The sequence below is a fragment of the Acomys russatus genome, chromosome 3 (assembly GCF_903995435.1).
Source record: "Acomys russatus chromosome 3, mAcoRus1.1, whole genome shotgun sequence".
NCBI classification, from domain to species: Eukaryota; Metazoa; Chordata; class Mammalia; order Rodentia; family Muridae; genus Acomys; species Acomys russatus.
In genome coordinates this window covers 40,819,818-40,963,996 of record NC_067139.1, presented here as the reverse complement: position 1 = coordinate 40,963,996, position 144,179 = coordinate 40,819,818, and the positions used below count along the sequence as shown (strand labels likewise).

The 144,179-nt window shown below is 46.1% G+C and overlaps 1 protein-coding gene across 1 annotated transcript; it reads left to right on the top strand.

The window, feature by feature from the left end:
* Positions 1 to 74,057: 74,057 nt before the first annotated feature.
* Positions 74,058 to 131,749, top strand: Slc28a3 (solute carrier family 28 member 3). The gene is made up of 18 exons (XM_051172685.1): positions 74,058 to 74,370; positions 97,292 to 97,381; positions 100,997 to 101,079; positions 102,763 to 102,854; positions 104,520 to 104,709; positions 107,258 to 107,402; positions 109,682 to 109,795; positions 110,555 to 110,632; positions 111,551 to 111,631; positions 112,725 to 112,805; positions 114,824 to 114,949; positions 116,637 to 116,767; positions 121,110 to 121,278; positions 122,411 to 122,608; positions 127,805 to 127,886; positions 128,622 to 128,720; positions 128,953 to 129,064; positions 131,371 to 131,749. Exons 1-18 carry the CDS (start codon positions 74,269 to 74,271, stop codon positions 131,495 to 131,497), a joined length of 2,100 nt encoding a protein of 699 aa, XP_051028642.1. The 5' UTR covers positions 74,058 to 74,268; the 3' UTR covers positions 131,498 to 131,749.
* The last annotated feature ends 12,430 nt before the right edge of the window (positions 131,750 to 144,179 follow it).

Genomic DNA, 144,179 nt, shown 5'->3' with positions numbered 1-144,179 from the left:
GTTTTTACTGGTGATTTGAACTTCCCTATGCTTCCTCTAAAGCTGTGTTTCTCAACCTGTGGGGTGCTGCCCCTTTGGTAAAACTCTATTTCCCAAAATATTTATATTACAATTCATAACCATAGTAAAATTACAGTTATAAAGTAGCAATAAAAATAATGTTATGGTTGGGGGATCGGCACAACATGAGGGACTGTAGTAAAGGGTCACAGCAGAGGAAGACTGAGAAGCACTATTCCAAAGTCCCCACCCCCAGGGAAGGAGTGAGTTTGCTAGAAGGGCAAGGAGAAGCTTGCAAAGAGGGAAATCTCCCTTCCTCCATGCTCTTTATAAGGCTTCCATCAGAAGGCTAGATGAAAGGTGTGTCTTCCCACCTCAACAATCCAGAGTAAAAACATTCCAACATTAAATTAAGCAAAACTCCCAGATGTAACCAAAGTGACAACAGAGAACAGCCAGTCACAGAGATTGTCTGACAAAAGCAACTTAATGAAGAAAGGTTTGTTCTGGCTCAGAGTTCAAGGTACATTCCACTGTGCAGGGGGGTGGGGGCTGGGGGTGGGGAGAGTGCAGAATTCGGAAGTTTACAGCTTCTGGTCACGTTGTACTGTTGAGTAGGAACTGGGGGAAAGAATGGGTTGTTTGTGTTCAGCTCCCTTTTTTCGCTTACACAGCAGTATTCAGCCAGGGAATGACACCACCCACCGTGGGCAGGTCTTCCTTTCTCCTCAAAACCAAGATAGTTTTCTACAGGCATACCCAGAGGTGTCTCCTGGATGGTCCTACACTCTGTCAGGCTGACAAGTACACCAACCACCACTACAGAGACAGAGCAGTGTGCATTCAAAGAGAGGAGCAAGGAGCTCTCAGCCAAGACTCATCTTAACACAACTCCACATAGCAAAAAAGAGCTATGACATCTCTCAACCATCATCTGAGCTCTGCTCCACTCCACTCCCTCCTGAAGGACACAGGCAAATGCGCACATGCATGCTCGTGCACGCGCGCGCGCGCGCGCGCGCACACAAACACACACACACACACACACACACACACACACACACACACTAACTTCCCTAATTCCCAACCACAGAGAATTGTGTTGAGAACCACATGGCCGATTGTGGGATTATTGATTCTCCTCTTCGCCAGACTTTTCATTACTGCCCACACTGTTGCCCTAATGGATTCCTCTGTCTAGCTTTCTTTTCTGTGAAATTTGTCACACACAGAAAACATCAACAACAACTTTTTTTTTTTCTTTTTGATATTCATGAAACATAGCTAGAGCTCATCAGAGCTGGTCTGCCATAGTTTCAGGATTTCTCATTCCTGGGCATTTCAAAATGAGCCCAGATGCAGACGTTCATTATAATAACAACTCTCTCTGTAGAAGAGATGGGTAGCCTATGTTCCACCTGTGTTGGTGTGAGAGACACAGAAGACACCTTCAGAGGAAGCTGGTGTGATGAGTGTGTGGACCACAGTGAGAAAGGCTAGACTCCAGGGATGCACCCCCAGCCTTGTCTGGAGCATTTACAGACCTCCTCTTCTATTCTGTTCTAAAGGCATGGTTTGGGGGTTGGGCTTTTTTTTTTTTTTTTTAAGCTTCGCGTTTAAATTCGCTCACACACATGATCAGAGCACATGGACCCACAAGAATGGATTCAGCAATTCTTAATTAGGCCTCATTATGTAAAATGTGTATGTGTATAAATGTGTGTTTATATTCATATATACATTATGGCTGACATCCTGAAATAGACCCATAATAGCACACTTTTTCCTGTAGAGGGAACATCTGAACCACCCTCATTTGTAAAGTGGTTTTCCTCGTGTTTGAAGGATAGGCTACGTATGGAGGGAACAGTGAGGGGCCTTTTCCCAAGAGAGAAATTGAACTTGAATCATAACTGATCTTGATAAAAATATATATATATACAACAAATCATTGTGGAAACCAAGCCCAACCATGACAACTGGTGTGAACCCCACATGGTTAGATGAAAAGGGGGTCAGCTCTGAAAACTGAGAGATGAGTAGTCCCACACACAGCTGCAGGGTGCACCTTAACCAGTGCCTCGGTGTACCCTTTGACCCCTGAAACCTCAAGCCTGCCCACCTGAGCCCCTTTCTCCTCAGCTCAGCTCCACACCCTCCCAAGACCCACGGATAGTCTGACTCTTCCCACAGAGAGAAAACATGCTGAGCCTTCTGAAACAGGCTTATTTGTCAGTCTTTTGTTTGTGTTTTTAAATGTGTCTGTTCTGTTTTTGAGAAAAACCTACTGAGGTTTTCAAAACTTCTCTGTGAGAGACAGGTGGGAAATTGAAACCTCACCCAAGGAGGAAGTTTCTTCAACGCCCCTTTTAAAGTCATGGAACGCAAATCACCTTCAGGTGGGATTAAATAGTTAACTCATTGCGTGTTTTGACTGATCGTTGTGGGGGGGTGGAAACCCTCAATGCTCTAATTCTGATGTTCTTCTATCTGGATTGCCTTTGTGTCACTTGGTTTCAAAAAAGATTTAAATGAGTCCCTAGCTTGAAATACGCCTGCCACAGCTCTTAGGAGCATGTTTTGGGCCCATATGGATTCTAATGTATTCCGTACTGTGCCGAGGAGCTGGCAGGCTTACATTCAAGAACTCAGGCCTTTGCATCAGTGAGAACAAGGCTTGAGGTCTCAGCTCTGTCCCTCAATAGCTGTGTGGCTGTCTAAGCGGTGATTCCTTTGTGTGATCTGTTCCCACAGTGACATGTGTGATTCAGGGTGACTGCCATCCCTGACAGGGCAAATACTAATTAAGTAAAGTGTGGCTTTTATTGGGGACAGGGGATGGGCAGGGGACTTGTCATATAGAAAGCAACCCTAACACCTCAGTGGCCTGACACCACTAGCATGGTTCTCTCTCATGCCCTAGCTACAGCTTGGGTTAGTACAGGAGTTCTGGCCTGTGCAAACCCCCCTCAATGACACAGGCTGCTGCTGCCACCACCATCTACAGCGCCAGTGCTTACCACTGCAGGCAGAAGGTAGCTTGGGAGATAACACACTAGGTCAGAAGTTCCTCCATGTGGAAGTCCTTTAGGTCACATGTCATTGCCCAAGTCTAATGCCATTCTCATGCATGTCCTCGAGAGAGAAGAGGGCTGGATGTAGCTCAGGAGTAGAGCGCTTGACTATTGCACACAAGGTCCTGGGACTGACCTGGCTGGGGGTGGGAGGATAAAACGAAGTAGAAGACCAACCTCCATGCCCAGGAAAAAGATTTTTCTCCCACTCAGGGTGCTGTCATTCCTCTCTTCTGATGGTGTGTCTCCTTTGCTGCATAGAAACATCAAGTTCACACAATCACAGTTGTCAGGCCTTGGTGTTCTTTCCTGTGCTGCTAGAGCCCTTTCCAGAAGCCTCTGCTGTGCCAGTAGCTGGAAATGCCTTCCTCTGGCCTGCGGGACCTGACTCGTCTGGGGTCTGTTTCTGTGGCAGTACCATGCTGGTTTGGGCCTATAGCTCTGTAGTATAGTTTGTGATCAACTGTTGTGATGTCTCTAACACTATTCATTCCACTTAGGATTGCTTTGGCCATGGGGAGGTGGTCTTTTATGCTTCCATATAAAATTTAGGGTTATTTTTCCTAATTTTATGAAAGTGTCACTGGAGTTTTGGCAGGAATTGTGTTGGGTCTGCGGCTCACTCTTGGCTGTTTTCACAGTATTAATTCTGCCAACTCATCTCTACTGTCTCCAGGTTATTTCTTCAGTGTTTCTTTCTTTCTTTCTTTCTTTCTTTCTTTCTTTCTTTCTTTTTTTTTTAATTGGTTGTTGACCAATCAAAAAAAATTCCCCAGATTTATTTCTGACAAAGTTTACTATTGGTGTATAAAAAAGCCACTAGCCTAGCTTTGGTTCATTGTCCCCTGAGAGGTTGACAAAGCATCAACAAAATACCAGTCAATCCTCACCCAACATCAGGAAGAATTATTACAAAGAGACTGTGCTAGGTCTGAGATAATATTTGTGCTCTGTGATGTGGATTTTACACACACACACACACACACACACACACACACACACACACACACAAAGAGGGAGTGGAGAGAGAGAGATTAAAAGGCCCTCGCAGCTCATATAAGGAACTGTGCTTTTTCGCCATCTCCTATTGTGTGGCAACTGTGCTGTGATCCCTCAATCATGCTATTCCAGATTTTCACTTCAAGAAAATAAATCCTAATTTCGGTGACACATGTAATCTATCAAACCCCTCTGTCACCTGGCCTGTCACGTACACTACAGTCCAAGTTCACTCACTCTGTCAAAACAAGCCCTTCCTCAAAACAACTGCAATACCACAACAACAACACTTCACGTCTCCTTATCCAACGAAGCGTATCTATTTTAAACAGGCTCTCAGTCTATATTAATAATGAAGGCTTCCTCTGGCTTTATGACCTGAAAAGCTCCCGTTAATAGCAGTTACCAATTTCCAGCCTCCCTCTCTGGTAGACCAACCATAAAGGCCTGTGTGCGGCTGTCTGATTTATCGTTTCTATTGGATATTGTCAATTACTCGCAAGCTCTACAGATGCTAGCATTACATATGTGGAACACCAGGCTGAATAATAGATGGCTGGTGTTAAGAAAGATAATATTTAAGGTCCCACTGGTGCAAGGTAGGATACAACCTTCAGATGAAAGTCTTCCTTTTAATGAGCACCAAAGGCCCAACCACATTAAGCTTATGAACTCAAGAAGCATAAATCAGACGATCACAAATGATGAACAAAAAATGGGGGTATAAAGTTTGAGAGGAACCCAATTAGTCAGTCGAAAAGGCAAAAGCAATCAGATGCATTAGCAGCACAACATAGGACACAGCACCAACCTACATATTAAGAAGTCTTTGTGCTCATCAGAAAACCCCATCAGCACAATGTGACATATACAGAAGGAGAGATAGGTGGAATAAACTGGTCCCTGATGCCAAAAACAAGTTAATTCTTTAACTGGGAGAGGTAGAGAAAGAAGGCAAGATGGGACAACAAGGAATGCAGTTCTCTGTGCTGTGTCTATAAATCATTCATGATTTAACACAGAGAGAAAGGTTCCCAGGGAATCCAACTTCAACAAATGGCTCAGACCATGAGTTGGGCCACATCTTCATTCCCCCAATGCCAGGAGATAACATTGTCTATATAAAAATATGCCCTAAGGACTGAGAAGTCTATGCTATCCCTATAACCAGCCAGGCCCCTTGAAATTTCCAAAACTTACAGGATTTTCCCCAAGTACATAACGGCATCAATTCTTGTCAAATACACAGTCGTATCTCATGGGCTCGCCATGAGGCCATCTTGGGTGAGGCAGACACCAGCCCAGGTAGAAGGTTACAAACTGTGTTTTCCAAGGCAGTCCTTATTCTGACACCATGCCCTTCCCAAGGATTGATATAGAAATTCTATTTCTTTCATAGATACAAGATATTTTTATCATGTCTTTCCCTCCCCCACCCCCAATTACTCCCAGACCCTCCCCTTCTCCCTACCCACCCAACTTTATGTCCTTTTTGCTTCCTCTCTTTTTAAAAACAAAAACAAGTGTGTTTCTTGTTCTTGTTTTTTAATGTGCTGGTTTTGTTTTTAAAGAGATTTTTTTTTTTTTAAAGATACAAAACTATAATACGATCACTTACAGTCCGAGATAGCCTAGATTTACTAACCACACATGCCCAGGTAGGCTAGCTGCAAGCCCTCCTGGGGTGGGTGGCATACAGTACACAGTTCTGAGCCTCCTGAAGAATGGACTGAGTGAATGGGTGTCTCTGTGCTTGCACATCAAGACAGCATGTGTTCATCTGCAGCATGTGGTGGCCTCTGCCTGGTTTCAGACCCAGTGAGGATTCGTCCTAGGCTCTGAGCCTCTATCTAACCCCTTCAACTCCTTAACTTAAATTTCTACTCTCCATCAGCCGCACACAGGCAGCACCTGTTTTCACTTTCTCAGTACTCAGCTCTTCCTGTAGTCTTACAGCAGGGATGGGAGGGGTACCCTGCCCCTTCCCAGGCTGGTTCCCCAATGCTTTGTCAGGGGGCCTCACATTGCAGGGGAGTTTCCAGTGAGCTTCTGACATACTGTAGAGCCAGTGCTATGTGAGCCGGGGTGGGTGGGAGACTCCACACTCAGAGCTGCTATGTGGAGGAAGAGCTGAATAGTTCAGAAGGTTGAGAATAATCAATGAAAAATTGTTCAACAGAATGACAAGGAGCTAGAGTGATGGCTCACTCATTAGCAATTGCTGGTCTTTCAGAGGACCGGGGTTCAGTTCCCAGCACTGACATCAGGGGGCTCACTACTGCCTATAGCTCCAGTTCCAGGGGATCCAGGCCCTTCTTCGGGGCTCTGTGGACACTGCATGCACATGCAGCACATACAAACACATGCACATAAATAAAAATAAAATAAAATAAATTTAAAGCGGAGTGATGAAAAAAGCAAGCCCAGGCCTTTCTGCATTCAGGCCTCTGCTGGATTAGAAGGGTGACCTTTTGGTCCTAGAATTCGCCTCCTTTGTTTCTTGACTTTAAAAAAAAAAAAATTGTACACTCAAATACACTCAAAAAACATAGTTTTTCCACATCTTGCTCGTTTTCTCAAATGTTGGATTTTTAAAAATAACAAAGATATATTTTTAAAAGAAACATCTTTCACATGAGTGTACATTTAGAAGTCCCAAATGATTGTAGACACATAAATCCCAGTCTCCTCCCCCTCTCTCTCTCCTCTCTCTTCCCCAACTCTGTGGATGACACCCTCTGAGCAGGCTCTGTGCAGAGTCAATGGGTCAAAAGTCCTTCCTGCTGGGAGTAGAGGCCAACAAGCCAGAAACCCGTGAGAACCCAGCCTTTGACCTCCAAAGCGTCAAAGAGAAAACTCCAGATGTCACAAACTTCTGAAATATTTATTTTCTTATTAACGTTTCTCCTGTCTCTGGACAAGCCTAATCTAAATGGTACAGATGTTGAAAGACAGATACCTTTTATTTCATTTTAAGGTGTTTCTGTTGGGTCCTGGGGATTCACATTTGCAGCACTCACATGGTCCGGGTTCTGCAGCCAGCTCTGAGCCCTTCTGTTGTTATAATAAAATGCTGACCAACAGCAAGCAGGGGAGGGGAGGGTTTGTTTCAGCCTATGGGTTACATCCATCACTGAGGGAAACCAGGCAAGAACCTGGGGTCCAGAGCTAAAGCAGAGGCCATGGAGTGCTGCTTACTGGCTTGCACGGATATCTTTCTTTCTTTTTTTGTCTCAACTTGTATATAGGTGTTATGACTGCATGTATTTCTATGCACTGCATTCATGCCTCATGCCCACAGAGGCCAGAAGAAGACATTTGACACCCTGGAACAGAAATTACAGATGGTTGTGAGCTGCCTTGTTGGGGGAATTGAACCCATGCCCTCTGGATGAGCAGCCAGTGCTCTTAACCACTAAACCATCTCTCCAGCCCCTCGACTGTCTTTCTGGGACATCCTAGGCCTATATGTCCAAGGAAGGCACCACCCACAGAGAGCTGAGCTTTCCTATACCAATTAGCAATCACATACACACAAAAAAACGCCTTATAGACATGCCTATAGACCAATCTGATGAAGGCAATTCCTCAATTGAGAGTCTCTTTTCCCAGGTGTATCTAGGTTTGTGTCAAGTTGACAAAAACTAACTTTGATATTTCATTGCATATCAATTTTGACACACAAATACATCAATTAAAACAATAACCCTCCCTCTCTTGTTTGTCTCCAAATCCCGTATTAATATCACAATATTAAGCTCAGTACAACTTTTAAAAGTTCCATAGTCTTTACAAATTTTTTTAGTGTTTTAAAAACCCAATGTATTTTTTTTTTAATCTAAGGCCTTTTAACTGTGTGCTTCTATAAAATCCAAAGTAAGCTATACATTTTCTTACTCCATGAGGGAAGAGCTAGGCTACTGTTACAATTATTTCAAAGCAAAACTCAAATCCAATAGTGTAAAAATCCCACTATCCAAAATCTGGTACTTACACACAATCTTCTGGACTCCAGGAGTCATAGGTAGTCCTACTTCGGCCCTGCCATCCATAACACACACAGGCTGGCTCTCTCCACATTTGCTGTTGCGGCCGTGACAGACATCCCACAGGCCTAGCATCTCCAATGTCTTGGGATCTCTACTGCAACTGAGATATTCCTTCTCCCATAGCCTCTCCTGCCTTCTTCAGGGACTCTGGCCCTGCCACATGGCGCCAAGACTCTGCTTTCCTTCATAACTAACTTTAGTCCTGTGGTCTCCTTTACAGCAGAGGATATGCCTCCACTATTGGCCTCCACTATGCCCTCAGAGTGCCAAGTCTCAGCTGTTCCCCATAGCCTCTCCAATGCCTTCAAAACCAGTATCACGTGGGAGACTCCCCTTTGTTAACTTACATTCTACTCATGGATTAAGATGCAGCCTTGGCCCCTCTGGACCACAGCTTCTGAGTGCTGACTCTGAAGGAACTCTTCCCAAAAGATTTCAACTCTATGTTCCTGGCTGCTGATTAAGACTTTTTTCTGCTCCAGCTGACCAGCATCAACTGTCCAAGCAAAGCAAACGGTTTCGCTTCCATGGATTCCAGATGTGAAGCAACACACGAGTTACCCTCTGGAGCTTTTGCCTCCCTGTGAGCCTTCTTCACAAGCCGGACCTCCATCTGAATTCCTCTCAGCACTCTTCGCTTCCAAGTTCCCACAGAGAAGCCCATTTGGCTGCTTCCAAGTCAAAGTTCCAAATACTTCCACGATCCCCCCAAAACAATGCAGTCAGGTCTGTCACAGCAACTCCCCACGGTTCTTTTACAATTTCTGTTCTAGTTTGCTTTGAATCAACTTGAGAGGGGAAAGAATTTACTTGGCTTATTTCATACATCACAGTCTTTCACGGGGGAAAGTCAGGTCAAGAACGCAAGCGGGAGCCTGGAGACAGGAAGTGAAGCAGAGACCAGGGAAGGTCACCGCTCACTCACCGGCTTGCTTCCTCCGGTTTGTTCAGCTACCTTGGCTTTGTTTAAGATTTATTCTTATTATTATACTTGAGCACTGGAGACTTCAAAGGCCACCCCCACAGTGACACACTTCCTCCAACAAGGCCATGCCTAATAGTGCCTCTCCCTATGGGCTAAGTATGCATACCACATGAGTCTATGGGGGCCATACCTATTCAAACCACCACAGACATACCAGCAAGCCAGTTCCTTGGTTGAGATTTCCTCCTCCACATGTACATATGCATATACACATAGCCATATATATAGGTTTGTGTCAAGTTGAAAGAAACTATGATATCTCTGATCTCTTTTCATATGTCATAGAAATAAAAAGCTTCAGGGAAGTACCTAGCCATGGCACTGGCTCTGTATGGCTCCCAATATGTAAGAGGTCCATTGCTCACACGTTTTGATTTCTGTTTTGTTTTTAAAGAATACTAGTGGTAGTTTTTTGGCTTTTTGTTTGTTTTGTTTTGTTTTGTTTTTTAGTTCTTTGAGCCAGGGTTTCTCTGTGTGTATCCCTGGCTGTCCTGAAACCAGGCTGGCCTTGAACTCACAGAGATCCACCTAAATCTACCTCCTGAGTGCTGGGATTAAAGGCATGCGCCCCCACCACCCGGATGGAAAGTAGATTTTTAAGACTAATCCTTGAGGGTTTTCTGTCTCTTAAGAGTTTCTGAGACAGTTTAACAGACCATTATTAACATCTTCTCAATGGGGTTGCTGGTGATCTGCAACTCATTGTCAGTTAAAATCATTTGTTTCCTGTAAGTAAACATCATTCTCAGTTCACTTAAAACTAGATCAGGGGCTGGAGAGATGGCTCTCGGTAATTAAGAGCACCTCTGCTCTCACAGACTTTGACTTCCAGCACCCAGACCTGGTGGCTCACAACTGTATTTCCAGTTCTCAGAGGATCTAACATGTCTGGCCTCCAAGGGCACCTGTGCTCATGTGCAAACACCTACACATAGATGCACCCACCCCTGCACATAATTTAAAATAGTAATAAAAAAAACTAAAATCAGCATTTAAATCTGGGGCAGGAGTCCCTGGTAACGATCATTATGGATGTATACTGGAACACGGTGACTTTTTGGTTGAGTGTAATCCTGAGAGAGGGCTCAGGAAGGAATGTACATGAGATGTTGCACACAAGGTGTGTATTTTATGCATATGCTTTTGTTCATGCAAAGGAAAAAATACCTTTTCTACCAAGACAGACCGTGACTGGGAGGATAAAAACAGATTCTAAGACCAGAAAAGTGAAAACAGATTCTGGGTTGTTCCAGTACTTTGTGAAAATTGGGAGGAACTTACATTCTGAATGCAAAATAAGTTATGCACAGGGCGAACTAGTGGCTCCTCTGTAAGAGCAAAAAGCTAGAAATGATCTAACTGCAAGAGGCCATACAAACCAGTGTGGCACATTTATCCACACTTATCCTACAAAGTGTTCTCAGCTGTTAGATCGCCAGGGAACGGGGACAATTGAGAGACATTCCACATGTTCAGCTAGGGACACAGTCAACAATATCTTAAACTTTAAAAAATGGGACGCATGATAACGGGCAATGCATGTTATTCTCTGCAGACAGGAGCTTGGAGTCTGTGGGCTACACTGGAAAGAGAGAGCAGGTCCCCAGAGTCTGGATTTGGGGAGTGAGGAAGGCAAATGTTTTATTTCCACCTTTGGTCTTTCATACCTTTTGAATTGTGTGTCATGTGTGCATAATGCATATTACCAAAAACATATTAAAATAATAATATAAAACATAATGCATAGACAAGTGGCTCATATCCTTAAACCTGAATGAAGAATCTGGCATGGTGCCACTCATGCAATTCTCATTAACTTATTGAACAAAACATAATAGCTTATACGGAGTTTAACAACGCATCCCCCAAATGAATCATTCAATATTTTCCATTTAAATGATATGTTTTCAAAGAATGGAAGTCATTTTGACCCGAATGAACCAGCCATATTATAGAGAGTTTCTAAAGCTGATGGAAAAATTGTAAAAGGAACTTCTATTTATTCTCCTGGCTCAGTTGTTGTCTAGGAAGATAACTGCCTCCTTCTGCTAACCTATGCCTAGTCCTGGAAGCTTCTAGACTCCATACAATCTAACCTAGGCCTAGAATATTTTCAGCCTCTGAAACTTAACTGCCTAATAAGCTTGTCCTTTCTTGTTCTTACTGAGCTCTGGGCTGGCTAGTTCAACTCAGCTGTTCTGGCTCAAACTCTTCTCCCAGCTGACTAATTTAATCTGTCTTCTCTCTCCACCCAGAATTGTCCTGCTCAGCCTCAAACTAACTCAACAATCTGCTCTAATCCTCTGGCTTCTTCATTTTCTGGCCTGTTCTGTCTTCACCTGAATTCTCTCTCAGCAGCCCATCTCTCTATTACTGTCCCAGTAAAAACTGCCTCCTCTCTGTAAAATTGCCTCTTAAGTAGCTTCCCTTTCCTCTCTCTTTTCATGAGAATTGGGCATATCCTATTCTGTCAAATCTTCTCTGACTCATCACCTTTTCTGCCACTCAATTAGACATCACTTTGAAACATGGGTGCTTCCTTCTACAAACTAACTTTACCTTCATTTGGGATTAAAGGTATGTACCACCACTCCTGTACCTAAGCTTTTCTTTACCTGATATTTGTTCTATACCAGGCTGGCCTTGAACTCAGATCTGTTTGCCTCTGTCTCCTGGATTAAAAATGTATTTGTATTCCAGCCAGATGACACAGACCTAGATCTTTGGATGTGATCTCTTGCCAGAACAGCCATGTTCTGAATTAACATTCTTCTACAGGAAATTCTAGAATCAGCATAGAACTCAAATACTTCCTACAGTGGAATAGTTTCCTCCACTGAGCTTAACTGGCAATTTAGAAAATTACATATTTTCCATTATGTTATATTTTGACCAGGGAAGATAGGAATTATGTGCCACCTACAAGCTTTTCCTTTATCTTTCATTAAGATAAATCTACAGATTCAAAAATGACTATGCTATTTTGTTCATATCAAATTGGAGAAAATAGCAATTTGGGGTGAAAATTAAGATAGCAATGGATGCTAGGTTTGGGCCTAAGCTGTGAGGAGCTTGTCATGCCTAGCCCACTGTAGCCTCTCCCTGTCTCTGTCCCCACAGCTGCTTTAAGGAAATGGTAGGTCCCGCTGAGAGAGGGACTGTGAGTCTGTGGCTGTCTGACAGACTTCCCAGGAGCCCAGATTCCAGGAGAAGAGCAGGGACTGGACGCTAATCCTCCCCCAAAGGAAGTTTACACACCTCAGGCCGCCAGACCCCAGGACATCAGGGGCCAGTGCTGGCATCCCCTAATAATTGGTACATTTTAACCAAATGTACCTCCTTTTCATTCATCACCAAGATTCCCTCCTCCCTCCCTGGCAATGCAAGACCCCTCTCTCTCTCTCTCTCTCTCTCTCTCTCTCTCTCTCTCTCTCTCTCTCTCTCTCTCCTGCCATTCATAGGGAATCAGAAACAGTCTGACTACAGACAGTACTGTAGATAATTCATCAATCAGGGACATACAATCATACAATCTTCCCCTTGTATGCTCCCCCAGAAGCGTACAAGAGGAGAGGAGAGAGGACCAAGAGAACAAAAACCAATTCCATGGCAGCAGGAGCTCTTTATGTGGGAAAAGAAGCCTGCAGCCCAAGCTGCAGATCAGAGTCCCCTAGCTGCCACGTGTTTGCAAGCGGGGTAGCTCCAGCACAGGAGAAAGAGGGAGACAAAAAAGGGTTCCCTTTTACACCCACAGCTGGCTATTGCCAGGGGTAACCAGTGAGTCCGTCAAAGAATGCCAGATAATTAATAAATAGCTCTCTGGGCTAGCCATCCCATCCCTGGGGGTGGGGGTGGGGGTTGGGGGTCAACAAGTCAAGGGGGTAAGAATCTAGAAAATCAAGTTTCTTTAGTTCCAGGAACCAAGTTGCCTTAGATTTTTTGCTTGTTTGTTTGTTTTGTTGGTGGTGGTGGGGTTTTTTTGTTTTTGTTTTTGTTTTTGTTTTTTGTTTTTGTTTTGTTTTGTTTTGTTTTGAGTTGTCATTGTTCAGCCAAAATGGACTTTCACAAATGGTGTGACCATGACTGAGACCTTGAGATCTACAAGAAATCCCTCCTTCTGCCTTACGGGCCTGCCTGACCTCTCCTCAGGGCCCTACCACATGTCTGTCTGTCTGTCTACAGCACTGGTAGCTCTCAGGGGTGTACAGGATGCTGTCATTCAGGGTCTGAGAAGAGAGGAAACGCTGACACATGAGCAGCACCGTAAGTAAAGCCTGGTTGTGTTTCTCTGCTCTATCCCTGCAGGGACGGTGAGGCGTGTCTTGGCTGCATAATCACTGATTATGAACTCAGCTATATTCGTGGCTGTTCTAGGTGTTAATTCTAGTCGGTCTTCTCACATCTCTCAAACAAGTTCATGTCCTCATTAGACAGTCTCAGGGCTCTCCTAAGAAATTCGGTTTTCCTCCCAGCCAAACTGCTGGTTTGTCCAGTGTCCCACTTAGGGAGCAGGGACAATTCCCAACAGTCTGCAAGCACGCTCCTTACCCCCACTCCCAAACGCACGTGTGTTGCTGTGGGCCAGTCTGCTCCCTGCAGGAGGACACTATATTGGGTCCCTTTGAAAAGAATTAAATCATGGGTCATTTGAATTTAAAAAACTGCTCCCCTTCATATAAAAACCAGGTTTAAAATGGATGAGAGTTCCCATGCAAATCCTCAGGAAAAGATGGGCTTTTTCATAAGGAAAATTGACTGTTGTAGAGAATTCACTGTGCTCTCATATTCTCTTCCAGGGAGCCCTTCCAAAACAGCAGAATCTTGCTCCTGTATCTCACAGTTGCACCATCTGACAGGGATATAGATGCTGTTTCCAGGGACAGAGTGGAGGTAAAGAAGAAGGTGTTTGCTCAAGCGTATTTTTAACCACAACCAGCTCTTTATCGTTCATATTGATAGTGGTCAGGGGCAGAGACTCTAAAGAGAGGCATGTTCAGGTCACCTTTTACAGATCAGCCAGGAGCAATGAGATAATCCAGTATTGGGGGCTTTAAAATTTATTTCTATTCACCGGGCAAGGTGGTGCACACCTTTAATCCCAGCACTCAGGAGGCAGAGGCAGGCAATCTCAGAGTTCAAGGCCAGCAAAGAGTCCAGGACAGCCAGGGCTACACAGAGAAACCCTGTCTGGAAAACAAAAACAAAAACAAAACCAAAAATGTATTTCTATTCCACTACATTTCTTTAGTGAGTGAATGTTCATGTATGCTTATTGATTTTCCTTGGAGATTCCTGTTCTATAAAGATCTGGTCAAAGTATTGTTTCTAGTTAGCCTTCCTTGATTCTTTTTCTATTATCATTGTGTTTGTTTGTGTGTTTGTTTGTTTGTGTGCTTGCTTGCTTGCTTGTTTGGGAGGGTCACACACATGTCACAGCCTGTGTGTGGGGAGGTCAGAGGTCAGCTGGTGCCAGTCAGTTCCCTCCTTCACCACATGAGTGCTGATGATTGACCTCAGATGACCAGGCTGGGGGGCAGGCACCTTTACCCACTGAACCATCTCACCAGCACTTACTTCTCTGTTTCATCTTTAGCTTTTCTGTGTTCTTAAAACTGATCTCAGGGGTAATTTTAACATAATTTTTAAGTGTTTAAGGCTTATAAGTAGTCAACCCTTCACAATATCAATGCCCTCAACAGAGAAGCATCCTTTGAGGAAAGGGCTGTCTGAGCGTTCTGCTTCACAAGGCCCTTCCTTTGCTCAGGCCTGTCAGTGTTGTTTTTACTTTGTCCCTGGTGCTCAGGGCTGAACCCTAGGCCTTGCTCAGCGAGCGCTTCTTTGGGCCCTCCTTAACAAGTTACTATTTTAGAACTGAGAATCAGTGGCTGTTGAGTGCTCAGCTCTAAGGTAAGGTGATCAGCTGAGAATGGTACTTTCTGCCCAAGCCTGGTGACCTGAGTTCAATGCCCAGAACCCACATAAAGGTGGAGGAGAACTGACTCCTCAGGTTGTTCCCTGACCTTCACACACATACTGTAGCCTACACAGCCCTTCATACATCACATGCATGTGTATGACACACACACATACACACACATACACCATTTTTTTTAAATACCAGCTATACCAGTTAGCTGTTGATATAAGACTTACTACTCCAGCGTCTTGCTGGCTGAAGGCATTCCCACAAAGCCCACTTAAAATGATACACTATTTCTGGGATTATGTTGATAAATTGGTTGGATGACCTGCGCTCATTCTGCTGTGTTTATCTGGGGCCACAAGGCAGGGGTGGCTTCGGATAGTCTTGTCTAACTTTCTTCTACGTCTTACTCATCTCCCCCGAGAAGTCTATCTAGGGATATCTTCCATGGAATTAATTGTGTTCCATTATATCTAGGGTAGGAAAGGCCAGCGACCACCAAAAGGCTTGGATACAGGGAGTTGTAAAGGAATGGGTCCAGCCACACAAACATTTGCTGTGCTTGGAGGATGGGCAGCCAAAGGTAGCATGCTTGGAAAGTCACCAAAAATGACCCCAACTCTACTCCTTACACACAGCTGGGCTAGGGCTAGAGGGTAAGGGTCAGAAGGCAGATGCTTTCCCATCGTAGTAAGGCTGGTACCCAGAGAGCAGCGTCAAGGCCCTTTCTTCCCAGGCGCTGGGGATAAATGACCTTTGCTCAGTCAGTGCCAAACACTGTGGTCCAAATGGAGAGGAAAATGTTTGAAGGAGGAAGGAGCAGCGATTCAAGCTGGGAGAGGTCAACGAGGATAGCTTTGAATCCCACACAATGTGGCGGTGCTCAAAGTGCTTCCTATGCAAAGTCTAGAAAGCCTATCACATGTCCCAAGATAAAGGTGGCTATACTTAATGATCTAGAAGTTTCATCTCAGGAGCTATGTCATGAAAGACTCAGAGAAAATCTATATAGAACACGTCACGGAGTGCCACGGCAGCACAGAACTGTAGGCACACAGAGGTCTGTGTGCTCCACGCTAGCCTGGAGCTAACCTGGAACGTTAGGCACACAAGGTTCTTCCTTCAAGGGAAGGAATGCAAAATCTGTTTCCTGTCCAGAAGACTGGCGCTTTCTAGCCTCCCGAACTTTGCTCAGTCAGTGTGGCTGAAGACTTTCTGACACCAGACCCTCCTTAGACCCCTCATATACACTTGTTTTTCTTGGTCAATCCATAGAGCATATCTTATGGTAGATGCTGCGTGTACTTTACAAAGGGTTTTGATGTAGTCACTTCTGACCTATACTTAGTTTACTGTGTTCTTCAAGGATGTTTAGGGTCCTATGTGCAATTGTGTACTCAGGAGTGGGTTAACCATCACAAGAATGGTTTAAAGACACCTAGACTCCCAAAGTTTGAGCCAACACTGGCCACTGAGTCTTGTTTCACCAAACTGCTTTTTTTTTTTTTTTTTTTTTTTTTTTTTTTTTTTGGCTTTCATAGCTCATCCAGACAACCTGGTCAGGAAAAGGACTCACCTTGGGAGTAGATGGAGGTCATGACCTGGTCAGAGGGCTTGTCAGTACTCATAGTCCCTAAATGACACAGGACACTTGAGGGGCCTGTGGGGGTTGAGTTTCAGTAATCTGAATCCTAAAGAATAAATAAGCTAGGTTGGTGCTTACAATCTACCTGCAGGCAAGAGTAGCTTTCACATTTTCAAACCATTGCTGATTCAAGAATGTTATAATACTACACACACACACACACACACACACACACACACACACACACACACACACACACACACACGTGAAATTTTTAAAGGCACAAATACAAAAAAAACCACAAGATGCAACTATTTTCTCACTGGATGTAACAGATATAAAGCTATTCTGTAATTTTCAAAGTTTCAAATAGCCTCTCCTCCAAGAACTCACCAACTGGCACAGGTCTATGATGCACAGTTAGGCAGTTGCAGTGCTGCTGTGTTAGGCAGTTGCACTGCCGCTGTGTTAGGCAGTTGCCAGCTTTCGTTTGCTAGTGTGAAGACAATCATTGCCATGTTTGATCATGGGCAGGAGTCCTGGGAGATGCATATTAAGAAAGTATTCTATCATGAAGCTACACCCACAGCTAGCAGGCTTGAGTGTCTCCTGCATTCTAAGCTCTGTGTTCAGACTCCATAGAATCTTCCCATGCTTTCACTTGCCAGCTCCATTTAAAGATATGAGGACCAAAGCCTGTGAAACTGTCTTTGGACTTGGTGTCAGTGGCCATAGCAGGGCTTTCTTACACTGATGTGTGAGTGTGGGGAGGGATAAACACTGACATAGTATAAATGCTTTCATCACTCTCCACACTCAGATAAGGATAAAGGTGCCTAGAATAACCTCCATGCTGCCTGCGTGTAAGTGGCCTTTGACTTTATCACATCTTTGCTGTAGGCATTTGCTCCTCCCTAAATGTAAGACCTGGAGCTTCGCCAGCATCACCACAGGACTGGCTCAACTCAGAAGGCAGCCGGCTCTCACTCCTCCCTGCCCCTCTGCGCCACAGATGCACATGATGCCTTGTGCCCTAGGGGTGCTAGAATTGATTCTGTAATCTTTGGACCAGGTGGGATCAGACACAAAGCCATACTGCCCTGGGTCCTCAGAGCGGAGGCAGACTCCTTATAGGCCCGTTCCATGTTTGCAAAGGTGTTGCGTTGTGGGCAGTTGTTTTAGTTTGTCTACTCAGATGAACTGGAACAAGCTGATCTTCAGCAACCCACACTACACTGTGTATAAACTCAAGATCCAGGGTGCTGGGGAAACACACACTGCCTCTGCCCCTGGCTTCCTCGGTCAGCACCATGGACAGCGTAGCAGCCCTCTGTGCCTCATTCCCTGGACCTTAGGCGGTGAAGAAGCTCAGCAACATTTTCCAGAACCAGAGCCTAGCATGCTCAGGAGATGAGAAAGGAGCAGCTGGGATCCTCCGCCAGGGATTAGATGGGTGGAGATGGAAAAGAAAAGGGTGTTAAATATCCTCTCTGAAGCCTTTCCCAACCTCCCCCCCCCCCAAGTACACTATCCCCTCCTCAGCCTCAATGCTTTGCCATGTAGGTCTCATTGCAGAGGGCAGTTCCTATATTCTGAATGTGTATACCCCACCCCCCAACACCAAATGCATATGCTGAAATGCAGTTAGCCTGTGAAGTCTCTAGGAGTCCATTAGGTTGAGACATCAAACCATCATGAGTATAATCCAAGTCCAAACAGAAGTTGGAATGAGGCTCTCTCACCCTTTCCATCAGTGAGGACACAGTCCGAAGACACTGTCTCCAGACAGACTGAAGCCCTGACAGACACAAAACCAGCTGATCCCTTAACTGTGGACATCTCACTGAAAGGTGAGAAATAGATTCCTGTTGCCTTTCAACTACCCCAGTTTCACGTTTTGTTGGGGTAGTCCACATCAACAAAGCTGCATATTCACCATGAAAGTCACTTAAGACCAGTAACCTCTTACTCGCTTTTGCTTCCAAGACTATGCCTGGCCGCATAGGCAGGCTAACACCAAGTGCTGCCAGCTGAGTGTCAGGAACAAATTTGTTCAAAACAAGTAAAGGTGCTGTAGAAATCTAAAGTCCATTCTAAGACCTAAAAATAGAAATCAAGGTTAAACAAAGCCTTTAAACTGCACATGTTGGAACAACAAAATGAGATAAAGCAATCATTGAGAAGAGCCAGGCCAACAAGGCTAAACACAAGCATGTCACCAGGACCCACACACATACAACACCTCCTCCAGTAATAAAAACATCATTTTTTAAATCCTGGGCCCACAAGATGAAGTCTAGGCATAAGCGAAAAATCACAACATTGTTTATAACACTTAAACTTTAAGGAAAAAAATTATTTTCAGGTAAAGATGGACATGGAGGCTGTGGGGAAAAAAATGATATTTCCCAAAATCAAAGAGGTTTCCAGCAGGAACTTGCTACCATCCCCAACATTGTGAGCCATGACAGCCACATGGATAAACCTGAGATTCACAATGAGAACAAAAAACCAAATGTGGAAGCCCCAGCCCCATGGAGAGCTGCTCCCAGCACCACTTGCTCCTCACTGGGAAGAGGGAGGGAGCTCTCTCCTGTGGCTAGTGATCACCCATGGGAGTGTCTTGCCTCACTTGCCTGTCTCTGCTCTGCGGGGCACTCCCACATGTGAGCCCCATGGCACCACTATCCCCGAGACTCTGCCACCAAGACAAAGCTAAAGGCTCTAGGCAGGAAAACTAAGCCAAGCCAAGCAGGTGTGCCTCTTGGAATTCTGGAGTAGTTATCCAAACTTTGTTGCTAGGATCCTGTCAGCAACTTAGTTTTCTGCTTCTGCCTATTTGAAGTGAGTCCTTATTATTCTCAACCAAAGACAAGTTAACCAGTCAACAAGTCCAAGGGCATTGGGGAGGGTCTGATGTATTTTGATGTTAATTACTGCTTGCTGTCTCTGTGATTTACCGGTCCCTTAATAAAAAGCCATCCCACCTGGGCAGGGAAAAGGGAGATAGGTGGGGCTAGGAGAGAGAGGAATTCTGGGAAAAAGAAAGACCACCACGAGGAGAAGGAGAGAGACCTGAAATGAAGAGAGGAAAGCTACCATGGGTTAGCTGGAGGAGAAGCGCATGGGTGGCGTAGATAAAAAAAAAATCCAGCCCAGATGAAGAACATTAACAAGTATTTGGGATTATGGATGGGAGGCAGCTTGATAGAAGTTATTGGAAGCAGATGGCATGGGATTGAGGCAGGGATCCCATACCTGTCCCACTATGGGAGGTAGTTTAGAGGATTGATATCTGCCCTGCCCCAGGTTAACTACGGCTATTTTAAATATAACAAGTGTCTGTGTCTTAGTTGGTCACTAGCTGGGCCTACAGATAATATAAATAATACATGTGAATTAAAAACAATACAAGGGTATATGCAAGAAGCTAAAGGCCAACTGGACCCTGGTCAGCCAGAGTGTGTCCTGATGTCTAGGGATTCTAATACCTACAGTTTTCTTTTCCTGGTTGTTGTGCTGTTTTAAGACAGGATCTTACTATGTAGACCAGGCTGATTTCTAACTCACAGAGATCCTCCTGACTCTGCTTCCTGGGTGCTGGGATTAAAGGTGCGTGTCATGATGCCAGACTAAAACTGGAGTTTTTAAGAAAGACTTATTTCTTCATCATTCTAGGAGGCCTGATGAACCACTTTCCTCGAGGGCCTGTGTCTGTTTAAATGGAAAATTTTCTCAGATAGAGCTGAAGTACTCAAAATGGGCATGAGGTCCTTTTTAGCCTCAAATCGTAGTGATACAGATGATCTTTAATTAGACACTGGACATAGTTTAGAAGGATTTTCCTTTCCTCATTCTGGGTGGGCTCATCTGTCATAGTTAAGTACAGTCCACCCCACACCTACCTCTAACTGAAGTGTGTCCCATATGAGGGTGCTGAGTTTTACAGACCTGAGGGAGAGCTGGCCCTAACAGACTGTCACAGTGTGACCTGGAATTTTTTTTAATCTGTGCTGAGTGTCCTTCGGGTTCAATCTGCTTTGGGTTTTTACTATCACTCTCCTTCCTGGATGCCGGTGTTTCGGTGGAACAGATTCCATTAGGTGCTTCCTTCGCGCACCTCAGTCTTATGATCTCTGAGTGGAAGCCGCCCTGACCTCTTTGAAAGTCAGATGAGCTCAGCCTCTCCTAGAGGCCCCAGCTAAAAGTGCGGGTCTCTTAGGTCAGCCACAGTCATCCTTTCCCCAAACTCCAAATGGCTTTGCCCCATTAAGCCATTAGTAGGCCAACTCGAGGTTGCGTTCCGAGCATCAGTAAGTGAAGTGAGCATGTGGAGTTAAGGATGGGAATTGATATTGATTCTTCCCACGGAGTTTTGTAAAATGTTCCTTAGGCTGCAGGGACCCAAGTACTGCTAAGCCAGTACTCACCAAATGTGCGCTTCCCCAAAACCCCTACTATCACCCCTTACGTGCTTACTCTGTACAGGGCTGCCTTGGGTGCCGGTTATAAAGGGTGTTTTTACCAATAAGGAGAGGCAGAGACTCAGCAGGTGCAGCTTTCCAGGGCTCCGGTGGCCTCAGCCACTTTGAGAAGTGAGAAAACAACACAGCTATGGACACGGATTCTTCCTCTGTGGTTGAGGGTTTCCTGTACAGATACGTTCAGCTATGCATTTTTAAAAGTGATATAAGAAAGGTAGACAACGCCTGCTAACCTGAGAGTATTAGAAACCTTGAGAAACCTTATGCGTTTTTTAGATCATTGGTCGTAAAGTTCTTTTTAAGATATACTGAGTCATATGGAGAAAAGAACCAGGACCAAGCCGTACTTTCAGCGGTCCTGTTTGGAGGGGAAGGGCACTTGCTTCCAGCCTCGTGGTGTTATCAGGAGGTAGTGGACATAAAGGGAGGAAAAGATCACTGAAAGAATACCTTCAAAGGAGGTGGCGGGGCCTTGACCTCTGTCCTTGATTCTGGGTGCCATTGAGCACATGGCTTTCTCTGTTGAGTATTTCCGTGTGACATGCTGAACAGCCATAGGGTTCCAAAACAACAGCAAGCCATGTACAAGAGCATCCCAAAACCACTGAGAATGTTTCTTCTTTGGGGAGGGGTGAGTAGGAAGATGGGGAAAGGTTGGGTTGAAGTCCTGCTATGTAGCTCAGGCTGGCCAGAACTCTGTGTATCTCAGACAGCTTCGGGCTCCCAATCCTTCCTCTTCACACCTTTGTAAATGCTAGGGTTTCAGTTAACCTCGTAGTTTGCATTTTTTCATGTGGGGCTTATTCAGGCAGCACCGGTGTTGGTAAGTTTCATTCATGCTGTGAATATATCTGTTATTTGATCTCACCAAGGTTTTACCACTTTCTTTTTATGTTGTATGTGTGTGGGTTAGCATAAGCATGTGTGCACCATGTGCATGCAGGAGGGCATCAGACCCTCTGGGGCTGGAGTTCCATGCAATCGTGAGCATCCATCCAGGTCCTCTGCAAGAGTAGCCAGTGCTCTTCATGGCAGAGACATGGCTCTAGCCCCACAATGTATTAATCCACTCACTGACAGTTTGGGCTGTGACTAATCTGGAGCTGTTATGTCAGTGGCCCCTTCCATGCCAATTACAGGAGTTCACATTTCACTCGGCATTATTCCACAAAGGAATTTGCACAATTAAACAACTTGTAAACTAGAGAAATACAAAGAATTAAAATAAAGGCAAAAGTCAACGCCTTTGTGAATAAGCCGGCACTCAGCCTTCTAGTTCCTTACAGCTGCAATAATTGGGTTTCAAGACAAGAGACTGAGCTTCCTGGAAGTCAACACAGAAAGGAAAACAGGGTGAGCTATATAACAGCCAATCAGGAAAAGGAAGCTGAACCACGGTTGGCAATATGTTCCCTGAAAATTCTTCAGTCACGTGCAGCTACACAGCAGGGGGCTATTGAAAGAGTGCAACATTCCTGGAGGCAGCACCTTGAGAAAAGCACTCAGTTCTAGATCATGATTTCATGTGGTCCCCATAAGACTTGATGACAAGCCCATAGGTTAAACATCATCATATTAGTGTTGTGTGGGTGCGTGGGTGCGTGGGTGCGTGGGTGCGTGGGTGTGTGGGTGTGTGGGTGGGTGGGTGTGTGGGTGGGTGTGTGGGTGCGTGGGTGCGTGGGTGTGTGGGTGCGTGGGTGCGTGGGTGCGTGGGTGTGTGGGTGTGTGGGTGCGTGGGTGCGTGGGTGTGTGGGTGTGTGGGTGCGTGGGTGCGTGGGTGCGTGGGTGCGTGGGTGCGTGGGTGCGTGGGTGCGTGGGTGTGTGGGTGCGTAGGTGCGTGGGTGCGTGGGTGTGTGGGTGTGCGCACATTTGAGACCGGGTCTTACTGTGTAGCTCTGGCTGGCCTGAAACTCATTACTTAGATCAGGCTGGCCTTGAACTCACAGATCCACCCGCCTCTGCCTCCCGAATGATTGGATTAAAGATGTATTTTTAAGAAGAAGAAAAGGTATTACAGCATCATATTTTGTCTTTGCCCTACCTTGCATTCTTACTACTGTGAAAAACACCATGACCAGAAGCAACTTGGAGAAGAAAGGGTTATTTGGGTTACATATCCCAGGGCACAGTCCTTCACTGAAGGCAGTCAGGGCAGGACCCTGGAGGCAGGAGCTGATGCAGAGGCCATGGAAGGGTGCTGCTTACTGGCTTGCTCCTCATGGCTTGCTCAGCCTGCTTTCTTATAGAACCCAGGACCACCAGCCTAGGGATGGCACTACCCACAATGGGCTAGGCCCTCCCCCATCAATCACTAATTAAGAAAATGCTCCCAGATTTGCCAGAAAGCCAAGTTTGATGGAAGCAACTCTGCAATTGAAGTTCTCCCTTCCGGGATGACTCTCGCTTGTGTCAAGCTGACAAAAATCTACCCAACGCAAGCCCCTTAAGTCAAGTGTCAGAAAAGCACAGCCCACTGAGCAAACACAGGACCCTGTCTGCTCTCTAAAGATGAATGCTCAACTTCTGTTGATTTGACTTCGGTGACTCTCCTAGCTGATGGTGGTACAAAGGATGCCCATGCAGCCTGCATTCTTCCTCCCCGTGCAGCAGACAGTTACCACCAGCAGCTGTCAGTGCTGTGCTGTGAAATGGGCCTGAGATGATGGATTTGCCCAGTGGCAGCTAATTAAGTGTCTGCGTGGTGGCTTGGGTTGAGTTGATGTGGTTTGGTTTTTTGGTTTGGTTTACTTTTCCTAAACATGTTTCCATCTTTACACTATAATGTGGCAGGTGAGACACAATCCAAGTACACTTCCAACTCACACTGCCTGCAGCTTGCAGTGGGCGTCCTGGGCCACAGCCCATAGCAGGTCAAGCAGCTCCCGAGACTTTATGGCCACATCCAGGCCATCTGTGTATCTGTGTGTGCTGCCCCAGCTGCTTTCCTTTGTCAGAGTCCAGTGGCCACAACTAAGAGCCGCTATACACACACACACACATTCACACTTACACATGCACACTCACATACACTCATATGCTCACACACGCACACTCACTCACACACACTCTCACACACTAACTCACACTCATGCACACTCATATGCTCACACACTCACACTCACTCATACACACTCTCACACAGTAACTCTCACACACTCACACTGACTCACACACACTCATACACACACACTCACACACACACACTGTTCGCCATCCAACTCTTTACAGAAAAAGGAGTGCCAACTCCACCCAAAACTAGTGACAGGACGGAATCACAGGTGCTGTTGACAGCCTTGTGTCACTTTCATCCTTCAGTGGGGATGGAGCCTGGGACTTGAGGTACTGAAATGAACTAAGGGTGAAAGGAGCCGGTGCAGCAGTTGAAGTCCCAAGTCAGTGTCTCTCATTCAATCAAGAGTGATATTCCTATGGAGCTGAGCTACTGGGGTACCTTAGAGTCTGTAAGAAGACTGGGTCATCTAACATCACTGAATTATTTTACTCCTTCACTGGTTGAATTCAAGCTGTGCTGTGGAAAGACCTAAATCACCTCCCATGAAAAGCCTGGTGACCTGAGAGCAATCCTGGAAGCCCACAGTCCAAGTCGGAAATTTCTCCTGAGCAAAATCAGGTCTGTGCAACAGCAACCAGACAGATCCAGGCTAATCCACCTGGTGTCTCTTCCTCATGGAGATGGTGGAGTCCCCAGAGGAGGGAGATGCTGTGTGCCCTAGTCCTCTGACAGACAGCAACCTCTGGTCACATGTTCTTTAGTTTATTACATAAGTGTAAGGCTGTCAGATCCCCTAGAACTCGAGTTGGGCCGTTGTGAGCTGCCATGTGGCACTAGGAATTGAACCCATGTCCTCTTGAAGAGCAGCCAGTGCTCTTCACCACTGAACCATCTTTCCAGCCCCAGAACTGATTTTTTTTTAAACCTCACATTTTGTTGATCCAAAACCCAAAGCTGTCTACCACACCCGTACATTCTCTTATGTGGCCCTAGACTCTTACTGCCTTTTACTTTCATCTGTAAAGCCACCTTGTAAAACCTGAGCCGTCATAAATGCCACCTGTAAACAAAGTGGCCTACATGGTTCCTAGGGACATTGTTACATAATGTTGTGCTGCCATTTACAACCCAGAGAATGTCCCACAGTGTTTACTCCTAATGAGGGTAAAAACAAGTGAGGGTCCACAGCACATGATTCTTAGTAGTAGTTAATTGCCCACGCCTGCCAGGATACAGCCAGCCCCCACCCCCAACCCCGCCCCACCCCCACCCCAAGGGCTTCTGCAAATGGAGGCTCAACGAGGAGGCCACATGACTCTTGTAAAACTTTCCTGATTGGAGGTGTTTTATTATTCATATAGCGCTAATGGCATGTCAGTGATTGTTGCAGGAGCCTGACACAACTTAAGTGAATTCTATGGACAGGAAAAGTAGCTCCTTTTAAATTTTTAACCAGAATAGAAGTTTACAAAAAACACACGGCTTAAGAAACAGCAAGACGGAAGTTGAGATAGTTTAGCAAGGCAGCCGAATTCTTACTGCCCGCTGGCACCGCGCCCCTAACCACCGCAAAACTAATCGCTCAGTGATCGTCTACAAGTAGGGCTGTAATGTTCTCTAACTTACAGGCCATTGTCAGGAAGTACCGTGGGAAACATGAAGCAAGAAAAGATTCTGTTTTTCTTAGACAAGAAGCCAGTCAAACCCAGGTGCTGTGGCACACACCTTTAATCCCAGCATTCAGGAGATGGAAGTAGGTGGATCTCTGTGAGTTCGAGGCCAGCCTGGTCTACAAAATGAGCTAAGGACAGCTAAAGCTACAGAGAGAAACCCTGTCTGGTTTAAAAAAAAAAAAAAAAAAAGCCAAGCAAAAGGAACCAGAGAGGAAAACACTGACTAGGACTCATGAGGACCACAGCCGTGTGCTACTGTGTAAATCTACTCAAGCCAAGCCGCCCTAGTGGGCGGGCTCAGTCAGAGGAGGCTGCCAGCATTCGTGGGCAGGAAATGAGTTTTGTTAGATAATACAAATAATGCTAACACATTCGTAACTGAACCGTAAACTCTTGCCAGTGTCTCATCAGACTAGGTCTATCAGCAACATTCTACAGGATGATGAAGTGCTTGTCCCTGCTCACACAGTGGGAAGCTCAGAACTGAACCCTCCCAAACCCAGATGCACAGGCTCTTTCAAATGCTCCCTGCTAGAATGTCCCGCTGTGGGAGAGTGGACATTCTGAAAAGAGCCTTGAGTAGGAGTAAGCTTTATTTCCTTCTTACTCCTCTTACTCCCCCTCCCCCCCTCCTCGTCCTCCTCTCCTCCTCCTCCTCCTCCTCCTCCTCCTCCTCCTCCTCCTCCTCCTCCTCCTCTTCTTCTTCTTCTTCTTCTTCTTCTTCTTCTTCTTCTTCTTCTTCTTCTTCTTCTTCTTCGTGTGTGTGTGTGTGTGTGTGTGTGTGTGTGTGTGTGTGTGTGTGTGTGTAAGTTTCCCAGAAGGAATTCTGCCTTAAGACTACCATATCTGGGGCTTATGTCAGAAGCAACTCAGTGACCATTTGAAGTCATGTGCAGTAACAAATCTGTGCTGTGTTCCCTATTATGCATGTGTCCCCGAGGTAAGGTTTAATTTAAAATTAGACACAATAAGAAAATTTTAAAAACAAGCAAAAATAGCAGAATTTGGAAATATATCCCATAATAGGGTCTTCCAGTCATCAGGAGCTGGAGCTTGAAGCAGTACATCAGCCCTTTTCACTCCTGTCTCCATCTCTTCCAGCCAAGAGATATGAAGCTTTGTTCTGTCGAGACACAGACTTACCATGTGATATATGGACTTACCATGTGGCACACAGACTTACTATATGACACATGGACTTACCATGTGACACATGGACTAACCATGTGACACACTGACTTACCACAGTCATGAGATCAATCAAGGGACTCAACTTCAAAAAACAAAAGCCAACATAAGCCTTATCTCTTCACAGCTGAATGTCCCTCACTGTCAGTGACAGAAAACAAATTTTTTTTTTCACTTTCCAGTTTCTCTCTGACACAGCCATGCAGTTGCCAGCTTTACCTCTATTGAATTTGGAGGCTTTTTTTTTTTTTTTTTTTTTTGAGGAAAATAAGTGTTACCTGAGCACAGTCCCTGTGACACCATGACAAAGTGGAGATGACAGGAAGGGATTCATGTTCTAGGTAGGAGGAAGAGGGACAATGAGAGATGCCATCAGACCCTCAGAGTCATGGGCAATGTAAAAATTAATTGTGCATAGAGCTTCCCATTTGATATTTCTGGCTCTGTGCCATGGGTAACTTCAACTGCAGAAAGAAAAGCCACACAGAAAGGAGCACCACCACACAGAAAGGAGAACCACCACACAGAAAGGAGAACCAGCATACAGAAGGGAGCACCACCACACAGAAAGGAGTGCCACCACACAGAAAGGAGCACCACCACACAGAAAGGAGCGCCACCACACAGAAGGGAGCGCCACCACACAAAAGGGAGCATCACCACACAACAAGGAGAACCAGCATACAGAAGGGAGCACCCCCACACAGAAGGGAGTGCCACCGCACAGAAGGGAGCATCACCACACAGAAGGGAGCACCACCACATAGAGCTCCTGCTGGAACTTCTGCCTGCCAACCCGGCCTGGGATTGAGAGTTTGTGCTTAGAGAATCTCTACAGCTGCCCAGGCCAGGCCCAACACATCTACCTTTCTTTTTATTCTGTCATAGCTGATTGGTCCAGAGCAAGGACCCCTGGGTCACCATCTTGAAAGAGGAACCTCAATGTATTAAATTTTATCTTTTAATATTTCACAGGTGGGAGGTTTTTAAGTCCTGCCATTTTTTCTATGATAAATATTATTTCCTCTATGTTCAAACTGACATAATTTAAACAAACTGCCTGGCTACTTGACTGTAAGCCAACATTGGGCTTAGAATGGGTGACGATCCTCCATGGTGGAAATTTACACCACAGGGCACTGCACGTGGGTTGGGAGAGGCTTCTAAATTTTAAAAATCTAAATTCCTGGTCAAAAGTTAAAGTATATCCTACAAGAAAGAGAATGACCCACAATATTCCAAGCATTTTTAACAACACTCTTTTATTTCTAAATACTTGGATCTAAATACTATAGGCCTCTGGTTAAGAAGGGACATTTTCTTCTAAATTCTTGCCTGTTAATCAGAAACAAACAAACAACATACAATTTAGCTTATTCCCAGTAGAAGACTAACGATTATCAAGTCATTTGGCAGTGTGGTTATTGACCAGAAAATCAAACTAAGGAGACCTCAGCACCCACAATGCATGCTGTCAGGACTAGACAGCCAGAACTATTATTGGAGGCCTTCGTGGGCAGGGCTGTCGGCCAGGAGAGGCTGCCTAACATATCCTTTGTAGAACTGGCCACACTCTGTCCTGACGCCCCACCAATGAATACTGAAGGAAAATGTTCTGCTCTCTCTGATCATTGAAAAGACCAAAATGTCTCAGCAAAACATGGCAGACGTGAAGGTCCCATCACCTCTTAGTCGCCTGAGTAAATGAGAATAAATACCCATTGTAGCTGTCTTTGGCTAGTTTCTGGATTCTTCTTTCTTCCACCCTTTCACAACTCCCTAACACTAGATAAGAGAGCAAAAAGGATAAAGGGGAAAAGGAGAAGATTCCTGAATAAAGTCAGGAGTCAGAAAGGGAGTGACGTTATTTTTAGACTACTTCCTGCTGATTAAGGGCCTCACGTTCCTTGAGTCAAGTTTGATCTTCACTGTCAGGAAATCGAATTTCTTCTTGTTGCTGTTTCTTCTTTGCACACGACTACTTAACAAACAGTGACCAAACGGCAACCATGATCAACCAATGACCAACCAACAACCCAACCAACCACTGACCAATGACAGACCAACAACCCACACTGCCTCTCTGGGCCTTAGTATTTATATAATGTTAGGATTAATAACAATATAGCGTGCAGCAGATATGAATATGGGGAGATTCATTCGTAGAAAGGGAGAGGGGCGAGAGGGAAGATGGAAGGATGCTCCAAGGGGACAGAGAGAGAGAAGGAGGCAAGAGAGACAAAGCAAGAGAGGGAAAAGTGGCAGGTTTGTCCTTTTATATCCTGGGCCCACACCTGGTGGCAGGCAGGCAATGATGTCAGAGGTTGCCCAACAACCTAGAGGCAGCCTCTTATGTGCCAACATATACCCTCTGAAAATCCCCAGAGTTTCAAATGCCACACAATTGCAGAAACTATCTGCAGCTGACAAAATCATGCCCCCGCCAGAGCACAAGGCAAATCATAGTCAGCTGCTGTGGACAATCTGAAGCATCCCTATATCCCATACCTGGAATTAAAATGAAAACATATTCTTAAAATATTTCTGTGTGTGTTTTTTTAAAGAAACCAAAATTCTAAAATTGCCATTGCAACCCATGGCTGTGCCTCTCCTGCCACCTCACAGGCATCTAAGACCCAAAATGCCCCCAGTTGAGACCTTGACCCTGAGGGTCATTGATGTGTAGAGCTTCTCCAACCCTTGCAGACCCATCTGTGATGTTCTCATCTTGTACCTGTTATAGATGCTGTTGAAAAGGAGCCCCAAGTCCAGTGGATGAAGAAGCAGCCTATGTCTTTCAAGTGGAGTCTACTGTGTGTTATCAACTAGAGCCAGCTTAAAAGTTAAACCAGGTATGCTAGTGCAGGTTTGCAATTCTACCACTCAGCCATTCACGGGCCAGAGGCAATAGACCACAACTTCAAGACCAGCCTGAGCATCATGGAAACTGTCAGGCCAGTCTAGACTCTCAAACAAACAAACAAACAAGCAAACAGTAAGAAAGGTCTTAGGGAAGGGATGAGGTGTGCCTCAGGGGTAGAGCAGTTGCCGATAATATTTGGAGCCCTAGATTTAATCCCCAGCACCCCGAAATAACAAAATACCAAAGAGTCTCTCGTGAGACTGAAGAAACCAATGTACAGAGATCTCCTGCACTCCTGTTCTTCAGAGCCCAGAGCTCTCAGTGACCTGGGTAGAACGGTCTTTGGGTTGTTACTGTGGGTGGGATGTTTTCCTCTACTACACAACATGAACAAGGCTGGCTCTTCACCCTCACTGGGCTTCTGTCTGCTGGAGCCAACAGCAAAATGTAGTGTATGCAAATTTTTGCTTAATTAGGGAAGACAGTCCTACAGAAACCCACAGGCAGATATGAATTTGAGAAGGAAATTTGGAATTCAGGCTGGGTGTTTTCTCCTTAAAAGTCAAAAGGCAGTTTAAAGCCAGGGGTCCTTGGAGTCAGAGGAGAACAGAAATAAAGTTCCATAGACACTGGTGTGATGGTCCAAGCCTGTGATCACGTGAGAAGCTGAGACAAGAGGACACAGTGCCACGCCGGCCTGAGCTATGTGAGTCCCAGCAGCATGGCAGCTTGCAGACTCAGAAGCCTGAGCTGCAATCCTCACTTTTCTCTAGTCCACTAGGGAATGCTTGGGGCGGGAAAAGAAAACACCACGGATGCTTAGGATTGGCAGGGCTCCTTTGCCTCTGGGATTTGTGAATCTTAGAAGACTGCAGTTGGAGGACTGGTTCTAATTTTTAAAAAAAAAAAAATTTAAAAAAAAAAAAAAAACGAAACAAAGAACCTTAAGAATATCTGGCCACATTTGGGAAAGTAATAACTTTCTAAAGCGGCAGTGGGGGGCAAACGAAGGAATCGCTGACAATCTAGAGCTCCAAGGAGGGCAATGGAGCTGGCCTCTGCCTTCTCTCCTATTCTGTTGTTTCCTTCCTGTTATCTCTGCTTCAGACACCTTCTTAGGGTTCACACAAAGGCACTCTCTCGCTGAGGAAGCCTTTCTGTCTCTCTTGGGTCCACTTTGCCCTTGACTCAGGCAGTTCAGTGGGCTTAGCTAATGCCCACAGACTGGGTGGCAGAAATAAAGAAATGTATTACTCATATTTGGAGGCTGGGAAGTGGAGGCCACACATGGCCACAGCCTCTTCCCAGATCCTGGCTGACTACCTCCCTGTCCTTGTTGGTAGCTAGGGAAAGCTCACTCCCTGCGATCTCTTTTACAGATGTAAATCCCATTCATGAAGGGTTTACACTAATTAATTCCTTCCCCAGAAAGCCCCTGAAAGTTATGGTTGGGCCCTGAAATGTCCCCAAAAAATCCATCTATTGAAAGATTAGCTCACAATGGAACAGTGATGGGGGTGGGGCTTCAGTGATCAGGGGCGGGGCTTCAAGAGGTGAGTGACTTCTGAGATCTGTGACATCAGGAATGGAAACCTAACTCTGGTCCTCTGGGAGAGCAGAATGCACTCTTAGCTTCTGAGCTGTCTCTCCAGCCTGGATGAGATTCTTTCTAACTCACAGGATGAACAGGATTAGAAATGCCAACACGTTTTGGAGAAGTGAAAAGTGGAGCAGTGAGTGTGGCTGAGAAGGATGAAGCCAACACCAGGCACTGAGAGCAGCCAGGAGCAGCAAGGATTCCCCTTCCTTAGAAACCTGTGCTGAGGGCTCAAGGCCCAGAGCACTATGAACGTGAAGATGGGGAAATGTTAAATATGAATGCGGAGGCCTGGTGCCTAGATCCTCCCTTCATGCAATCATCCCAGAGCACCATCCTTTTCCTCCCTTGGCACTAGAAAGTCATTAATCCCAGCACTCGGGAGACAGAAGCAGGCTGGTCTCTGAGTTCGAGACCAGCCTGGTCTACAAAGAGAGTCCAGGACAGTTAAGGCTACACAGAGAAACTCTGTCTCAAAACAAAACAAAACAAAAACAAAAAACAAAAAGTCATTCTGCAGTTTTCAGACCAGAGACTCCAGAGCCAGAGAACCAGCCCCACAGCGGGCATGCGAAATGCTTTCTGGTGTACTTGGTATTTCTACCCCATGTTTCATCAACTCCAGCCCCGGAGTCTAAAATTCTCTCAATGCAGAGGTCAAATGCTTGAAAGGTCACCCTGGACCCAGATTTTTAATCACCCTCCTAGCAACCCTCTATCAGGTAAATTACTAACAACAGCTGCTGGCCGCTGCTGCCTCCCTCTGCTCTCCAGACACACTCACTTCCTGATTTTGTGTCTCACCACTGAAACAAACTGACCACTTGCTTGCTCAATGTTTTCAAGATATCTTGTTGATACCCTATAGATGGCAGGCATTGTCTTTAGATATCACTAAAGACTGTATAACAGAGAGAGGAGCTCTAGATTGTGTTAGACTTCACCACTAGGAAAAACACTGGAGAAAGAGTTCCAAGGGCAAATAATTATTTGTCTCAAGGCTCCAGGTGTCTCAGCCCCGGATCAGTGGATCAGCTATATGGACCTGCAGTAAAGTGGAGCATCACAACATGGCAAAGACACAGGATTTCCTCATCCTCCCCTTACTCTTCTAGGCCCTGTCCTACTGGGGGTTGGTGTCTCCTCTTATTGTCCTCTGGAATTTGCCTCACAGACACGCCCAGAAGTGTGCATTACCCACTTCCTAGGTGTTCCTAACACAGTCAGGATTAACAATCACACATTAATCCTGAGTGGCACTATCCCATGAAGTGGGATCCTGGGTTGAATTTAAAACAACAACAACAAAAAAAGTCAGCATGCTGAACACCAGTATTCTCTGCTTCTTCACAGTTCATACAGTGTGACCAGCTGCCCAGTGCTCCCTCCTCCATGATGGACAGACACACTGACTATAGACACAGTATGACCAGCTGCCTAGTGTTCCCTGCACCATAATGGACAAACACACTAACTGTAGATACAGTGTGACCAGCTGCCCGGTGCTCCCTCCCACATGATGGACAGACACACTGACTATAGACACAGTGTGACCAGCTGCCTGGTGCTCCCTGCATCGTGATGGACAGACACACTGGATGTAGATACAGTGTGACCAGCTGCCCAGTGTTCCCTCTGCCATGATGGACAGACACACTGACTGTAGATACAGTGTGACCAGCTACCCAGTGCTCCCTCCCCCATGATGGACAGACACACTGACTGTAGATACAGTGTGACCAGCTACCCAGTGCTCCCTCCCCCATGATAGACTTTAAGTTTTTGCCAACATGGCATCCCTGCCCTAAGACTGTAGCCTCAAACTCTGAGCCAGAGTGTCCCTGTACCCCTGGGCTGCAAAGATGCTCAGTGAGTAATTAAGGTACATGTTGCTCTCACAGAGGACCAAGGTTCAGTTCCTGGCATCAACATGGTGTCCCCCAACAGTCTGAAACTCCAGTTCCAGGGATCCATCGCCCTCTCTGGTCTCTACAAGCAGGAGACACACATGCGGTACATACACATAAAGTACATCTTCATTAAAACTATTTGTTAGCTTTGCATGGTGCTTTATCCTGACAACAGGAAAAGTAATTAGGGACTGAAGATAATAAGGCTCAGCAGTTCAGAGCCATTGCCACTCTTTCAGAGTTCTGGAGTTTACAAATACAGGTCCAAGCAAATACTGCTGTGAGCCAAGTACAATACAGCCCCGAGGCATCTGATGCCCTCTTCTGGCCCTCACACACATACAGCCTTCACACATACACACACAAATAAATAAATAAAAATAAAGATTCTTAACATCTTTACATCCTGATTGCAGCTCCCGCTCCTATACACAAAGACAATAGCATGTGTTCATTATTTTTAGGCTCAATAAGTAGGACAAGAAAAACAGTAAAAACAGAATGGGAGAGGATTGCCATGACGTGCACTGACCCTGAGCACCAATGTCCTGTCACTGCGGTGAAACTCTTAAGTTACTTACAAGGAGGAAGTGTCTGAGGTCTCAGCCCAAGTCATGTTTCCCCATCTTTTTGTGCCTGTGTGTAGCAGAGCATCATGGCAGATAGCATGGAGTAGAGAAAGTGCCTCGCCTTGTAGAACCAGGCCCTTCAGGGCCACCAGTGGCCTAATGTCCTCCATATGGGCTGCATCACCCACCTCACCATAGCACCGCTAGGTAAAATCAAAGCCTGAAACACTGGGCCTTAGGTGACACAAGACCCCAGACACCAGACTTAGAGTCCTAGCATCTGGTACTTACCCCTCAGCTTTAGTTTTTTTGTCTCATCTTTCCTCGCTGTGTCCCCATTCCTCTGGGTTTTAAGTGGAACACTTATTTGGTACCATTGTATGCTGGAAATGATAACTTCTCTTTTGTAATGGCTCACAGTGAGCAAGTGGTCTTGAATCGTAGCGCGGGGTGGAGGGAAATGGATTTGGGCCGTTTGAGCAGCGTTGGAAGTGTTAGACTGCGGGAACCTTTGGAACTGACCTGAATGTACTTTGCATTACGAGGTTCCCATGAGCCAGAGGTGGACTGTGATGGTTTAAAGGTGATGTGTCATAGGGGACTGTCTAGGTGTAGCTACGCTTGCTGCTCATACAAAGGAACAAGCTCCTAGTGTCCACATCAGGCAGCCCACAACTCCCTGCTGCTCCCATTCCAGGGATCTAGTGCCCTCTTCTGGCCTTTGTGGGCACCTGCACCCATGTGGTACACAGGTATACAGGTATACAGATGTCCTTTACACCTGGTGTACATTCAGGCACACACATGCATGCACACACACACACATACACACACACATGCTGAGTTTAGCTAGGCACAGTGGCTCACACCTGTAAATTCCAAGGCTTGGAAGGCTGAGACTGGGGGATCTCCATAAGTTTGAGGCCAGCCTGGGCTATGTAGTGAGTACCCGGAGAGCGTACAGAGGAAGAGTCTGTCTTTTTTTTTTTTTTAAGTGATGCATTAGGTGCCAGTGGGCAGGATTTTGATGGCTGATATGCAACATCAACGCTGATGGACTTTTAGAATCACCTAGGAGACACACTTCCGCATGTTTGCATGAGCGCATTTCCATAGAGGTTTAAACAGGGAAGGAAGGCCCACCCTAAAAGTGGACTGCATGGGCCAGAGAGAGGAGCCACTGGAAACTGCAGTGGCACCAGTTTGCCTCTCCTGACCAACTGCTGACACAGTGACCTCTCCCTCCACCGCGCCGCCAGCTTGCACTTCCTTAGGGGGCTTTTCACAGGTTTCTTGCTGTGACAAAACTGGAAACTGGTGGGTGTGTGTTTTCACTTTCGTCACAGGAGGAAACCAAATGCCCCAATCCAAAATTGAAAACTAGAATTTTGAAAAGTAAAAGATATTCCAGCCTTTCCATCAACATCCGTGGCCTTCACTCCTAAGAAATATTTTAGGAACGACACCCCAAGTGTGAACCTCAGCAGATAGCAAAGTCTCAATTCTGCTCCTCCTCTTCTGTTAAATAAAGTAAGGCTGAGTTTAAGTTTATGTCTAAATACAGCTTTCAGTTTTATGAAAGCATCTTGTGCGTGGCGTGGGTCAGTGGTGGAGCACTGGCCTACGACATACAAGGCCATAAATTCAATCCCCTGGGCTGCAACAGTAAAGTAATTAATTAATCAACCAAAACACCTTCACTCACATAAAATTATTTCCTTTCTTTTTTTTTTTCCTCCATCAATATATCAAAAAAAATATGCAGAGAGCAAAACTTAACCTAAGGAGGGTGAGTTCAGAAGTTGGCAAGCTGTAACCTGCAGGTCAAATTTAGCCCTAAATAAAGTTTTATTACAACACATATATTTGCCTATTGCCTGTGATCACTTTCACATTGTCGCCAGTCTCTCTCTTTCTCTCTCTCTCTCTCTCTCTCTCTCTCTCTCTCTCTCTCTCTCTCTCTCTCCTCCTCTCTTCTCTCTTGCTCTCTCTCTCTCTCTCTGGACTCATCTCAGCAGCCACCCAACCCCACCCCACCCACCTCACCCCTCCCCTCCCCTCCCCACTGCACCCCAGTGTCCTTGGCCCTTTTTCTTAACCAGGGCCATACTATTTTTCAAAGCCCCCCATTTTGGTTAAACAATAACAACTTAAGTAACAATGAAACTTGGTTTCGAGGAGTAAATTAACTTCTTTCTCTAGATTCCCTGCCCCAGTGGGCACTGCTCCACGGCTCACTTCACTCAACATAAATGAATTATTAACCAGTTACATAGCATCCTAAGGCTGCAGAAACATGGGCCACAAGGCCCGCCACTCACTACTACAAACAAGAGAACTATTAAGACTCATGAATTAAGAGTTTTCATGATTCGAAATGTTTTCTCCCTTAAAATAATTAATAATCTTGATTTTATTCCTTCGTTAAATGCATGTACTTATTTCAAGGACAGTAAATCTTCCCAAATCCAATAGTAATCACAATAAAAAGATTTCTAACAGAAACGTTCTGCTTCCTTTCTGATTAAAAAGCAATTTCACTTTTTAGTGAAAGGGGGAAAAATTTATATTGATGGTTTGCTTTTACTAGAAATGACCACCAGTCCTCGACCTATAGTGCAAGCCAGGGGCCCACACATAATGCTCTTTCATACCGTCACAGGGACATCAGGGTCCCTCTTGAGGGCCTCAGTCTCATTAATAAAAGAATTTAAGCACAGCCTCAGAAGGGAGCTCAGTGACAGCTTTGCTAGAGCTTAAAAGAACTCCAAAGCAGGCGCGCTGTAACCTCAGCAGCCGCCTAGAAGATGGGCTAGGCAGAGGAAAAGAGAAAGCCAAGCCATTACATATAAAGGCTGGACATGTGGCAGACAAGCAGGCACAGGGAGAGAGCTGGAGAGAAAGAGTGAAGTGCACCTGCTAGGAAAGTCATGCTTAGAAAAGACAAGAAGAAGGGGAAGTTGCGCTTCTCAGAGTAATTTGGAAGTGTGTACAGCGTAGGAGGCTGCAGGGCAGCAACTCTCTAGCTATCTGCAGCTGGGGTGGAGGTCGAGGGAAGGAAGAAGCACACGTAAGGGGTAATTATTCCTCCCATCTCTCTAGCATGGCTCAACATGAAGCCTCCTGGCTGAGGGCTGTTCCCTTGGCCAGGTGACTGACCCACTCCAGCAGGGTAGCTCAAAGTGTTACAGCCTCCACCCAGGCCAAAGAGATGGTTCTCCCTAAAGGGCCTCCACAGAACCCCTAGGTAAGGCAACTGCAGCAAAACCTCAGCAGGTTTCTTCCACAATCAGCATACTTAAGAGTTAAGGGTTTTGTTTTGTTGTTTTTCAGGACAGGGTTTCTCTGTGTAGCCTTGGCTGTCCTAGACTTGCTTTGTAGACCAGGCTGGCCTCGAACTCACAGCGATCTGCCTGCCTCTGCACCCCCAAATGCTGGGATTAAAGGCGTGCACCACCATTCCTGGCAAGAATTAGGTTTTAATGCAAACATGTTACTTAATTTTCTACCCCTGGGACAAAGAAACATCTTCAAGGAGGAAGTGTTTGCTGTGGCTGTGGTTTTGGGGTTCTCAGTTGAAGACCAGCCAGATGTGTTATGCCTGAGGAGAAGCAGATGGTATCTTATGGCAGAAGATGTTCAATTCATGCGGCAAGGAGAGGTAAGGGAGGAGAGAGGACTCCAGACAAGATTTGGCCTCCAAGTACACCCCCCCCCCCAGTGACCTACTCCCTCCAACTACGCCCTGCCTCTGGAAGTTTCCAACATTATCACAATAATGCTATCAAGTTAAGAACCCATCAAGAGGGACTGGAGAGATGGCTCAGAGGTTAAGAGCACTGTCTGTTCTTGCAGAGGTCCTGAGTTCAATTCCCAGCAGCCACATAGTGGCTCACAACCATCTATAGTGAGATCTGGTGCCCTCTTCTGGCATGGGGGCAGAATACTGTATAAATAATAAATAAATAAATAAAATATTAAAAAAAAAAAAAAAAGAACCCATCAAGAGATAAATCCATGATGCAGGTCAGAGACCTCAGGATACAACCGTCTCTCAGGGACTAGATCCACCAGCTGGGGACCAAGCCTCTTCCGTGTGAGATTTGGAGAGGTGTTTCAGCCGGATTATAGCGGGGTAAGCATGACAGTGGCTCGCCACACAAGTTTCTGTATGAGAAAATTGCTTATAATGTATACCGTGAATCAAAGAGCTGAAAGATATTTCTCCTGAAGGGTTTTCAGGCTTTCCTGCAGAGGCAGAGTTTTCCTACCTTCTTCGGATATTCAGAGAAATCTAGACTATTTGCCCAGCGCACATAATACATTCTGAATCTGCCCGGTGCTTACCCTAACCCCACAAAAATCTCTTCTGAGAAAAGAAAGAGAAAGAGTTCGGGGGGGGGGGAAGAGGAGGAGGGAGGGGAGAGGAGAAATAAGAGAGGAGACTGGAGGGAGAGAAGAAGGAAGAAGAGGAAGAAGAGAGGGACCCTTGGGCATTTTTCTGAACTGCATCACCCAGTTAAGCTATAGAGTGCTGAGTCAGCCAGGGAAGCCAGTCTTCCTGGAGATACAGTTACTGGCCATGGAAGACGAACCAGCATATTATGAACAATTCAAAAATAACCAATTTAGCCAGGCGTGGTGGAGCACGCCTTTAATCCCAGCACTCGGGAGGCAGAGGTAGGCAGATCTCTGTGAGTTCGAGGCCAGCCTGGTCTACAAAGAGTCCAGACCAAACAAGGCTACACAGAGAAACACTGTCTCGGGAAAACAAAAACAAACAAACAAACAAAAAACTAGAGATTCTAGATCAGAAATCCAAACCCATCATTGAAGCCCAAGAACAGGGTTCCATTAATCAGCAAAGACAAGCTGAAACGCCCCACCAGCAAAAAGCACCAATGGAAAAAGTCTTGAGCATTTCAAATTATAAAGAAAACCTACATGTTTCACTTCATTCTTTATATATCTACAGTTTTTGTTACATATTGGCATGCCATAAATATGCATAACCCTCAAAACCCACATATTGGAACCTGGAGCCTGATCTACTATAAAAATATTAGACAGCGCCCACTGGGGAGGAAACACATCACCACCACGAACAGTTTTGCTGCTAAGCAGCCAAGTTGGTTATGTAACACACCATCATCATCTTGGCCCTTTCGAGTTTGCCGGTTGGGCTGTGTCCTCTGTAGTCCCGGCTCACATCCTCATGCACAGCACATGGTCCTTCCACTCAGGGCAGGTCTTTTAAAGCTTCTACTGTGGCAGCATCAGAACTCAGATCTCTACAGTGGGGTCTAAAACCACATTCCCTTCCTAGGCCTAATAGATTCCCGTCTAGTCTTTTATATTTTTTAAAGATTTATTTATTTATTATTATGTATACAGTGCTCTGCCTGCATGCACACCTACAGGCCAGAAGAGGGCACCAGATCACATTGTAGATGGTTGTGAGGCACCATGTGGTCACTGGGAATTGAAATCAGGATCTCTTAACCTCTGAGCCATCTTTCCAGCCTTCTTCTAAGCTGTTATATCTTTGTCAATAGGTATATCACTAAAGATATATCCGGGGCCTGAAGGAAACTCCCAGATTGCTATGCTTTGACCTGCTTCCCTTTACACGCTGAACCCACCCACAGCCTTAGCATCCGCACCCTCTGCTTTCTCCCACCAGCAAGATCTCCACTAGAGCACTCTGATGGAGCTCCTCTTCCCCACTGGAGCACTCTGATGGAGCTCCTCTTTCCTACTGGAGCACTCTGATGGAGCTCTTCTTCCCCACTGGAACACTCTGATGGAGCTCCTCTTTCCACTAGGAGCACTCTGATGGAGATCCTCTTCCCAGTGGGAGCATTCTGATGGAGTTCCTCTTCCCAGTGGGAGCATTCTGATGGAGCTCCTCTTCCCAGTGGGAGCACTCTGAGGGAGCTCCTCTTCCCAGTGGGAGCACTCTGAGAGAGCTCCTCTTCCCTGCAGCTGGGAAATACTTAAAAGAAAAAGGATGTATGAACAGGCCTCACTCTGTGCTCTTCCCTCTCTCAAGAACCGCAAGCAGCAGCATCTGCTGTGAAAAGCCTACAAAGAGTTGCCACATCATTTGCTGGATGTTTTAGCTGCTCGTGGCAGAAGATTTAACTTGTTACCTTGTCTTGGCCAGAATGAGAGGCCTAATGTTTTAATACTTGGTGATTTTCATTGGGTAGCAACAACACAAAACTCTAAGCCAATGCTATCACTCTGAAGTAAGCCCTGACCTCGGATGCAGCGCCCACGTTACTCCACTGGCTCTTGCCCTCCAACTGTCACACAGCTCCCTGAAGCTCCCTTGGATAAACAACCCAAGCATGTGACTGCTGGTGCCCCTTTCAGCGCGTGTATTAGGATGCTTCCACTCCCATTAGCTAATTGGATTAATGGGATGGACTACTTCAAGAATCAAATCAGCAGTTCCCTGGGAAGGGCAAGTTATTTTTGAAGCTCTCAGTTCATAAAAATCTCATTGACCTCCTCCTGCAATCTCTCCCCAGTGCCCTCTGGGAGAGGCCAGGATAGGAAAGGGCTAAGTCTGGAGCAAGGTGGGTGGGCTGTGTGTGTGACAGGCCAAGAGAGGTCTCATAAGCCGAATGGCCCCATTTCTAAGCAATGTGCAGCGAGGTATGGTCATTTTGCAGCCCCTCTCATCTGTGAAGTGGCTAGAATGCTGCTGCCCTGCAAGACTGCTCAGGAGACCAAATGAAATAATACATATGTCTGGGGTGATGCAAAGCTCTCCCCATAGCCCACTGATATTGAAGGATGCATGTAAGTCACTAATAGCTTCTGAGAAATGGCAACACATAAAGGTTCAAATGTCTTCTGCACCATGCTTTCTCTAATTCCCCTAGCTACTAACAGCCATTCTATATGGACAGGGCCAGTTGGTGGCCACCCCTTAAAGAAACATGTGCTTGTCCCCTTTAGGAAGTAATCAGAGTTTCACTTTAGAACAAAAAAGAATCAAGCAGGAAGAGTGATCAGGAAGAGGCTGGGGGCCAGCGAGATGGCACCCCATGTAAAAGGTGGCTTGCCACACAAGCCCACTGACCTGAGTTCAATCCCCAGAAACACATAAAGGTGAAGAGAATCAACTCTACAGTACTGTCCTCTGACCTCCACATATGTGTCATGGCACATGTGTGTCCCATAATATCACACACATGCGCACACACACACAGACACATGGGGTTCCTCCTCCCCCAAAGTGCTCACAGACCTCAAGAGCAGGAGACTCTGACGGGGATTCCTGAGTCACTGTTGGGGGCCAGCCCAGAGAAGAACATCTGAGAATGACTCAAGAGGACCACCAGAACTCCCCTGTACTGAGTGAGGCCAGAAGAAAAGAAATACCTTCCTTTGATGGCCCTGGTTTGTAGATTAGCCTGTGGCCTGGGTTGAGTTGCAAGGTAAAAGAATGGAAGACGATCTGGGTTCAGCAGTGCCCTCCAGTGGTGACCAGTGCAACTGCAGAGCTGCCAACAACATTTAAGGTGGGAGTTTTGTTTGTTTTGTTTTTTGGTGGTGGTGGTTTTTCCTCACTGAAAATGAAAATTCGGAGTAATTCCAAAGATAATACTAAATTTTAGAGAAGGATTAAATGGGGTGTAATTTTTTTTTAGAAACTACCCTTTAGCCGAGCACTGGTAGTGCATGCCTTTAATCCCAGCACTTGGGAGGCAGAGGCAGGTGGATCTCCATGAGTTCAAGGCCAGCCTGAACTACAAAGCAAGTTCCAGGACAGCCAGAGCTATTAAACAGAGAAACCCTGCCTCGAAAAACAAACAAACAAAAAAACAAAAAAACAAACAAACAAAAAAACAAACAAACAAAACCAAGAGAGATGAGGGGGGGGAGAAGGGAGGAAAAAAGAAACTACCCTTTAAATTTAAAGTGTTCAAAAAGTTCACAGATATTTAAAGAAGGTGCAAACCCTAAGAAAACTCTACAGGCTGTCTGACAGTCTTCCGAGAGGATGGGGATCAGGGTCCTGCGTTCAAGGTTGGTGCAGACATATTACACACACGAGGGCCAGCACATATGCAACCAGTCAATTATCATTACGAAGGAGTATGAGATGAGCTCAGTAAGGACGAAGGCCTCTGTGAGAGGAGGCTTAACTTCTTCTCCAGCATGAGGCCCACTAAAACCTAAGCTATGAAGGATGGAACATGTGTTTCTCCACTACCATGGAGCCAGCATCAAGAATGACACCTTGCACATACCACTTAAATGAACCGAGGGAGGCAGAAAAATGCACATAAATGTGTCACACAGCTGTGCCCCCATATACAGTCATGTACCCTATAATCACATTTCAACCAAGACCTCCCCCAAAAAACATACTGTGGTTCCAGAACATTATAACTGATGGAGATGCAGCCATGGGGCTCTGCACTTTCTAACATAAAGCACCTTTGAACTTCATTCTTGAAGCAGTCTGCATGCACACTGCTAATGATTGGCTTGTTCCTCTTTGACCTTCAACCTAGACAGCATCTAAATGATGGGCTCAGTGTTTGTGAATCCTCTCCTGCTACAGAGAAGAGACAAAGGGGAAAGGCAGAAACCCTATAAATCTGAGACGTTGGCTACTCCTACAGAGGACCCAGATTTGGTTCCCAACACTGGTACAACCTCCTGTAACTTCAGCATTGTATCTGATGCCCTCTTCTGGCCTCTGTGGGTACTGCATGCACATGCAGGCAAACACACACGTAAAATCTTTTTTAAAAAAAATAACAAATGTGCTACCATTCAGTTTTACATTTGTTTGGTATGAGTGTGTGCATGCGTGTGTGCATGTATGCCATGGCGTATATATTGAGGTCAGGGGACATCAGTGGTCTTTTTTTTTTTTTTAAGATTTATTTATTTATTTATTACATTTGCATGTGTGCCTACTTACCAGAAGAGGGTATTAGATCTCATTGTAGATGGTTGTGAGCCACCATGTGGTTGCTGGGAATTGAACTCAGGACCTCTGGAAGAGCAGACAGTGCTCTTAACCTCTGAGCCATCTCTCCAGCCCCAACATCAGGGTTCTTATTCCGTTATGTGAGTCTCAGGGATGAAATTCAAGACATCAGGTTTGGCTCACCACCCCAATAACTCCGTCTCTAATATCCTGTTAAATTGTGAGCAGTGTCACCAAGCAGAGCTGGCCTGAGCACATTTAGGAAGGGAACAGGGCTATTCATGCCCCACCTACTGGAGACTTCCTGAGGAGGCTCCTGGTGCCGTCTGCTACAACTGCCTGCCCAGAGACCTAGCAGCCCCACAACATGGACAGAAAGTGAATGGAGCTGCAGAGACAGTTCCTGGAACTGTGTCCACAGGAGCCCCCCTTCTGCTTTCTGCTGATGGAGGATCCTGGCCTAAACCCCAAGCATCAGAGAGCTAATGAGCATCTAGTGTCAATCTGTAGCCTCCCTGGTGGGCACAGCAGAGTGTGAGGAAATGGTATTTTTAACAACCATTGTCTTGTCTGTCTCAGGGAACAGTAATAAACGACCTTCAGGCCCCTCCAACTCAAGATCTGTAAGAACGTCTATCCCTCTATCTCTAAGACTGGGTGTTTATTTGGTGTTTAAAAAAAAAAAAAAAAAAAAAAAAAAGGAAAAAGAGAAGAGAAGAAAAAGGGAAAGTGACACTTGTTTCGTGCTGTGCTTAAGTGCCCCGCCCCACCAGGGCATCCCTGCAGCTGCATGCGATGGGAGAGACCAGGAAGTGACATCAAAGTCCGGATGTAGAACAAAACATACAAAGACATCTTTGAGTTGCACCTGGAGAAATGTGAGCATGAGCCATAGTTGGATGGTGACAAGCCTCTATTCCCATCGTCCAGTCTCTGCTGGGGACCGCAGTAGAATCTAAGGAGACCACGCACAGCCATCTTTATCCTGCCCAGTACTGGGGAGACAGGAGCTGAGTGAGTGATCTCCAGGCCCCACAAGGTAGGGTGACCTTTACCTGAAATACTTGGGACCAGAAGATTCAGATTCTTTTCTGAACTTAGAAAGTTTGCACATACAGTACCCATACATGTCATGAGTGTCTTGGGACACTCACGTGTGACCACAAAATTCATTAGATTTTATATGTACATATACACATCACCTAAAGATAGCTGCATACACTTTTTTCTTGAGACATTTTCTTCTCTCTTCTCACTGTGTACCTCTGGCTGGTCTAGAATTCACAGAGATCCTCCTGCCTCTGCCTCCAGAGTGTTGGAATTAAAGGTGTACACTGTCACTCCTGGCTAAGTGGCTGGCCTGACACTAGATAACCACACAACATTGTCATCAACGACTTCACACCTGAGAACCATGCAATCAAGTTACACTCAATCAATAAATAAAATCTCATTAACATTTTAAGTAAGCTTATTACTTTGTGACAGTGATCATCGACGTCCTTGGGGAATTACCTGCCATCGACCAGGGCCTTGTTCCAATGGCTATGACCACCCTCCCAGCCCTCCACAGTGCAGGTCACTTGCTTGGGCTCTGGGGTCTCACACCCTTCCTAGGCATGCTCGCCCAGTCGATACAATTTGGCTCTTTCCCTCCCGGCTCTTCACAGAGCGTTCAGGCCCCAGCAGCCCGATGTCTCCCTCTGACTCTTGACTCTGCAATTAGGAAAGAAGACGAGGAGGAGCCCGAAGGTATCTGTTACAGCCGTTATTTTCCACTCAGGGTCCTATTTCGTTTCTTTGCCTAATATCCATAAATCCCCAGAAGGTTTCATTATAATGGGGCCTTGTTATTTTGCAAAGTGAAACACTGCCACCAAGTGGTCTTTTCGAGTCATCACAGGCCGGGCTTCTTCCCTTCCCCAGACACCTGCTTCCTTCTGGGTGAGATAATTTGAAAGACCCCTTCTAGTTCCTAAAAAACATTTTATTTATATCCACAGAAACATATTCACAAAGCTTGGTGGAATATCTCAATCAGTTAAGCGCTAGTCCTGTAAACATGAAGCCCTCAATCCAGTCCTAAACCCTAAAGCCAGGTATGGTCCTGTAAATCCCATTAATGGGGAGGGAGAGGCAGGCAGTTCCCTGGGCTCAATAGCCAGCCAGACTGGCACGCTCTGCTCCAGCACAGTGAGAGCCTCTATGGTGCATGGCTCCTGGGCAATGACACCCAAAGTTATTTATCCTCTGGCCTCCACGCACAAGTGCACGCACCATATTCACCTTCACACGCACAGAGAAAAGGGAGGGTGAAGGAAGCAAAGAGAGTGGGAGGGAGGGAGGGAGAGAGGGGGTAGAGAAGGGAGAAAGAGGCACAGAAAGGAAAGAAAGGAGGGCGGTAAAGGCCTCGCAGGTCCCACATGTGCCGATGCTTGTCTGCAGGGCTCTGAAAGCTGCTGGATGCTTAACTAAGGGCCTGCATCAGGTCCCCGCCCCCACGCCTTGCTCTCCCCAGCATGCTCTCCTGTTTCTAGTCCTAAAGGGCTCTGTTCCCAAGCGCCAAGGCTTCTGCCTCAACTTAGCATCTACTATAAGCCTGATTCAGCAGCAGCCAAGGTTGCTAAGCTCTGGAACACCCCCGAGGTCCTCTGCATGGGAAAAGCCCATTGAGTGAGACGCATGGTTGTTTCTACCATTGGAGATCACACTGTGCCTTGCTGTGAGACCCCATTTTACACACAGCATTCAATTCCATCTTGAGTGTAAACCCAGAGGCAGGATGACTCTGCTCCTTGCTGTTTGCATAAACAACAGCATCTGTGGGCACCACACACAAGGCCAGACTGATAAATAACTCACTTAGAAGTTAAAAAAAAAAAAAAGTCACTTACAAATTTACTGGAGCAAAAATAGAAGCATATGATCACCTGGGTATATAAAAATCATATTGCCAAGAACTCACAAAACAATGAGACAAAGAATGAGTGCTGCACCCTCACCTGGACCCTGTAAGGAGGACACTGGGATGACCTGCTGTCTATTTGCTGTGTGTGTGTCAAAGACCCACAGGCAAAGAACTTCCAGCTGCCCCAGAGGCCTCAGGCCTGCTCACTCCTCACTGTCACTGGTGGTGTGACCTACTCACATTGCCACCCATCATCAGGACCCCTCGTCCATGTATCCATCGTCATGTGCCCGATTCTGCCTTTGGTCTCTACAGCATCTACAGTGGTCCTGTACCACAGTCCAGCAGTTCAGCTCTGACCCTGCAGTCTGACCTTGAAGGCAGAGCCTCTAATTTCTGCAGGCTCCCTCCCTCTGCATCTTCAGCAGCCTCCTGCCTGCTTCCACTCAGCCTCTCCAGCACTCCTTGAAATTTGGTGTGTCCTCTTTAGCTCTTTGTTGCCATTCTGTAATTGGGTGGATAGATAGATAGTTAGATAGATATAGACAGATATAGATAGATAGATAGATAGATAGATAGATAGATAGATAGAATGTATGGATAAATAGGTAGATACAGATAGACAGACAGATATAAATAGATAAATTAATAGATGATGGATGGATAGGTAGGTAGGTAGGTAGGTAGATATTGATAGACATGCAGATAGATATAAATAGATAAATTGACTAATAGATGATGGATGGATGGATGGATAGATGATAGACAGATAGACAGACTGACTTACTGTAAAATGTATAATTTGTGACCTGAGAGTTAATAGTAGTGATTAAGATCAGAATAAGAGAATTTGTGTTTGCCTCAGCAGCTATCAAGGGAAACCAGGACAACATGGCACACCTCAACCAACAAAATGAACAGAGCTGTTAATTATTGTTAGTCAATAAATTGTGACGTCATGGAAAGATGCAAGCACATCCGGTTCTGACATGGCATGCTCACAACACTTACCAAGTGAGAAATTCAAGCTGACCCACACTAAGATCGCCTTCAAATGGGGGGGGGGGGAATAGCACAATTTTGCAATGGCAGCCAAGAGAGGTGACCAGAGAAGTCCATGCAGAGATCTTATTCTTACAGCTTAACCCAACTACAAACGGTCTTGTGGCTAGTGACTACACTGTACTGCCATAGCAAAGCAAACGCTAGCAGACACAGGAAGAGCATTACATCTGAAACCTTTCTAACCTGTATGGATCACGTGTGCTCTGCTGTGATGCTTTTATTAACCCATATGAGGTGTGTCTGTTGTTACATGACCATGTCAGCAAGCTATCTGCATCAAATCACACCTCTCTTAACCCAAAAGTAACTTGATATTATCAGAGAGAACATTTAAGTTTTGGCGTCATGAAGAAAGCGACTGGGTTTTCTGTAATTGGTGGTAGATAGATCTAATTGGATATACTGCAGGTGTTAGTGCTTTTGTCAAATACGGACCAAGTTGAGCTCCTTCCAGGCATTATTATTTTGTTTTCGATGATATGAACATAGATGTTTTCAGTGTTTGACTTTAATGAGTCAATCAAATAACTAAGTTCTTTTTTATTATTATTGTAAAATGAAAAGGCACCAGGAGGGATGTAGGATCAAGAAATTTGGAGACTGGCACTTGAGAGATGAATCCCTCACATGAGTCCTTTATACATACATACATACATACATAATACATACATACATACATACATACATAATACATACATACAAGCATGCAGTCATATATACACGTGTCATATATTCATCTACATGCAAACACCATGCGTGCATACATGCATCATATATGTGTGCATCATACATATACCATACATACATATCCATGCATACATATATCATACATACATACATATTATGTGTGCATATAAGACAGAGAAAACTGGGGGCTGGAGAGATGGCACAGTGGTTAAGAGCACTGCCTGCTCTTCCAAAAGACCCGGGTTCAATTCCCAGCACCTACATGGCAGCTCATAACTGTCTGTAACTCCAAGATCTGACACCCTCACACCAATGCACATAAATTAAAATTAAATAAAGTATTTTTAAAAGATGGGGGAAACTGAAGCCCAGGACAGCAGAATAGCTGGCCATTCATTTCTCTGTATGTCTGAAATCCTGGCTCAGAGCCCGACGTCTCAGTCCCTGCTCTCGCTCAGAGCTTTCTAAGCTTTGGAATTCCGGAGCATCGTCTATCTCTCTGAGTTTCAGTTTCCTCGGCAGCAAAATGCTGAGGCTGGACAGAGGTATCTGTGATGCACTGATTTCCCAACAACCCCTCCCATGCACTCAGCACTGCATGTTAACTGTGAATCAGACCCACCAATTTGCAAATCAGAAACTAGCCACATCCTCCCAACACAGACTTCCTCACCCATTGCATCTATAACTCTTGTCCAGAGGGTTCCAGATGTTAAGCAATTTCCCCCACAGCTGGCCTGACCCAGGCTACCTTCCCTGAGAACTACCTTTTGTGCCACCAAAAGCCTACCAAAGGAGAGAGGCAACCCACTGTCCTACCAATGCATGATGCCCATGAGCCACATCAACAACCAGGATGACACAGTGACCCGAAAGGTGCTGTGGTGGCACGCATGCCTAGGTAGTAACCAACAGCTCTCTGATTGTACTTAAGACCCACTCAACAAGAGGAGCACCATGCCTGGTCCTGGAAACCTAGCCACCTAGTCAGTGTTAGGAAAGCCAGCACAATCCCTAACAACAATCTACAAACATTTGCTCTTACATGCACAAATAAGTGTTCTCTTCACCACCCATCAAGGAAACTTCTTTTTGCAACAGAGACCATTACAGAAAAACACAGTCAATCAAAATGCAGAATTGTGGGGCCCAGGCCCAATGGATACATCCACAAAACACCCCCGCACCTAAGGCTCAGGGAACATTGCAGAAGAGGCAGTGGAGTTCATGTGAGATTGTGTCTCCCAGGAACATCAGCAGCTATACCTGTAGAGTCTCACCAACATGGGTGCTCAAACGTGAGCTAAGCAAGGACACCAACAAGCATGCTAGAATGGATGGGGAGAGCCCCAAAGGCCTCAACCCTACACAAAGAAACATAAGCACCAATTGCTGGTCCAGTGCCAATCAGTCAAGCCTGAAAACATACATACAAGTAATAGGCTATGGACTCAGCAGGTTATATTTAGAAATGTATATGTATGTACAAATACATTTATCCATGCAATAACAATTGATAAAACAAAAGAGGCCATGAGGGGTATTTGGGAGAGTTTAGAGGGAGAAAAGGGAAGGGAGAAGCATTGTAATTGAATTATAACAAAAAAAATGTTAAAAGAATACCAGGACCCCATGTCAGGATTTATCAGGCTTTATCATAGGAAGAAAAAAAAAAAAAAAAAAGACAGAGACAGACAGACACACAGACACAAAGAGAAAGACAGAGAGAGAGAGAGAGAGAGAGAGAGAGAGAGGTCTCAGCAAACACTAAGCTACATAGCAATGGGGCCTCACAGCAGGACAGAACTTGACGCCAAGCCCTGGCTGCAGGCATTTGCTAAAAGGTACCGACCTCTGCTCTATGAAAAAGGCATTTCTACCTGAACCTGTGACTTCCAGGGCTGTCATCGCCCTTTTCAAACGTGCCCATTTAAAAGAACACTTTCTTCCTAAGTGTACAGAGACGCCAGCAAGGCTTGAGCTCTCGGGGGCCCTCCCTCTCCCATTCCTGGGAGGTGTCCTGTGTCGCCTTCCCTGTAGCCCCCTACAGAGCATGCTCTGTACTGCTCATGTGAGGACTAGTCCCCATGTGGAAGCAGAATTATTATCAGGAGGCCCTGAATCAGAACTCTACACTCCAGAGCACCCACTCCTCGCAATCACAAGCTCATGTCCCCATTAAGGAGAAGCTGTGCCCCGAGCCTGTGCAGTGTCCCTCGTGTTTCCACGGTGGGTGGAAACCACTTCACGGTCTGTGGTTTGCAGAGCATCTCCCAGGCAGACTGCCCAGCCCTCAGCCACAACAAAACCGCTGGTGATTTTCACCTCAGCAAGGTTAGTGTTTAACCTGAATCCACAAAACTGACTCACTGGTGAGCTGATGGAAAGGCAAGCCCCAGTATGGCCACAGTTCTGAGGGAAGATAGGAAGACAAGGAAGGCTGGGGCGTGTAAGAAGCCAGAATTCCAGCACACGGTCAACTGCTTGGGGCCATTCTCTCTTCCCAGTTGTAAACTTGCAATATTCCAGGAATCTCACCAGCCTGTTTTAGGGAAAGGACGCATATTAAACTCCTTGAGCAACTTTAGTGGCATCTGGTTTTAGCCTGTGAGATTGTAATTCCATCTCAAGGTGTCTCCAGAGTCAACCTGTAACACCAATTACCAAGAAATTAAAAAAAAGAGAGAGAGAGAGAGAGAGAGAGAGAGCCGGGCGTGGTGGCGCACGCCTTTAATCCCAGCACTTGGGAGGCAGAGGCAGGCGGATTGCTGTGAGTTCGAGGCCAGCCTGGTCTACAAAGTGAGTCCAGGATGGCTAAGGCTACACAGAGAAACCCTGTCTCAAAAAAAAAAAAAAAAAAAAAAAAAAAAGAGGGAGAGGAGGGGCGGGGTCCTCAGAAACCCTTAGAGCAATGAAACTCCAAAAGAGCCTCCAAAATCGTATCTACAGTCACCAAGAGAACATACCAAAAGTGGACTATGGCGCTCAATCTTCACACCTCCCTCCCCCTCCCTCCCCCTCCCTCCCTTCCTCTCCCCCCTCCTTCCCTCTCTCTCCTTCCATTACTTAAGCCTATACTAAATATCTTCAACAAAATCTCAGTTCTGTTTCATAATCTGACTCCTGGAATTCTTTCCAGGGTTGAAGCCACAGATTCTGGTTGGGGCCTGAGTCAAAGTCCCTAAAAGGAGGTCCTCAGCTGCCAGAGGCAGCAGCATAGAGCTGTGTCTTTGTTCCCCAACCACTGACAGTGTCCCTGCATGTTGGCCAGCTAAAGTCTATGCCTACTTAATGCTACACATGTCCCAGAAGATAAGCCAACCCCTCTCCTGCAGATGTTCTGAACCAGTGTTTTTGTGTCCCTGCCTGATCCCTCGTTATGGAAGTAATGACACCCTGACACCAAGTTCATGGCTGTATACTTGTAGAACCGTGTTGCCAGTCCCACAGCGAGGAACCTCACAGGGACCTTTAGTCTGCAGCAGAGTGGGCCAACAGTTCATACTGGAAACATTCCACCAGGAACGGATGACACCTTTGGTATTACTGTCCCCATGAAGGGACTTTGTGAGCCTCTTTCCCTCATCACCCTCTCACCCATGAAACGTCAACACTAGGATACACTGCACTGTTTGTACACTGTGGCCCTGCACGGGCCACAAACGTTACTGTAATTAGTCTTTCTTCAAACATCCTTTCAAGACTCCCTATATCCCCAACAGACTAATATGCCCAAGGAGGGATTCTAAGCTGTAGCCTGCCTTTCACTTGACCTTGAGGAAGCTTCTCCCTAACAAAGGCTGTCATGAGGTACAGAAGGGGGTGATGTTGAGGACTGGGGTTCAATCATCCCAGTGTATTTGGGAAAAGCACATCTTTGATCTCAGCACCTGGGAGGCAGAGGCATAATGACCTATGAGTTCAAGGCCAGCCTGGGCTACACAGTGAGTTTCAGGCCAGCCTGGGCTACGGAGTGAGGCCTTATCTGGAAAAGAAAATGTGCTCCTCATCTAGATTACTGGCATCCTGGATCCCCAAGATGCAAAGAGCAGACAGCCCTGGGTGATTCACCCAACTCTGTAGAGCCCATAACAACAGTGTGGCTATAGGGCCATCATTCCTGGTACCCACTTGCTTGAGAATAGACAGGAATACTGGAAACGAGCCCAGGCTAGACCAGAAGGAGGAAGGAAGAATGTGGGCTGGGGCCTCCCCTCCTCTCCTCTCCATTCTGTTTTCAGAGCTGTGATGTCCCTTAATGTACGGAGTTTGGTAAAGAGAAGCCAGGCAGGAGTTTCAGCCAGGCACAAAATAAATAGCTCAAAAACAAGATGAAAGCCAAAATTGTTCAGACAAATTTGTGACTCAATCAATGATTTGGCCTGGAAATCCCAAGAGTAAGCTAGTTGTCATGGTAACTGAAGGGCATAAGGACTGGGGAGAGGGGAAGTGGGGAAGGGACATCTGCTTTCCTGCTCCATCTATTCCTGTAGCCAGGTGTCTGTCAAAGGCCTTAGAGCCAGGTGTGTTCTCCATGCAACCCCACTCAATGGTATGTATGTATATATGTATTTTATTTTTTGAGATAGGGTCTCACCAATGTAACCCTGGCTTGCCCAGAACTAGCAATATTTATATCAGGGTGGCTCTGCCCTCTGCCCCTCTGCCCCTCTGCCCTCTGCCCTCTGCCCTCTACCCTCTGCCCTCTGCCACTCTGCCCTCTACCCTCTGCCCTCTGCCCTCTGCCCCTCTGCCCTCTACCCTCTGCCCCTCTTCCCTCTGTCCCTCTGCCCCTCTGCCCTCTACCCTTGCCCCTCTGCCCCTCTGCCCCTCTGCCCTCTGCCCTCTACCCTCTGCCCTCTGCCCCTCTGTCCTCTGCCCTCTACCCTCTGCCCTCTGCCCTCTGCCCTCTACCTCTGCCCTCTGCCCTCAGGCCCTCTGCCCTTCTGCCCTCTGGCCCCTCTCTGCTCTCTGCCCTTCTACCTCTCTGCCCCTCCTGCACCTTTGCCCTCTGCCCCTTCCCTCGCCCCTCATTCCCTTTGCCCCCGCTGCCCCTCTGCCCCTCTGCCCCTCTGCCCCTCTGCCCTCTGCCCCTCTGCCCCTCTGCCCTCTGCCCTCTGCCCCTCTGCCCTCTGCCCTCTGCCCCTCTGCCCTCTGCCCTCTGCCCTTCTGCCCTCTGCCCTCTGCCCCTCTGCCCTCTGCCCCTCTGCCCTCTGCCCTCTGCCCCTCTGCCCTCTGCCCTCTGCCCCTCTGCCCTCTGCCCTCTCCCTTCTGCCCTCTGCCCTCTACCCTCTGCCCTCTGCCCCTCTGCCCTCTGCCCCTCTGCCCCTCTGCCCTCTGCCCCTCTGCCCCTCTGCCCTCTGCCCTCTGCCCCTCTGCTAGGATCAAAAGCATATGCTACCACAATTCAATTAAAAGCAGATCACTTTAAGATAGGCCTCTTCCAGGCAGGTGCAATGGCGTACACCTGTAATCCCAGCACTCTGGGAGGCCAAAACAGGCAGATCTCTGTGAGTTCAAGGCCAGTCTGGTCTACAAAGTGAGTCTGGGACAGCCAAGGCTACACAGAGAAACTCTGTCTTGAAAAACCAAAAAAGAAAAAAAGAAAAGAAAAGAAAAACAAAACAAAACAAAAAACAGGCCTCTTCCTACGCTCCAGCTAAACCCTGCCAGTCACCTGCTAACAGTCCCACACCACTGAGTCAATTGAAATTGGAGCTCCCATAATAGAAGAATTTCCTTCCTAAGGATGACCAAAGACAATGTGTGAGTAACAAATGCCAAGGTTCTAAGAAGAAACACCGTCTCAGTCACCTGGTGCCCCTAGAGCCACAACTATTATACAACAATGTTTTAGAGTAACTTGGGAAGGGAAAGAATTGTTTGGCTTACAGGTTAGCGTCTGCCATCAGGGAAGCCGCGGCAGGAGCTCGAGGCAGGAGCCTGGAGGCGGGACCGAGGTAGAGACCATCATAGAACTCTGTGTACGGGCTTGTTCTCCATGGCCTCATGCTTTGCTCGGCCTGCTTTAAACCCAGGTGTGTCCCAGTCACAGTGGGCTGGACCCTCCCACATCAATCATCAACCAAGAAAATGGCCCTCTAGCCGGGCGGTGGTGAAGCACACCTTTAATCCCAGCACACACTAGAGACCCCTCTGAGGCAGAGGCAAGTGGATCTCTGTGAGTTCGAGGCCAGCCTAGTCTACAGAGAGAGTTACAGGGCAGCCTGGGCTGTTACACAGAGAAACCCTGTCTTGAAAAAACAAAACAAAACAAAACAAAACAAAATGCCCCTCAGATTTGCCTGCAGTCAGTCTGAAGGAGGCAGTTACCCAGCTGAAGTTCCCTCTGCCCAGGTGACTCTAGTTTTGGTGGAGTTGACAAACACTAGCCCGCACAGGAAGGAGTCACGGAGATGGCGCTGAACCCTAGACACAGGAACAGGGTTGGCCTGCTTTGCACATACAACATTCAGACAGAGGCACAAACTCCCTCCACCTCTCCCAGGGAAGCCAGGGCGGGTGTCCTGTGATTCGTGGCACTCTTGGCCGCCAGGGCTTAGCCCCACCAGAGACCGGCACACTGACACCTTGATTTTTTTTCCTATAAACTAGATCTCATTAAGCAATTTTTGTTGTTTGTTTTTTATGGGTTTTGGGTTTTGTTTTTGTTTTTGTTTGTTTGTTTGTTTGTTTGTTTCTGAGACAGGGTCTCTCCATATCACTTAAAGCAGTCTCAAACTTCTAATCCTCCTGCCTCAGCCTCCCCAGGGTCTTACAGGCAGCTAGGGTCATACGGATGCGTCAGTTGACCCAAGTATTTTAAACTCAGCAGTAACTAATATAAACACGTTGAACTAAAACCTGGAAACACTCTGTGGGTTTGGCTACGTCACAGACCTTTCGCTTTGGTGAAGAGCCCCTCACAAGATCACTCATAAAAACAAACCAGCACACAGTGGGGAAGAAGAATGCTTTGAACTGTGAACGGTAGGCTCCTATATCCAAAGGGGTCAGCGATACGCTGGCTCTCCCAGCCTAGTCCCAGGACCCCTTGCGAATGCCAAAACCTGCGCATGCTCACGCCTCCTACGCAAGACAACGATGGATTTTGCACATACACTCTGCATGCTCTTGCATTTTAGGCCATCTCTAGATCACTTATGATACCTAATGCTATGCACACGCTCACGGAGACTAGAAAAAAAGAAGCTGAGAAAGCAAAGCAAGCCATCTGTGGTCTCTTTGGGTTGTACAACACAGCCACCTCCCCGAGAACACAGCTGGAAAAGGCCACCAGGATTCTCCAGTTCCCTCGGGGCCCTGTGAATTCTGTGACCTAAGACCCATCTTTGCTAACAGGCCTTGGCCTTGGGGCTTTAAGTGGCCTCTGACAGTTGCTTACACTGTTTACACATCGTCTGTGTTAATGTCACCATCAGGAGCAGCTACAGAGCTATCTCTTCATCTCACAGATAAAGGACTCTGTGCTACAAACGTTGAGTGCCTTGCCCAGTGGTCACAGGATGGGTGTTCGTGTGCACTGGAGCGCACACGCTTGCCCCTCCATGCCTGGGGAGATGACACCAACAGTACACCGTGATGTTCTCCCAATCTCCCAAGAAAGGACGTCACCTTCCGAGAATCATTTCACAACCTCTCTCTGAAGTGCACTGCGGATAGTATTCCTTTTTCTTGTGTTGAAGGACCACAGTAGGTCACTTCACCTGGAAAGTTATTGACTTTTTTCTTTTCTTTCTTTTTTGTTCCCCACCCCACCCCCACAACCCCATGCCTGGCTAGTTATTGTTTTTTTTTTTTAATGTTTTTTGAGATTTTACTTATTTTTATTTTATGTATATGGGTGTTCACTTTAATGTATGTCTGTGCACCAGGTGTGTGCAATGCCTAACAAGGCCAAATGATTGGTGTTGGATCCCCTGAAATTGAAGCTACAGGAAGTTGTGAGGTGACCTGTGGATGCTGGGAATTTAACCAAGGCTCTCTGGAAGAGCAGTCAGTGCTCTTAATCACTGAGCCATCTCTCAAGCCCCGTTACTGAATTCTTAATTTTAAGAGTTTGCTAGTCTCAAACCAGGAGCTGTGGCACACGCTGTAATTTCAGCACTCAGGGAGGCAGAGGCAAGCAGATCTCTGTGAGTTCCAGACTAGCCTGGTCTACAAAGTGAGTCTAGGACAGCCAAGCTACACAGAGAAATCCTGCCTCAAAAAAATAAAAATTGCTAGTCCCTACAAATACCATAAGGGTACAAGCAACCATGTCCATTTTATAAATGGGGGGGACTGAGATCAGGAAAGTGACTGGTGTAGCAGGGCTGTGGCTTCAGACCCAGCTGTGCCTGCGTCCTGAGCTCACACATGATGCACACTGCACCGGTGCCCTCCATCACTCCTGCATCCACAGATCTCATGTGCCATGGCTCCCCCAAACCAAGGGCAGGGCATTTCTTCTTCTCTCATAGCCCTCTGGGATTCCTCTCAGAATGGCATCTCTCCTGCCTCCACGTGCTTCCCCGTGGTTTTTCTCACCCTTCGCAGGCTACAAGGTCCTTGAGCAGGTACAGGTAAAGTCACCTTCACCGTCAGATACGCAAGGAACCTCACAGGAATTCTGTCATCAGCTCTCATAGTGGCTGCTAACAACGTGCTGGGCTCTGGTCAAAGCAAGCATTTGTCTCTCTGGATCAAGTACTGCACTGGGTACCAGGAAAGATGGAGCAATGCGGTGATGAGGCAATGAGGAAGTTGCAAAGCCACTTAGTCCCTGTTCTCAAGTTACTGGGAATTCAAAACTGAGTTACCATTCAGCAACCATACAATGGGTTTAAATATAACTGTGGTGAGCAACTCCTCAAGGCTGCCAGGGCCTGTGCCACTTTGTGTCTCTGCCATCCCCGACAAACATGCCAAGGAGACAGCGCCACACGCAGCCCATTCTGAGCAACCTGACCCACTTAAGAAAGGAAAGACTGAGAAGCCCGTAGCCCCGAGGCACAAGTATGGACCAATTTCACACAAACAAGGAGGAAAATAAAAAAACAAATAGATGTAACTGAATCTTTAAGCCTTGATACAATAACATAGATTTGGGGAGCAGGGGCAGAATATCTGAGAGTTATGGTGATAACCCACAAAATGCACACTATGAAGATATTATATTTTAATACTTGCAGAAGCACAGCTGTCGAGAAAGAGAGGCACTCAGAAAGCAGTGAGAGGTGAAGCCCTGAGGGCATGCGTGCGGGCCTCTCCAGCTCAGAGAATGCCAAAGGACAAGACATCCCCATGTATGGTCTCAGGTTCCTCAAGGAAACATCATAAAATCAAAAAATAGGATTGTGGCAGTGTCTGAAGTCCATATCTTTAAGAACTCCTCAGAAGCCTGATGGGATCACAGCCTGGTTCCTGGAGGGCTCTGAGCAAGAGCAATATCGGGAGGCTGGAGAGCAACCTAGCTCTGCCCAAACGCAACAGTTTCAGATTCTCAGGCGACATCTGGGAAGGGAGGAAACCCAGCTGTAACTCCTAGTCTCTCCCTCTCCGTGGAGAGAGCTGATAACCGGCTGTCTGCCACCTTTACAGCAAGTGTGCTCAAGGTCTAACTTCCGGGTTAGAGAGGCTCCCATCAGAAGCCCCTGAGGGAGGGGCGCCCCTCCTCGGCCCAGGCTTGCCTGTCTGTCTCTGACTTGTCAGATCTGTGGGAGATCTCCTGGGAGACAAGTTCCTCTTCTGGTGGGCTTATCCAGGCGTGAGACCCATGAAGAAATTCTAATTTCATGGAGCCGTGGCGGAAAGAAGAGGCCAGGTAGTTGTAAAACAGCTTCCTGCTTGCCAGGGTTGTTATGAGTTTATGTACCTTCTAAAATTTTTAAACTTAAAACGTAAGCTTTGTTTCATCTTTAAACCTTGGTATAAAATACATCTTTTGAAGAACTCATAAGAACAGCCCTCTCTTGAGAATATTTGGTGTGTGCACTGTTCTCCCTTATGGCTCCGTCTAAACAATAAACTCACTAACTTTGTTTCACACTGGCTTATCCTGACTTTTTTTTTTTTTTCCTGTGGTGTAGCCAAGGGCCTGGCTTTACCTGGTAAAGACCAGTTGCTAAAGAGAAGGGAACTGCTCAGGCTGCTGGTGCCAGTGTGGGCTGCCTCCCCACTGCGACTGACAAGCATAAGGCAGCTTTTCTTGGGCATTTATGAGGCCTGTGGAGAAGTAACTGGACATGGGAGTAGTCTAGGGTTTTAGAGATTTTTTTTTTATTCTACTGGTCCCAGTGTGTGTGTGTGTGTGTGTGTGTGTGTGTGTTACCCCAGATATCTAAAAATATTTACTTTTTCCTACTTTGAATTTATGTTAAATACTGGATACATGAGTGTGTTGTTTATTGCACTAGCACAAAAGCATATGCCAATCACACTCATTGAATGGTAGTAACAGCATTGTAGGTGTGAGGGGTGTTCGTAACAGTAAGTGTGCACAGCATGTCTGCAGAACAGGTAGACGTGATTCCTGTACTCTCGACCATGGGACACTTTTCCTGGAGTATTATTGGGGCAAAAATATTAACGACTGACTGAATGGATGGATGGGTGAGCAATGAGAATGACCCAGCACTCAGTACACAAGATATACCTGGAGAGATTGCAGACCATGCAGAGGTTGTGGGGTTTTCGGTGGTTTTTGCTTATTGGTTTTTCTGAGGCTGTTTCTTACATTATTTTTATTTTTGTTGTTTGAAGTCTTGTTTTGTTCCGGTGAGCTTTGGGTTTTTATGTTAAGACAGAGTCTCACTATGTAGCCTTAAATGAGTTGAACTTGATACATAGACCAGGCTAGCTTCAAACTCATGCCAATATCCCTGTATCCAACCTCCCTAGTTGTGGGATTACAGATGTGTGCCACCATCCTGGCTGAGTATCAGTTTTAAAAAACAATTTCATGCCGGGCAATGGCTGTGCACGTCTTTAATCCCAGGACTGGGGAGGCAGAGACTGGGTTCAAGGCCAGCCTGGTCTACAGAGTGAGTACCAGGACAGACAAGGCTACACAGAGAAACCCTGTCTTCAAACAAATAAATAAACAAACAAAAACATTTCCTTCATGTATATATGTATTTTGATCATTTCCACCTATCTCTCTCTTTTTTTAATTTTTTTTTTTAATTTATTATGCCTGCGTGTACACTTACATGACAGAAGGCATCCGATCACATTATAGATGGTTTATGAGACACCATGTGGTTTCTGGGAGTTGAACTCAGGACCTCTGGAAGAGCAGTCAGTGCACTCAGTGCTCTTAACCTCTGAGCCATCTCCCCAGCTCTCTCTTCTCCCCCATCTCTCCCCTCCAGGAAATCTATGTTTGTTTTTAAACCACTCACTGAGTTTAAGTAGAGCTGCTTGTGTTGGTGACTACAGTTGACAGGGTGGCATTTGACAACCCCTGGGACCCAACACTGCCTCTGTGCCAGTGCTATGGAAACAACCGGCTGCCTCTCCGGACCTTGCCCCTTCCCACTGCCTCCTCACACAGCCCTGGCTGGAGGGCCAAGTTCCTCACTTGCTCCACCTTCACCCACGGTCATCACGAAGGAGCACAGAGAATATCAGAACTCAGGTCATTCCTAGAAAGAGCACCCCCAAATCCTCTAAGTGAAATAAGCCCAGAATAGCTAAGATGCACCCCATTAGCAAATTTTCAAACCATACATCCCCTTCAGAGGCAGAATGCACTGGTTTGGAGTTTTTGTCTTTTGCTTTGTCCTGGTGCCGAATTCTCACATTCGTGTGGTTTTGTTTTTCTTCTAGTCTGTCCTGGGACAGAACAAACCTGCCAGGACGCAGAGTGAGATGCCACGAGATCCTCTCAGATGGGTTCACACACCCAAGCAGTAGGGCTTCTGGGAGATCTCACAGGCAGAAGGCCGACCGTCTGGGAGCTGGAGAGCAAGTCCTTCTGCACAGCAGACAGGAGGCAGGAACACAGAGACCATCTGTGGGTGAAACTGATGAGCTCCAGGAACTGGGAAGATGCTTTCGTTTGACCACCTTCTTCCTGTGTGATTCAACAAGCATACAGTGGCATGTTTTCCTGAAACTGCCGTTCTATTCATCGGCATGTTCATCCTTAAAGTTCAGTCAAATTTGAAGAAGATCACTGTTTGAGGACCATCACTGAAGTCAGTTCCTCTGGGCAAGTGTTTGTGGACTAGAAAGTAGCTCATGCTCATTAGTGCACGTGCCAGGGTTTGGTTGGTTTGAGACAGGCTCTGATGTAGCCCGTTCCAGCCCCAAACTCTAGATGTGTATCGGAGAGTGACCTTGAACTCCTGACCTCTGCCTCTGTCTCCCAAGTGCTAAGGTCACAGGCACTAGGCAGCAAGTCTGGCTTGCCTTAGGGTTTCGGATATGTGATCTTTGTTCAGTGTGATCTTCAAGAGGAACAGCAGGGGCTGGAGCTAATCTTGGACAGCTTTCCCCTGTTCACACCGTTCTGACATACCCGCCTCCATCTTGGCTTCTGGGGACTGCATTTGCCCTAACATTGCTTCTCAACTTATCAGCTTAGATGCCTCAGGAGAGCTTTAGCATTTCAAGACTCTCGAAGCCTTGCCCGGCCTACACAGCCACAACGCACATATCTTTAGAGCCTCCTATTGCAGCGGACGGCAGCCATATTCTCTCCCTCGGTCTTTCTGTCTGTTCCCTATCTCTGTTCCACTTCCTGAATCCATCATTCAGATTCCTGCCCTGGAAGTTAATTGTTGTTTCCATTTTTAAAAATTTTTAATTAGCAACTACTTACTCTATGAAATGGCATTTTTCTGCATCGTGGCCTTTGTTTATGCTAACCCTCTGTTACCCTCCTTTGTCCATTCTTCCCTGATGTTTCTCTTCTGTGGAGCTTTCTGTTGTCACCTTGATAGAATCTAAACCTTGTTGGGACTGGGTCTCTGGGTATTCCTTTGACTATTGATGATTGACTATTGACCATTCCTTTGATGGATTATCTTGACTAATTGCCGTGGGAAGGTGGATCTGACTGTGGCTTATGATCCCTCCCTAAGCAGAGTATCCCACACTGAAGAAATAGCCATAGCTTCTGTATCTCCTGCCCATGACGGACTGCTGCCCCAGCTGTGAGCTAAAGTAAAGCTTTTCTCTCTTGTTTGGCTTTCGTTCATGTATTTTGTCACAGCAAAGGAAAAAGAGGCATTTTCCTTCCCGTTTTGTAGTCTCACTTCTACTTTCATGTTTCATATTTACATATATAAATAGTCTTTGTATAAGAGGAAATGTGTGATTTGCATTTCAATCCTGATTTAATTTGCTTATGTCAACACAAAAGCATAACTCTTAACTCAAAGCGAGTACATAGTTTATTCTGGAATCAGATATGAGTCACTATGACCCATGACCACAGAGTCATACCATCCCAGTGATCCACGGTAGTGGCAGTTTTGTTAAGTTTTTATAGTGACAGAACAGTTAAAATTATAAATCAGGGTGTGTTTGTTTTTTCAATATGTTGATAGAAACATTAGGTATGCAGGTTAAAGTAAAGCAGAACTCACATTAAAAGTTGGGCATGGGAACCAGGTGGTGGTGGTGCATACCTTTAATCCCAGCACTCAGGAGGCAGAGGCAAGCAGATCAATGTGAGTTCAAGACCAACCTGGTCTACAAAGACAGTCCATACCAACCAAGGCTACACAGAAAAACCCTGTCCCTTGTCTAGAAAGAAAAAAGTTGGGGACAGCAATGGAAGGACAAGAAGAAGAGAAGGAAGGGGAGGAAAGGGCAGGAGGAACAGCTTGGTGCAGGGGCATACTTTTTTGGGGGCGTGGGGTCAAGACAGAGTTTCTCTGTGTGATAGCCCTGGCTTTCCTGGAATTCTCTTTGTGGACCAGACTGGCCTCGAAATCACAGAGATCTGCCTGGCTCTGGCTCTACCTTCCAGAGTGCTGGGATTAAAGGCGTGCCCCATTGCGCCTAGCAGGGCCATACTTCCTTAAATCCAGCCATGGCAAGATAGGAGGCAGAGACAAGTGGATCCCTGGAAGCCTGAAGACCTGCTAGCCTGTCCTGTGAAGCAAAGTCCTGCGACAGTGAAAGATTTTTGTCACAAACGCAAAGTGGAAGGAGCCTGAGGACCAGCATCAGAGGTTGTCCTCTGTGAGTGCAATGCATATGTGCACAAGCACACAGAAATACATCTAGACAGGGTGATAGATGCCTTCAATCCCAGCACAGCACCTGGGAGACTGAAGGCAGAAGGGCCCAGCTACAACAGCAGGGTTGAGGCCAGTTTGGATTAGATTGCATGTGAAAAAATAAAAAATAAAATCCTAATGAATTCCAATTTCCAATAGAGCACAGGAGCCAACAACTATCATCAGGTAGCTGGGGACACTGGCTCAGCCTCCTCTGCTGTCTGGCAGCACTCACTCCTGCAGAATCAACCCCTGTTCTTTCAGACTGCTTTGTAGCGTGTTTTGCTTTCTGAATATGTATCTAAGTTCTCCAGGCCCTCTTATCATTTCTGGCGGCTCTTGTTTGTGTCCTATTTTAGATGCTAGATTGTAATCTTCCCCTCCTCCCATCATATCCAGCCCCCTGGACCAGGCACTGAGATGCACCCACACAGGTGTAGTGGCTGGCAGGGAGTTGCTGAGAGAGCAAGCTGGGGCAAATAGTGCTTCCGGGGCATATGGGTGGGGGTCTTCCCTCTGCACTCCTGCCTTGGGCTTGGCAGCTCCATCCAGGAGCTCGAGACAGCATTTCCTTTGTGATGTCAGCTCCTCTCCTGTCCTCCAACCTGTCTCAGATCGGGGACCTTGGCTGGGTGAGCTGTCATTGTGACTTCCGGGTGTGCTTTGCTCACAGTGGCTTTCTGGAAATAGCTGAGATGCCCAAGGTGACAAGAAGGAGTAGGGGAGCCCAAGTCTGTGAGGCAGACAGCCCCGGCTTGTGTCATCTGCTACCGTAGGTTCTAGCAATGTGAGACAAGGCATTGTTTAACCTAGTTTCTGGGGTTTGAACGCGTCACCTCAGTCATGGTATGCGAGCACTCTAAGGAACTACACCTGCAGGCTTGGGGTTTGACTTCTGAGCCTCCGGGCTTCTTTGTGTCTAGGTGGAGAGATTCATGACTGCTCAGTGATTGGCTGAGTGCTGCCTTAGTAGCCTACACTACCTGTCTGTCTACTCTCTCTCTGGCCAGGGCATACACTAAGCACAGTCTCCACTTCCTGACCCTCTTCCACAGAGAACTTGCGGTTCTTAGCCTCCTCTGGCTCCTTTATGACCAACCTAAGATCAGAGAGAGGTGGACCTGGGGAAATCAGAGTTCTACTCACTTCCTGAAAGTAAGTGGAGGGAGCAGCTTGGGGAACTCCAACCTTGCGGTGTAGGTGACACACATCACCCAGCTCATTGCTGGTCTTTCACCCAAGCAGTCAGCTCTGACATTGCCATGACTTAATCCTTGAATGGAGACCGGTATGCACAGCCATTCTGCAAGCTGCAGACCTAAGCCACATATTTACTTCTTCCTCCTAGGGCTATGAGATCAACTTAAGAGTTTCTTCACATTCAGGGAACAACTTTTGAGCAATTGAATTAAGATTTGGGCTAGAAGCACGTAACCTACTGGGTTACTTAGATGGTATTTAGAAGGCTGGGGTCAGCCTGCCAGAGCTCCTATGTCTCAGAGTTCAGGGCCTTTGCCCAATACTCACCAGGCTCAGGACTACACCCCTGGCATCACAAACGAGAAGGTCCAGACCATCACCAAACATCCACTGTGCACCAGGACTGTTGCAGGGGTTCAGAGTTCATCAATGGATTAAAAAGCTTGGCCTTCATGGGGGGCCCCAGGCTCACAAGGGAGATCAGAAAATCAAGATTAACAAGGCACAGTGTTTCCCTTCCTTCCTCCTGAGAAGAGCAACCATCAAGTCACTTTATGTATGATTTCCAGAAGCCAGGAGCACAGTCGGTCTGAGTAACCTTCCTGACCCTGTGTGTGTACGTGCACGTGTGCAGATGTGTGCGTGTGTGTACCCTTTCTTTCCATGTGCCACACCTTTCAGGTCCTGCCGCCCATCCCCACCCCCACCCATGAACGCCTGTCTTCCAGCCCTTGACTTGCCTTACACAAGTCCTGCAGATGGCTTTCTGGCCAGAGCCTGGAATATATGCCTCCTGGTCCTGCTGGAAACCTAAAATCCTGTGACCTGGGCCAACATGGGCTGAAGAGGAGACATTAATATCTATATGTGCCTGGCATGACTCTCACAAACATTAATTCTGGAAATAATAAACATTTGCAATGGTAGCTGATTGGCTTGTAAATACCAGGTTCCATTCTAGTCTGTTTCAAGTAGGAGAGTCATTAGATCCACACAAGCCCCCCACCCTGTTTTTCAAGACAGGGTTTCTCTGTGTAGCCTTGGCTCTCCTAGACTCACTTTGTAGACCAGGCTGGCCTTGAACTCACAGCGATCATCCTGCCTCTGCCTCCCGAGTGCTGGGGTTAAAGGTGTGCGTCACCACACCTGGGTTCCACACAAACCCGGAATGATGCCAACAGGTTGCAAAATGACTCAAGACTCCGACCTAAGTGTGTGAGAATCCAAACTGAGCAATCTCTGGCTGTCCTCAAGCTCCCTATGCAGCCAAGGCTGGCCTTGAACTTTTGATCTTTCTGCCTGCCACCCCTCCCGAAAAGCTGAGATTAGAGACATGCATTTACAGAGAGACAACTTTGACCTTAGAAGTTCTATATGGAAAATAAGAAGCAAACATACAGAAACAGAAGCGACAGTGCGGACCTTGCATTGTTCCATACCAGAGGCTCACTGTGTCTGATGGGCCCACTTGAAGCAAATTACCCCCTTGCATGTGACAGTCTGATGTCCACACCATGCTCTGTCACAGTCCCCTGTGCCAGGATGCCAACTGCCCACTGTGACTTTGGCTGTGTCTGGCAGCTCCCCCACCAGCCACCTAGACTTAGACTTGACACCAAATGCTAATCCTTGCTAAAGGGGCCTCAAAAACACACTTCTCAAATTCTGCCACTACCCAGCCCTCCTTATCTTTGCCACACAAGATCTAACTTCTTACCAAGCTATTTGGTCACCCTGAAATAACATCTCCTCACCGACAGCACAAATGCTTACTTTTCCCCTGCTAGATTTGTCGTTTCTCTTTTTGTCTTCTAAGAATCATAAACTGCTTATCTGGCCAGGCCTGAGTTATGGGGTTTTATAAGCATCTTATGAACTTCTGAATGCTCATAGCTCTGATGTGTTTCAATGGCCTTTCCTCCCCAAGTCTCACTTCTACTCTTTAGAAACTATGACAGGCAACTTAAAAAACAAGCAAACAAACAAACAAACTCTCTTGTTTCTGACACAAAGAGCCCAGCCCAGGTCCCGGTTGGCAGGGATATTTTGGAAGCAGGCACTAGTTGCTCAGAAATTACATCCCTGAGCCGCCTTCTATGCCCAACTCTCTACCTGACTTGAGGGAGCCTGTGGTGCCCAGTGTCCTTGACGAGAGCTGAGCTGGTAGAAGTTAGGCTGGCCTTCCAGGGGCCAGTGCAAGTTCAGAAACTCGAGGCCAGAACAGAGTCCTAAGGGCCTGGAAGATTTGACAGCAAGGACAAGAGCGTGGATAAAGAGGTGAGAGTCCTTGGTGCATCACCACAGAAAGCAGGGACACTAGAGGAAGCTGGGAAATGCAGCCATTTTTCTTATTAGCTATGAGTGTTGGGTGAATGGGTGAAAGTTATTTAGAATGACCACTTTGAATGGCTCTAGTGAACTAAAGTTGGCTGAAAACCCCATAAGCAGCAGTCCTTCCCCTAAGCTTGTCTGGTTTGGGCCGTAATTGTTGCATTGTCTTTCTCCACTCATCAACTGCTCTACAGCAATGAAGGGACTCGAGTTAAATGTTTCTCCATCACTCCAGGTAGGATGGTGCGTACCCACGATCCCGGGACTCTTCAAATTGAAGCAACTGATTAAAAGTTTGAGACCAAACTTGGCTATGCAGCAAATCCTATATCAAATAAGTCGGACAACCAAAAGCATCCATGTTTCCAATGTCCCCAACAAATCTTCGCCTTGCACACACTCTATGATCAAGACGGAGATTTAAAGGCAAAATGGCTTCTGTTACGCTAAAGGCGGAAGTGGATGTTAACAGAGGAGCTAGTTATGCTAAGAACTAAAGTGGGACTCAGCGGAGGGGCTAAGCTTATGCAAAAGGTTTAAGCAGGTTATAACATTTTTCACTCAGTATAATTTCAAAGTTCTAGAAAAGCTCTAAGAACAATAGAAGTCTCCACAGCAGGTTTTCCTTCAGGGCGGAGCCTGGCTGCTTCCCTTATTCTGTCAAAAGCTCATCCACATCTATATGCTGTGCTGCTATAGCTGCTGTTTTTATGAATAAACCAGTTGAGAACAATCAAACTACTTTATTCATAAACACTCCAGTGTGGTGTGTGTCCTAAGACTATTCTAAACAAAACAAAACAACACAACTACAATTCTCAAGATCAGGATACTTAACACAGATCTAGCAACAAAATAAAAATCTCAGATTGGGTCAACTGTCTTTATATTGCAATCCCCCTTAGATTTTTTTGTTTTTGCTTTTGTTTTGTTTTGTGGGCTTTTTTGTTTTGTTTTGTTGTTTCGCTTTGTTTTTTGTTTGTTTGTTTTTTTGTTTTGTTTTGTTTTGAGACTGGGTTTCTCTGTGTAACAGCTCTTGCTGTCCTGGAACTCGCTTTGTAGACCTGGCAGGCCTTGAACTCACTGAGATCTACGTGCCTCTACCTCTTGAGTGCTGGGATTAAAGACGTGCACACCAACACCAACACCAACACCACTTTTTGTTTGTTTTTGGTTTTTGAGGCAGGGTTTCTCTGTGTAGTCTTGGCTGTCCTGGACTTGCTTTGTAGACCAAGCTGGCCTTGCACTCACAGCAATCCACCTGCCTCTGCCTCTGGAGTGCTGGGATTATAGGCGTGCACCACCACGCCCAGCACCGTTAGTTGTTTCTGTTCTGTTTTGGTTTTTTGATTGTTTGTTTGGTTTGTTGTTGTTGTTTTGTTTTGTTTTGTTTTTTGTTTTTTGTTTTGTTTTTTGAGGCAGAATGTCTCTATATAATCCAGAAAGCCTTGAATTCGTGATAAGTGCGCCTGTCTCAGCCTCATCTGCCAGCCCCAGGCATGAGATTATATGCCCTGTCCATCTGCATTTTGTTTATTTGTTTTTGAGACACAGCTAGGCTGATCAGTAACTCCTTGTATAAACCAAAATGGCCTTGAATTCACAGAAATCCACCTGCCTCTCCTCCAGAGTGCTGGAACTAACAGCACTCTCAGTTGACCTGGCATTTTGGGAATCAGTGTAGATCCATAGAAAGCACATGCATTTTGCAGTTAGAATCTAGGATTTTTGTCCCTTATTTAGTGCAACAAGTCGCAAAGCACTCAGAGAGTAAGGTAGTCCAAGTTTTCTCTCCTGTGATATGAGACTATTGAAGCCTCAATCAGAGTTCCTCATAAAACCATAAGTGAATGCAGAGCACGCGCGGACATTTGACACTCAGTTTCACCTCGGAAACTGAAGAGGTATGTGCCTGCAAGCTGAGACCCAGGAAACGGTCATGCCGGAAGGCCTGAGACGGTGGGCTTGTGCTGTGGGGCTCCGGTCAACAACATGAGAACCAGGAATTACATTCTCTTGGTTTTTTTTTTTTTTTAAGTTCATTTATTGTAATCTGAATAAATTAATAAAATTAAAATTAAAAAAAAAATAAATAAAGTTCATTTATTTATGTTTAGCATGCTTGGGTGCACACGTATGCGTGTCTGAATGCGCATGTGCATATGCCAGTGTACTAGTGGAGGTCGGAGGGTAACTTGCAACAGTTGGTTCTTTCCATCCATCACATGGGTTCCAGGAACTGAATTCACCATCAAGCTTGGCTGCAGGCACCTGTGCTCTCTGAGCCATCTCACCAGTTCCAAACTGACTTTTATAACAAATACTGCTTTTGCTCCAGGACCCACATGGAGGGCGCCTTTCTCATATCCGGTTACTGTCCTGTAAGCTGGAAGTCTTTGCTGCTTTGTCTTCAGTTGTCTTACACACAAGAAATATGTCTGGGCAGATGTCCCTCAGCAGGACCCAGTGTCTCCTTATGGTCACACTCGGAGGCTTCAGTGGGAAGGAACAGCAGAATCTTACCTGGTCCTGTTCTGAGCAATTGTTTAATCAAAGTGGTGTCTTCTGGGTTTCCCCATAGGAGGTCTGCTCACCTTACTTTGAGGGACAATGTGTCGCTTATGAGAAGACTCTTGGCATCTATGTAAATGTTCTTGCCATAAGGTTTTCAGCCACTGTCGTTAGCATCCACTCATAAACTTTGCTATGATGTTTATAAAATAGTCAATAAGGGCTGGAGAGATGGCTCAGACGTTAAGAGCACTGTCTGCTCTTATAAAGGTCCTGGGTTCAATTCCCAGCAACCACATGGTGGCTCACAACCATTTGTAATGAGATCTGGTGCTTTCTTATGGCATGCAAGACATACAGGCCAGAACATTATAAACATAATAAGTAAACAAATCTCTTTTTAAAAAAGCAATTTCAAAAAATAAAATAAAATAGTCAATAAAACCTGTATTTGTATTTACTTTTTCCAAAGATGGTCTTCCCCCACCCCCCAGAGCAGCAACCATGTAAACACACTAAAAAAGGACAGGGTGCTTCTCACAGCAGACTGGCCAGGACCGCAATCCTACAGAAACCAAGCCTGAAGCCTTTAAAGCTTAGGCTGTGAGCCAAGTGTGGTCATGTATGCATGTGATTCTGCATTCAAGATGCTGAGACAGGGGCATTGCAGAGAGTTTGTGGGCAGGCTGAGTTACATCTAGGGTAACTTCAGAAGTTCTATCTCAAAATAACAACAACATTAAAAAAGAAAAACCACTTTGGGGGCCTGGGGAGACTTTCAAGTTGGCAAAGCATTTGCCACACAAGGGTAGGCTCAGGTCCCCTGCACAAACACAGAGAGAGCCAGGCATGGCAGTATGAAGTTGGGAGATGGAGGTAGGAAGATTCCCAGGGCTTTCTGGCCAGCCATCCTAGCCAGTTTCCATGAGAGACCCTGAGTCAAAAAGTAAGGCGGAGAGGGATTGCAAAAGCTACCTGACATCAACTCCTGGCCTCCACACTCACACACACAACATACATATGTGTGCACAGAAACACGCACGTGCACACAAACGTGCACACACATGCACATATCCCTTGGCCTGGGTCTTCAGAGGTTAAAACACACATGATTGACATTCTGATTGCTCCAGAGGAATGCAACTGCCACCATCGCCAACAGCCTCTCATAGGTCCGTGTGCGTGCAAAGGTGTGCCTGCCGCCCACTCACAGAGCAAGCTGGTCTCTGAACGTTACACACAAGCAGCAGTACTATTAGATGGAAGGGCTTTTCTCTCAGCACATATTTCTTTCTCAGAATGCATTTCCTGGAAGGTCTTTACGGACCCAGAAGTTTACTACTGTTGCTAAGACAAGTCAGGACAAGTCAGTGTTTGTTCTCCCTGGACCCTGCCAACCTCATCTGAAAAGGTGCGATGTTACCATTCTCCTAGACAAGGCCAGAGTGGGATGGGATCCATACCTCGTCAGGGACTTAGCGGAAAGACAGCCACCGTCAGGTTTGGTAGCAGTCCTTTGTGGTGGACACTGACTCCACATGGTAACTGCTCTCATGGTAACCCCATTCGGTCTCATCATAGACCCAGAAGACATGTGTAACTCCAATCCTCCTCTTGCAGTTAACAATGCTGGTGCTGGTGTCAGTCAGCTTGCCTGAAGCACTTTAACACAAAGACAAAGCTGGTGTTGGAAGCCAGCTAGACCCATTTGCACTCTGGGCAAAATGCCTCCCATGCAGAGGCAAAGTCAGCACTTCTGGCATCAGCAGGAAGCCTGCCTTGACCCCAAGGGTCACTGCTCTGCAGCTACTTCCAGGTCAGGCTCTTGCAGGATTACTTTTTTTTTTTTTTTTTTTTTTTTTTTTTTTGAGACAAAAATCTCATTATGTGCTGGGAAGTGGTGGCACAAGCCTTTAATCCCAGCACTAGACAGGCAGAGGCAGGCATATTGCTGTGAGTTCGAGGCCAGCCTGGTCTACAGAGGGAGTCCAGGATAACCAAGGCTATACAGAGAAACCCTGTCTCAAAAAAACCAAAAAGAAAAAAAAAATCTCATTTTGCAACCCAGTTTAGGCTCAAACTGGTGATCCTCCTGCTTCAGCCTCTTGAGTGGGGGTCACAAGCATATACCACCACAGCTGCTGTATTTTATTTTAGCTTTGGTATTAAAATTATTGGTAACAATGTGATTTCACCCTGCAAGCTTGTAGATAGATGATACTGTGAGACATAGGAACAATGTCCAGAGAACAGCAAAGGCAGATGGCTACAATGCAGCACCTGATGCCCTGCTCAGCTCTTGTATGTCTTACACACAGCAGCCTTTTTTGTTTGTTGTTGTTGTTGTTGTTGCTGTTGTTCCTTTTGAAGATGCCAGCATTAAGAGCAATCTAGTAACAGAACGGCAGGCAGGGGGCAGAAGGAAGAGTGTGTTTTCTTGGTTTTTCTTTTGTACTTTTGGCAAATACAAAGGTTGGTTTCAATAGACACAAGGATTCTCAGCCATTGTGAGGCAAAGGGTATCAGTTGGTTAAAAAGCCCATAATTTTGATCGTAAGCCGGGCGTGGTGGTACATAACTTTAATTCTAACACTTGGGAGGCAGAGGCAGGTGGGTTGCTGTGAGTTCGAGGCCAGCCTGGTCTACAAAGTGAGTCCAGGACAACCAGAGCTACACAGAGAGAAACCCTGTCTCAAAAAACGACCAAAAAAAAAAAAAAATCAGAGTTTAAAAATGAGTTTGGGGCCAATAGCTGATGGTGGTTTATGTAGACCAAGCAGAGGCAGGTGGATCTCTGAGTCTGAGGCCAACCTGGTCTACAGAGTGAGTTCCATGACATCCTGGGCTACACAGAGAAACCCTGTCTTGGAAAAAAAAAACAAACAAACTAACAAAAAATGAGACTGGGGGACTCCAAGACAAAAACATCCCAGGGAATTGGGAGCTGAAGCTATTCCTAACATGCCAGGAGGCGACGTGACTTCTAGATGATAGAAAATCCAGTCCTGGAAAGTGGGAAAGAATTTTCATCTCTTTTTCTAATCTCATGACTTGTTTCCCGAGTGAGAAAAATAAGCCATATATCGCTCACAGTAAGGCACCACCATCTTTGCTGATACCCCCATACATCTGGTCAACATTAGGGTTTCAAGACAAGGCTGGATTCCCATTAGTTCTGAGGGTTTTCTCTGCATATGAGATCAACCTGTAGTTTGGACGTGACCATTTGGGGAATGTGCAACTTCCTCAGTTTTTCATGTTTTCTTGGTGAGGTTGGGGAACAGGAAGGAGTAAGCACTGTGTGTGTGTCTGCGTGTCAGGGGGGAAGGGATGAGATAGGGGCTTGGGACACAGCCCACTTTGACCATGAACTTATCATCCTCTCTACACTCTGTGTGGTGTGCCCCATGGTACCCAGCACAACGCATCTTATAGTCAAACAGTACAGTCCTCTCGGTTGCCAGATAACGGACTCAAAAATATTCATGTACTGTGTCTTTAGCCAATAGGCAGAAAACACACTGGATTGTGGCTTACTGCCCCAGGCTGGGGATTGAACCTGGGCCTTTGGCTTGCTAACCAAAGGTCCTGCCGCTGCACTGCAAACTCAACTCTGGGGCTGCAAGACTGTCAGCATCAGCCCCGGGAGTGGTGGCACACACCTTTAATCACAGCACTCAGGAAGCAGAGGCAGGTAGATCTCTGTATGTTCGAGGCCTGCCTGGTCTACAAAGAGAATTCCAGGACAGCCAGGGCTGTTACACAGAGAAACTTTGTCTCCAAAAACCAAACCAAACCAAACCAAATCAAAACAAAACAAAACAAAACAGAAACTGCATTATCAAATGGGCACGCTTGTGTGTGGGAGGGAGTGTGGATGGGTGCAATGGTGCAAAGGTCTGGGGTTGGTTCTCTCCTTCTACCATCTTCAACACCAAACCTGGGTCCTCAGACTTGTGCCAAAAGTGCTTTTACCAACACTGCCATCTTCCTGCTCTCGTGTTCTTTTTCTAAGACAGTCTTCCTGCTGGCCCTCCCTGGCTGAGCTGAGACTCTCTCTCTTGACCAGGCTGGCCTCGAACCTGCAGCAACCCTGGCTCCACCGCGGAGTGCTGAGATCACAAGTGTGCACTGTCACACCTAGCTTGAAATTAGAATTTCATATGACTTCCATGTGTCATAAAACAGTCTTCATGCATGTAATAGAAAGTAAAAGAGAAAGCTAACTGGAGGAAGAGTGGGGTGGGGGAAGTGGGGCTGTGGGAGAGGGAACCAACCAGAACACCAAGGACACTTATGAGGATGCCATGATAAAGCCCACGGCTTTGTATTCCAGTCTAAAGACATTAATTTAATTTTGTTTTGCTTTGTTTTGTTTTTTCAAGACAGGGTTTCTCTCTAGTGTAGACTTTGCTGTCCTGGATTCACTTTGTAGACCAGGCTGGCCTTGAACTCACAGCAATCTGCCTGCCTCTGCCTCCGGAGTGCTGGGATAAAAGGCATGCACCACCACGCCCAGCCTCAATTTAATTTCTTTAAGTAATGAAGTATTCTCCCCTTTAATTATCTTTCAACTACTCAAAAAGCTAAAACACACGCTTAGCTGTTAGGCCAAATAAAAATGGGCAGTAGGTTGGGTTTCGCTCTGAAGTGGTGGCAGGAAGAGGGGCAGCCAGGAGTTGAACCCACACGATAGGTTCAGATGAGCCTGTGAGTGTTATCTGGAGTCCACATGTCAAAATAAAAGCCATGAAGACTTTCGTGGGATGTGCCTTTCGGGCTACTGCCCAATTATAAGTGAGTATATACCATGTGAGTCTTTCTGCTTCTGGGTTAACTCACTCATTATGATAATTTCTAGTCCCATCCATTTGTCCACAGATTTCAGGATTTCCTTGTTTTTAATAGCTGAGTAGTATTCCATAGTGTAAATGTACCACGGTTTCTTTATCCATTCTTCAACTGAGGGACATTTAGGCTGTTTCCAGGTTCTGTCTATTATGAATAAGGCTGCTACGAACATGGTTGAGTATATGTCCTTGTTGTGTGGTGGAGCATTTTCTGGGTATATTCCAAGGAGTGGAATCTTACCAGGAGATTGGGATAGATGTGAGGACACTTTACTGAGAATCTAGGTAAGAGAAATATAGGAGATGGGGAAATAGAAGGACCCAGAGGGTCCTAGAACCTACAAGAAGAACATCATGATAGGTGGATTGGGGCCCAGGGGGGTCTGCTCAAACTATTGCACTAACCAAGGAAAACATAAGTAGTGAACATCGAACCCCTACTCTGATTTACCCAATGGACAGGACATTCTCCACAGTTATGTGGAAAGCGGGGACTGACTCTGACATAAACTCTGGTGCTTCATCTTTGACCACCTCCCCTTGGTGGGGAGGCCTGATGGCACTCAGAGAAAGAATAAGCAGGCTACCAAGACCTGATAGCCTATGACCATATTAGTGGGGGAGGAGATCCCTCTCGGTCTTAGACGTAGGGGAGGGCAATAGGGTGAAAGTGAGAAGGAGGAAGGAATGGGAGGATACAAGTGATGGGATAACAATTTAGTTGTAATCTGAATAAATTAATAAAATTAAAAAATTAAAATGAATAAAAAATAAAAATAAAAGCCATGAACTTTGCAGAAAAATCGGCAAAACATAAAGATCACTTTAGCAATATTCATAAAACCACCATAGAGAGATAGCCATCAGGAGAGGTTCTTCTATTCTTATGTCCACCATCTCCCAGTATTAAATTTTATAATTCTAGTTCTTCACTAATGAGCTACGTGGTGATGATGATGATGATGACAATGATGATGGACAGAAAGAAGGAAGGACAGAGGGAGGGAGGGAGGGAGGAAGGGAGGGAGGGAGGGAAGCTATACAGTGAGTGATTCATTTAAAATACTAGGAAGGGTATTTAGGGAGTGAACAGTCCTTCTACTTGCATGCATGAGGCACACCTCTGCATTTCTGCTCCTCAGGTTTTGAAATCGCAGTGTGAAGCAGGAACCAGTAAAAGGCTTTGCAGGCCAGACCGGCACCTGATCGTCCTCATCCTTTTATTGTCTTTCCTGTGTCTCAAGTTTCTCCAGGCAGAATACAAAGTCATGCATATTGTACCTTCCACATGCCTGGCACAGACGCAGCAGCACCTGCCTAGCCTCCGACGCCATCCACAGGAAGTAGGTGATTTTGCAAAGGACTACAGAGAAAAAAAGGCGGTTCCCGTTTGTGAAGAGAAGTCTATGCTGGGTATCCCTGGAAAGAGGAAGGGGGTGGGTGTGCTCAGAAAGAGGCCTCACCCCGCCTCCTGCTCAACCCGCCTGCCCCACCCCAATCAGGTTCCAGCCCAAGTCATTTAAAAGGTTATTGGAAAGGTTTCCAAACCTGAGGCGGCAGCAGGTGGCCCTCTGACATAGCAGAGGAGGTGCTTGCTTTCGGCAGAGGATGTCCAGGCCAGACCAGGCAAAGAACCCCGAGCTCAGTGCGAGCATGGAACTGAGGCCAACAGCCCCTGGCAACCTGGGTCGCAGCAACGAAGCCTTCCAGGTGAGCAGGGCTGAGGGGGACCAGGGAACCTGCTCTCTTCAAATCTGACAAGCTTAGTAACAAGAGCCATGGTCTCACTGAGCCACAGCAAGAATGTTAATTCTTTAATGGGCACACTTTAAGCCCATTCTTTTTTCCGACTTGGACTCCTCTGGCTTGGTAAACCTGAAAAGCCTCTTTCAAGGTCTAGTGTTGATCTGGACTGCCCTCGTCACTAGGAAAACAAGCTGTTTTCCTCTCCCTTCTTTAGCCCTGGACGCACAGCAAGTTTCAGGATTTAGGCTCAGGCTCCTTTCCCTAGGTCTGGACAGGGGGAAGAGTAGGGACCTCAGGCCCCAGCGGAGAGAGCAGAAACCTGGAATGTAGCCCAGGAGCCTGTCCAGGACAGCCTACTTGTGCAAATCTGTGTCCTTAGCCAAAACTGTTGAGTGACTAAACTCCGGAGTCTCGGGGCTAGGTGCCGCAGGTGGCCCAATAGGGAGCCAGTCCCTGACAGCCTGCTGTAATACCCGGCCTGCCTGGAACCCGGGTTACAGCTGCTTCTTGCTTGGCGTGCGACTAGAGAGCGCTGAAAAGATGGAAGACTCAGCAACCCTAGGGCCTCGTGGGCACTTAATGGGTGGAACACAGGTTTTAGTTGTAACACAGGAAATGGAAGGTAGCGTGCTTGGCATGAGCCTGGTCTCTTTCACCAGCAAGTTACTCGCCTGGGTTTGGTTGTGTATCAACAGTGATGCCTGTCCTTATAGTTAGATGTAGAAGGAGGCCTGCTAATGACAAATTGGGGGGGGGGGGGAGGAATATAATCTCTATTAGTGTTTTAAATTTCTTTTCTTTTTTTGTTTTTGTTTGTTTGTTTTCGTTTTTAGAGATAGAGTTTCTCTGTGTAGCCTTGGCTGTCCTGGATTCACTTTGTAGACCAGGCTGACCTTGAACCAACAGTGATCTGTCTGCCTCTGCCTCCTGAGTGCTGAGATTAAAGGCATGCACCACCATGCCCAGCCTCTTAAAAAAAAAAAAACAAAAACAAGATTTATTTATTATGTATACAGTGTTCTGCCTCCACGTTCACCAGAAGAGAGCATCTCATTATAGATGGTTGGGTGCCACTATGTACTTGCTGGGAATTGAACTCAGGACCTTTGGAAAAGCAGTCAGTGCTCTTAAGCTCTGAGCCATCTCTCCAGTCTGTAGCGTTTTAAATTTCACATGCATGATGTCTCACAAGAAGGAAGTGAGGAGCCCACGTGGTGATGCTTGAACTCCGGGGCATGTGCGGTGTTTTATCCCTTGGCTGTATACTGTGGAGAAGCAACTAGAAAGACCAGGGGCTGGGGGCTTCAGTGCCCAAAAGTTATTGCAAGGTTACGAGAAAAAGATGGCGCAATAGTGGAAGATAGGGTTGTTGTCTTGAGGCTTATCTGTGCAGACTTCTCCAGAACCATCTGCTGACAGGCTGGTTTGGTCTCCTGAGTGCAGCATGGGCTCCATTAGGAAGACCAGGAGGATGGAGCCTGCTTTCTCTTCAGTGTCTTCAGTTTTTAACACATTCTAATGTGACCCTGGCACACTTGAAAGTTGGCATATACTGAGTCCCTTTATAAGCAAGAAGAGAAGGGGGCACCTTAAACATGGGGCTGTCATTCAGAAGAAAACAAGGATCGGTGTGGGACACAAAGTGAATGCAGCCCTGATGGAGGGGGAGAAAGGAATCTTCAGGAGAAGGGCAGCAGCAGCTGGCTGCACAGACAGAATGCGCAGTAGGGACTCCAATTGCCTAAAGCCTGCTGCCCTATCTATCCCAGAAGGACATTGCCATGTTTTAACACTCTGCACCGGCAAGCCGAGCCCAGCAGTCTACCACAGCCCAGAAACTGTCCCTGGCCCACAGTCTGAGCTACTCTTTCCAAAGCTTGTTTTACCAGGTTTTTTTTTTTCCGGGCGGCGGGGGGGGGGGGGGGGCAGGGGGGGGTAGACTTGTATTTACTAGACAGAATCTTTAGCTACCCACCTAAATACTTAGATAGCCAGCACTAAGAGGGAAGGCCAGTTCAAAGAGACAGCCGTGGCTTTTGCCCTCAAGCAGAGCAAGGCAGCAACTCAAAGAAAGATGGAACAGAAAACGGTGACTGGGAAATTAGCGTGGACTTGGAGCTGAGCCCACTGGGGAGCCATGAGGGAGTGAGGGCTTCAGGTGAAGCCACCCCAGTGAGGAGGAAGGGGGTCAGTAGAGCCTGAGAGGCAGAGAGCTTGTCTGTCTAGGGTGTAAGAGGAAGGAATGCAAGTGTGCAGTGAAGGTGGAGCAGGAGGGCAGTGTGTGCAGGAGATGGGTGACCCTGATATTGTGGTCTCTGAGCTTAAGTGCTTAAGAAGAGGGCTCCATTGCTAGGTTGGCTTTGTTTTGTTTTGTTTTGTTCTTTTAGTTTTTCAATACAGGATTTCTCTGTGTGGCCCTGGCTCTCCTGACTCCTTTTGTAGACCAGGTTGGCCTTGAACTCACAGAGATATACTTGCCTCTGCCTCCCAAGTGCTGGGATTAAAGGCGTGTGTCACAACCACCCAGCATTGACCGATCACTAAAGATGCTTTTTGTGACCTTGTTGAAGGATGGCTGTGTGGATGGGACACCAGCAAGGAAGCCAGGCCACAGGCAGCAGAAAATCCAATGTGCAAATATACCACACTATAAAGTAGTGTGTGCAGCCGGGTGTGGTGGCACACGCCTTTAATCCCAGCACTCGGGAGGCAGAGGCAGAGTTCGAGGCCAGCCTGGTCTACAGAGTGAGTTCCAGGATAGCCAAGGCTACACAGAGAAACCCTGTCCTGAAAAACAAAACAAAAACCAGAAAGCTGAAGGCAGATAAGCTAGGAGGCAGCACAAGCCTCAGTGGGCGAGCCCCAGTGCCCCGCATGCTGATACCGTCTAGCTCTAAATCCTATACAGCACCTGTGCTGCGTTTAAACTTTATAGCCAGAAACACAAAACGCATCGTTTGCCTGTCTTCAAATGTATACAAACTAGGCAGAACGCAGAGGAAAGCTTTGTAACGGCCTCTGTGGCGTGTTTTCTAAAATCCAGCTGTGGTGTTGCGGGCCACTCTTCAGTTCCCGCGTTTGCTGCCCCATAAATATTTCCGTGAATGCGCATGTGCGTTCTCGGGTTGGGGGATTTTCTTGGCGCTCCTAAAATCGTTGTAGGCTTGGGCACACTTGTACACCCTCGGGGAACATTCACTGGGTTGTGCTCATCGGTAGAGTTGCTGGGGCACTGAAATATATCTATGGCTTTCGTGGTTGTTGCCTTGGTGTCGTGTCGTTTTGTTTTGAGGCAGGGTCGCCTGTAGCCCCGGCTAGCTTCCAACTCTCCGAGTTTTTGAGGGTGACCTTGAATTTATGATTCCCCCAACTCTACTTCCCTAACGCTGGGATGGGGGGGGTGCCAGAATGCATGGATTAAGTGGTCCCAGGGACCAAAGAGGGGACCTCGTATGCTGATAAGCGCTCTACTAGCTGAGCCCAGACACTTTCAACGCCCACTAACAATGACAAACTGGTTTCCTATATGGTTAGGCCACTTTAGAGTTGTCAGGAGGGCGTGGGTTCTTGGTCGTCCTCCACAGCTTCTCCAGTTTTCAGTCGGCTTCCTAAGTTCAGCCAGTCTGGTGAGTATGTGGCAATTCAATCAATTATCAATTAACACAGCATGCTAACCACGTTTGGTTTTTTTTGTTTTGTTATTTAATGCTGTTTTTGTTGTTGTGCAAACACCCTCGTTACACAGACCTAGACAGACAGTAGACCACCAGCCCCTGGACTCCACCAAGTGAGATGCAGTGTGCAAGAAGAGCAAAAGCCATCTGCTGACGTAAACAGCTTCTCTTCATAAGCTGAAAAACTGTAGAAAGTCCGCTAGCGGGGCTGGAGAGAGGGTTCAGTAGGAAAAGATGGCTGCTGCCAAGACTGGTGCCTGAGCTGCATCCACGGAAGGAGAGAAGTTGTTCTAATGTATGTGGTGACCCAAGCCTATTCTTTTGCACTCAGGAGGCTGGGATGGGCATCACAAGTTTAAGGCCATCCTGAGTGAATAGCAAGCTACAGGCTGGCCTGGGCCACACAGTGACACCCTTTGAGTGAGTGATTTTCAAAGAGTAGACGTGTACTGTTAATGGACATGGTACCACAGGCAAATTCCAGTGTTTGGGAGCTGAGGCAGGAGGATCATGTTGAGTGTAAGGTCAGCCTAAACACATTGTATAATCCTGTCTAAGGAAATATTTTGAAAAGAAAGCAAGGCTGGGAGGTGGTGGTCCACGCCTTTAATCTCAGTTCCCATGAGGCAGAGGCAGGCGGATCTCTGAGTTCAAGGCCAGCCTGGTCTACAGAGTGAGTTCCAGGATTGCCTGGGCTACATAGAGAAACCCTGTCTCAGAAAGAGAGAGGGGTGAGAGGTAACGGAGGTCTGGGGGTGTGTGCAGGAAGGGAGGGAGTCAGAGGACAAACCACTGGCTCCTCTATAGCTCAGAAGCATAATGCTTGCTTAGCATGCACAGAGCCTGGCTTCCATCTCATTGAGGTCTTTAGTTCCCAGAAACTGAGTTCAATGTACAACGTAAACGGGGAATTATTTTCTTCTTTTGGTTTTTCGTGACAGGGTTTCTCTGTGTAGCAAAGCCCCTTCTGTTGCTTTAAAGGCCATCCTTGCCCCCACCCTCATAAACCCTTTTGTCAAGTGTCCATAGTTGGTACACTTGATGGAATAGGGAAACTGAAAAAATTTTCCCCAAACTCTGAGGGAATGAGAGAGAATTGAGAGAACCTGGAGAGAGGACTCAGGGAAGTCACACAGAGCTCACAGTTTCCAAAGGTAACAATCTAGGCAAAGTTTTAAATGAACATTTTTATTAAAAGGCATCATGTAGCATCATAATTCAACTTCCCACGCCCTGCGCCGCAGGCGACCCTCAGACCCTATGCTTACAATGAAGTCAGCTGAGCCAGGTGTGGCTGTGCCTGTGTATAATCATCACACTCAGGAGGCTGAGGCAGGAGAATTGTTGAGTTTGAGGCCAGCCTGTGCTACATGGACTGGCCTGTGGTTCAAGTGGTTGAAGCCTTGCCTGACACACACAAAGGCCTGAGTTCCATGGCCAGCACCACAAACAATGACAAAACACAAACAAAAAGTCAGTTGGGTGGGACCCGCTTAGGCAAGGCTTGGGGCAGGACCACAGTCAGGAAATGTGCCTGTGCAAACAAGGAGCACAAGATGAGTGACTCAGTGGGTGGGCTGTGACCCAGCCAGGCAGGTTTGGAAAGCCTGCTCAGCAGAGACCAAACCAGAGAGGTCACAGGAGAGTGAGTCCCGTCAGGGATGAGAGAGGCTGGAAAGCAGGTGTAGGTGAGTTCACGGGTGGGTGGAACCCCAGAGACCAGAAAGGAAGGATATCATCATAACGGGTCAGCTCGGGCCTCTCAGAGGGTTTGCCCAGAGCTCAGGACCGGCTTGACACTAGAGCTGCACTGCGTCTTTCCATGCGTGAATTAAAACGCATAAAATGTGGGACAGTGACTTGCTTTTGTTGCGGGGTTTCTCTGTGTAGCCCTGGCTGTCCTGGAATGCAGGGATCCTCCCGCCTGTGCCCGGTGACTCCCAGTAAGGGACGTTTTCTTAGTATTTTTATCTAATCTTTGACAGTTTCACACAATGTCTCTTGATCATATCCAAAGCTGACACCCTCTTCTCTGCCTCCTCCCTGTCCCATGACATGTCAACATGTCCCCTCTCATCTTCATGACCATTTTCATTCATTCATTCATTCATTCATTTTAGCAAAGAACTTTATTTAATGTCTACTGTATTTATTTTGGTAAAACAAAACATTTTTTTTTTTAAATGTCTACTGTTTCCTAAAATGGGCATGAGTTCGCCTACACTAACTTACAACACTTGGGGGGGGGGTGGTTAAAGACTAAGTGACTGAAACCAAAATCATTTCCATGACGCACTCAGGAAAAGCACATGGGGTTAGTTCTTGGTTCGAACACTCCTGAAATTACTCCTTCAGAGGAGCCGCTTGCTCCTCAGTGATTGGGCAGAGAGCACGGTGCCATGTTGTTCCCCGTTTCCCTCAGCACTCTATTTCAGTGTCATAAGGATGCCTTCACTTGCATTTCTGAATCTAGTTCCTTTTACTTTCTTCCTATTTTTCTTTGTCAGCCTATTTAACAGTTGTTGATTTTTGTTCTCTTTAAAATGCTAACTTTGTTTTTATATTGATTTACTCTACGTGTCTAGGTTTTGTCTCACGCGCCTTTATTATGCTTTGCTTCTTGTGTCACTCAGGACCTTGCGCATGTTAGGTCACACTCCATCACAGCCAGATTCCTTCCTTATCCTCATAACTATCCTCCTGCCCGACAACTCAATTTGCTCTTCTTTTTCTAGTTTCTTTCTGTGAAAGGTTAGGTTATTGGTTAAAGATATTTTATGATTTATTTTTATTTTATGTGAATGTTTATGTGTATTCTGTACTCCATGCACATGCCTGTTGTCCTCAGAGGCCAGAAGAAAGTGTCAGGTCCCCTGGAACTGGAGCTACAGATGGTTGTGAGAGCCAAGTGGGTGCTGGAAACCAAACCTGGGTCCTCTGAAAAAGCTGACAGGGCTCTTAACTGCTGAGCCATCTCTCCAGTCCATGATTTAAGACTTTTTTTTCCTAGTAATGAAAGCAATTTAAAACTCTGAATTTCCACTTCTTTAGCTTCAACTCATAAATTTTATGTGTTTGTTTTTATTTTAAGATAGTGTCTTAGTTAAGGTTACTATTGCTGTAAACACCATGACAATAAATAACCTGGGAGGAAAGGGTTCATTCAGCTTACGCAGCTCATCATTAAAGAAAGGCAGGAACCTGGAGGCAGGAGCTGATACAGAGGTCATGGAGGGGTGCTGCCCACTGGCTTGCTCCTCATGGCTTGCTCAGCCTGCTTTCTTCTCCCTCCCCCAGCCCCTTCTCCTTTAAATTTTATTTATTTATTTATTTGGGTTTTTTGTTTTGTTTTGTTTTGTTGAGACAAGGTTTCTCTGTGGAGTCTTGGTTATCCTGGACTTGCTTTGTAGACCAGGCTGGCCTTGAACTCACAGCAATCTACCTGCCTCTGCCTCTGCCTCTGCCTCCCAGATGCTGGGATTAAAGGCGTGCTCCACCACACACAGCTTTCTTATTTTTTGGTTTTTCAAGACAGGGTTTCTCTGTGTAGCCTTGGCTGTCCCAGACTCACTTAGTAGACCAGGCTGGCCTCAACCTCACAACAATCTGCCTACCTCTGCCTCCCAAGTGCTGGGATTAAAGGCGTGCACCATGGCACCCAGCTAGCCTGCTTTCTTATAAAGCCAAGACCACCCACCTAGGGAGTTCACCACCTACAATAGGCTGGATCCTCCACCACTGATCACTAATTGAAAAAATGTCCCACAGGCTTGTCAACACCTGATTTTATGGAGGCATTTTCTTGACTGAGGCCTTTTCCTCTCCAGAATCCATTATGTAAGCCAGACTGGCCTGAAACTCATAGAAATCCACCTGCATCCACCTCTAACTACTGGAACTAAAGGCATGTGTTATCATGACCAGCCATAACATTTAAGATAGCTCCCGCCCCCTCCCTCCCTTTTTTTTGAGGGGGGGATGACCTTGAACTTCTGATGCTCCTGGCAGCCCTGTCCCTGAATCCTGCCCTGTGCTGGAATTACTGGTGTGGCTGCCACACTGGGTTTATGAGATGTTGGAGCTGGAATCCAGGGCTTGAGGCTGCAGGAAAAAAACAAAGAAACAAAAAACCCTTAGACCTGAAATGCACCCAGCTTGAGTCTCTGTGTCAATGCTCTCTAGGCAGCATAGTGTTCTAGTACAGACTCCAGGCTTTTTAAAATCTTGACTTCCTCCAGCTTTCTGAACACATTACATATTATAATGTGTTTGCCAATTAAGTCCAACATGGAGGCCTCCTCATGGGCAGTTTCTGATCACCACTTTCTTCCTCAGTGTGAGCCATCTCATCTAGTTGTATGTCTCACAACTTTTTCATTTAAAATTGAATTTTTAAGCCAGGTGTGGTGGCGCACGCCTTTAATCCCAGCACTTGGGAGGCAGAGGCAGGCAGATCTCTGTGAGTTCAAAGCCAGCCTGGTCTACAAAGTGAGTCCAGGATAGTCAAGGCTACATAGAGAGACCCTATCTGGAAAAAAAAAAAAAAAAAAAAAAAAAAAAAACAAAAAATTGAACTTTTAAAATAAGTGTGACTATTTTCTAAATATTAATTACTCACTCATCATGTGTTTATTTTGTTTTTTGTTTTGACACAAGGGGCTTCCTTTGTAGCCCTGGCTGGCCTGGAGCTCAGTATGCAGCCCTTGCTGGCCTTGAATTTGCAATGATCCTTCTGTTTTCAGTCTCCTGCACATTTTGTTGTTTTGCCATTTGGTTATTCTCATTAGTTGGTTTGTGACTTGACTAAATTATTTCTTTGTAGTCAGTATTCCTGGTCATGGGCTTTGTGTGATAGTCCCAAGGTCTCTGAGTCTCTGAAGACTGTGGGCTCGGAAGAGCATTTGCCTGGCTCTCTTAAAGCCCTGGATTCAGTTCACAGTAGGGAGGGGGCAGGGCTTGCATGTGGATTACAGAGGCTAAGACCCAGTGTGTTGTCCAGCTAGCTCTGCATTGCCACACAGGTGTGAATGACAATCCCTTAGCTTCAGGACCAGCACTCAGAGGCAAGGCATCCACAGCCCTGAGAGGGCAGGCTGGAGACTCTGTAAAAGATGGGACAGGACCCAAACCAGTTCTGGTTATCTTTCACGTACAGTGTACTTATATGTGGCTGATGCTCTTTTCCTGGGAAAGGACCATGAAGGAAGGAGGTGGGGAAGAAGAGGGAAGAGGGAAGATGATGGTATTCAGGCCCTGTGCCCTTTGGCATAAATAAAGCAGAGCTTTGTGGGCCTGTCCACCAAGCACATGACTACCAGGATGGGCTGATATGCGGAACGCAGGGAAATATGCTTGGAGACTTCTCCTGCTGCCCGTCCTGTCCTCGGCTTCTGTGATACAGGGCTTTGGTTTCAATTACACACATGTCTGTGGTGGGGGGACAGGTTTGCACAGAAGCCAGAGAGTCAGATCCCCACCCCCACCCCCACCCCCAGGCTGGAGCTGCAGGCAGTTGTGAGCCATGCTACACATGCTGATCCCACAACCACCACCCAAATTAAAGCCGATCCCAGCAGGCTTTGTTTATTATGTGTAGGGCTGACTCTCCAAGGCAGGATTTGAGAGAACCTCCTTTTCTAGGGAAAAAGTGCAAACTGGGAATTTTCAAAGGAATTTGGTGACTTAAGGACTTGGCAAGCAAATCGTACAGAAGCACGCAGTGGACTAGGTTATCTCTGCCAGCTCATCTTGTTGGAACATCTCAAGATATCTCAGGGTTCCTTATCAGGGTAGAGCGTGTGATTCAGGTTAGAGGTGTGAATCAGATTCCACAGGGTAGGAAGCATGTCAAATTCCAGAAGCAGTTTAAAGCACCATCAACTTGAATTTTGCAACAAGCAGAAAAGAACTTATTCTGACCTTATGACAAAATGGCTTTTAACTTGAAGGTGGAGTCAGGCTGGCCCATCACATGGATGTTAGGAACAGAACTCCAGTTCTCTACAAGATCTGTTGTTTGGGGGTTGTTTGATTGGTTTGGGTTTTTTGTTTTGTTTTGTTTTGTTTTTTGTTTTTTGTTTTTTCCCCAAGACATGGTTTCTCTGTGTAGCCTTGGCTGCTCTGGACTCACTTTGTAGACCAAGCTGACTTCAAACTCAAAGATCCACCTGTCTCTGCCTCCCTGAGTGCTGGGATTATAGGCATGCACCGCTGTGCCCAGCCAAGGTTCTGACTCTTAGCTGAGCCATCTCCCCAGCCCTCAACCCTTTGGTTTGGTTTTCCTTTGCTTCTGAGAGCCAAGGCTGTTTGACTTAAAGTGTGACCTGCAAATTCAACAGAAGTTTACTGAGCCCTGACACTGTGCCGAGCATTATGCTAGGAGCCACAAACAGAAATCAACTGTTGGACTGTTACCAAACAGTGACAAATTACTAACACTCAGTGTGTGTGCAAACGCTATTCCTGGCACAAGAGGGGCCCTTCACCGTGCCTGGGAACCAGGGAGTCACTGTTTCCACCTGTGCCCAAGGAACACTTTATATATGTTTTCATTCTCTCCATCAACAAACTGCACTGAGCAACTGCCCGGTGCTAGACAGACTGAGCTGCTCTGTATATTGTTTTCTATGAAGAAGGAGCAGCGCTGGAACAGGAAAGTGAGAAGAGGCATGAAACTGGAGATGGGCGGGGTATGAGGGGAGGTAGACAGCAAGACAACCCACACAATTCTAAAATCAAGAACACGTGCAAAATTGAATCTCAAGAACATTCTAGAATAAGCTAGCAAGCCTGAATGATAGTTAAAACTAAAGTAATGGTATGAACTCTCCATGAAAGATCATTAAAAGCAGACTGCTAGTGTGAGGTGAAGCTTTGTGTGCCATGAGAAAGTGTCAGCCACAGCCCAAAAGAGATCAAGATGGGTAAATCCATGCCATTGTGGGCCCTACGTCACACATTCTCCTTACCTCCCCGTCTTTGGGATAATACCAAGGCAACAGGAGCTGTGGACATTGTGTGGTTGTCACCCCCGATGGTTGCAGCTTTCCTTCAATCCCTCCTTTTCAGTTTTATCACTCTGTGAGGCCTGGTTGGCCACCCTTCTGTAGACCAGGTTGGCCTCGACCTCAGAGATCCACCTGCCTCTGTCTCTTGAGTGCCCTCAAATCTCCATACCCGTATCCTCCTACCCCCACCCCACCTCCCCAACCCCTGTGTTGGAATTAAAGGCATGCACCACCACACCCAGCTTAAACATTTCTAATTAAAGTAACTGAATTCAGAGTTTCCATTAAATCCTATTGTGTCAGGAAGCCTTGCAAAGAGGAAGTTGGAGAACCTTGGCCTAGTTTATAGATCCAGGAAACTTTGAAAGGAAGAAGTGTTTCACTGAGACCCTGGCCTGTACAGGTGAGGCAAAGGGGACAAAAGGGACCCAGCAAGGAAGAACTGAGAGACCAGCATCACCAACATCTCAGGAGCTAGGCTTCCTCTTGGCTCACAAGTCACTTCCTCATTTTCCTGCCAACACAGTCCTTCATGTCAGAGAGGAGGAAAGATGTGGGGGAGCCAAGCCAGAGCAGCCCAGGGGGCAGGAAAGACTGTGCTCCATCCAGTACTGCCTGTTCTCAGTGTGGCAGCAACCTTGGCTGGATATGACTAGTGGCCTCTTGCCAACTGGAAGATGTGATAAACTCCTGGACCAAGAGGCACCACAGATGGGAAAGAGAAAAGCCACATACTAGGTGAGGCAGGAAAAGCAGAGGTTATGTAGGCAGGGTTGAGTCAGGCTGCCTGGATCTACACACAGACACACACCACTCAGGCCAGTTTCCTCATCTCTCTACTTGATTCTCATCCAAAAGATGTCTCAGCAGCTAAGAGCAGGAACTACTCCTCGAGAGGAAGAGCACCAGGTACCCTGTCCCCAGGACATCCAATGCCTCTGGCCTCTGTGGGCACCTACACCAACATGCACACCCCTGTATGCAGACCTGAACACCTATACAGTTTAAAATAAAATAAATCCTTAAGAAATAGGTAAGGGGCTGGAGAGATGGTTCAGTGCTTAAGCGCACTTGCTGCTCTTGCAGGAGATGTGTGTTGGCTTTTCAGCACACCCGTGGTGGTTCACATCCATCACCCCATTTCCAGGGTATATGATCCTGTCTTCTGGCCTCTACAGACACCGGGCACATACATGGGGCACATACATAACATGCAGACAAAATACTCATACACAAAGTAAAATTAATGAATAAAATAATTTTAAAAGTTTTTTTTTTTTTTTTTTTTTAATATGTGAATGAACGCCCTTCGTCATAGTCCTGTGGAGAAATAAAAGGCCGAGCTGGAGCCCCTGTGGAAGTGGAGGCCGTGCCTTTGTCTTGGGCAATGGCTGCAAAGCCCCAGCATCAGCAATGAGTTCATAGCACTCAGCTGGGGTGTCGCTTGGGTTCAGAAGTCTGAGTATGAAGTCACACTCCTCTTACAGCAAACTCTGGGGTGCATTGATGTGAGGCCTACCTGGCTTAGGATTCCATCAAAGCAATGTGAAGCCCTGAGCCTTAGGTCTGGGCAGGCTGGGCAAGGTTGACTCGCAGCTGTGTCTCAGAGAGTTCTATGAAGTTCCTTTTCAGAGGCCAGGAGTATGGCACAGTTAGCTTCAGATGTCAGCCTGACACTCCCAGGGAGAAGGAACCTCAACTGAAAAATTAGCCTACTTCAGATTAGCTTGTGGCCGTGTATGTGAGGCATTTCTTTTTTCTTTCTTTCTTTTTTTTTTTTTTTTTTTTTTTTTTTTTTTTTTTTTCTTTTCTTTTCCAGCACAGGGTTTCTCTGTGTAGCTTTGGGTGTCCTGGGCTCACTTTGTAGACCAGGCTGGCCTCAAACTCACAGAGATTGGCCTGTCTCTGCCTCCCTAAGTGTTGGGATTACAGGTATGGGATGAGGCATTTTCTTAATTGAGGTTCCCTCTTCCCAGATGTGCCATGTTGACAACTGAAGCAAACTATGGCATGGTCATTTCTGCCTGCCTCCTATTTAGACAAATGTTTTTCTTAAAACTTTTATGGATATAAATGCATTCCATGTGTTTCTGTTTAGTTATGTCTATTTAACCAGCAGTCCTTTGATGTAAGAACTTGAAGGCCAAGTTAATTTAGAAATCTCCTCAAAAGAACTGTTTTCCAAATGCAACCTGAGGCCTGTGTCACTGAGTATGCAGGTAGGCCCCAGCTTATGGCCAGTGCTTGCTATTTAGTTGTTTTGGTTTGGTTGGTTTGGGTTTTTTGGGTTTTTTGAGACAAGGTTTCTCTGCATAGCCTTGGCTGTCCGGAATTTGCTTTGTAAACCAGGCTGGCCTTGAACTCACATTGATCTGCCTGCCTCTGCCTCCCGAGTGCTGGGATTAAAGGCGTGCGCCACCACGCCCGGCTGAAATCTTATTTCCATCTTTCACTTGAGCAAATGACTAAGGCCATTATGCAGGCAATACATACCTGGAGCCCCAGCCCCTGGGAAGGAGGCAGAGATAGGCAATGGTGTGTTCCTGACCTTGTTACAGGAGATTTGAGGGTCTAGCCAGTCCCAACCAGTCCCTGGTATGCCAATTAAAGAGATAAATGCTGAGGCAAAGAGAAGCCCTATTCAGTGTGGCTGCATTGTAAAGAGAGACAGACAGGTCATCCTCAGGGTTGGTATGAGGCTTAGATGTGAGTAAAGGGTAAGGGGAGAGGGTGTAACTGTGCGTTACTGGCCAGGATGTGGTCCCACCCATCATTGACCCATGATCTGCCCTTCTGTCTGCTCTGGTTGATCAAGCACAGCGATCTACTGTCAGAACTGTGTGAAATCTCTTCCTGGTACAGCTAGTGTCAGACTTGCCTGACCCCCAGCATGAGATTCCTGGAGAATTTTAAATTCTATTAGAGATTCTGATAGCAAAAGTATCTTTAGAATATCTTTTCTACTGCCCAGAAGGTTAAAACCCTGGGCAATGGTATAAGACTCTGTTTTGGAAAAGAGACAGAGACAGAGAGAGAGACAGACAGACAGAGACAGAGACAGAGAGACAGACAGAGAGAGAAAGGAAAACCTAGAGCCTCATTTGCTGTTGTCACGGTCTTTGGTCATTTGGCTGTGAGTCTTAGACAACATATAAGCATTGTTAATCTCATACATCAGGAACCTTAAAGGGAAACAGACATCTCGCCATGACCCATGTGGCAGACTGAAAGAACATTTATAAACAAGAAAACCCTCCTGTGATGGCTTAGAAGTCTTTGTTTATTCTCTCTCACCAACATATCACATCTTGGTGGTCAGAATGTTTCCGTTTCACATGGTAAACAAGTTATGTTTTTTGAAATTACAGTTACAACCAAGTTCATCCCAACTAGCCTACCAAGTGGCATCTTGAGGGGTTAGGGATTTAACTCCCTTCAGATGTACAAAGCCTGGGTTTGGTCCCCAGCACCCGGAGGAAGGGGAGGAGGAGAAGGAAAGAGTGAACAAGAGCCTTGAGTGCCTTAATGGTTGTCATCACAACTATAATTAAGCCGTCAAATAAATCATTTATGGAGATAGAATCCCCTGGCCAGAGGAGCCATATATGCCATATCTTTACCAGCACGTATCCTGTATGTGCACAGTTATTCCTTGCTATAGGAATGAATGCCAATGCTTGGGAAGGAACTCAGGACACTTTGTAACATTCGGGACTGAGTAGAAAGGGACATAATGGCACAGGTAGGGGAGATGAGCAGTCTGAAGCCAGCAGGAAATACTCCAACTGTAATAGCCCTCAAGCGGACAGGAGAACGGATGGGATAAAGGCATTTTAGAAAGGACATGGGCCTTGTGAGATGAAAACTGGATTTAGGGACACCAATAACACTGAAACTTAGGAATGTTGCAAGTGAATCTAAGACAAGAAAATTGAAGTGAAGCAGGAAAGTTGAAAGAAAAGATTGGCTTCTTCAGAGAGGAAAGATGCCTACCTGTGAATTCTTGGCCTCGGGATAAAAAGAATTAATAACAATGGAAACACTGAAGATGCACAGGGGAATACTGTAAGTCCATTTCGGCTGTGCCAAACTAACAGAGAGTGGGTTAAAATAATGAGAGAGTGGGCTCTCAGGTAAGAATACATATCCTCACAGTTCTGGAGGCTGGGAAGTCTGGCAAGGCCTCCATGATGGGGGTGGGGGGTGGGGGGAGGGAGCGGCAGGGCAGGGGGGAGGGGAGGGAGGGGAGTGATCAAGAGAGCACCACTCAGCGTTCAGTCAGTGCTTAACAGTTTTTGTCAACTTGACCCAAACTAGAGTCACCTGGGAAGAGGAGCTCTTGATTGAGGAGTTAGATTGCCCTGCAGGCAAATCTGGGGGACATTTTTCTTGATTAATGATTGATGTCAGAGGGCCCAGCCCACTGTGGGCAGTGCTACCCCTGGGTAGGTGGTTCCAGGTGGAACAAGAAAGGCCAAGCAAGCCATGGAAAGCAAACACCAATCTTTTCGTTTCGTTTTGCTTTTTGTTTTTCGAGACAGGGTTTCAGCCTGGCTGAACAGCCCTGGTTGTCCTGGACTCACTTTGTAGACCAGGCTGGCCTTGAACCTCCGCCTCCAGAGTGCTGGTGTTAAAAGTGTGCACCACGACTCCTAGCTCAAACACTGATTTTCTATGGTCTCTGCATCAGGTCCTGCCTCAGGTTTCTGCTTGGTTCCCCTCCATGCTGAACTGAGATCAGAACATACAAGCCAAATAAACCCCATCCTCTCCAAAATTGCTTCCGATGTTTTTTAATCACAGCAACAGAAAGCAAGCAAAGATAATAATGACCAAGCCACTGGCTTGGTAAAGAGCTAACTCTGGCACTAAGAACGTAATGCATTTATCACTGGAGCCCTGGTTATCACCTAAAGGTCCCAGCCCTCAATTCTGTGCATTGAGATTAAGTTTCCAGCACATGAACTCTGAGGCACACATTTCAGACCACAGCGAAGAGGTCCAGCAATGGCACGCAGGGAAGCATGTCACACTATGGCTTGCACAGTGAGAAAGAGCTGTGGCTACACACTTTGCCTTTCGACTTCTCTGACCCTCTCCCTTCAGAATGCACTTTAGAAGGTCCCATGGGAATATCTTCCTTAACACCAAACAGGCCAGGCTAAATTGGAGAAAGGTGATAAACAGTATTTGAAATTAGAGTCGGGCAGAAATCATCATACTTACAGTCCAACACAAATTATGGGCACAAAAGTCAACTTTTTGTGTGTGTTTCGAGACAGGGTTTCTCTGTGTAGCCTTGGCTGTCCTGGACTCACTATGTAAACCAGCCTGGCCTCGAACTCACAGTGATCCTCCTATCTCTGCCCCCTGAGTGCTGGGATTAAAGGCGTGATTTTCAAAGAGTAGACGTGTACTATAAATGGACACGGTGCCCAGCATCAATCAACTTTTTAAAGAATGGGAGAGCCAGGCATTGCAATGCACGTTGTTTCAGCTCTTGGGAGGTGGAGTCGGGGCATTGCTGTCATGAGCACACTGTGTAAGAAAGACTAACCTATTTTGTGTCTTTCTGTAACATCAGACTTTATAGAATAGCAATGAATCTACAAGGTGAGGTGCTCAGTGGCAACACTTGGCCACGTAATGCCACCTTTCTTCGTGACCTTGCTGTGCTGGCTAGTTTATGTTGACGTGACACAAGCCAGAGTCATCTGAGAGGAGAGAACCTCAGTTGAGGGAAAATGCCTCCATAAGATTGAGTTGTAGGACGTTTTCTTAATTAATGATTGATGAGAGAAAGTGGAGGCCATTGTGGGTGGAATAGTACCTGGCCTAGTGGCTCTGGGTTCCATAAGAAAGCAGGTTGAGCAAGGTAGCAAGCAGCGCTCCTCCCGTCAGCTGCTGACTCCAGGCTCCTGCCCCGTAGAATTCTTGTCCTGACTTCTTTCCAATATGGACTGTGAGGTGGAAGTGTAGGCCAATAAAACCTTTCCTCCATAAGTTTATGTTGTTGTTGTTTTGTTTTGTTGGCTTTTTGGGACAGGGTTTCTCTGTGTAGTCTTGGCTGTCCTGGACTCTCTTTGTAGACCAGGTTGGCCTCGAACTCACAGAGATCCACCTGCCTCTGCCTTCAGAGTGTTGGGATTAAAGGCATGTGCCACCATGCCTGGCTCCTAGGTTGTTTTTGATCATGGTGTTCCATCACAGCAATAGTAACTCCAACTAAGACATCTGCTAAAGTAAATACAGATTCTTTTGTGGGGTTGTTTTGTTTTGTTTTGTTTTGAAGACAGAGTCTCACCATATAGCCCCGACTGGCCTGGGATTCATTATGTAGACCTGAGTGGTCTAAAAGTCATCTGTTTCTGCCTCCTGAGTGCTGGGATTAAATATGTGTGCTGCCATGACTAGCTATGTTTTAAATTTTTATTCATATGTGTTGTGTGTGTTTGTGTGAGTCTATGCCACATACTGCAGGTGCCCACAGAGGCCAGAAGAGGGTGTCAAGTCCCCTAGAGCCTTGAATTAGAGGTAATTGTGAGCAATTATATGAATGTTTGAAATGGTGGTAGGGACTTTTGCAAGAACAGCAAATACTCTTAACTACTGACCCTTTCTACAGCCCTATGTGTCTAAGTTTTTGTTTTTGGTTGGTTGGTTGGTTGCTTGGTTTGGTGTGTGTGTGTGTGTGTGTGTGTGTGTGTGTGTGTGTGTGTGGTTGGTTTGGTTTTGGTCTTTTTAAGACAAGTTCTCTCTATTGTGCAGTTCTAGCTGTCTTGGAACTCACTATGTAGACTAAGCTGGCCTCTGCCTGCCTCTGCCCCTCCTGAGTCCTGAGATTCACCATGCACCACCATGCCTAGCAACTAAATTTTACTAATGTGTGAAGTTTGCGTTATAAGTTTTCCATTTATAAAAGTAGAAGTGAACCAAAAGGCTCACTGGTTTGCTTTTTTAAAAAACTGATTTATTTCAGAATTATGGTTCTATGCTCTCAATATTTTAGAAAAATATTAGCTTTCCCTTATCTCAATGTATTCCAACAACATGATAGATTTTTACAGGTTTAAAATATAAGGTGGTTATTTGCAAACCAATCTCATATTCCTCTCTGAAGATAGTTTTTTTCGTTTTGTTTTGTTTTGTTTTTATTCCTGAAAATGAAAAACTGTTATTGCTCCCAAATCAATATGTCTAAACTACATTTGCCTCCCTCGACTTCAGTGTCGCGTTCGTGATCAGCTGGTTGTATCTTGCGTTTCCTTGTTGAAGTGGAATGCCCCTTAACTTAAACCTATTCTAGTGTCTGAATCTCAGCTGCCGTCTCTTATACTTGTCCAATATGGAAAAGAGGCAGAGACTGTGAAACGAACGAGTCATCGGTATAGGCAGTTAGTGGACGGGAGATTCTGCATTTGTACAATTTTAGCCTCCGCCTGCATCTGGGCAACATCTAAGAAGCAGTCAGCTGGATTCAGAGCTTTGGATATTCCCACCCTCCCACCCCTCACCACCCCCACCATCCCCACCACCCTGCCCTGCAAAGACTAAAGCAAGGCGCCGATATCAGGATATCAGTGAAGTCAGCATGGACAGATTGCTCTCTTAACTAGCAGAGGTGAGTGTGCCTTCTGCGGAAGAATGAGGAAACAGGAGAGGTTCCGGCCCAGTCAGAGGTGTGGACATTGCAAAAGGCAGGAAAGGGTAGGAGGATTTGCTAACTAGCTGTTTCTTAAGTTGAGCTCCTCCTCTGGGCAGCTAGACTTCCTGAACGTTCGCAAAAGGTCTAAGTCAGCTCTGGGTGGCGAAGCTCTTTCTGCACCGCTAGGGGGCAGTGGAGGGGGTTTCTAGAGTAATTTGCTCTAATTGCTCTAGGGTTTTACTGGAAAAAGCTCGCTAACTGCTCGAGAAGTTGAGAATTCTGTCTGCCTGTCCCCAGCTTTCAGAAGCCCCGTTAGTGGTTGTTCGAGTCTCTTACTGTGGGAGAAGGGGTGCAATAGCTCGTGCAGAGAGACTACAGTTTGTCTTACGTCAATAGAAAGGTCTAAGGCTTTCAGGGCCATGACCCGAGTCTGACCACGGAGAGGCTTTTGTCATTAGCCACTTCCATATACTGGAAACCGCACTACTGCCCACACAAGCGCATGCCCACAAACATCACGTCTAACTGCCCCAGCTGGTCACTCAGGAGTTCCTTTTGAGTTCAGAGAGTGTCTGATGCCTCCATTCTGACCAGGAACATCAGTTCCACAACATCGAGCCGGTTGGTGGTGGTACTGTTTCTCAAGCCTCCCCAGATATCTTTTACTCCAATTCCTTTTCCTGTCGCTATGATAAAACACTTGCACAAAAGCAGTTTAGGTTTGTTGGTGGTACACGCCTTTAATCCCAGGAGGCTGAGTTCAAAGCCAACCTGGTCTACACATGTTCTAGGACAGCCAGAGCTATATAGAGACCCTGTCTTTAAAAAAACAAAAAACAAAAACAAAAAACTTACAGTGGCAGGGACATCCGAGGCAGCAAGCACTTGAAGCAGATGGTCACATGACACCCATCATCACGAGTGACAGTGAATGCCGGCACTCAGCTCACTTTCTTCCTCCCATCTAGTTCAGGGAATGGTCACCGTGGGTCTTCCCGCCTCAGCTAGCCTGTTCAACATCATCCTTCACAGGGGCGCCTAGGAGCTTGACTCCCGGGTAATGCCAGATCCAGCCAACTTGCCATCACAAGTGACTTGGTTATGTCTTTAGCTTCTTGCAGCGACCACATTCTCCAATACTTGTTTGCATTTTGGTTTTCATGGCAGTGGCATTTGGAATAGTTCAGATTGATAAAGGAAAAACAAACAAACAAAAAAGCCAACTCTGACCAAAAAGGGGGAGCTGTAGTTTATTCTAGGTTACCCCAAACTCAGTGTTCCAGTATGATAACAGTCTTATCAAGTTTTTACGGTAGCAAAGAAGACACAGCCATGAACCAACAGTACACCACTGGGGTGTTGTAGCAAGGTGAGTGGCAGATGCAGTTGGATTAGTTCTGAAGGGGGGAATCACAGTTCATACATGATGCTCTCATTAGGGCACATCAGTATGTTGGTTCTCCACCAAGACCAGAGGTAGAACTCAGGTTCCTTTTTAAAAATATATTTAAATTTGGTTTAACTCAACGTGTATGAATGTTTGCCTTCATGTATGCCCATGCACGCATGTCTGACTAGTGCTGATGAAGGCCAAAAGAAAGTTATCAGCGTATCAGATACCTTGAAACTAAAGTTATAGATGGTTGTGAGGCACCATGTAGCTGCTGGGAGCTGAACCCAGGTTTTTTTGTAGAAAACTACTACTGAGCTCTCAAGCGCTCTCTCTCTCTCTCTCTGTCTCTCTCTCTCTCTCTCTCTCTCTCTCTCTCTCTCTCTCTCTCTCTCTCTCTCTCTCTCTCTCCCCCACCCCCAGATCCCATTCTTTTCGGGGGGGGGGGCTCAAGACAAGGTTTCTCTGTGTAGCCTTGGCTGTCCAGGGTAGGAATATATATATAATCAGGCTGGTCTTGAACTCACAGAGATCCACCTGCTGCTGCCTCCTGAGTGCTAGGACTAAAGGCGTGCGCCACCACGCCCCGCCCAGATCCCATTCCTGAGGCACTTCCCCCGTAACTCCATCTCCATATTGTACTTGGAAGTTGAAACCCAAAGCTGCTGGTGACGACCTTCTCCTAACGCCCAGCGAGCTGCCCAGTGCCTTAGCATGCTGATTCCTGAGCAGCATACATACGTGATCCACATACGTACATGTAGATGAAGCACTCTTACATAAAATGAAATAATAAACAAATAATACATTTTTTTTAAAATAGGACCTAGCTATGTAGCCCTGACTGTCCTGGAACTCCCTACTTAGACCAGGTTAGCCTTGAACTCACACTGATCCCCCTGTCTCTGCCTCCTGGCTGGGATTAAAGATGTGTGCCACCATGCCTGGGGAGCTTTTTAAATAACTGTTGTAGGGGTGGGAGGGGAAGACTTCAACATGGACCTGAGGGAAGCACAGCTCATTCCCTGAGACTAAGAAGAGAGAATTTCCTCAATACATTATCTCACCAGGACCACGGGGGGTTTATTCGCTGAGAGTTTTATTGTCATTGTTGTTTGTTTTTACTGTTAACCGTTCATAGAGATGTACATACACTCTATCAGAAATATGTTTTAATATCTTTTAAATTTTTATTTATCTTTACGTGTATGAGTGCTTTAGCCCTCTCACCCCCATTTGATTGCTTAAAAACATGCATGTGATTCCCATGACTCTCCACCGAGTCAGTGTCCTGGGAGGTTTTACCCTGAGGACAGGCATTCTTCTAGGTGTTGGGCACAAAGGTGTCAGTAATCTGCTTACTAACTAGAACAAAATGGTGGCTAATAAGTGGTTAGAAACCTCTATTACAGATCCACAGTTCCAACTTATAGAGAAATAGAAAAGCTGAGCGTTTCCCACCCACACCCACAATAACTCCTTCTTTCTGTTTTAAAACCTCGAGGTGTTTTTCTTTCTGGAAATACAAAGACCAAGGCGAGAGTCCGTTGGACAGAACGACCTGAGTACGCAGGGGAAACACACTCAGGGGTGCCTCTGTGAGCATGCAAAGCCACATGCTCACAACACCCACCCACCCCCCCCTCGCACAACCACTTACACACTCTTTCCCACTGACTTAAAACCCACATTCGCACCCCTTCAGCAAAGGTTTCAGACGCTGCCAGTAGGTGGCAGCATGGGAAGGCCCAGGCTTAGAAGGGAAGGAGAACTGCAGTTTCTCCAGGGAGAAAGCCTGCAAAGAACCAGAGAGAGAGAGAGAGAGAGAGAGAGAGAGAGAGAGAGAGAGAGAGAGAGAGAGAGAGAGATGAATAGATGACTGAAGTTCAGAATGTTATGATCTACTGAGACCCTGTAACTTGGGGCCCTGATTTTATTTGCATGTGTAATTCAGGATCCTCTGTCCTGTTGTTTTACACTTAGTGCTAAGGAGAAATGTAAGAACCCAGGAGAACAGTGGAGTCACCAGAGGGCTACCAGCAGCAGCCACTGTTCTGCCCTCTTTCCTTTCTCTGTATAAATACAACTCGTCCCATACCACTACCAAGAGTTTTGGAGAGTCCCACCAGAGGTACCACATGATCCCAGAAAACTGGGGTGCCCTCTTAGGTTCTTATTCTCCTTACAAGAATTTAAAGATGGAGCCGGGTGTGGTGGCGCACGCCTTTAATCCCAGTACTCGGGAGGCAGAGGCAGGTGGATCCCTGTGAATTCAAGGCCAGCCTGGTCTACAAAGTGAGTCCAGGATGGCCAAGACTACACAGAGAAACTCTGTCTCGAAAAACCACAAAAAAAAAAAAGAATTTAAAGATGGGAGTGGTAGCACATGCCTTTAATCCCAGGACTCAAGAGACAGGCTGACGGGAGTTCAAAGCCAGCCAGAGCCAAATAGTGAGAGCAGGAGTCAAAATAACAAAAGTAGGGGAGGGAAAGGGGCAAAGGGAGAGGAAGAGGGGGAGGGAGGGAGGGAGGCCCCAGGGCAGCAAGCAGTAAACCTCAGCATCTACTGAAAGAGAAGGAAGAAGCCCTGGGGGTTAAGTGGGCACAGAGGTGAGCAACCTGTGGACAGGCAGCCAAGCAGCCACTCTGCCAGAGGCAGCTTCAGAGAAAGAGGCCCAAATGTGTTAGGGAAAGGATGGGCAGAAGCAGAAAAGAAATGAAAAGAAAAGGCTGGATTTTGTCTCTTAGAATTTACTCAGATTTAGGAAGCTGCGGCCATACCCTCGCTAGGGCCAGGAATTCTGGGAAGGAAAAGTACAATATCTCATTAAACGGATAATTATTTCTTCTATCGATTGAGCACGGGTTAAAGGTGGCTCTGCCTTCCTAAGGGGTGGTTGACCTGCCCAGCTGAAATGTTAGGTCCCCAGGGTGGTGGGGTGGGGAGAGCTACTGACCTTCCTCGGTGTGCAGCACCGGGATCTAACACCAGAGCAAAACAAAGCCCTTATAAGCCCACCTTTCCCTGGCAGTTCCTTGAACCTGGTGCCTCATCCGAACACAGAATCTCTGCTTCTGCCGCTCCTCACAACTGGCCCAGAAATCTCCATGGAAGGACATTTGTGTTTGGGCTCCGATCCTTTATTTTTTTACCCTGCTTTGTTCGTAGGATGAAGACCTTGAAGAACAGAACACGTCGGGAAACAGCACAGTCCGGAACAGAGTTGTACAAAGCGGGGAACAAGGAAATGCCAAACAGGTAGGGCAGATGTGGAGGATGATTAAGGAACTGTTACCATGGTGATACGGTGCTGCCTGTGAGTGAAGAGGGGTGGTTACTCTGTCTAAGGCAGAGCACACAAGAAAGCACACGTACCTTAACAGTGAGATTTCACTTTTACAGACCAGCCTCAGAGTTCCCCGAAAGGGAAAGCATCCCAAGGCAAAAAGCCTAGTCTTAGACCAACATGGATGTTCAGGGGCCGAGGCAGGAGTCAGGGCAAGCTTTGGGTAAGACCTCCTGTCAAAGATGAAAAGCCCCGAGTCGTTAAGGTGAAGGAGGCAAGTGAGATGCCCCTTCCGTGGACCCATCGAGTCGAGTCCCTTACCCAACCTTAGCCTTCACAAGCCTTAGGAGCTTTTTTTGGGGTGGGGGGGGGTTGAGGTGGGGGTTTAGGTTGGGTTTGAATTGTTGTTTGGGACAGACAGGCTCTCCTGTGACCCAAACTAGCTTCAAACTCAATAAGCAACAGAGGATGACCTTGAACTCCTGATCCTCTGGTTTCAGCATCCCAAGTGGTGGGATTAAAGGCATCAGCCACCACATCTGGCAAGGTAGAATTTTTCCTGCAGGTGGAAAAAAAAAGTATATAATTACTCATGTAGGATCACTCTTTGAAAATAGTCCCAAAGAATACCTAAAACAGGGGAAATTATTGCGGCAAAGACTGGAAGATGAAAGTTGCCTTTCATCCCAGGGGAGAAAATCAGTGTGCCTCAGAACATAGCCCAGGTTTATGCAGATTCATGCGTGTGCATGTTGATGCTGGGACCACACTGTCCACTTTGTCTCATTTAGTATATTGTGCAGTATTTGTGTCACTAAGTGTCCTCTAGCAACCAAAGTAGGCTATATGAAAAGCACCACACAGATGCTTACAGCAGCTTTTATTCATAATGAAGAAAACCTTGGAAACAGCCAAGGTACCCATCAGTAAAACTGATAAGCAGCAGTCTGACCAGATTATGTAATATTTGCCAGAGCTAGAAAGACACAAACAATGACGTCATGAAAAGAACTAGAGGAGGCGTCAGTGCATGTTGTGGAGTCAGAGAAGCTTGTTTAAGATGGGGGCACCTTGCCCCACCCAGCAGGAGCACACTGTTATCCATTTATCCAAACATAGATTAAAGACAGAAAACAGCCCTTGTATTAGTCAGGGTTCTCTGCAGGAATAGAACTTATAAAATAGATGTGTAGAGGAGAGGGGGAATTCATTAGAGTGGCTTACAGGCTATGGTCCAGCTAGTCCAACATCTACCAATGGAAGATTCAGGAATGCAGTAGCTGCTCAGTCCATGAGGCTGGATGACCCAGCTGGTCTTCAGGAGACACAGAACCTGAAGACCAGGCTCTAAAGCCAGTGGAGGAGTGGACTTGCCAGGGAGAGCAAGAACAAGCAGGCAAAGGGTAAACGCTTCCTCTTCCTCGTCCCATGTGTAGGCTGCAGCAGAAGGCATGGCCCAGATTCAAGGTGGGTCTTCCGACCTCAAGAGGTCCAGATCAAAAGCGGGTCTTCCCACTTCAGATGATTTAATTAAGAAAAAAAAAATCCCTCACAGGTGTGCCCAGCCACTTGGGTTTCCAGGTGTAATTAGTTGACAACCAATAGTAAACGTCAGAATCCTGAAACTAAACTATGGGGTCTGAGTGCCCATCCATGTAGTGGGTTCATCTGTGGTAGCACATGGACCACTCTGGTTCAGGATGTTGGCAGGAGCTGTGAGGATGTGTGAGAGCCCAACACATTTATAGCTGATGATTGCTGCAAGCCTGAAATTGCTCTAAAAAGTCTGCTGTTCTATTGTTTCACAAAAGAACAAAGCAAAATTTCATATTTCACAACGGTAAACTGGACTATGCAGGCTGAGTAGCAGCTGGTTTGGCTGCACTGGGCTTTGGGTGACCTTGAAGATCATTTCTGTAGATAGGCATGCACACAGAGGACTGATCAGGGAGTGGGTGTGAGCAGAGGGTGAGAGAAAAGAAACACACAGAGGCCGGTAGTGATCATTCAGTGGATGATTCCCCATGATGATAGAGGCTAAGGGTAGTTTTGGTGTCCACTTTAAAAGATAAGAAAGAGGGACTAGAGAGATGGCTCAGAGGTTAAGAGCACTGACTGCTCTTCCAAAGGCCCTGAGTTCAACATCCAGCAACCACATGGTGGCTCCCAACCACTTATAATGAGATCTGGTGCCCTCTTCTGGCGTACAGGCACACATATGGGCAGAATACTGTACAAATACTAAATAAATCTTTAAAAAAAAAAAAAAAGAAAAGAAAAAGATAAAGAACTAAACAGAAGCATTCCATAGGTGGCAGGTAACTTGGGACACATTGACAACGAAACACCACAATCATTGGAATCAAATATTTGCCAAATCACTATATGTCAGGTAAAAATAAATGGGTACAGAGCTACAGAGGTGACTCAGCAGTGAGCAACCCTGCTCTTACCAAAGACCTCCGTGTCATTCCCAGCACCCACACAGCAGCTCACAACCATCCATAGCTGGGATCCACAGGATTCCACAGCCTCTCTTGGCCTCTGTGGGTGCAGGTGGTCCATACACACACACACACACACACACACACACACACACACACAGGAAAAGCATTTAGACTCATAGAACAAAAATAAGTAAATCTGTTTTCAAAAGAAGACATAAGTGGCTGACTCACCTCTGCCCCTGACTGTGGCATCTGGAATTTGGATTATTTCCTTTTCTCTTCTTGAGGACCACTCTAGAAAACAAAGGCAGCTAGAGGCAGAAAGAACAGTCTGTCCTTGATGTGCTCTGTGACCTTTGGTATCTCTCTGGGCCAGAAGTCATTTATTTCTACCTTTTAAAGGCCCCTGTGCATATGCCAGAGAGCCAAAGCGAGCCCCTCCCAGCATTACACCTGCCAGTGCATGTTCAGAAGCATGGCGCACCTGAACACGCCCCAGCTGTGCACAATGGCCAATGCACCGGCTGAAGAATTGCGGAATGGACAGAGGGAGCTATTCTGGAAACAGGATAGGTCATGGATATTTGGGAGAAAGCTTGTCCTGTTCCCAGAAAAAAACTGTCCATAAAAAATGGCCACAGTGCATGTTGCACATAAGTCATCAGGGTGAGGGCAACTCTCCCACAAGTCCCAGCTGAGAGGACCTGAGTCCCCAAGAGAGTCTGTCAGCTCTCCAAGGTTGGATGAGGTACCTTCAAGGCAAGCCTTGGTTCAGTTTCAGGATCCAGAAATGAGCCTGAATTACACAGCCCTTGCTGTTAACTACATTTCATCTTTCCCCCGAAACCAGAGCTGGTGTCTGATGTTGAATGATTACAGCAGAAACCAGGACAAAAATCAGAAGTGCAAACATGTCCCTTTTCCAAAAACAAAAAAATGTGGTGGTGGGGATGCCAGAGAGAGTCCATAATGTGAGCCTGAAAAGAATGTTCATGCAGTAGATAACAGAAACAATAATAAGTTATTGTGTAGGGATTATAAAAACTGTTCTTTTTTTTTTTTTTTTTTTTTTTGCCTGAATCCGGAGCCCACAATGCTGAGGTTCTCATTATTCTCTCTGTTGCAATGTTTGGTCTCCAGGGCGACAGGCAGATCACGATTGAGCAGGAGTCACTAGAAAACAAAGACTTGGAGGAAGATGACCAAGATGAGCATGAAAAAGGGTACCGTTCTTAAGCCACAGACAAAGCCTCACCTACCCACTCTGGGCTTTATCCCATATTTGTCATTTATGTTCTATTCTCTTCTGTTTTTTTAAATTTTACTGTGTTTTGTTAGAAACCGTCGCCACCTCAAGCCCCACGCAGCTATCCAGCACCACTTGGAAAAATTAATGGCCGTTGAGGGTGATGGATGTGGTCAATTCGAAATGACATTGCTCTAGGAAGCCAGAATTTATTTTTACACTCAGCCAGGACAGTCTTCTCATTAAAGGCATAAATTACCCAACTAATGACTCCAATCTGTACATAAGGAGTCAATTTATCTTCTCCATATCAATCAATAGCAAAACCTACATTAAATCTCAGCGAGCCAGTTCAGGGAGATGGCTCAGCCTGTCAAGCCTGGTGATCTGACCTTAGTCCCAGGTCCTGCCTGCTGGAAGGGGAGTACCAACTACTGGGGGAAGCACCAATTGCTGGGAGGGGAGCCCCAACTGCTGGAGGTCATCCTCAGGCTTCCCCACTTGCTCTGTGGCACACACATACACACAAAACAGAGAAGTATAATTTAAAACTCAAACCGATGCCTATCTTATCTTGAATTAGTCCAAGTTTTTGCAATAACCCAATAGCCAGCAGATGTGTGTTGACAGGGTCTGCTAGGTAGCCCAGGCTAGCTCTGGACTTGCCTTTACCACCATTTTGCCTGCTCTCAAATGCTGGGGCTGTAGGTGTGAGCCATCACACATTGTTAAGACAGTGTTATCATCCTGATTTTGTATTAGTAAAATGAAGCTTGAAGGTCAGTCTGCTTGAGAACAAACGGTCTGGAATTTCAGTCTGATGCTGCATCATTATACGAACATGTCCATTTTCTAAACTACCATTTAAATTTTTGTTTAAATTTGTGTATCTTTAAAGAGCTTTTTAGATATTTATTCACGTATTTTAGTGTATGTGTGTTTTACCTGCATGTACTGTATGGGGCTCTGATCCAGGGGGCTGAGACAATCTCTTGAGGAGTCACATGTCCTCAGATTTCACTAATTTTCATGGCACCCAGGCAATCACAGGTGGCTTGAGAACTGTTCAGCCTTGACAACCAAATGAAGCAGTCTATACCACCGACTTTGCTTTGTTGGGTCAGGCTGCTGTAGTGAATCACACACTTACCTGCCACTAAAAGATCTAATAAAGTCGGTGCACGGCCGAAGGACGCCTATGAACAGTGGCTCGTCACCCTAGCTGCCTTAAAAACAAAACACTGCCTCTTTATATGAGAACAGCATGCTGTTGGCTTTTCCTAAATTAGACCCCGAGAAACGGCCTTCACCACACTTGGATTCGCCTAATAAATAATTCGTGGTGTTTCAGATTTTCAGCACACAAGTTTTCATACATGCGCCTAACCGAACGTTTCCCTGGGTAACCGTGTGCTCTGTGTGTGTGTGTGTGTGTGTGACACACTCTGAACCCTTCCAGTCAGATTCCGTCCTCTTCCTCAGAGCTTGGCACACTCATTCAGCGGTCAATCCAAGTTATGCCCAGTGTCCGGCTCAAATGAATGTCTCATTTCTGCTTTGAGAAAAGGCTTCAGGAAGCACAGCCTAACCCAGGCCGCACACGCCAGGCAGTTTGTGTTCCGATGTTCACCTCTGCGGCCTTTCTGCTTTTCTGTTGCAGGTGTTTGGAAAGGAAGTATGACACAATTTGTGAGTTTTGTAGGAAGCACAGGGTCATTCTTCGGCGCATCATCGGGGGCATTTTATTGACTGGTAAATACCAAAGGGCCGTGGAATTCTATTGTCATTTCTTGGGATCTTTTAAGTGTTAGCTCTTTGTGGAAGGAAAGAAAGAAATCTCCCCTTCCCCTGTCCCCCGCCCACAGACTCCCCCAGAGGAGTGGTGAAGTCTCCCAAGAAGTCCCTGAAGAGAAAGCCTACACAGATTGTTTCCCTGCCTTGTTTTTGTTTTTGTTTTTAAAGATGTATTCATTTATTATGTATACAGTGCTCTGTATGCATGTACACCTGCAGGTCAGAAGAGGACATCAGATCACATTATAGATGGCTGTGAGCCACCATGTGGTTGCCGGGAATTGAACTCAGGACCTCTGGAAGAGCAGTCAGTGCTCTTAACCTCTGAGCCATCTCTCCAGGCCCATCCCTGCCTTGTTTATGTGGCCAAATGGCTTTTTTTTTCCCCAATCACCTTCTGTTGCTATAACTGAATATTGAAGGCTCAATCTTAGATGTTTATTCAGGTCCTGAAAATGAGGAAGTTCAAGACCAGGATGCCAGCACTGGTGAGGGCCTTCTTCTCCATCACAGCATAGAGGATGGCTTCGAAGCACTCGGCAGCACATCCTAACCCATGTCTGCCACTGGTGACATCATGGCGGCCCTGCCCTCAGGACCTCGTCTAATTCTGATTACATCCTTAAAACCCCAGCTCTGCTGCTATCCCTATATGGGATGTGGGGATTCGGTTTCCAACACACAAACTTCAGGGGTTACAGACCTAGCACTACCCTACTCGTGGGGCTCATAGTGCCCTTGTTGTTGTGACGTGTTTTCGAGGAAGCACATTGGCTAATGTGAATCCAGGCAACTGGCAGACTTCACCATGAGCACGAGGTTAAGCAGGAACAACAAACATTAATTGTGGGACGTTTGTAAGAGAAGGCTACACCGACAAAGCCAAGAGTTGCCCTGATGTTCAAACAGTGCAGTAGAAACAGCAAGGGTTGGCCATCTTCCCTCTAGCAGGCCGAAGAGTCATTCAGGTCTGGCCATATTGGACCTTCAGCACTGCCCTTGTGAGTATAGCCACAGATGCTATGTAAGTAGAAAGGCGTGGCTACACTGCAGTTCTACTTGACAAGAGGGACCAAGTGTACACAAGAAAATGCCACCGAGGCATGCCACCTCCCTAGCAGCAAGCTGGACTTAGCCCGTGAGCCGTGGTTTGCTGACTTTTTAGAATAAGAACTGTTATGTATGTATTGAGACAGCGTCTTGCTGTACAGCTCTTGGTGTTCTTTAGTGGCAGCCACAGGGACCAAGTGTCAGGATTCAGGAACTGAGATGGAGGTATAAGAGAAAATCCTGGGAGGGAGGGAGGAATGGGAGGATACAAGGGATGGGATAACAATTAAGATGTAATATGAATAAATTAATAAAAAATATTTTTAAAAATTAATTTTAAAAAAAAGGGAAAACCAAAAACAAAACAAAGCTAGCATACTTTTCTCTACCATGGTAAAATCGTAGGAACTTTCTTGAAGGAGAAACAAAGAAAAGCAAAGCCTGAGCTAGAGAAGCCAGTGCCACACTAAGCACCCCAGCATCCGATGGGTGCTTGCCTAAGTCAGACCCAGGCTGGCAACCCAGGTCCACTGCTCTGATGATATTAAGCATCTGAATTTGCCTCCTGGACAGGTTTGCTGGTCCTGGTGATTGCAGCCTGTTCGATAAACTTCCACAGAGCCCTTCCTCTTTTTGTGATCACCTTGGTTACCATCTTCTTTGTTGTCTGGGATCATTTGATGGCCAAATATGAGCAGCGAATTGAGGAGGTCCTGTCTCCAGGCAGAAGTCTTCTCAACAGGCATTGGTTCTGGATGAAATGGTAAATACCACTTTTTCTCCCAATGCAGAGGTGGGAGGTTGGCTCTCTCCAACACTGTTCCAAATGTGTTCTAAAATTCCACCTTCATTTATGGGATATTGAAGCTAGGGGGTAAAAACTGGAGAGCAATCATTATGATGCCTCCGTTTTTCCTTTTTCTTTCCTTTTTGGTTTTTCAGACAAAGTTTCTCTCTTTAGACTTGACTCTCCTGGACTTGCTTTGTAGACCAGGCTGGCCTTGAACTCACAGCGATCTACTTGCCTCTGCCCCCTGAGTGCTGGGATTAAAGGTGTGCGCCACCATGCTCAGCTGATGCCTCCATTTTTCAAACAAGAAGTGAAGACCAGGGTGAGAGAATGAATCACTTGAAAGTTATTCAAGTGTCACAAGAAGTCCTTTAACTCAAGTGCCAGTGAAAGCCCAAAGATAAACTGCGCATCTGCAAGTCCATGCTATGGGGATGCCTAGATATCTACATACAGGGCAAGAACATAAAACAGCATTACAGTTTAGTCATGCAGGAATGGCTTTAGCTCTCTCCACCTTGTCAGTGGAATGAGATCGTGTTCAATCAGTAGTAATGTCTGTCCTGTCCCAGGTCAGAGGACGGCACAGGATGCTGTGCTGTCTCAGTACTGACCTAAAGACTGGTTTATAAGTACAAAACAGTAGAGATTGTTGACAGTGTCAGCTTGCTTTTTTTTCCCTAGCTTTTTTCTTTTTATATAGTTATGTGTAATCTCACTAAATTTACTCACAGAATGGAAATCATAGCCTATATTCAATCTTGAACATGTTTTATGTTACTTATTTGTTATTATTAGTTTGTTTACAGAAATGGAGACTGAGATGAGATGATAGCTCAATTTTGTTTGGGTTTGTGTGTGTATTTTCAATGCACAATGAACATAAATACTTTTTATTAAGTTGGGCCAACTGGTGTCCCCAGTATTTGTATTTATTTGTTGACTATTGAAGTCAATAATGTTTTGATTAGGTTTTCATTTCCTTAAAAAGTAGACATTGCCAGGCAGTTGTGGCGCACACCTTTAATCCCAGCACTTAGGAAGCAGAGGCAGGCTGATCTCTAAGGTCAAGGCGAGCCTGGTCTACAAAGTGGGTTCCAGGACAGCCAGGGCCACAGAGAGAAACTATGCCTCAAAAAAACAAAAAACAAAAAAACAACCAAAAAAACAAAAACCCAGATCTCTAAAAATCCCCTTGATGCTAAAGCATGCAAGTTTTTTGTGTAAGCGATGTATTAAAATTATGACATTTCTTCTTTTTTGTCCCAGTTTATTTACTAGGAAGTATCTCTCTTCTATGTTGTATAACAATATAAGAACCTAACTGACCCAGACCTAGCCAATGGATAGGACATTCTCCACAGTTGAGTGGAGTCTGACACTCACATAAATTCTGGTGCCCCATATTTGACTGTGTCCCCTTGAGGGGGAGGCCTGGTGGCACTCAGAGGAAGGATAGCAGGCTACCAAGAAGAGACTTGATACCCTATGAGCATATACAGGGGAGGAGGTCCCCCTCAGTCACAGTCATAGGGGAGGGGAGTGGGGGAAAGCAGGCAGGAGGGAGGAATGGGAGGATACAAGGGATGGGATAATTATTGAGATGTAATATGAATGAATTAATAAAAAGGGGAAAAAATAAAATACTAAACAAAACAAAACAAACAAACAAACAAAAAAGAACCTATGATACCTCTCCTTGCTCTTAGTAATGACCACAAGCATACTTTCAGTTTAAGATGTCCCTTCCTTCTCTGGCTAGAAACAACTCAGCCCAAAGCCCCATCTTCCTTTCTCCCAGTGTCCCAATTCACTTGCCTCAAAGCCAGCAACAAGATGAGAACAAGGATAGCTCTGACTTGAGGCTAGGGCTTCCTGCTCTGGGAATGGGGCTGGCTCCCTGGGGACCCGACTCTCCCTTAAAGGAACCCACATCCTCTCACAGTGAGATCTCCTCTCCTTAGAAAAGGCCCAATTGAGTCGTAGTTCACAGGATTGGTTCTCTCCACTGGGATCACGTGGGACACTGGACACTTCATCCATCCTTAGCTCATCAGGATAATGCACTCACCACATGGTGGCCTTCTTCCTTCTCCCATTGGAGCCATGACCCACCCAGCCTAGCATGTCCACTAGACTCTGCAGAGGGAAGGAAGATAGGACCCAAAGCTGACTTAGCTTTGTGGATGGTCCCCTAACTACAGAGAACACATTCTCTCATGAAGGGAGAAGGGTGACATTCCCAAAAAGGACAGAGAGGAAAGCTAGAGCATCTCTCAAAGACCCTTTAAACAGAAACCAGATGTCCTGTACCCGCACCTGTTCTCTCTGATGCTCATGAGCACATCCCTGAACTTGTGAGCGAGAAGGTGAGAGGGACTTATCTCACTAAGGCCACAGACGTCTGAAAGCACAGCTTCCTGGTTCTGGCTGTGCTATCTCATTAGCAATCCCCAGGTTTAAGCCTTATTACAATATTCAAGTTGGCACACTAAAGGACACCAGTTTCCCCTTATCACAGGGTGATATGGAGCGCTTTGATGCTGGCCATCATTTTCTGGCTGATCCTTGACACTGCCAAATTGGGCAAACAGCAGCTGATATCCTTTGGCGGACTCACAATGTACATTGTCCTGTTATTTCTGTTTTCCAAGTATCCAACCAGAGTAAGTACAAAGTGGCCCTGGGAGGAGGGGGTGCCCAAGACTTAAATAGTCACTGTGAAGGAATCTAACTAGGCAAGTTTTCCTCACCTCGGTGTGAGTCCTTAAGGGCTGAGGGTGCTTGTCTGGAGCTGTTTTACTTCTAGTAATTTCCACTTGTAAAACATTCCTCCTGTCTGCTCGGGTGCCGTTACTAAAGACGCAGAAGTCATTCCTTTAGACCCATTTCCTAGATGGTCAGTTACTAAGATTTTATACTCAATCCTGCACTTTTTAAGTTTTGAGACAGGAACTTCTATATCTCAGGCTGGCCTCAAACTTGCTCAAGGGTCACCTGGAACTCCTGGCCCTCCTTCCTGCTTCCTAAGTGCTAGAATTCTAAGCACGTGCAACCATGCCCCATTTATAGGGGGCTGGGGACTGACACAGGGCTTTGCACACAGTAGCCAAGCCCTCTACCAACCAAGCTACCTCTCCAGCCTTCAGTCCTTGTGTTTTACAAAAATTCCATTTTGATTTGGGCTTTTTCATTCTCAAATTGGTCCTTATACACTCTTCCGCCATTGCATCCAATTCTCTCTCTCTCTCTCACACACACACACACACACACACACACACACACACACACACACACACATGCATGCACGCATGCATACGCACGCGCACACACACTCACACACACACACCATTTTTACCAGCCAATGGCCCATGAGATGAGTATGACTCTTGAGATGGAAGCTTTCGCCTGAGAATCATGATGGTAAGGTGTAGCAGCCCGTCTGGCTGGGTGAGCGCGACCCACAGAAAAAGCACTACTCAGAGATCAAGTTGACCTGATACGGTAACGTCTGGATGATAACATCTCCGTTCTCCGTGCCGTCAGTCCACTCGCTTCTGCTCTGAGAATAGACGTAGATGGCAGACAGTCCATTCCTTCTGCCATCCTAGGTCTGCATTCGAGGCCATAGCTTCCCTTTCTTGTGGAACAAGAGCCCCTCAACCAGGCCAAATTCCATCTGATCCACTTATAGACTGTCAGATAAACAAGCTTTGAACACAGGAAAAAAATCAGTGTCTACCATTCCCATTTTCCAAGTGGAGAAATAATTGCACATGTAACATTTACAATATGACCAGATGTTTTGGAGACAGTTCTTTGTGTCCAAGTCATTTATCCAAGACTTCATGGCGACATACTTTCTCAGATTTTGCACTAAGGTTTATAAAGAGTGGATGCAGCCTGGATTTTTTTTTTCCTAAACCAGACGTTTACAACATCCCCTTTAAGGTTCAGGACACAGCACAGAAGAGGGCAGGAGAAGAGTGTAGAACGCAAGCATTGCACTGAGTTTACTTGTATGGGGACTGTCTTAGTTTCATTTCTGGTTGCTTTGATAAAATAACCCTGACAAAGTTACCTTAAGGAAGAAAGGGCCCCTTTTGTTCATGATTACAGAAAATAGTTCATCACTGCGCAAAAATTCACGAGGCCGGAGCAAGAAGCAGCGATGCATATTATTCAGAGAGCAATGAATTAATGCATTCATGCTTGAACTCAGTTCCTCTTCTCCACCCTCACACAGCTCAGGAGCACCTGTGTAGGGAATGGTGCCACCCACAGTGTACAAATCATCCCAGTTCGATTAATGCAGTAAAGACAATCCCTAACAAACACAGCCACAGGTCGAATCCTTTACTGAGTCCTAGATAGTTATGGGTGTGCCAAGTTCATGGTTAAAATCAACAGTCCAGCGTCCTATCTCTTACTCCCAGATTATTATCAGCTATGGATATGTTTTTGGAAGGGCAGAGTCATTGTCTTCAGTTGTGCACCCATTGCCAAACCCATAGCACAGACTCCAACGCATAGCTCCAAATCCAGGGTCACACCGATGACCCTGTTTAAACTCAGTGAGTTATAAAACAGAACAGATAGAAATATGAGGAAGAGATTTGTCAGAATAAAGATGGAAGACAGGGAAGGGAGGGAGATAAGGGCAGAAGTGAGAGTCATTAGCACGATTATACACATGTATGAAATTATCAAAGAACAAATTTAATTAGTTGGGAAAATTTCTCCATTTCTGGCTGTTGGGCTTCCCCAGCCATATGTAAAGAATTCTTCCAAGGAATCAGCTGTCCCTTAGGTATCTATGGTAACCATTAACTCAAAGGGGTCTGTTGCAATTGCCCAATGTTCCCGAGCTTTTTGTTGTTCATTTAAGCCTCATTACAATGTTCAAGTCAGCACAATATTCAACAGTCTCCATCTTGGTCCACAGGTTTACTGGAGGCCTGTCTTTTGGGGAATTGGGCTACAGTTTCTTCTTGGGCTCTTAATTCTAAGGACCAAGCCTGGATTTATTGCTTTTGACTGGATGGGAAAACAAGTTCAGGTAAGCAGTTCAAAAGAGAGCCACGTGAGCTGGAACAGGAGGTTCGGAAGTTCAAAACCAGCCTTGGCCACAAGGCAAATTTGGAGCCAACCTGGGTCTCATGAGATCTTGTCTCAAAAAAAAAAAAAAAAAAAAATCTTTAAAAAATTTTTCTTAAAAAAAAAAAATCCTTTGCTTTTTCTTATACTTTTAGCATTTGGATGTAGCTTGGGACATAAAAGTAGGCTATTTGTTTGTAACGCTGTACTCTAATTTTAACTCCATGGCACAAATTAGGCTTGTTGCTTATATCAAATGTGTTCATCTATGTAGCCGATCAAGCTCGCTGCTGCCCTCTACCTATGTCACCCAATGGATCACATCCTTATTCCTATTGCTCCATGGTCCCACCCAAGGGGCCCCGTGTTTCCACTATGTTCCCCAAAACAGAGAAAGAGCCTTCCTCTGCATCTAGGGGTAACCAGGGTCATCCTTGTGTAGCATCTAAGATTTATCAGAGGCAACCACCACGGTCAGAGCAAGTCAGACTGAACATCAGGAGTGCAGGGAGTCTACATGTAGGGATGATTTTAAAAGAGGTATTTATGGCCTCCACCAATGGATCAATGCTGAGAATATTAACTTTCCAATTCTGCTTAATGAGTTTGCTGGTTCTCATCCATCCTCTGCAGGGCTGTGTACTGATCATGGTTTACAATGACCCTCTCTCTCTCTCTCTCTCTCTCTCTCTCTCTCTCTCTCTCTCTCTCTCTCTCTCAGACTTTTCTGGGGTACACTGATACTGGAGCTAAGTTTGTCTTCGGTGAAAAGTATACAGACCACTTCTTTGCATTTAAGGTAACCCCACATACATTTTTATGCCTATTAAAATGAAAAGAACACTAATGTGAGACAAAATGTGTTTTTAAGGGTATTAGTAATCAATTTTTCTAAATTAGATCCTGCACAAATTGTCCTGGCATCTTGCCCCTGACCAATTATCTGGGGAATACAGGGGAAGGGCAATGTAGAGCAGGCTCCAGGAAAGGACCCATTACTTCTGTTGTGGAGTCCCATTTTAATGACTTTATCTGATCTTTTTTTCTTGGTTTATTTTATTTAATGGGTATAAGTGATTTGTTTACATGTATGTATATACATCACACGAATGCAGTACCCATAAAGGCCAGAAGAGACCATTAAATCTCATGAACGGAGTTACAGACAATTGTGAGTTGCCATGTATGTGCTGGGAATTGAACCCAGAAGCCATCTTTCCAGCCTCTGACTTCCTCTAGTCTTCATTACTTCCCAAATACTACATCCCAAACACAACCACTACTGAATTTGAGAGATATTTAAATATCCACCACATGGACTTTTGGAGACACGTTCAAACCAATGCAATATAGAACTTAAGAGTAGGGGCTGGAGAACTGGCTCAGTGGTTAAGAGCACTGTCTGCTCTTCCAAAAGCTCTAGGTTCAATTCCCAGCACCCATATGGCAGCTCACAACTGTCTGTAACTCCAGTTCCAAGGGATCTGACACCTTTACACTAATGCACATAAAATAAAATAATTTAAAAAAAAAAAAAGGACTTAAGAGTTGGAGGCTATCCAGAGGGCAATTGCTTGATGGAAGTAGTCTTTAGTTAAAAGGGACTTCACTCCTGTTGTTTGTAGGGAGAAAGAGGGGCAGAGAGGAGGCCTATTAGGAAGCTTGCAGTATCCTTTGCACTGATGAGTGACCGTGCTTGTGCCCCACCCACCCACAGATCCTGCCAATTGTGGTTTTCTTCAGCACTGTGATGTCCATGCTTTACTACCTGGGATTCATGCAGTGGATCATCAGGAAGGTACGAGGATGCTCGGGTTCAGACATTTACCTCTACCACCATCTAAGTCCTTAGATCCCAACCCATGATCCTGCAGGTGTCCACAGCAAGAATTTTACCTCAGGGGCCTTCAAAAGGGCTTTGACTCGCAACCCAATGGATAGCTCCCATGAAGCCATAGAAGTTACTTCTGCTGTGAGAAAACAGAGGCCTGGTGCCTGCCGGGGAAAGCAGCACTGCTGTTTCCTTGCTGTTTGTACATAGGCCATAGTCATAGCTTCCCATGAGGTACCAAAGGGTCCTCCAGGGCTTCCATGCAGGGACCACAGAAATAGAAACAAAAAGAACTTGCTGTTGCTCTGGAGAGTTTCTAAGCATAGGATACTTTTTAAGTAAGTTAGTCACATTCTTGCTGCCCCCGACAGCTGAGTCCTCACCTTCCTTCATTGAGCAGAAGGGGGCTGGAGAGACAGCTCAGCTGTTGAGAACATTTTTCTGCCCTATCTGAGTTCAGGTCCCATCACCTCCTCATAAGAACACTGGCTGAGGACCAGACCTTTACTATGTGGATGTTTGGGAGCCAGTCTAGATGTAGACTGTCCCCACAGAGCCACTACAAAAGTGGAAGCCCAAAACCACGCACATTTGAATTAAGTAAGGAAAACACCTTTGACCACATCCATCTTGGTATTTCTGAGTGGTCTGGGCTTTAACAAAGCAACAGCTTCCCCTTCCGCAATATGGGAATGACATCATCTGTTCCAAGGATAGATGGATCATTCAGGTCTCTACTGCTTATAGTCATTCCTGGACCACAGAAAAGCTTCCTGCCTGTAGTAGCAATTGTCTGTTCCTTGCATTTATTTAGTCTACAGAGACTGGTCTCTGCATTACTCAGAAGTAGATACAATGATGCAGACTTAGACGAGAGTAGGAAGACTTGGCTGATCAACTCTGTCGGTTGGATGAGTTTTATGTATATTTAGCCCCGTCACTAACCTGCCAATAGTTTGTCAACGACCTCAGTGTCTTAACGTATATTAGATTTTAGCCGACCTTTAATGCTTTGTAAATAAATAGCTCTTTGCTGACTTGGTCTGTTTCTTCCTTTTAGGTTGGATGGCTAATGCTTGTCACTATGGGGTCATCTCCCATTGAGTCTGTAGTTGCTGCTGGCAACATATTTATTGGGCAAGTAAGTTGTAGTAACAGAAACCAAGCAAACATTTGCTGATGGGGATGCTGTCTTTCCAAAATAGATGAAGGTCATGGATGCACCATCATCTCTTTAGGGTAGAGTGAAGAGTGTAAAATAACACACACGAGTGTGTATGGGTGCATGTGTGTATGTGTGAGTGTGTGTGTGTGTGTGTGGAGAGAAAGAGTGGAGGAGGGAGGGAGGGAGGGAGGGAGGGAGGGAGGGAGGGAGGGAAGGGGAAAGGTTGTGGGAGGGAGTTATTGAAATCTCAGAGAGAACACCATTATTTTTATTATCATAGGGCTTCTTCACAATTTATCCATTCTTGAGGCCTTTGCTCACCTCAGCAGAGGCCTCTTCAGAGGTGAAGCAGTTCACCCCAAGCGCTCATTGTTTTTGAGCTTCACCTGGTGCATAGGGAGCCTCATCTTCTCACAGCAACGCTGTGGCAATGAAGACAAAAGCTTGCCGCCAACAGTCCTATAGGCACAGGAACATTCATTCCTACCATGTTCAGCCACCCACCTTTCCCGAGCCTGCAGAAGATACGTTCAGATTTTTCTTTCTTCTCATGGAAGACAGACTTCCAGGTTACTGTCCCACTTCCCTAGCCCACCGGATGAGTAAGTACCCTATGCCTGAGGCCCGTTCAAGCAAAGACATGCTGTCCCTCAACCCTGGAGCAACTCTTAAGGGATGGGAGGTCAGGAACGGCCACATCCCTGGGGACATGCAGCTTCGGGGAAAATGGAATCATGCTGTGAGGCCACAGGGCAATGTTGCCAGCAACACTGCCCAAAGAAAGTGGGAAAACATGCCACAGGAAAAATACATGGCCCTCAGATCCCAGGCCTAAAACTGCTCATGGCACACAGAGTTAAGCAACAAGAGTAAGGTTGGCTCACTAGCCTGGAGCAGTCTTTATGTGTGTGTGGTGCTGATGCTTCCTTCCCTAGGAGCTGAAATTATAATAATTATAGTCATAAAATCTCTCAGGACTAATTAAGACACCATCTTGAGATGATTGCTAGTACCTGTGGGGTAAAAGGCCTCACATACTGGGCTCCCTATTTAGTCTATAAATCGAGGCTCAACACATTCAATCTCACAGAACAATTAGAAATAATGAGCAGAAAATTGTAAAATTGCATGCATACGTCTGTGGCGCTCAATTTGATAGTTAATATGCCCAAAGTGCTGCTATTATTGATGGAGAGCCCCGCGTTGCGGGCTGCCTGCCCACCCCACTGAGATTCAAGCCTGTCAGAGTCTCAATTATGAAAGGGCCTATGGATGCCTGCTCCTGTTCTTTGTTCTATAATGCTCTCAATTTCCACAAAACATGCATGAGTCTGTGAAGATCGACCTGGAAAAGGGAAAGTCACAGCAGCTTAAAAACTCTACCATCTATAAGGCCAGACTACTAGGTAGTGTTCCTTGGCCAACCCTTAGGCAAGTGCTCCAAGGTCTCAAAGCATCCAGCCCAAGGCTAGGTGGAGGACTGTTTCAGTAGCCTCACACATCTCCAGATTTACCAGAACTTTAAATGCACACTGGTTCAAGTGACCAGGACACCAATGGTGCAAGACATGCTACAAATGTCAGAAGCATCTTGGGCACATGTTTCTCCTGTAGTAAGACTGTTTGGAGTGTAATTAACTCATGCACAGTTCAGTCTTTTCTTTCCTGTTGTTACTGTTTTTCTTTTTCTTTCTCTTCACTGGTGAAGTGTGAGGCCAGAAAAGTGCTCCTTGTTGAATTTGACACAAGTTGCCCCAGTCACTTTGGCATTTGAATACAGGGACCCTAAGGAGTGGGGTACCAGGATCGCCTGGGAAACCGTCAAAGCCCAGACTGTGAGGCCACCCTCAGAGTTTCTGATTCCAGTTGGAGAATTTGCATCTCCAGAGTTCCTGGTGACTGCTGGAGACAGGCTGAGTCAGCCTCTCCAACAAGTACAACAGGGAGCATCAAGTTAAGCATTTAGAAGGTGACATTTTAACATTTGTCTCCAGACAGAGTCTCCGCTGCTGGTCCAACCGTATTTGCCACATGTCACCAGATCAGAACTGCACACCATCATGACTGCGGGCTTTGCAACAATTGCTGGAAGCGTTCTGGGAGCATACATCTCTTTTGGGGTAAGAACATCTGAAACATAAGTAAAAGTAAATTCAGTTTCCCCCTTCTCATTTATTGTTTGTCTTTCTTTCTTGTTGCTGATGGGAAATGACACCAAAAAGTGCTACGTATTTTAAGTAGCCCACTGTTGCTTTGGGGTTGAACATAGTGACCCCGGGGGAGTTTTAGAGCTCTGCAGCCATAGTCCTGCCCCTTCCTGCACTTACATCTAACCACAACACATTTTATGACAAGGTTATTTTGCCTAAAACTCCCAATCTGTAGAGGCACACCCCAGCACTCAGGGAGGCAGAGGCAAGTGGATCTCTGGGAATTCGAGGCCAGCCTGGTCTACAGAAAGAGTCCAGGATAGCCAAGGCTGCTACGCGTGCGCATGCCCACACACACAGCCTGTGTCAGGAAAAAAAGAAAGGAAGGGAGGAAGAAAGGAAGGGAGGAAGGAAGAAAGGAAGAAACTAACAAACATTATTGACACAAGTAAAGGCAGTCTAAACCAAGGGTCAGCCGACTGTGGCCCTGGAGCCAGATCCAGGTTCTGCCAGATCTTGCTAAAAGGCTTTGTTGAAATCAATATTTTTGGCAAATCCAAATTCTAATGTAGAGCCAATTCTAAGAGCTGGTGGCCAGTTTTTGAGGCTAGGGAATGCTGTGGCCCCACATTGATACAGACCCCAGAAGTGAAACCAGCAATGCAGCGTAGCTCAGGAACTTCATCCCAGATCTTCACAAAGGCCTGGAAGAGCCCAGTAGTAAGTAAGGAGAAAAAGGAAAGACAGGCTGTCCTGAGAGCAGTCTAGGAAGTTCACATAAACGGCCTGCCCCGCCCCTCCTGTAGGTAGGAATGCTGCCTTTATATCAATGAGCTAGGTGTAATGGGAATGCCAACAGGGAAGATGCTGGTTCTGGGACTCTGAAAATATAGTCAGGACTCTCTAAAGAAACAGAGCTGATAGAATGAAGTTGGGGGGAGTGCACACGCGAATACATGTGTGTGTGTGTTTTATTAAACTGGCTTATAGGATGTGCTACAGGTAGTCCAACGATGTCTGTGTTACACTGAAGAAACTATGAACACAACAGTTGCTCAGCCTTTGGGTTTTAGTTTATCCTAGACAGTTGACAACTGAAATTAGCCCTCACGGTAGGGAAGAAAATCCAAAACAATCCAAATACGGGGTGAGTAAGAAGGGAGTAGACTTGTACTGAGGAAAGTAGAAGCAGTTTACATGACAGAGGGACAGTGCATGGGCTAATGTGTGTAAAGACAGAAAGGATTTCAAGAGAGAAGAGGCCGGAAGAGAGGGGGCCATCCATCTCTGCACATGGGCGGTGCTCCTGTTATCCTTTCTCCGTGCTCCTTCCATCCTTTCTCCGTGCTCCTTCCATCTCACATACCCCCATCTGAACTGAGAATATAACAAAATATGAGCTGTAAGGACCACCTAATTAATGTTCAGAGAGTTGAGACATCTTTGGAAGTTCTTATAATCCGGATTAATTCTCATTCCAAATAATCAGATTTAGGTTGCATGCTTTTCCCAAGGACATGGTCAGGTGACATAAATTCCTGTCTTGTCCTCTGACTCTCGAGGTAATAAGACAGGGCACCCTGTGAGTGGTGTTCTTCCACACCTCCTAGGAAACACTCTGTCTGGCATAGGATCAGCTTCTTCTTTCTCCCGGCAGGTGTCATCCACACACTTGCTAACTGCCTCAGTCATGTCAGCACCTGCATCCCTGGCTGTGGCCAAACTCTTTTGGCCTGAAACAGAGAAACCGAAAGTAACCCTTAAGAGTGCCATGAAAATGGAAAATGGGTAAGTCAACACATTATTCTCTGACTAGCAATCCTACAGGCTGGGATGCCAAAACCAAGCTTTGGTAACAGGAAGAAAGCACAGCCAGTTGTGGCACCAGAACAGAATTGTATAGGGTTTCTTAGATTTTACCTAAGAAGCAAACCAAACTCCTCTTTCAATGCTCAAGAAAGCTTTTCTAAACATCTGCTTCTTTTGTTGTTGTTTTGGTTTGGTTTTTTGTTCTTTTGAGACAGAGTGTCTCTGTGTGTAGCCTTGACTGTCCTGGACCCTATTCATAGACCAAGCCGGCCTTGAACTCACAGAGATCTGCCTGCCTCTGCCTCCCTGAGTGCTGGAATTAAAGGTGTGAGCCACCACTCCTAGCTTAGCGTCTGTTTCTGTCCTTTCTTCTTCTTCTTCTTCTTCTTCTTTTTTTTTTTTTTTTTAATTTCCAAATAAAGTTTTATTGGAACACAGTCACACATCCATTTTTTTTTACTCAGTATCTGTGGCTGTTTTTAATCTTATAAAGATATTGGCTGGGGTGTATGACATAGAGAACATGTACTGCCCAGCCCAAATTATTTACTCTCAGGCCTTTTATGGAGCATGCAGGATGACACCTAGCTGAGTGACAAGTGACACTTGTCTTACCGTACACTTGCATCATCTCAGTCAGAGAGAATATGTGGACAGGAGCCCAGGGTGGGGTGTGCACCTGGAAGCTGGCACTTGGAAGGTAGAAGCAGGAGGCGTTAAGAGTTTGTATGGTCTATCTGAGACCTGGTCTCAAAGGAGGGGGGGAGAAGAAATGACATGTGGCTTAAGGTTTTCATGACATTCAGGAAGGTTTAAAGAAGGAAATTAAAAATGCAGAACAGCAGGCAGTATCTCTAGGCAACAATCTCAATGCACTGCACTCTGTTACAGAGAAAGCCAAGAGCCAGTGCAATACACAATTAACACTTCATGGCAGCGAACATCCTTTTGTTGGCAACAGTATACCTTCTGCTGACAGGATGCTAAGTGGCTGGCAGATTGCATCTACCGTAGTGGTACACAGGCCTCTTTCTTTGAAAAAAAAAAAAAGTCCAGGAGAGATAAAGAACGAGAGGCTAGGAACTGTGTCCTAGGGCCCCTGTGCCCAGGACTCAGAACTTCAAGGGAAGGACAGGCCAGGACTTTGGCTGCTTGCTGTCACAGTACTTGTCAATGCTCAGCAGCAGCCTCCATGCCCAGGATTTTGGGAGCACTGTCCCCATACAAGTGCTTCATCTCTGCTTGGGGCCACAACCCAGGCTTCTCAGATGGAGGCTCCACTGACCGGTGGTGGCTGTAGCACAGGCCATGGTGGGCATTCGCACAGTCAGCTAGGCTTTCCGTGTCCAGCCGCTGCTGTCTCTGTGCCTCTTGGTACTGGTGAAGTATTGGCAGAGCCCCTCAGTGACGTCCATGTTGCTCAGGTCACATTCTACCACACCGTCTGAATCCCGCTCCAGCTCTTGCTCTTCGCACCGCCCTCCATCTTCTCTTGAGGATGCCTGGGTCCTCCTGCTGCCATGCAGAGGCTGCCCAGAGCTTTTAAGAGAAAAAGCACCATAGGGAAACTCCTGCCGGGCCATGGGCTGGCCTTGAAAGGTCCAAGGATGGCCAGCCTCAGAAGCAAGAGAGTTCCAGGGAAGAACTCCATGAGAGAGAACCATGGGGAATTGAAACTGGAATCTCTGAGCTTTCTGTAGGCATTCCGGTGGCTTCACATCCAAACCACTGCCTGATGATAATCTTGATATATCTCTGATTGACAAAGTCCAAATGGGCACTTATGGGCATGTAGCTTACAGATATAAGACAGTGGGCAACAGTGGGCCTAGTTCTTGTGGTGAGGAGCTAACATCTCTTTTTTCTTTCTTTCTTTCTTTCTTTTTGAGATAGGGTTTCTCTTGTAGTCCTGGATTGTTCTGGACTAGCTTTGTAGACCTTGCTGGCCTTGAACTCACTGCCTCTCAAGTGCTGGGATTACAGGCGTGTGCCACCACACCCCGCCATAGCATCTTTTTCTTTTGTTTTCTTTTTTTTAAGATTTATTTATTGTATATGAGTGCTTTATCTGCAGAAGAGGGCATCAGATCACATTATAGATGGTTGTGAGGCACCATCTGGTTGCTGGGAATTGAAGTCAGGACCTCTGGAAGAGTAGGCAGCGCTCTTAACCTCTAAACTATCTCTCCAGCCCAACATCTGTTTCTTAAATGTCCATTTAAAGTGCTTCTGTGAGCCAGGTGCTGTGGTGCACGCCTTTAATCCCAGCGATATACGTATATATATCTTATGCCACATAGCACAGTCAACATGTATCTGAGCTTCATGCCATATTTATATGGAAATACTCATAACTGGGAGTGTGAGGACAACATGTCAAAGGAATTAAATAAAAGGCGGCATCTGAGCTGGGCCTGGTGGCGCACGCCTTTAATCCCAGCACTAGGGAGACAGAGGCAGGCAGATCACTGTGAGTTGAGGGACAGCCTGATCAACAAAGCGAGTCCAGGATAGACAGGACTGAGACCTAAAATCAAAACTGCTCTGAAATCTGAAACATGTTTAGTTCTGATATGATGCCACTCAGCTTGGTTCTAGGCACAGATTATTAAGATATTGTCTAGGACTGGCCAGAGGGTTCAGCAGGTAAAGCCACACACCATACAAACCTGGAGACCTGAGTTTGAGCCCCAGAGTTGACATAAAAGAGGAGGAGAGAAGTGACTCCACAGAGTTGTCCTGTGATCTCTGCACATTCATCCCCACCATACACACAGCAATCTCTCTCTCTCTCTCTCTCTCTCTCTCTCTCTCTCTCTCTCTCTCTCTCTCTCCCCTCCCTCCCTCCTTTCCTCTCCTCTCCTCTCCTCCCCCTTCCTCCCTCCTTCTCTCCTCTCTCTCTCCCTCCTTCCCTCCTTCCCTCCTTTCTCTCCCCTTCCCTCCCTCCTTCCCTCCTCTCTCTCTCTCTCCCCTTCCCTCCCTCCTTCCCTCCTCTCTCTCGCCCTCCCTCCCTCCTTCCTCCTCTCTCTCTCTCTTTCTCCCCTCCCTCCTCCTGCTTTCTCTCATCTCTCTCTCCGCTCTCTCTCCCTCCTCCTCTCTCTCTCTCCTCCTTCCTCTCTCTCTCTCCCTCCTTCCCTCTCTCTCTCGTCTCTCTCTCTCTCTCTCTCTCTCTCTCTCTCCTCTCTCTCTCTCTCTCTCTCTCACACACACACACACACATAGTAATAGCAAATAAGTAAGCATTTAAAATATTGCATAAGCCAGGTGGTAGTGGTGCACTCCTTTAATCCCACTGCTTGGGAGGCAGAGGCAGGCAGATCTCTGTGGTTCAAGGCCAGCCTGGTCTATAAGAAGAGTCCAGGATAACCAGGGCTCTGTGTAACAGAGAAACCCTGTCTCAAAAAAATTATATATAATCACTCCCAAGTCTTAAATATTAGGTGCATATGAAATACCAGTTAATATCTCAGTTATATTTTAAGCCTTACCACTCCTCCCGCAATATTCCTAGTTACGGATAATGCAACTATTCCAAACACTAAAATGGGAAACATTTTTGGTCTTTGATGGTGTCTTGTGTAAGGTGTGTTGTCTGAGGACACAGTCACGTAGGGGAATGGTAAAGGAATGGATAGATGATTTTAGGGGCCGACCTCTCAGATGGGAGGGGGATCCAATCTTTAATAAAGTGGGGTGATATGGCTATTCTTTCAACTGCTGGTCTGTGATGCCAGGAGATTTTATAAATGTTCACTGGTTGCTACTTTTGATACTTTTAAAAGTTATACACTTTTGTCATTTCTTGTTTTTTTTTTTTTTTTTAATTATAAATGCCACAATTTAAAAAGCACTATTGCGCCGGGCGTGGTGGCGCACGCCTTTAATCCCAGCACTCGGGAGGCAGAGGCAGGTGGATCACTGTGAGTTCGAGGCCAGCCTGGTCTACAAAGTGAGTCCAGGATGGCCAAGGCTACACAGAGAAACCCTGTCTCGAAAAAACCAAAAAAATAAAAATAAAAAAATAAAAAATAAAAAGCACTATTGCATCACAAATGGGAGCAGTGCTTAGCATGTACAAAGCCCAGGATTTAACCTCCACCACCAAGAAAAAGGTACCGCAGCAGCGATGTCCCCATCCACACTGCTGAGAGTCAACAACCATAAGCCCGCCATTGATTTGAGGCTGTAAGAGACTGAGTATTTGGACCAGGCATGTGCCTAAGCGTCCACCTGTTGCCTGGCAACCATGATTAGACCATTGCAGTGCTGTAGGTGCAGAGATACTCCTCATTAACCCTAGAATTCCAATTTTCTGATGAAGTGATTCAAGGAATCTCCTGGAGGCGGCTTCTCAGGGCGCATCCTCGTCCATCCCCCTGGTTGCAAACATCGCTGTCAACCTGATTGCCTTCCTGTCCTTGCTGTCCTTTGTGAATTCAGCCCTGTCCTGGTTTGGGAGCATGTTCAACTACCCACAGCTGAGTTTTGAGGTATGGCTCTGTCATATTTTGTTTCTGACTACCTTAGTTTTAAAAGTAAGTTTAGAACCCAGGTATGGTGGTTCCTGTCTTTAATCCCATCCATCTCTTAGGAGGCTGAGATAGGAGGATTGCCAGGAGTTCAAGGCCAGCAATGGGCTACAGTGTGAAATCTAGTCCAAGAAAACAAATCATGAAAATGTAGCAGCTGTTTCTAGCCAGCTGTGTTGTGCTTGCTCATGCACTATAGAAACATCTCAGCCACACCCTCCCACCCTCCCACTCCTGTCCTATCTTCTGTCACCCTCTCTCCCCCCAAACCACTTGTTCTCTCCTGACCTCTTCCCATGAATACATGCTACTTGGGATGCTCTAGTCCACTTCCCATGCTATAACAGAACACTGGACTAGGAAGCTTATGGCACACACCTTTAATCCCAGCAGAGGCAAAGGGAGGCAGATTTCTGAGTTCAAGGTTATCCTGATCTACAGAGTGAGTTCCAGGACAGCCAGTGCTACACAGAGAAACCCTATCTTGAGAAACAAAGAGAGAAAGAAAAAAAGAAAGAACGAAAAGGGGAAAGGAAGGGAAGAACAGGGGAGGGGAGAGGAGGGAAGGGGAGCGAAGGGAAGAGAAAAGGAAGGGAAAGTGGAGGAAGGAAGGAAGGAAGGACGGAAGGAAGGAAGGAAGTTTGGTTGGTTTATTAAGCTTGCCATTGTGAAGGCTGAAAATCCAGTCTAGGGATTATATTTGGTGAGGGTCACACTTAGATCCATGCATGACAGAAAAGAGAAGAGGGCATATTCAAAATGAAAGAGGGTGCCAAGGAGCTGACCTTCTTAAAACAAACAAACAAACTTACTCAGATTAATCCACCCCACAGAGAACTAACACAATATCACAAAAAAGACACTCATTGGTCTTAAGGGCTGTGTACCCATTAACATCACACGTGGAAATCGCACCTTGCCACCAATTTGTTGAAAACCAGCCCTGTGTTCCTAATACACAAAGATGATACCTGAATGTAAGGGGCTCCTCCTGTGCCTGGAGGAGCAGCTCCGTCACTGAGCCTGGGCTGGAGGGGTGAGAACTGGAGGCAAGTCACCATCTAACTAGTGACAATACCTCTGTCTCTTGCAGCTCCTATGTTCCTACGTCTTCATGCCCTTTTCCTTCATGATGGGAGTCGACTGGCAAGACAGCTTTATGGTCGCCAAACTCATAGGCTACAAGACATTCTTCAATGAATTTGTGGCTTATGACCACCTCTCAAAACTGATCAATCTGAGGAAAGCAGCTGGACCTAAATTTGTGGATGGTGTGCAACAGTATATGTCGGCATGTATAATTCTTTATCTCACAAATGCATTGCGACTTATTCCTCTGTCTGTCGGGAATGTGATTGAAAGTGGAACAGAACAATCCAAAAACTTGATCCTGTAGAGTTCATAATGAGCACAGCGTAATTTTCAGCCACATTATCTTGACCATGTGATATTTGTGTGGAGAAAGAGACAAAGAGGGGAGGGAGTGAGGGGGGCTAAAAGACTGTAGACGCAGACCTAGGGTCACATGAGAGCTGGAACTGCATCAGGGTAGCAAGATTTATCAGGCTCCTTCTCTGCTGAGAGTGGTAGGTCCTAAAGGCAACAGCATGGAGGACATAGCAGGCCCTCTGCTAGTCACCTTCGGCTTATGGTAACACAACACCAAGGTAAGCAATTGAAGATAAGGGAGGTTCATCTTGGCTCATAACTTCAGAGGTTTCAGCTCATGATCCACCGGCCTTGTTGCTTTTCTGTGGAAAGCAGTTCATCATGGTGGAATCATGTAACAGAAGAAGACTGTTCACCACAAAGCAACTAGGAAGTAAAGACAGGGAAAGAGGAGGGGACGGAATGCCAGGATCCCCTTCAAGGGTGTGGTCCAGTAACCTAGCTCCCTTTCCTTGGCCTGACTTCCTTCCCAAGTTGGCTTTCTTGTTGCTGTGATAAACACCATAACCAAAAGCAACTTGGGAAAGAAGGGGTTTACTTCAGCTTACACTTGCAGGAAAGTTCATCACTGAGAGAAGCCAAGGGAAGGAACCGAGAGACTTAGACCATGGAGGAACACTGTTTACCAGCCTGCTCCTAAGCTCACATTCAACTAGTGTTTTTACACAGGCCAGGATGGTACTACCCACAGTTAACTGAGGCCAACTGATGTAGGGAAGTCTTCAGCTGAGGGTCTCTCTTCCCAGGTGAGGGAAGTGGATAAAATAAGCTGTTGCACCTGCAGAAGATTCTGTCTCCTCTTTGAAGGATATTCAAGCACCAAGGATAGTAGGGCTTAAGCCTCTTCTAGCATCATGAGTTCTGAGAAACTAATTACCTGTCACTCTATGCCTCACTATCCTCAAAAGATAATGAGGCACAATAGCTACCGTGAAAGGGAGGCAGGGGGCCGGAAGGGTTATGTCTGTGAGGGGAACCATAGGGCAGTCGCCAGGGAACCATGCGAAGAGGTGCTCATGTCTCTTTAGACTTCGATGGAGTGAGGAGCTACCTTCAGTGAAGACATATTTGCAGCTGAATCTCCAATTATTTCATCCTAAAGATCAAAATTGTCTCATAAAGAAATGTAGAGAAGCCAGACATGTGGCCTGTAATCCCACCACTTGGGAAACAGAAACAGGCAGATCTCTGTGAGTTCGAGGCCAGCCTGCTCTACTGAGTGAGTTCCAGGATGGCCAAAGCTACACAGAAAAACCCTGGGGAGAAAGAGAGAGAGAGAGAGAGAGAGAGAGAGAGAGAGAGAGAGAGAGAGAGAGAGAGAAACTAAGTAAAACGAACATTTCTAACCATCCCTGTCTATCTCTGAAAGAATCCATGTGAAGTCAATGTCACCAACACTAAAGTATAGTGCTCAGTATTGAGATCCTGGCCCGGGAGATCATTGCTTCCCACCTGGGACTCCTGGTCTCCCAAGGACCAGACGTATGGATTATATAAGTGAAGCCACCTCCCCAGTAGAGTTCTCATGATTTTGTGGTCACGAGTACCATGTCCCACAAACTGATAAGTATCGCTTCATGGGTTTTCTATCCTCACTGTTCATTTTTCAGGTAACCTAACAGTGGGACTTGGCCAATTGTCTTCATTGTCTGGATGCCACCTAAACCAGCTGGTTTTCCTGCCCAAAGTAAACAATAGGTTAAATTAGCTGACATGTTTTCCACTTCCGCATTGCCAGGGGAAAGTGCTTTGGTTAATGATGGAAGCAAGCTGCCAGTTCTGGCAATACTAATTGGTTCTCTGGGAAGGAGGCACCCCAACTGTAGAGATGGTTCCATTTGGGAGGGAGCCCCGCCAAAGGCAGGCACACAGAGTACATGTGGAAACAGCTCCGTGGCCTCTGCTATTGTTGAGTTGCTGTGGGAAAAGCAGTTATTCCAAATTTCTGAGCATCTTGGCTCACACACAGGAGACCATTATATTCCTAGTTCAACCGATCTCGTTCCAATGCATAATCATTTACATTTGGGGGAGGGGGGAAGTGGCATCGTCCCAGCCTCCTTTTCTACTTCTGATAAAAACCATACACGGCCAAGTCTACGCACACCTCCCCCCAGACCCCTGTCAGGTGACAAGTTAGCAGGCTGTGGCTATTGCAGAATCAGGTGTCTCCTATGGGGTCTGTAGAGGAATGTTAATTCAGAACATGGCTGTTCTGGCAAGGGATCATATCCAAAGACCGTCTAAGGTCTGTGTGATCAGGCTAGAATACAGACACATCTTTGATCCAGAAGACAGAGGCAAACAGATCTGAGTTCAAGGCCAGCCTGGTATAGAAAAGCTTAAGTAAAGAAAAGCTTGGTTTAGGAATAGTGGTACATGCCTTTAATCCTAAACGAAGGTAGAGTTAGTTTGTAGAAGGAAGCATGCATGTTTGAAAGTGATGTCCAATCGAGTGGCAGAAAAGGCGACGAAACAGAGAAGGTTTGACAGAATAAGATACACCCAACTCTCAGGAAAAGACAACGGAAAGGGAAGCTACTTAAGAGGCAGTTTTTTTTCAGAGAGACGAGGCAGTTTTACCAGGAATAGAGAGATGGGTTGCAGAGAGAAAACTCAGGTAAAGACGAGATGAGCCAGAAAATGAAAAGAAGCCAGATTAGAGCAGATTGCTGAGTTAGTTTGCAGCCAAGCAGAGCAATTCCAGGCCAAGAGAGACAACAGATTAAATAAGTCAGCTGGGAGAGGAGCCCAGAGCTCAGTAAGAACAACCAAAGGTGAGCTTATTAAGCAATAAGTCTCAGAGGCTGAAAACATTCTAGGCCTAAATTAGATTGCACGGAGGCTAGAAGCTTCCAGGGCTAGGCCTAGGTTAGCAGAAGGAGGCAGTTAGCCTCCCAGACCCATTGAGGCAGGAGAACAAAGTCACTTTAACAGGTCTGGGCCAGGGTGCTGCATCTTTTCCTCAATCAGACATGTCCAGGGGCCTCTCAGGATGCAAGTATTCCACATGCCCGTTTTTCACTCTGCCAATCTTCTAAGTGACCCCTGTTTTACCCTGTTTTGGGATAAGTTATGCATCAGTCAGTCTGGGCTTCGTTGATGGGGCCCAGCAAATGTTGCTGTTTTCAGTGTCCACTCCACCATGGGTCCTACTGTGTTTATACTCAAGATGGAGTCAAATGCTGTTTGCAAAATGGAGTCTCTTGGGTCAAGGGTCAGTCTGGAAACCCACTATTTTACACACTGCAGAGAAACTCACAGCATCCTTCCGCCTGACCTCAGGCATCCCTTTGCCAGAGCGGATGTGCCTTGGATAAGCAATGGCGCCCTGAATCTACAGAAACTTCTGTACTCAGACTGAGCCCCCAAGAGACACTGACCAGGCTGTGTAGCCCTTCTTGAGTAGGAAGTGAGCCCACCTGCCACATGCTCCCTTTTGCTAACGGTCTGTCTTCCCCGTTGCCCCAGAGAGGATGCTCACTCTTCTGTGTCCAGGGCACTCTACGTTCTCATGAGTCCTCTGAGCTGAAGGACAAAGGCAGGCACACACACAGGGTGGCCAGATTGTAAGGAAGTGCCTGTCATAGCTGAGAACTTCCTGTTTACCAATATAATTAACTACCTTCCCCTATGGCTCTTAAAAGACAATACCCCCCCCCCCAAAGACCTATAAGCAACTAACGATTTTTTTCACTGTAGCTATAGTAATCAGCTCCCATTATTGTGACAAAACATGTGAGATAAATCAAAAGGTTTCACCGTGGTTGCTTTCAGGCCAATGGCACGGCACGTGCATAGGGTAGGAGGTCAGGAATCAAAAGAAAAAGCTCAGTGTTACAAAAGCCCCTTTCTCCAAACCCGTCAAGCTACGGATCCATAAGGAACCATCCACCTCATGAGGTCAGAGCCCTCACAAACGGAGTGTCTCCCAAAGACCCCGCCTCTGAACACTGCTTCACCAAGGACCAGGCTGCTAGTGTGAGCATCTGAGGGACATTCAAGATCCAAACCATAATAATCACCTGTGTGTTTGAATAAATAGACTGCATTAGCATCCATGCCATCATACATACTGCCTTTCCTCTGCGGATAGGCAGTATTCTATCTTAGGGATACCCACGGTTTGTCTGTCCAGTCCTCTAATGAGGACACCTGAGGTGTTCTAAACGTGCAGCCCAAACACTCAGGAGCAGGCAGCCTGCGGGCCTGTGTTCTATTGCTCCTTATGGGCATAGAAGCAGACAGTGACAGTTGAATGAGACACTGTCTCATCGATGGGCCCCTCCTGGTAACCCACTGAGTCTGCTGTCTGTGCTCTGTGGGCCCTGTGGATACGTCATATGATCTGTTTCTCTTCAAGGGTCATGCAGGCTGCATGCCTTACCTCAGTGAGGCTGCTGGTTCACCTGGAGCACGTACCATGCATGAGCACATGTATGCTTTTCATCCTCAGCATACTTATTACAGGCAGTGTCTTTATTTGTTTCAGCTCTTAAAGAAAGATTTGTTTTGGCTGTCTGTGGTTGGCTCCTCCCTGGTGACTAACATTAAGCATCGTTCCATTTGCTTATTGCGCATTTTGCATATCTTTTGTAGCAACGTATCTAAAACTTGGGCAGTAGTCTTATTGTTGAATTATAGCAGCTCTTTATATATTCTGAGTAAGTCCTTTGTCAGATAAATATAATGTAAATATTTTCTGAGACCAATTTCTTATCTCCAGCAATTAGTACTGTGCCAGCTATAATACAGCAGGTGGCCAAGTCAGATGTAATATTAGAAGCGATTAATGAACAGGAAGTAGCATTTCTGGATGTCAAGGCCACTAATTCTTTGTCTGTTTTAAAGTGTTCCTTAAATCTAGACCCCATCTTTTAACGCTTCCACAAAACTCAATAGCACAGGTAAACGGTCTGATAGTCTACAGTCTGCTTATTATCAACACTAATTATGTAGTCAATGAAGCCGGTTGGGATGTCAGATTTCTGAGGGTGGATCAGATCATGTACACATCACTGCTTTTGCTTGCTTTCAGATTCGTTCCGAGACCATTGCGACCTACGCCCTCTGTGGTTTTGCCAATTTTGGTTCCCTAGGAATAGTGATTGGTGGACTTAGTAAGTGCAAAGAATATACTCTTCAACTACATGTGTGGTCGTTGTGCACCCATCCTGATCTGTAGTGGTGTGTCAGGGAAAATGGCTCTCCAACATCAGTCAAGTCCTCTTAGGGTCTGCATTTTATCCCTGCTATGGAATATAGTTCTCCTTTGTACACTCAAGAATTCAAAACAAATATGTCCAAACATACAGACACCTCTCCCAAGCCGATGATAACATCAGTCACTTGTTTACCAGTGCCTGTAGCCTTGTGACAGTCATCTGAAGGGAAACGCTGGGGCCCATGGAAGTTCACTGTGGAAGATGCTGTTATTCATTACATCATTACACCATCATGACATCGATGGTGACAGCTAACTTAGACAGCATCTCATTTGTGAGTCTTCCCGGTAACCCAGGACTCTGTGGGCCCTTTAAACAATAGTTCTTCTTTCTTTCTTTTTTCTTTTTTTTTTTTTAATTTTCAAGACAGGGTTTCTCTGTGTAGCCTTGGCTGTCCTAGAACTCTCTTTGCAGACCAGGCAGGCTTCTAACTCACAGATATCCACCTGCCTCTGCCTCCGGAGTGCTGAGATTAAAGGCGTGAGCCACCACGCCCAGCTCCCTTTAGGCAATCTTTTGACTTGTTTCTATTCAATTGACCCTAGAGAGTTCAGGCACAAAAGAATTATCAGAAGCTACAAATTTGGGATTCCTAATCAACCTAATCTCAGAAACCTGTTTCTCCTCCAGCATCCATAGCCCCGTCCAGAAAGCATGACATCGCCTCTGGAGCGATGAGAGCCCTGATTGCTGGGACCGCTGCCTGCTTCATGACAGCCTGCATCGCAGGTATGCCATCCATCCTTCCTGCCCTGGGTGCCCACAGCAAGGAGGCTTTGTGGGAGGCAGGCTCCCAGGCTGCATAAGCAGCATATGCTGTAGCAGAAAGCTGAGAGTGAGAGCTGGGCCAAGCACACGGTATAGTGAAATGCGTGGGATCGGGTAGGGAAGCTGAGAACAGAAGGAAAGTTCTGGGATCTTATTCAATTGTGACAGTAAATGGCACTCTGCTCCTTTCCAGGCATGCTGTCCAGCACCCCCATGGATATCAACTGCCATCACATCCTAGACAGTGCCAGGGCACTCAGCAACACGACAGAAGTGGTGTCGTGCTGCCAAAACCTGTTGAGCAGGTACTTTTAATTATCCTTTATGGTCTCTTAGTAATGACCAAATATAACCGTTACATACTTTTCCCAGGGGAGATGTGAACAAGCATCCGTTCACCCCAGACAGGGCATCGACAATTCCTCAATGCCCTGCTTGGTGAGACAGTGAGACTATTGGGCTTCCTTATAGAAGTGTGGGTAGCCTCAAAATGGCTGTACCAATGAAGTCTCATGCAGCACAGCTGATGGAGTCCTGCCTCCGACCAGCCTTCCATCTGCTGCGTATTCTAGTCCCTCCCAAGATCGTATGCAAGTGGTCAGTGTAATTCCAGGTGAAGGCCTCTTGACCTTCTGCTCTCATCTCCATGTAGGAAATGCCAGTTTCTCCATTACTATTGCCATAGGCCTGGCTATAGTGGTATCACTACACTTACTTGGTTGCCATGACTACTGGACATCTCTTACTGTGATGTGAGCAGTCAGGCAGATAGTGTGGTCATGTTATATTTGGAGCAGGCAGCCATAGTACAATCCCAGCATAAAGACCACATCCATTTGTTTTCATAACCTCCTTAACTGTATAATTGTCATGTGAGAAAACTTACAGTATTTCTAACAACCTTGTATCTTTTCTTTGCAGATAAGACAGAACTAAAACACTTCCCTAGACTGCTCCCAAGTGTTTAGTGTGAACCCCTGTGAACCACAAATGAAATGATGTCTAAGTTAACTGTCACTATCAATGTCTATGCCCAAGTAGCATTACACACTTGGTGTGAACGAGCTCACTTAACCTCGCACTCACCATATAAGTTGGGCACAATCCTAGTTTTCCTTTGTCTTTGACACAATGAAGCCTTAAGGAGGCTGTGTCTATTCCAGCAGCATTCGTCCCAGCATGATCAAGAGAGGAACTTCAGCCTGCCCACAAAGCCAGTGTCCTTCATTACTGCCACTAGACTCAGGTCCCCAGGTCTAGTGACCTCAGTGGAAAGGATTCGGGTGAGATTCACAGTGTAGTATTTATTAAAGTTTAAAGTGGAGCACCCTCAAGAGAGGAGGGTAGACAATGGCCAGCCTACATTTTTAGATTTTGTGCTATTGTTTAAAGTCCTTTCCTGAGGAGTGTTTTCCTGTCAGGGTGATTGGCAGGCCTGTTTAGATTATTTCTTAAAGGGGAGGGCAAGGCTTGGTTCTTCACAGGAAGCCTCTAACAGATAGAGATGCCAGGATCTTCGGGGCAGTTTACAATGTCCGGTCTCCACCCAGGGGCAAGAGAGGACTCAGATCTCAGTCAGGACCACAGAGAACAGAGCAGACTCAGAACTAAAGAAAGGAAATGGAAAAGAAATCCGTCAGCATGGCCACACTTCCCCAGGAAACAGCAGTACCCTGCTTCCCCAGTCTAATCTGGAGCTCGCCTTTCATACAGCAGTATAAATTTTAAGGCAGTGCAATTGTGATATGCCCCCCTTCCTTTGCCTGTCACTAATTTACACTTGCAAAATTAGCATGTTAACATTGACAAAGAAAAGTAGGGGTAGAGACTGCTTTCTGTGGGATGGAATCCAGCCTTGATGACCTCCAGATTTTTATTTTCTAACTAGCTACCTACCTGCCCGTTTTCTTTGTATGTTTGTTTGTTTGTTTCCTTTTACTGCCTCATTTGCAAGAGAATCAAGGTGGTCCTGACAGCATGGTGTTAGGCAACTGTGGAAGGGACACTAAGCTACCAGTGACTGATGCCAGCCATCTCCACCCTTGACAGTTCTACCTCCCAAACCAATGCCCTCACTCCACCTGCTCTTATTAATGTACAAGTGATTTTTTTTATTTTTGTTTGTTTGGTTGGTTGGTTTTTTTTAGATTTTGGTTTGGTTTTATGTGTATGAGAGGCTGCATTTATGTCTGTGCCCATGGAGGCCAGAAGAGGGCATCAGATCCTTCTAGGGTTGGTGTTACAGTTGTGAGCTGCTTTATGGGTCCTGGGAACTGAACCTAGGTTCTCCAGAAGAGCCAATACTCCTAGCTGCTTAGTCTTCAGCCTGTATACAAGTGGGGGGGGGGGGTTGTTGTTTGCTTGTTTATTGATAAGAATTCGTTCTATTCTGTCATTGCTATTTTGGAAAATATAGGGGGGAGTCTTCTAGACCACCCAGAATCTGAGAGCCAAAACTAACCCTCATGTGTCTCTGTCTTACATCCACCGTATCTAGACTGGGAACAAGGAAACCAACTTTCTGCTCGGTTCCATTTTCTATGCATTATTGCCTACTCCCCCCTGGTTCCCATCTGAGGCCCAACTGATGATTTCATTCTGTGTCCACCAGCACTGTTGTCAAGGGACCGAATGAGGTCATCCCGGGAGGAAACTTCAGCATCTACACTTTGAAGAGCTGCTGCAATTTGCTGAAACCATCAACCCTGAACTGCAGTTGGATCCCGAATGTCCTATGATCTCAGCCATGTGTCCAGCGGGACTCTGTGCGCAGGCGCTGGATTTTCAGCCCTGCAGGGGATAGGAATCTATTGCCCCAGACTGATAATGCCATCGTGGACTCAGACTTAATGGCAAAGAAGGAAGAAAGTCTGGAGTGAATCCTTCGGAGCTCCAGTGTCTCCCTTCTCTTCTCAGGCCGCCCTCCCTCCATGAAGAACTCTTATAATGATGTCCCAAACTGAGGTGTGATCTTCAGTCCCAAGAAAAATGTTCTCTCTGACTTTGTGTGTGTGTGTGTGTGTGTGTGTGTGTGTGTGTGTGTGTGTGTGATGATAGCTTGGGCTCTGACTCAGCCAGTGTACCCTCTTATGGAGCTCTCAGTATGGCAGAGTAATGTGATTTCAACACATCTCAAGCAAGGTCATTCCACCTTCACTCAAGGTTATCTGAAACATCCTCGTTGTGACTCTCATGTGAAGGAGGGCTAGTGTGCAATGACCCACTTACTGGCTATCCTCCAGAAGTTCTCCATAGACCAGGAGTCCTTCATAAAAGCACGCAGGCTATATGGAAGCCAGTATGTAGGTTCAAAAACTTTAAACACTTGTAAGCAGTCAGCTTACATAAACCTATGTTGCAATGATTACCCCAAACTTCAAATTCTTACAAGTATCTCTTTTACTAACATGTTTGAAATGCTCAGTTTCAAGATTTTAAGTCTCGTGAACTTCAGAGACCTGTAAGCAGTCTGCCTACATCTTTTTAAAGCTAACATTGTATTAAAAAAAAAAAAAAGAATATCTTTTATTTGATGGTTGGCAATTTTAACACATGCACATTTTGCATCTTGATCATACCTACCCCAACTCCCACCCCACCCCCACTCCTCCTGGACATCTCTCAACATGTCCCCATGTCACAATCATGTCCTCTCCTGATGCTGTTTATTTATAAGTAAGGCCTAATAAATATTTATTATTAGGCTAATTATCATTACAGCGTTATTTCCTAACCTGCTATCAATCAATAAAACACAGACACCTGTTATATTATAAAAGAGCCATGGCTCATCTGGGGCAGAGCAAATATTAATCCCCTAAACTACCTCCCATATTAGGGCAGGTATCCCCTACCCTGCCCCAATCCCATGCCATCTGCTTCTAATTCTTGCTAATGCTCTTCATCTGGGCCAAACCCTCCATCCACGCCAACCATGTGCTTCTTCCTCTTGCTCTTCCTCCTCAGGTCTCTCCCTTCAAAAGCCAGGGAACCTTAGCCACGCCTATTCCATTTGCCCTGCCCAGGTGTGTTGGTTCTTTATTGGTCAAACAGGAACAAGGTTTTAGGCAAGGTTACAAACACCCCCACACCCTGTAACTCACGTAGTCTAGTGTTGCCTGCTGGACCAGTGACCGGTGTTGGCTTGATCTTGTGCAAGTAACTATAGCTACAGTGAGTTCATGAATGCAGAGTCCCCATCCTGTTCTGAGGACAGCATTTCAGAGCCCTTGGCTCTTACACTCTTCCCTCCCTCTCTTAGGTGATACTCTGTGCCTTGAGGAAGTTGATAGAAATGTCTGGTATGGGGCTGAGCACTCAACACTCACCACTCTCAGCACATTTATTATTATGAGCCTCTGTGTTGTTGAATTTGTGCTTAATCTACACTGTGTCCATTTCCAGTACCTGGGCAAAGAAGAAGCTCCTATGTTGGGCTCTCTGATCTTAGGGGAATGTATTGAAACAATGCAATAGCTCATAAAACCTTGGCTAGCTGGTGCACTCCTGTAAGCCCAGCTCTCGGGAGCTGAGACAGGAAGATTATGAGCTCAAAACCAGCACAGGGTCTGTAGAAGGACTGTGTCTCCATGCAACAACAGCAAACTGTACAGCATAGCAACACTCTTCCTTTCCATACTGTGAGCCAAAGTCAGTGCTGTAACAGGCACCGTGTCTGTGGCCACAGATGAGCTGCCCTGTCCCAGGAATAGTGAATTTTTACCATAGACTATGAAGGTGCCTGGCATCCGTGTGACAGTGACATCTCTGTCACTGTATGGATAGACCTGCTGATGTGCAATTTTGTTATATCCTTGAAGATAAGATTTTAAAGCATTAGTCCACGATCAAAAAGCCATGTAAGGACTAACCATGAAGAAAAACCAGTGCTGCCTGAGGTGGGAATGCCTTTCACGTCCTCAGTCAGCGAGACACCAGCACTGCACATGCTCACTGGGTGTCAATGTTCTGGAGATGTCAGCAGAGCATGCCTTAATGAAGTCAGCCTCAACGCTGCAGAGACCACTCTATTGAAGGGAAACCTCATGGTCCCCAAGGCAAACCAGGACTTGAGAGAAAGAGACTTGGTGAGGAAAGGATGATACAATACCTTAAATAATGAATTCTGTTTCCACTTCTGATCATGCACAAAAGCAATTTAATTACAAAAATCTGTGCATAACTAGTCAGGATTATTTGTTGGTTTTGCTTTATGTTTGGCAGTATGGAAGGAGGGGGTTACATGTCCAAAGGACTTTTTACCCCTGAAGTAAATAGATCAAGATATTTCTGATTTTTTTAATTTACATCAATCTTTCTCTGTCCTTAGATGTCAGGAAAGTCCATTTGCATGCCCTTGTAAGCCTTAAGGTTTCGCTACAGGTACGGCTTCACCACGAGTGGCAATCATTCATATGTTGGCTCTTCCTTGTCCGCTGTGGACAGCACCTTCTCTCTGATGCTTTTTAACTAATGGATTTTTTTTCCTAGTACATGTTTTCCTGAGAATCATTGAGAGAATCTCTTGGCCGCGTCTAGCATGCCTGTCTGTCAAGCTATTTTTTAAATTTTCTTCGGTCATTATGGTCCTTAAGAGTATTTAACTCTCCTGAGCCTGTCAGCTTGCTTCAAGGAAAGCAATTACTACCGTTAGTCGACAGGTTTTCCTCTTCAGCTTGTAAAAACAAATGTTTGTAATGAAAACAATTGTTAACTGGAATAGAAAAATCTAACATATATAATAGTTTTATACAAACACGACTAAACATCTTTCTTCCCACTCTGCTCACCCTAGTCCTCTGGCCAATGGAATTGACTACACGCACTTGAAAATTCCTGCACCTTTTTGTTTATAGTTCTAGCTTTAGCTCCCCCCACCCCTTTTTTTTTTAATGTTTTTTAAATGTGTGTGGCACTACACAAATTAAATAATATAGTGCCAAGGAGGGGAAGTTAGACATTCCCTGCAGTTTGGGTCTTAACTATTTTCCAAAAATCTATAGTCCACAGCCTGTGACACTGCTGGAAGGTCGCAGACATTTTCAGGAACTGGAGTCATTGGAAATAAGTGAGGTCACTAGTGGTGTGCATTTGAGGAGGATACTGGGATCCCAATCTCCCCTCTTCCTCTTCCTCTTTCTGTACTTCCTAGCCAGCAGGAAGTGGGGCAGGCCACTTTCCACTATGTTGCTACAGACTCAGGCCTACAGATCCAGGCAACCATGGGCAGGAAGCCTCTGAAATGGAGCCAACATAAATCTTCTTCCTTAAAAGTTGATTATGTGAGGTAGTTTGCCACTGATACGTTTTGTTTTCTCTCTGCTTGCCTCCTTTCCACTGTCTCCAGGCCACGAGTATAGAACCAAGCTAGACCACAAGATAAAGTGGCCACTGTGTCACAATGCATCTCTCTGGCCTGGAACTCACTACGTAGACCAGGCTGGCCTCAGATTCAGAGCTCTGCCAGCCTCTGACTCTTGTGTGCTAGGATTAACAGTGTGGTCACCATGCCTGGCTCTCAAGACACACACACACACACACACACACACACACACACACACACACAACCCACCAAGATCAATTTGCACTGCCCCAATATTCTTAAATGTGTGGTCTTCCACTGGGGCATGGCCAGCTTCTCAGGGGACTACACTCTTATCAAAATTGAGTATTCCTCTCACAGCTGGGAGATACAATGCAAATCATATGTCATTTAAGATTCTCCCAGAAGCTTCAAGGAGATATCACACAGTCCCTGAGCAAACAAAATCTTTAAGATCCGGTCTGCATATCTCAAGTAAGGCACTAAAATTTTACTAGAAATGTTTAATCTGTATTTAGATGGCATAAAATTTAAAGCTAAAAAGTAAAAACACATAGCCAGGTTCTCCACAACATGCTTGGCTTCCAGGTAATAGAAATCAACTGTTTTTAAATTTACATTAAAATGTAGTTAGTTCCTCCACACTTTTAAGTATCAGTGGCTGCTCCACTGGGCAAAGCAGGGCTGCCAGGTGTTTTTCTAGTAGAGTGTGTCTATACTTCTGGTGTCAGGTGACTTTGTGGAGAAATATGTGGCCTTGGTTTTCACTTACCTGGACAGGAAATAATTCTCCTTCTCCCTGTGCCCTCTCTCCTGCAACATGCTCACTTAGTTCTCACACTGGCTTCTTAATGGTGTCCATCTTGAACTGGGGGTGGGGCATTACTCTGAGCCACTGGCAAGGGGCAGTAAGAATAACAACAGGCACATCAACTGGTGCTCACCCTGGGCCTGTCCCCTCCAGACCATGTCACAAGCACATGGACCCCGGGTTGGCTGGCTGTTGCCTCCTCCTTGAGGACCCTGCAGTGGAGACATTTGGTGCTGTCTGATTTCCTTTCTCTGCAGTGGATGCAGAAGCTAGTGGCTGCTGCCGCCTCCAGCAGCTCATTCTGTACTCACCTGCTCACCATGCTGTGTCCTTGTGTGCCTGAGGCTGCAGGTCGGCCACCTTGGCTTTGTTTCTAGCTGTGATATGTACTTTGGAGAATTCTGCAAACTAAAAGATCCCAAAAGCTGGGCTGGAGAGATGGCTCAGAGGTAAAGAGCACTGGCTGCTCTTCCAAAAGTCCTGAGTTCAATTCCCAGCAACCACATGGTGGCTCACAACCATCTATTATGAGATCTGGTGCCCTTTGCAGACAGAGCAATGTATACATAATAAATAAATACACCTTTTCTTAAGAAAAGATCCCAAAAGCCATAAGATAGCAAATAAGTCCAGTATCAGGTGCGGGATACATGGCTGGAGCTGTTGGTTAGGCGTGTCCTGGAGAACCCCGATTTTGTCTTTGGTTGCCCACTGGAACTTGATTGTTCTGGTCACAGGATGTGGTACTGACTGGGAGCTCACTCCATGCTGGGTAGCTTTCACGGAGCTAGAAGGCACCATGACAGCTGCTGGGGGGTGGGGGAGGAAGAGCCATCAACAGTTCTACTCACTGAACCCTAAAAGCTACAATGATAATTGCCTGGCACATTATGCCCATGAGTGCAATAGTGTCACAGATTTATGGGGGCAACTAGCTGCTCCCTGATTAGATGTAAAGTCTGTTCCGTAGGAAGAAATATTCGCTTGATGCTGCAGATCTGGCCAAGGGTCCATGACTCTGAAGCTCACAGGCACCAAGAGTGACCCCTACTACTAGTATTTTTCTAAACAAACAGAGTATCAAGCTGCCTTCTAAGTATGCATCTATTTTGCCCGTAGACTAGTGTATCTCTCAGACCTCACCAGAGGTGTCTTTGTGCACTGGACAGTGGTTAGTGAAGAAAGTCACAACTAATCAATGTGCAGAAAATACGTGTCTGGTATATGCTCAGCCATAAGTAGGAAAATTCTATCATACACTTTTCCAAGGCTCTGAGAACACCACAGTAAGGAGGGTCTGCTGACAGGTGAGAGGCCATTGGTGAAGGCACAGTCTCAATAGCAACAAACCCCAGAATTAAAGGGCCCACAGAGAGGAGGTATAATGAAAATGTGCTAGGTACATGCATAATATTTTCAGAGAATTAATAAAAATGTATTTTTAAAAGTCCCTAGGCTTCGCTAAATCTGTCTTTATATTGATTTAGTTTTCACTAATCTGAAAGCTCCTTTTCACACATGGCATTATGATTCCAAATGTACTTCTTAATTTTATAAATAAACCCTCTAGCCCTGGGGATATCTTAGCATCTCAGCCAAGAATAGGCTAGAGTCATGAAATGCAGATAAATATCTTCGATTTTTTTCCCCATTAGTAAAATCAGCATATCTACACACCTGAATGGCAGGTGTCTAACTATGCAGGGTACTAATGTGTATTCATTTTGCAAATATCCCCACTTAATTGCTCTTACATTTCTGTAATCAGCCTGCTAGGGCACTCTAAATAGCAATGACGTGCCTTGCCCAGTGGGGCTGATTTCCAAGCCACCAAAGACACAGCTTACAGGAAGATACCACTCACTGGGCGGGGCACAGAAACTAAGGAGGGTAACCTAGTTCTAGGGAGCCCTGTGGCCTAATGAGTGGGTCCAGACAGAGGCTGCTAGTGGGTCCTGACAGAGGCCACTATTCATGCTTTTTAAAGATTTGGTTTTAGTTTATACCTTTTATAAGTGTTTGCCTGCGTGTATGTTTATATACCAATGCTGTCTGATGCTCACAGCAGCCAGAAGGCAGTGAAACTCCTGGAATTGAACCACTACGCAGGTGCTGAGAACTGAACCCAGATCCCCAGGAGGAGCAGCCAGTGCTTTTAACCACTGAGCCATCTGTCTCTCCAGGCCACTTTTTATAGGCTGTTACTAATTTTGTTTTAATCTGAAGTAAATAAATACATTTATTCTTTCTGCTTCCTACTCTAAACACCATGCAAGCTTCTGATAAGTATTCTATTTTCCTTGACATCACACCAGCCATGTTACTGCGTGCCATCTGCGGTGAGACCTTCCCACTCTGTTCATTATAGCCTATGCTGTGCTTCCATTTCAAGAAGCTCCAAGAAGTAAATCAATTCACATCAAGTCAACCCTTCTCAACTGTTATGAGTTTTGCAAAAATGGATGGACAGTGCTTGTGCCGGCTGGTTTTAAGTCAACTTGACACAAACTACAGTCATCTGAGAGTAGGGGACCTCAATGGAGAATGTGTTTCCATAAGATCCAGCTGTAGCAAAGCTGATGTGACATTTTCTTAATTAATGGTCAATGGGGGGAGGGCCCAGCCCACTGTTGGTGGTGCCATCCCCTAGGCTGGCAGTCCTGGATTCTATAACAAAGAAGGTTGAGCAAGCCATGTGAAGCAAGCCAGTAAGCAGCACTCCTCTACGGCCTCTGCATCAGCTGCTGCCCCCAGGCTCCTGCCTTGACCGCCCTTGATAATTAACTGTGATATGCAAATATAAGCTGGGGTGGGGGTGGGTCTGTGACAGCAGGGGGCAACAAGACGGTGGCTGGTGTTAGTTCCAACCTGGGAACCCTCTTATCTGTTTCCTTGAAGGAGATTTAAACGATTCCTGGATTCAATAAGCAAACAGGAAGGTCAGTGTGCTGCTTAGTTTTCAACAACTTGACACAAAGTAGAAGCACCTGGGAAGAGGGAGCCTCTATCGAGAAAATGCACTCATCGGATTGGCTGTTGGCAAGCCTTGTGTGGCATTTTCTTGATTAATGATGGTGTTAGTGGGGCCATCCCACAGTGGGCAATGCTATCCCTAAGGGGTGGGCCTGGGCTACATAAAAAAGCAAACTGAGCAAGCCATGGGGAACAAACCAGCAAGCTGCACTCCCCCATGGCCCCTGCATCGGTTCCTGCTCCCAGGTTCCTGCCTTGGGCTCCCTTCCTGTTTCCCTCTATGATGGACTGGGTTCTGTAAGCTTCCTCCCCAAACTGCTTTTGGCCAGTGTCCTATCACAACAGCAGAACCAAGATGCCAGTGAAGACATGAGTCTCCAAAGGGAGCAAGGCAAGATGCTGCAAGGCCCCTCCATGCTGAGGGGGATGTGGAAACTGTCTACCACATAATGGCGCTGTATGAGAAAAATCATTTGGCTTTGACTTCATATGGCTGTAGCCGAAGATCGTTAGTGGAAATGGAAAACGAATGTGAAAAGCAGCTGTTTGAAAACACTATGGAAAAGTCAGTGTGTGCATCCTGAGCTCTCAGGTTTGGCTCCAGAAGCCTCTGCGTCACTGAGTGCTGCCAGCTGAAAATTGTGCCTTTCAGTTAATATTAAAAAAAAAAAAAAAAAAAAAAAATCCCGGCCTGGCCTGGTGGCGCACACCTGTAATCCCAGCACTCGGGAGGCAGAAGCAGGTGGATCTCCGTAAGTTCCAGGCCAGCCTGGTCTACAAAGTGAGTCCAGCACAGACAAAGCTACACAGAGAAACCCTGCCTCAAACAAACAAACAAAAAAATTATTCCTGCTTATCTGGAAAATGGGTCAGTTCTGTAACATGTGTGTCTCGTTAGAATTATTTGGTCAAATACAACCTACAAGCCGGTGACCCCACTGAAAAGCTGAGGTAGGAGGACCATGAGGTGGAAGCCAGTCTGGGCTACACAGTAAGACTCCAGGCAAAGAGAAGGGAGAGAGAGAGAGACAGAGACAGACAGACAGAGAGAGAGAGAGAGAGACAGACAGAGACAGAGAGAGAGAGGGAGAGAGAGAGTGCGCACCGTGTAGCCCACCTAACAAGAGGGTCTCAAGCAGCAGAGAGCTCCTTGCTCTCCTTTCATCCATTCATCAAAGTCTGCCTTGGAAAGCAGATTGTCCAGGTGCATGTTTCCATGGATACCCAACCAAACAGAGAAAAACAGTATGTTCTTTCGGACCCAGGAGAGGTCCTTTGTCGCAGTGTGACTTGAGTACTGTTTCTATAGCAACAGACCATGGAGTCCTCCAACTAGAGAGAAGTGCAGAATGTAATGTGCTCAGGGGGGCTGCAAGCCAGACTCGGGTTTTTTGTTTACTCAACTGCTTCCGAAGTATTCAGAAAGAATCCAATCAGAACTCTATTTTAATACTGGCAGTGGAGGTTGCTCTGCTTTCTTTCTGGTCCTCTAGGTTACATGAAGATGAAGTTAACTTTTCTCGTGGTCTTAAACGTTTGTGTGTTTTTCATGAATATATGTCTGGGCACCATGTACTTACTCAGAGATCAGAAGATGGCATCAGGTCCCCTGGGACCCTAGGTACAGATGGGTGCTGGGAAGGGAATCCTCGTCCTCTGGAAGAGCAGCCAGTGCTCCTAACTACTGAACCAGCTCTCCAGTCCCTAAATTGTTTTTCAGACCTGTGGCCCTAGCTGACAAGGAGATCACAGTGATCCACCTATCTCTGCCTCCAGAATACCAGATCTAAGGTGTGTGCCACCGTAACCAGCTGGAAATGAATTTTTAAACACCTCTTCTTGCCAATAATACAGAGATGTGGCAGAAGGTTGCTTTCCTTCGGGTACGGATTTACACAAAGGCTTCTGATCGATGACCAGTGTAGATACCACCCAGACACTGCAGCCAGGTGCTACTGCCCAGGACCAGGCTCTCAGGTGACTTCCCAAACCCCTTGCGCTGTGCCACTACAGCCGCATGGGTGGGGAGGGGAGGGGGAGGAGAAGCTCACCTGTTTTCATGACAACTTTGTAAGATGCTCCTATGAAAGTACTCGGTTTTGTTACAGAAAATTATTAATAACCTTGGGGCTGGAGAGATGGATCAGTGGGTAAGAGCACTTGCTGCCCTTGCAAAGGACCCAGGTTGGTTTCCTTGCACTCACATGGAAGCTCATGGCCGCCTGAAACTCTTCTGGGCCCCTCAAGCACTGGTACACAGACATACATGGCAGGCAAACATTTATACATTGCAGGCAAACATTCATACACATTAAAAAGTATATATTAAAAAGACATTAACACTCTTAAGAAGTGAGTGTTTCCCCATTTGTCACTAGGAAATTATGAGGGCTAAGAAGGCAGAAGTGCCTAGCTCATCTGTATAGGTGTGAGCGTACATGACGTGATTTAAATGAAAGGACCAACTCCCACCTTCCATCCATTGTTCTTGCCCGTGCTGGACCTCTGGGCAAATGGAAGCTCGCCTTCACTCAGTCAGAGCATATTTTAGGACTGGTCAGCCCCCTGCTGCAGTCAGGTCCATGCTGAAATGGCAATAAAGAGAACCGGTTGAGACGCTACATGGAGCCTGGGCTTGTGAAGGATTTCTCTCATTTTTAACTTTCTCTTAGCAGGTGTGCTGGCACACACCTTTAATCCCCAGCTTGGGAGGCAGAGACAGGTGGATATTAGTGAGTTTGAGACCAGTCTGGTCTACATAGTGAGTTCCAGGACAGCCAGGGCTATGTAGAGAGACCGTGTATGTGTGTGTTTTTGTGTGTTGGGGGTGTGGGTGCAGATGAGTGTGGGTGGGTGGTGTATATGGGTGCATGTGTATACAATTCTGCCACTGCCTGTATGCAGAGATGAGAGAACAACTTTGTGGAGTCTTCCACTGTGGGTTCGAGAAACAAAACCCAGGTCATCAGACTTCCCCAGCAAGCTCCTTTAGTACTGAGCCGTCTCGCCGGCCCATCACAAAGGATTTTCTCCACTCACCCATTTGTAGAAGCCTTTGAGTGAAAAGACAAACCAGGTTACCCTTAGCTGACTAACAAGCATTTCTAGAGTTGGGGCTAAGAGGGGTTTCTCTGTGTTCTCTGTCTTTATAAGGCCAACATGAATTCAGTGAGTGAAACAGACATCCAGATGGCTATAGCCTTCACTCAGTGCAGTGTGAAGGAGTCTTAGTTCACAAAGATCCCTCCCCTGTAATGGGGATATAGTACGCACACAAGTCTTTGGTAATATGGTATCTATTTATCCAGTCAAGGGAAGGCTAGCAACTTCATCACCAATTGGCAAATATGGAACAGCGTGCCCCACCCCCACAGCTCACCATGTGTAGAGGGTGACCAGCTGGTCCACCATGGCAGCCAACTGTGCATACTACTCTCAACTCTGCTTGGTCCTCAGCAATACACCCTGTCCTCTTACCAAATGAGAAACAATTTTCAGCATCTTTTAATAACAAAAAAGTGACCTTTTTCATTATTTTGAACATAGCATATGACTTTTTAATGATTTATTTATAATTCATCCATTTTTTTTTAATTTCTACAAAATGAACAAAAATGTTACAGCAAATAGCCTCTGCATGTGTCACTGTGTAAATGGATGGCCAGAGCTCATGCTGCAGCCCACCACTGATGTCAAGAGTAGAGTCATGCTTTATGCAAAGAGCCCATCACGTGACAAGGGGACCAGAGATACTCTGGAGAGATGGCCTTACCACCTCCTTTCCAGCTGGCAGGTCTAGGATGGAGGAGAACAAGGGTGGTTCATCATCCAGGAGCCCCTGGTCAGGTGACCTCAGACATTTGTGATGTCCACAGCCTCACTATTGCCTTTTCCTGTCTCTGGACATCTGGGTCCAGGCGCTTCTCAGTCCATGAGTCTGTACTATTTGGTGGTATCAACTTCCCGCACTCACCCAGTCTTACCTGAGATACGCATGCAGGTTCCTTTCTATAGATGTCTGAAGAACCCTATGCACACTCCTGTCTCAATCACCTTCACACATGTGAGTACACCTCTCTTGAGGCCATTGTGGAAATGGTATTACTGAAACTCAGGTCACAATCACTCATCATTTCAAAAGATGATGCCCTTTATGGAGGTTTAACCCAGTAGCAACGTCCCCATCACCCATCTGCAGGGCTGTCTTTTGGAGAACTTTAAGATTTTGCCAATAAAAAACAAAAAAGTATTGCAGTGTGGCTTTAATTTGCATTTTTCTAGCTAAGTGAGGTTATGCATCCCTTTGTATGTGTATATGAATCATCTGTAATTCATCTTCTAGGACACTCAATTCTATCCTGGATTAGATAGGCATGCCACTTTTAGCACATAATGAAGTTTCACATGTTGTAGGTTTGTGGGCTTTTCTGTTCTATTTCACTGATCTATTCTAATTAGCATTTGATGCTTTATCCATCTATCAGTTGATCTACTTGTCTGTCATCTCCCTACCATCTATCTGTCTGTCTGTCTGTCTGTCTTCTATCTACCATCTATCTGTCTGTCACCTCCCTATCTATCATCTGTCTGTCTGTCATCTCTCTACCCATCTTACAGAATTAGCTTTAAGGGTTATATGAATCCTGAATGTTTGGTTCACGGAAGAGCTCATTCAGTGAATTTCAGAGTCAGCAACAATGACTCTTCATCTTCTACACTCAAAGACAAGGCATGGTTGATTTTCCTTAAATCCTGATAGTTCGTAGAGAGAAGAACTTATAACTCACCCTCGAACAATTTCCCAAGCTGCCTCTGTGAATACAAATCACTCCCTTCCCTAAGACTTATAGTTCACATTTCCTGCTGGCCCAACTTCCACACACCTGCCACCAACATGGCTAACGTCCCCATTTCTCTCTTCCCACTGTGTTTCTTTTGAGCTTTGATGGCTTTGCACCTGAGAAACAACAGAAAGGAGTTGGAGGGTTGGGAGGAAAAAAATCTGTTTCCCAGGCACAAAGTCAACTGCAGCATCCTCCTGTTGCTAGGATACAGGTAGACTCTGTATAGAGTCCCTAGCCTGGAAACATATAGAGAGGGACTAGTTTGCAGCAGTTGCCATGGTGAGAAGCGATGTTTTCTCCATGCCCATTGGTTCCTGGCAGGTCAGGAGGCCAGATCTGCTGCAATGCTAAAAGCATCTCATCAAATCACTACACTTTAAGTTCACGCTCAATTGTGTGCATCAGGCTAAGGGCCTTGTGGCACAAAGATTGGTGAGGAAAAAAAGGAAAATGCTGAACTCCTCAGCAAC

What these genes read in the sequence shown, in the direction of transcription:
- Slc28a3 (XM_051172685.1), top strand. Translation starts at nt 74,269, where the DNA reads ATGTCCAGGCCAGACCAGGCAAAGAACCCCGAGCTCAGTGCGAGCATG. An exon ending in TGCAGTGGATCATCAGGAAG is followed by an intron (nt 111,632 to 112,724) that starts GTACGAGGATGC and finishes TCTTCCTTTTAG; the next exon opens with GTTGGATGGCTAATGCTTGT. An exon ending in TGCCAAAACCTGTTGAGCAG is followed by an intron (nt 129,065 to 131,370) that starts GTACTTTTAATT and finishes TGTGTCCACCAG; the next exon opens with CACTGTTGTCAAGGGACCGA.